This window comes from Aulonocara sp. 'chitande type north' Nkhata Bay, linkage group LG1 (assembly GCF_057382095.1).
Source record: "Aulonocara sp. 'chitande type north' Nkhata Bay isolate Kocher_YH1m ecotype deep benthic linkage group LG1, A_spYH_male_GT1.1, whole genome shotgun sequence".
In the NCBI taxonomy this organism is placed as follows: Eukaryota; Metazoa; Chordata; class Actinopteri; order Cichliformes; family Cichlidae; genus Aulonocara; species Aulonocara sp. 'chitande type north' Nkhata Bay.
Window position 1 is genome coordinate 23,166,629 of NC_141344.1, and position 144,179 is coordinate 23,310,807.

A 144,179-nucleotide genomic window follows, 5' to 3' on the forward strand; every position below is an offset into this window, starting at 1 on the left:
TGTCCACCCTACTGTTACTCATTTATATTAAGATTTAAACATCTAGTTGGTATTGGTATGGCGAGTAGCCTTCAGTAATAGTAATAGATCACACAGCAATAGTACATTCATGTAGTTGTAAACTATTCAGAATATGTTACTTCTGTAATCTTTAAAAGTAACCTTCCCAACACTGTCAACAGGTTAGCACCTCATACCACAGTGCAGCAAAGCAGTCTCATGAGCGCTAGGAAGGACAAGCCCAGAGCCCAAAACAGACAGTGCAGGAGATGACAAGGTTAGTAATTGTATGGTGAAAATTATACTTTTAGTTATCTTGATTGGCAAAAGAAAATTAAATACAAAATCTGCTTCTCACATATAGGGCATTTCCAAGATTTTTTTCAGACCTTCTTCCCTTTATTTCATTACAACAGTCCTGTGCCAGATGTTCTGTTGACCCACAGTGAGAGACATTTCAGAAACACCAGGAAGACTGAAACTCATCGCAGGGATCAAGCAGGGCTTGTGATCTTCACCAGCAGCTCCCTCACAAGAGGGATAAACCCAGCATTTCATGAACACTGATGGAGACCTTTGCTTTGTGTAATGTTAGAAGTACTCAGACAATCCTCAGAGGGTCTGGATTTTTACATAATATAATATCTTTAAGTCCTGTAGAAAGTTAAATATATGTTGTGCTCTCTGGTTACTCTGGTATGAATGACTCTGAATTACTTTATGATAAATAACACACTTTTGACAAAAAACAATGAAAGAATTCCAGATCCAGATTCCAGAAGTTTTTAGTTCAAAATACAAGTAACAACCTTTGACTTTAATCAGGTTTTATTTAATTGTGCTCTTCATGTAGCTGAGTACATTCAGTGGATTATAGATAATCTATATGGATATAATCTATATGGATTATAGACCCAGTTTTGAGATCCCTTCCCAGACGCCTTAACGCCCACTAACATCCTGGGCCATCTGACCTCAGGAAATCACATGACAGGGTGGGGCCAGGTTTCACAATGAGCTCACCCGAAACCCTGGCTGATTGGGACCTACACCCGCTTTCACACCTTGGCTCATGTGATCAGGGGGTCCTTTTTCCCTGTTTGGGGGGAAACTCCCACTGGGTTTAAATCTGGGACTCTCCACCATTTGACCCTTAGAACTGAAGAAGCTTCTCGGATGAGAGGTGAAACGTCTTCAAGCAACTCAAAGAAGTCCAGACGCTTTTCCTTCCAAGCTCCTTAGACTACGATGACCTGGATGACTGAGAACCTTGACACATGAAACTATGAACAACTATGAAACGCAGTGTGAAACTACGACAAAGACTATGAAGACTGTGGTGGCTGTGGTAAGTATAACAGACGACCTGACAATGAAACACAGAAAACAGAGGACTTAAATACACAGCAGGTGATCAGGAGAATTGAGAACACATGGGGAAACAGCTGACTGAAATTAAACAATAACATCACAAGTGAAACTAAACACAGTGACAAAAGAACACATGACTCTTTTAAAATAAAACCGGATAACATGGAAACGTAGACATGATAAACCTATTTTCTGCATATTCCAGGACAAAAAATTGTGTTTACACTCACTCTTTCAAATAGATGCAAATAAAACACAGCAAAAATAAAATAAAATCAAAGATTCAGCAGCACCAAGTCCTGTCGCTCTTAAGTCTATTTTCACCTGTTTGGCAGGAACTTTGCCCGGTGCCACAGCGGTCAGGTTTCTCTTTTAATTTCACATTCCCAAGGCAGCGTGCCAGGCGCTTGCTCAGATGTGAAGTTTAATTTATATGCTGGAATATGCAGAAAACAAATTTCTTCTAGAGAATGTTGCATAAAGTTAAAAGACTAAAACTAATAAAAACAATTTTTAAAAAGAGACTTTTTCATTTGACTCAATTTTATATGATGGATTACGCAGAAAAAAAAATAGAATTGGGCTGAAAGGTCTATTTCTTTATAATGCATTCAGGTTGTGCATCATGGTTTTTAAAAAAAAAAAAACTAAGTAACTAATTACTTTTGAAAATAAGTAATCAGTAAGTAATGGGATTACTATATTGGAGAAGTAATCAGTAATTAGTAACTAATTTCTATTTCCAAGTAACTTGACCAACACTGTTTAAGCACAGAATTCTTTATAGCTTACTTACAACTGGACTACACTGCCCATGAGGCTACATTCTTTAGGGCTATGCCTGTAACACTCTGCCTATTGCCTTCATATTAAATAATTTTTTGAACAATAATTTTAAAAAATATTTCGTCACGTCCTTATGCGGGCCGCAAGTAGAGGTGACATAGGCCGCAAGATTGAGACACAGACATTAGAGCCTCTTAATGCGTGTTTTGTTTGAGTTTCCACCAGTGTGGAATTACCAAAAAAAGGACGGGACAGCCTAGCATATGAAACAGGGAAAGACCGCCGTGTAATCCCTTTATTTCAACAAAGTAACTGTATTCTGAATACCACCTTTTTAAACGGTAACTGTAACGGAATACAGTTACTCATATTTTGTATTTTAAATACGTAACGGTGGTACATGTATTACGTTACTCCCCAACACTGCCTGTTGATGAGATCTTCTGCCGCTCCTAAAACACCGGCCTCCAACATGTATTCCGTTACTCCCCAACATTGTGGGTAGTACATGACTCCGGTAAGGCAGACCGAGGTAACAACAGTTGACTAAAATATAAAGGCTAAGCACTTATCAAGTTCCCTCCACACGGTTTAAAAAGCGTCTTATTTTCTGTGACATCAAATGCGAAGATTACAAGATTACTTTTGATTGGATCACTTCCCCTAACTCCTCCCACCTTCCTAACAAGTTAATTAATTCTGATTGGACCTCGTCTCTCCAGAATATTTTCATCCATTTTTATTCATTTACCAAAGTGTTAATTAGGGATGGGTATCGTTTAGGTTTTATCCGATACCGGTGCCAAACCGGTACTTTTGAAATGGTGCCGGTGCTTAAACGGTGCTCAAACCGGTGCCTAAAGAATGAAGAACACACACTTTGTCCAAAAACCTCTCATGTTTAGCTGTTTTCCACTTTTTTTTGGTCATTTTAGCCTTTTTGCCAGGGTGAAGGGAGTATCTGCCATCAAACAGGAAGACAGCCGCATGCAACTACAACGGTGTTTGCTAATTCACCTTACGTTCATTAATTTAATAACATGGTTAGCCTACTCAGCGGAAATTACACACGAACAACATTAAGCTACTGACCCAGAGAAGAACGGCTGCTGCTGCCATCATCATCGGTCATCATTTCTGCTACACTGGCAGGGCTAGGGGCCAGGACTCTCCTCGTTGGGTTTTTGGGGGATGTCGCTAACTCCGGGTCCGATAACAGGCAACCCACCCGCAGTAAATGTGCTCGATGTGAGGTCTCGCAGCAAGCTATCAAATACGGTGCATTTCTCAGCTTTTAAAAAACGCTATGCGTCGCCAGGTGTTTCATCGGATTCGAGGTGTTACCTCCTTTGCACAGTATCACCTTAAAGCACTTGTTGCAGGCTGCTGAGTTTGCATCTTTTGCTGTGAAGTACAGCCAGACTTTTGACCGCTTCGCCTTGGGCATTTTTAATCTGTAGCACTGCTCTAAAAGAACGTACGTACCTGGGCCCGCCTACTACGCTAAGGTAAAATGATTGGTAAAATGATTGGCTGGAATCCAAAGTGTATGACATCTCAGGGAAAAAAAAGCACCGAAATAAAGCACCGAAATGTGCGCTGCTTTTTGGTCTGGTTACTACCGTTTATGTCAGAACCGGTGCCATCATGGCACCGGATACCGGTACCCATCCCTAGTGTCAATACATTTCATCACAGTTTTTGTCCTCGTGCATTAGTTTTTCTTTACTTGTTTTTGTCAGAAAAAAAACAGGTTGTTCACAACAACTAGGAATATGAAAACAACACTGGTAAACATTTCTTCCATTTAATTCAGAATTTTAACTGTAAATTAATTTTTTATGTTCCTTACAAAGCAAATAGGAAACAGTACAATCACCTCATGTCTAAAGTCCACTTAGTAGCTTACAGTAACACACTGATCTCCAGAGGTGGGACCAAGTCATTGTTTTGCAAGTCTCAAGTAAGTCTCAAGTCTTTATCCTCAAGTCTCAAGTCAAGTCTCAAGTAATGTCAGGCAAGTCAGAGTCAAGTCTCAAGTCACTGGTGTAAAAGTCCGAGTAAAGTCACAAGTCTGAAATTTTGAATTTCAAGTCCTTTCGAGTCTAAAAAAAAAAAAAAAAAAAAAAACGAAAAAATAATGTTGCAGTTATATGCTAAATGTAAATATTAGACCATGTAATTTTTTAATCTGTGTTTTTCTCAACACATGACAAAATAGTGAACTTAGAAAATATACACAAATTGTGAAATTGCACCTCTTTAAAATGCAGCTCAATTAAACCTAGCTCCAAGAATAATTTTCACAGACAGTTCTGAGATAAGCTGCATGTTATTCTTGGATGCGGTTGTAGGACCGGCTTTAAAATCGCATGACAAAAATATCATACATATTAAAAAAAAACTGCATCACCAACGTAGCCTGGACAACATTTGCTAGTTAGATGAAGTCAGCTATCTCATTGTAGCATATTTATATGCATATTTATAATTATACGGTTCTTGGAGTGAGTGCATACACTCATGAAGTTTAGTAACTTCAGGTCACTGCAACAAGCCCAGGTACAGTTTACCGACGGATGGATACAGGACCTTGAAATGCACCGTGTAGAACGAAAGACCATCGTACGAACAAAGGTTAAGTTTACCAGTCTCACAAATCGTCGTCATAAATACACATTCGTTAACCGTTTATAAATAGGACCTTTGAGCTCAACGATAATTAATTAGTAGTGGAAATAATTTCTGGTACGCGTTACAGAAATGTAGCAGTGACAATAATACTGTATGCTGTAATCGTACTGGGCAATTAGTGATACAAAACAACTGTTTTATCCTGTGAATAAAAGTATATGTTTTTGTCAATGTACCATAATAACAGAGGCGAAACGCAATATTGTGTCAGGACAATTCACTATTTATGCACAATAAATAAAGGAGCATAGCGCGACAATTTCTGTTCAGCGCCAGACTTGCTTGTAACCTATATCACCAATTATGTTATGAAAATGACGTATTAACTACTAAAAAACACTGACCTTCGTGTAAATGCTTGAGCAGACTAACCTGTGAGCTGGAGTGTTCTGGGACGTTATATTTGATCTTTGAATGGCTGCAATCCAGTCGCGTCTTTGTTACTTCGGAAACATGGCTTGAACAATTTCTCTTCAACGACGTAATCCGATAACAACCGATCTCTTTACCCGTCGGCTTCCCGTGGCTGTCATGCGACCGGCTATTGCAGTTAATAACACAACAGCTTCTTGACATTTTTGTGTTTCTTTTTATCGCTGTGTGACTGATTTCAATTGAAAGCCTGCGTGCGCTAGTACCTCTTGCCACGAGTTCCCAGAATCCTTTGCGGTTTTACCCCTGAATGACGTCACATTTTCAATCTCTATATAATATGCATGTTAAATTTTATATTTGGGGTAAAATATCAAGTCTTTTCAAGTAAACCGGTTCAAGTCCAATTCAAGTCCCAGGTCATTGGTGTAAAAGTCCAAGTCAAGTCACAAGTCTTAGAACATTTTTCAAGTCAAGTCTAAAGTCATAAAATTAATGACTCGAGTCTGACTCGAGTCCAAGTCATGTGACTCGAGTCCACACCTCTGCTGATCTCTGCTGAGCTCCTTTGTTACAAAGTGATACCAAGTCTACTGAGATTTAACCCCGAGTCTTTGTAGAAGTTTAATGTTCAATGTAAAAAGCTCCAACTTTTTTTCTACAACTTCTATTGTCTTATATTTAATGTTCAATAGTTATCGTCTGAGTGCTGCCCTGAGTTTGGAGGAGCGTCCTCGAGGATTCTCCTTAACGTCGTCTTTTTCTGGAGTGATCACTTTTCTTCGCAGAGGAAGCCAATAGACACTTCTGTCACTTTTTTCATGCGATAGGTTTTCCTTCTTGGTACCTTGCTTCCTCTGGCTGAAGTGATCCAGATTAGACAAGTCATCTCCCCGGAGGAAACGTTTGACCAGTCTATCTTCTAGTGAATGAAAGGTGATAACACAGAGACGTCCGCTGGGTTTTAGCAACGTCTGGGCAGCACGCAGGCCAGCGTGAAGTTCATTCAGCTCATCATTCACAAAGATACGCAAGGCCTGGAAAGTCTTAGTGGCCACGTGTGCAGGTCTGTTGAGCCGGTCTTTACGTGCATAGAGAACTGCAGGAGGAAACGATCCTGGAAACAAGAATTGGTCAGAGTTAATCTTACAATTTTAATGGTCCAATAATGATTTATTATAGCATTACTGCATTTTAATTCCAAATAAAAACAGAACAAATTAAACTAATAGTCTTACTAATTTGGTGATAACTTAAAGGTAGAGTTACACTTCTATCCAGTAGAGGTGAGAATCACTATACATCCCACGATACGATATTATCACAATACTTAACGCACGATACGATATTATTGCAATTTTTTTTTTAAATATTTTGCGATATTCAGATTCTGTACATAAAGGTAAACTTTATCAATATTCATTTTATCTAATATCAAAGTCTCACACTCAGTCTTTCTCTCATTTTAGTCAGTTTTATTGTTGACAAACTGAACAGCTTGTATTACAGTTTAGTCCAACTTAACTGAATGCAACCATCTGGTACAATTATAGCTATTCTGAACTATGCAATTTATGAAAACTATGCAGCCCATTTAGCAACTGAAGAACTTGAAAGTAAATTAAAACAAAATATAATTTTACATTAAATAAAAAAGTTTTAAACTTAATTAACATAAAACATGTCTTAAAGTAAAATAAGTAAACTGTCATGTTTATTACTGCCAAAAAAAAGTTAAACACATTTGGACAGTGAAGGAATGTCAGGATTCTTGCTCAGAAAAAGGATCAACATGCTCTGAGCACAAAAACCTTTTTTGTAACAAAATATCGATTTCTGCTGTCCCTGTATCGATACATTATTAGCAAACAAAATATCACGATACTACACAGAATCGATTTTTTCCCCCACCCCTACTATCCAGTCACAAAATTCACACATTTTTATGCAGTTGAGTCAACTCTTTTAGGAAATATTCCTGAAAGGTTATAACAATAAATGTTAAAAATTTTTTTTTTTTTATAATGACCAGTGGCAACCTTCAGAGCCATGCAGAAGTGGAAAACAATGCAGTTCCTCTAGGCCCCAATTGAGGCTACTTAGAGACTTACATGTCAAAATGCCTAATTTTACTGCATAAAGAAAAATCATATTGGTACAGATATAAAGAAAAATCTATATTTTAAAACAAAGGCACCTGCGGTTGCCTTTGACGGTGCAAAACATTTCGTAGACATTGGGGTGTGTGTGGGGGAGAAAACTTACATACAGTACAGCACTTTAGAGTTACACTGCTAGCGATCGAAGATTTATGTAAATTTGACAAGCTGAATGCACTCTGTAGCGTACAGGAGACACTGCACGAGACTGATTGACAATGGTCTTAAGCCAATCAGGAGAAAGGACAGAATGCGCTGGAAGAAAAATAAAAAGCATGCAAAATTGCACCAAAAAAATCTGTGAAACAGCGAGGCGGTGAAACGTGAACGAGGGACCACTGTATAGCGAGGGACCACTGTATTTTATTAGTACACCACTAAGCACCAAAAAAACATGTCTCTATGTGGCACCCATATAGTATATGAATGCAGCTGCTGACCAAGCTAGCTAACATTAGCTGATAATTTGGCAGTACAGGTCAACCGTCTGGACTGACCAGACTGGAGGACATGGTTTTGAAAATTTGTGAATGGTGTTAAACAGACGAGCAAAAAAATGCACATGGCAGCCAGTGCAACCCCACAGCCTCCTGGTTTGAAAATTATAGGCGCTTTGTATTAGTTCTGGTGGATTATGCAACGTAATACATAATCCACCAGAACTGACCATTTATCAGTACATATCCATACAGCGCTGTACACAACGGTAGACTAGTGCGTAATAATCAAGCGAATAACGCAGAAAACAGAGATTTGAGATGGGAAACTGTTCCTTAGTACACTGAGAGAGAGAAAAACGTGTGCAGGAAGTGTGATTGTATTGTGGTGGAAGCAAAACAGTAAAGTAAGCAAGAATTCATGACGATGTTTTTCAAACGTGGAGCATAGTCTTTATGTTCTTTTGCTGCTGTTTCAGTGAATTATGTTCGGAGAGTGACAAAAGCTGCAAAAGTTTAGAATCTGTGAGATGTCGGCTTTCAGCACCGACGGGTGAACGACACTCGCTTTGTGTTTGCATCTTTGTGTGGAATCCGTTTACTTGCTCTCATTTGCTGTTTTAGCTGTTTGGTGGTTGCTGAAATAGTTTTGTGAACTCTAACCTGAGATTCTGGCATTTCTGCCTAAATACATTTATATTTAAAAATAGATTCAGGATTTAATGAGTCGATATTGCGCTATTCAAGCTAAAATCAGTTTGATTTGATATTTTAAACCCACCCTTATTAGTGACCAGTGGTTCTCAGTGGTCTTTAGGCCTGTGTGACTGGGAAGTTGAACAGACAAGAGAAATACTGACAAGTAAAGCAGATCAAGCATAGCATCTTAAAAACAGAGTGGGTTCATGCCATACTACTTATCTGCTAACACATTACCAATCTACACACTGATCGTTGTGACTTCAACAGTCCTAAGGTGTTATCCTTATGAGAATAACACTGGAAATGTTAAAATAACTCCCGGTATCCTCTCTCTTCAGGAAAATAAAAGAAACCCGTTGAATGAAAACATTTCCTAGAATAAAATAAATCAAGCTGCCGTAACATTTCTGCACTCCTGAATAATTTGCACCTGACATTCAGAGGAAGAAATCTTTTTCTTACAAAACTTCTTGTACCCCTTTAATTTATTTGAGCCTGTGGTCAAAATGCATGTGCCATACAGAGCATTGTAAACGGCAGACACTCACCAAATATTTAAAGTTTCCAGAGCAACTGCACTTAACCAAACTGTGCACGAGTAACATATACAGGGTGCAGAATGCACAGAGCTAATGTGCAAATCAGTCATGTCAAATCAATCAAATCATGTGGGTATTAAAGCAAAAACTAAAAACTGATTATTTGCTGCATATTAAAGTTTCAAAATCTTTCTTTTTGCATTAAAACAAGTGAAGAGCTTTTAGTGCCTCTAACCAACCAAAACACAGAAGAGACAAGAACAATTAGACACTTACATAGACCAAAAAAGAAACCGCAATAAATAGAGAAGTGAGTGATGTGGCATTTCTCTCCTCCTGCACTGAACAGCCCAAGGTGTGACTCACACTGCAATCAATACAATGCCTGCACAGCAAGGACCAGCCCAGGGCTAGCCTCACCAAGCCATGTGCACCCTCTCTAATTCATCTTTCAAAAGGTCCTGAAGACAGATCCACTGAGAACAGAAGAGATTATGATGTGTACATGAAGGAGAATCAGGTAGTTAAGAGTGAACCAAAGCAATGTTATTGTTTTGGCAGATTTTAAATCAAACAATCAAAATGTGATTTAACTACAAATTATCGATTTTGATTTAAGAGGTTTATTAAAAGTATTGCATTAGGTTAAGAAATGATCATAGCCATTCTTATACACACTTTTATACACAGTGTTTTTTACAGTAAGCTGTTTATACAGTTTTGCAGCATTTGACTGAATCTGACCAGAGAGTGTAGCCCTCTACACACAGTTCATCCTGCCTCCTCTATCAGCAGTCACATTATCACTCGGTTTCATCGGCAGCCACACATGCCCGTGCTATAACATTGACTCCACCACGTTTGACAGATGATGTGATATGTTTCAGATCATGAGCTGCTCCTGTGGGAAACAAAGAGCGGGAGCGATTACGCCCTGTAGCCATGTCGCAGCTCCAATACGACGCAGCCACGCCCCGTTCATTCCCGGGCTTTAAATGTCACTTAATGTTTCTTCTATCAGCTTGTGCTGCTTAATGGCCAATTTATGCTCACCACATTGGTCGCTTTGTGCACTGACGTGATGTCATCACACAACCATATTTATACCTGTCATTACAGGAGCTTTGTCCATTTGCAATATTTTCTGTGAATCCCTGTGCTCTTACATATGTGTGTCATATCAATTCAATTCCATTCAACACAAATTAAATTTTAGATATACAGCACCAAATCACGATAACAGTTTTAGAAAGCATTTTTAAACCTCTGTCGTAAATACAACAACCAATCAACTCTCAATCTAAAATCTAAAAAACAAAAAGCTTGTTGGAAAAATAAGGTTTGTAAATCAATTTATTAGTTAAAATAAATACATTTCTAATTCAAAATTTATAAAGCTGAAAAGATCTTATGGTTCTGTTTGAAAAAGGAGGCACCTTTGTTTTTGATTCTTTGATTCTTTTTGATTCTTTGTTTACCTATTGCTATAAAATTTCAGTAAATTAATGACTGAAAACAAATGAAAGTTAAAAACATTCTGCAGAACTTATTTGTTGTGTCCATGTAAAAAAACAAAAAACAAAAAAAACTTTAAATATATTTGTGTATTGCTGAGTAATGTCCCACATTATCCCTAAAAAAGAAAAGCATAAGCCCCTCGTCATTTATTCTGAAAATGATGCCGAGTATCACTGCCACAACTGGTCAGAGAGCTCCCCCTGGAACTTTCTTAAAAAAACCAGACCTCTTAGATTGTTCCCAATAAACACTGGTGGTAGCTCGCTTTGCTCTTCAAAAAGCATCAAACAGCTGCTCTTACTCACACCTGTTCTCCCAGGGTGACACTGACGCACATACTGCTCTGTGCAATAACTGTTGCAACGACATCTCTCCCATTCAGCATCTCAAATGTGGAGTCATAAGGCTTAAGAGGAAAAAAAAGGAAAAAAAACAATCATCGAAGACAAATAATCTAACCCCGGTTGTATGCAACTCGTGTGTCGTTTGTGAGTGCATGTGGGTGTTTGCATTTGTGTCAGGTGTATGTCTGTATTTGTGAGCAAAGAAAAGACTGGGAAAAAAGAGGGGGAAAGAAAACAAAAAAGGTAGGCAGTGTGGAAGGAGAGAGATGGGCTCCTGCATGTGAGTTAGGCATACATTTTATTCCAGCCATCTACAACTCAGTTTCTGCCTCATCTTTATCTCTCCAAGGATGGTGGAATAAAAACACCCAAAACAGAGGCAGAAGAGAGGATGATGACTGAGATCACAGTTCACATAATTTTCTGAGACACACACATCCCACTGGGAGACAGCCTTAATAACTCCACTCCTTTTTTATTTTCCCTTATAGCCTCCTGAATGCTGCAGGGAATTAATCAGGGTGGTGTCTATTTACCTGCAACCACACTGGCCAACTGCTGTGTCCGGGTGATGGGGCTGACACGGCGTGCCTCCACAATGGCTGAAGCTATTTTCCTGGCGTGTCTTTCTTCCCCATATGCAGTGAGGATGGATGCAAGAGCCTGTTGATCTAAGGTATTCACAACGTCAGCGGCGCAGGGCATGTCGGGGTACCTACGCACAAAAAGAAGCCCAATTAAGTCGCTTGACGTCATGTCCTTGCTGACAGTGGTGAATCCTGACAACTCTGAGCTACAGCTGAAAACCTTTATGACAGTCATGAATAGAATGATTGTGAGGGAAGGAAAAGAGAAAAGCAGCTTTTGCATCAGCTTGTAAAGGAGTTTCTTTGTGGATTATGCTGACATTTTAAAGTGATGCAGAAATGTTTCTGAAAATATTCGGGAAGGAATATGGATATTTCTATAAAATAATATATAAAAACTGACACATTTTAGATCGATAAATGTTAAACATACTTTGTCTGCAATTAGGTTTCAAATCACAATGTAGTACATTTTACTACTTGGGAAATACATACTTTATTGGATAAGACCAAAAGGGAGAAATTGATCTTTTGGTTTGGAAAATACAGTTGTGGTCAAACATTTACATACACTTGTAAAGAATATAATATAATGGCTCTACTGAGTGTCCTGTTATTTCTAAAACTCTGATTTTTCTCAGATAGAGTGATTGGAACAGATACTTCTTTGTCAGAAAAAACATTCATGAAGTTTTGGTTGTTCAATGACTTTATTATGGGTTAACAGAAAAAAGTGATGACATTTGCTGGGTCAAAAATATACATACAGCAACATGAATTAGCAATTTTGGTGACTTAGAAAGTTGTCAGCGAACTGAGCTTCATAGCATAGCCTCTTAACTTCTTGTGAGTGATTATGAGTGACTACAGCTGGTGACTTCTCTTAGACCAGTTAAATAGGGCTCATTGGATACAAACGCCCACAAACGCTACAATGGGAAAGTCAAAGGAGCTCAGCATGGATCTGAAAAAGCGAATTATTGACTTGAACAAGTCAGGAAAGTCACTTGGGGCCATTTCAAAGCAGCTGCATGTCCCAAGAGCAACAGTGCAAACAATTGTTTGTAAGTATAAAGTGCATGGCACTGTTTCGTCACTGCCAAGATCAGGAAGAAAATGCAAGCTATCACCTGCTGCTGAGAGAAAATTGGTCAGGGGGGTGAAGAGTCAACCAAGAATCACCAAAAAGCAGATCTGCCAAGAATTAGAAGCTGCTGGAACACAGGTGTCATTGTCCACAGTCATACGTGTTTTGCATCTCCATGGACTGAGATACTGCCGTGTAAGAAGGAAGCTCTTGCTCCAAAAGCGGCACCTTAAGGCTCGACTGAAATTTGCTGCTGATCACATGAACAAAGATAAGACCTTCTGGAGGAAAGTTCTGTGGTCAGACAAAACAAAAATCTAGCTTTTTGGCCACAATGCCCAGCAATATGTTTGGAGGAGAAAAGGTGAGGCCTTTAACTCCAAGAACACCATGCCTACAATCAAGCATGGTGGTGGGAGTATTATGCTGTGGGGCTGTTTTGCTGCCAATGGAACTGGTGCTTTACAGAGAGTAAATGGGATAATGAAGAAGGAGGATTACCTTCACATTCTTCAACATAACCTAAAATCATCAGCACACAGGTTGGGTCTTGGGTGCAGTTGGGTGTTCCAACAGGACAATGACATCAAACGTGGTAAAGGAATGGCTAAATCAGGCTAGAATAAGGGTTTTAGAATGTCTTCTGAAAGGTTTAGGTCCCAGGCACATGGACGTAAACAGGTCGTATGGACGTAACAGGTCCTGGAGACAACAATTCACTGAGGAAAAATGGAAACATAAAATAACAGAGCTTTTCACCACTGTAGCCAACACATTTTAACACGTTTTTGTGTGCCTCTGTTCAGTTTCACTACAACTCAGAACGTAGCTACAGTAGTTTGTAAACAAAGTTTCCCATGGATACTAGAGCCAACCATGGTAATCAGTGCATAACCACAGCAATTGCACCATACATCTCATTGGGACAAATTTACCTTGTGACTGCCATCAACCACTCACCAATCAGTCAGGGAACTCAAATGTAGCTAGCCCAGTCGCTAAGTGTGACTGAGGTATTAGTACACTGATGCTGACATCTGTGGAAGAATTGAATGTACTGTGGTTTTTTTTATGTTAGCCCAATCACAATCTCAGTGAATGAGTTCCTTGCTGAGATTGTGTAACATGGGTATGTTAACGTCTACTAATTACAGTAAATTATCTAAAGGGTATAACTACAAAATTACCAAATTAAATCGCAATGCTAGCTCCCTTCTTACATATACCATCAGTTTACTTTTTGCCCTGTTACTGTGTACAAGTCCCGAGCACATCTAAGATAAACAATATAAAAAGAATAGAACTTTTGTAATGCAAAGTGCTTTCATGCCTGGCACAGCCAGTTTCATTGATCAGATTGGAGGGTTAGTTTTGCTTCACAAACACTCTGCAAATGTTCAATGTAGGAACAGGACAAAAGTTTTTTTGGTGAACGCTTTCTTTAACATAACCACTAGAGGTCGACTGAAAATGGGTTTGTTTTCATTGTTCAAAAAAAACAAACAAACATTTTTTCACGCCTTCAGGTCATCACTTATAGGAGAAACAAATAACATTAATTGGACCCATGCTGTTGGTAACCCATTTTAGGTACGCCTTTTTGTACTATCTGCACTTTCACATTATTACACTGATTAATACCGCACAAGCGCTTCTGATTATCCAGCATATCACAATAAGCCAACCAATGTATGTATCAAATCTTTTACCTGTCTCCATCCATTCTCATATCCAATGGTCCATCTTTGCTCAGGGAGAAGCCTCTTTCTGCCTCATCCATCTGCATGGAGGAACAGCCAGCATCCAACAGGACAGCATCAATGCTGCCTGGCTTAACGTTCATGTTTGACAGCAGGTCTTCAAGCTCACTGAACCGGCCAAGCATTGGTTTCACACGACCACTGAGAAAGAATTAGGGAACGAAATAGTGTATTTAGAGACAAAGACAACTGAAGACATGATGGCTATTAAAAGACTGGAGAATATGTTTCGGTTACATATAAAACATATGTAGTCGAAATCTAGAAAAAAATATTTTATAATGTAATACAAAGAGATTATATTTGTAACCAAAGAAAAAAATCCATAGTAAATTGAAGAAGACCTACCTTCACAAATGCTTATAATGTGGAGACAAATGAGTATTTCTAATACTATTGTGAAATGTGTTCCATATTTTACAAAAAGAAGTTGTATTACATCATTTTATATTCTAAAATGTGTCTATTAACTAGGGCTGCCACGATTAGTCGACTAGTCACGATTACATCGACTATCAAAATCGTCGACGACTGATTTAATAGTCGACGCGTCGTTTGAAGCTTTGTAAGCTCACAAAAGACGCAGGAATAAATAGTAGGATTTAAGAGTGCAATAACGGACTGAAACAGAAGATGGCAGCACTGCATGTACAAGGATGCCAGCTGCCGTTAAACCCCGAAGAAGAAGAAGCTGTGTCCCAGAATTCATAGCGCAGCCCAGCTCAGTTTACAACAATGGCGGCAGCTAGTTAGTTTTAATATTACTCTTATTATTCTTTCTGGGTCACAAAATAAACATTTAACATGTGTTCAGGCGAGAATGTAGCTGTGTAAACCTCAAATATCTGCTCAGTTTATCAAGACACCACATATTTTCAAAAATTTTCGGAGACGTCTGTTACCCACTAGCTCGATAGCTAGCCGGGGGCAAGGCTCACTAGAGCCCGTGAGAACACCGGACTCCCGGCAGATCATTTTCAAACCAACTGCAGTCTTTCGCTATTCAGGTTAAATATATATGTCACTTAGATAACTTCAAAATGTTATTGTTTGGCTTTTTTAGTATTTTATTTGTTCCTGAGTAAATCGGTTTGGCTGAGATTAAAGTTATAGTTTTTACACAGCTGAATAAACATCAAGAAGACAACTGATTATCAGAAGTGTGAGATGCTCGAGAATATACTCCGGTGTCCTGTTATATTTTAGATAGCAAGGAGTTTATTAAACTTCACCGAAACAATCTGCAAATTTCATTAAAATTTAATAAACTATCATCTTGTCTTTATTTTTAGTTAGCACATACCTTAAACACTTAAAACTGTAAGCTAATGATAGTTATATAAGAGCAGACACATGCTGGTGCAATAAGCTGTACGTTTTACGTCCAATGGATGCATGATCTGATTAGTCGACTAATCGCAAAAATATAGTACAAGTATACTACAAGTATACAGCAACTGTAACCCAAACCCTAAATTTAAACTATCAGCATTTAAAATTTTTGTTTTAATTCAACTGTTTTCCTAAATCTCAGCAAGCAGCGAACAACTAAATTCTTCATTCTGACTCCCATCAAAAACCATTGAAATCTTTTCCCCAAAAATTCATTACTGCCTTCCAAAACTTAGGATTAAATTAGGTTTAGCACTAGGGTTGTAAATGTTATTTTTCCTTTCTTTTCTGATTTTGTTCGTTTTTGGGAGGTTTTGTCACACCGGTCAGAGGCTAGAGGTTGTACTTACCCTTAGTCTGGGCTACGACCAAAGTAACTGGCACAAACAAACACTGCTCTCTTTTTCTCACTTTATCAGACCTTAATGGCACAACTTCATCTGGTAAGAATGATTAACAAACGAATCTTGCAAATCTTTGGGGCATAAACATGAATACATAAAATCTTAAAACAACCCGCACACACAACATCTGGAGAGTGGTTGTTTTAAGCTGCCGAGTTCAAGAGGAGTATGACATACCAGCGAGTGACTGGCAACACATAAAAGCTTGAGTAGTTTTTTCGTGAACCTTTTAAAAAATGAATCAGTTATTTTTACCCCCTTGGAGGCCGACCGTCTTAGCTAGCCTACTGAGATCCTTCCCCTTGTCTGACAGAGGAGACTCTGTGTACCGACTTCCTCATGCACGAGTGGTAAGATGCTTAAGCCATCTTCATGCATTTTTCATGTGACCTTTTAACATTGTGTGAACAAAGATGATGGCAGAAAAGAGCAACAGGAGTTAGCGTCTATACATTAGGGGCAAAAGGTCGTATGCAGCCTTCGTCAGCTCCCAGATATATGAAAATACATTTCTAGTGAAGTCATTACTCATCAAAAAAGCAACCAAAATGTCAGATTGTCCTTTCCAAATGACAAAAAAACAATTTTGTAGGTTGCAGAGTAACAGCAAAAAGCTAAGCAGCTCAAAATCTGAATTCATATGTTTCATACCACAAAAATGGAACGGCTGCTCCACTTCTCTAAATCTCAACCAATAGTTTAGAATCAACATACTGCAATTGTTGCAACTGCATCTCTCCTTCTTGATTTAATTCCTTTAATGGTTTACATTTCCTCAGTTTTATTTATTTATTACACTTGTCGCAGTTACATAAGCTACCAATGTCCATTTATTAATGTTTGGTTCAGACTACATACTGGAGGGCATCACTTGTAAAACAAATGAAATTATCTGGAAAACTTTGTAGTTACTGAACTTGGTCTGTTTGCCTTTCTCTATTCCTTAAAAGGTATTGAGTATGAGCATCTACTGGAAAAAAAACAAACATTTTGACAACTCAGAAGAGAGAATGTTGGAATTATTGGCCCTTAGCAATCACACTGCAATAATATTTCAGTGTTTCGATGGTTGGGATAGCGTCAATAAGCTACGCTGCCCAGATTCTTTTTTTTTTTTGACAAGCCTTAATGTTAGCTAGTGAAGCAAGCCTCTGCTCTTAAATGCATGCAAAGCACTTTCAAATGCCTTGTTAAATCTGATGTCTCACCCATCTTTGAAAAAAATCAGCAACCTGTGCACAAAGACTGAGTCACTGCTCTCAACACACGAACCTCCATCTGGAGAAGGATGGTTAATTTCAGTCTATGCCTGCCATGTGTAAGCTATACATCACAATAAGTGCTCACAGCTAATCAAAAACAACACGCTATTAATTTTTCCCGTCCCTCCATTTGTAAAGGACACATTTTCAACACGCATTGGTGCACTTAGGTATACATTTTAATCCACATAATAAAAATGCATGCTGATCAAAGCCTTGCAAGAGTGTTTTTTTGTCATTAGCTTCCCAACTGATGCTGCTGCTCTTTGGTTCCCTATAATTTTTATTCCATCCATCCATCCATTCGCTTCCGCTTATCCTTTTCAGGGTCGCGGGGGGCGCTGGAGCCTATCCCAGCTGTCATAGGGCGAAAGGCGGGGTACACCCTGGACAGGTTGCCAGTCTGTCGCAGGGCTAACACATAGGGACAGACAACCATTCACACTCACATTCACTCGCACATTCACACCTAGTGGCAATTTGGATTATCCAATTAACCTATCCCCACAAGCTGCATGTCTTTGGACGGTGGGAGGAAGCCGGAGTACCCGGAGAGAACCCACGCAAACACGGGGAGAACATGCAAACTCTACACAGAAAGACCCCGGCCTGATGGTGGAATTGAACTCAGGACCTTCTTGCTGTGAGGCAACAGTGCTAACCACCGTGCCACCGTGCTGCCCACCGTGCTATAATTTTTATTCATTTTAGTTGATTTGCTTGATGTTTCCGAGACAGTACTCTTACAACACCCATTCATTACCGTTTATAAAAACCAGTTTATTTTTAATGACGATGATTATTATCAAATTGTTAAACAATCAAATCGTTGGACTATTTTCTATACAGGATAATCCGAGAGTGTTGTAAAAGTATGTATCAATAACATTATTCAAAATCTACATTGATGCAGTCGTGGTATTAATGACAATAACAGAAAGTCTATATAAACAAAATGTAATTTGTTTTTGTCGCCAGCTCTGGGTGTGAGATTGTGAGGAGTGTCAATAATAAATCGGATACTGCCGTAATCTGTGTAGTAACTGTTTATGTTTGCATGTATAGTATTGATTGATTGATTGATTGCAGTATTTTCACTACTACTGATTGCTGCCTGTAAGCTAAATTGGCCCTGAGGGGGCAATAAACTCTAGTAAGATAGTTTACTCAATTAGAAACTTGCTCTTTTTAGGTACATTACAGACTCCACCTTCCTCAAGATTAACTAGGGGCATTAAAAGAAGGAACACAAATTGACAGGTCCTCTATTTCAAAACCCACTGAAGACAAAATGGCAAGGGAGCATCTCACCCACACAGTCAGGGCCTTTCTTTGCTTTGCTGTTGTTATTCACTATCCCGCACAGTGATTAATTTGTTGGAAAATCTATAGTAAAGGCTTTGTTGTTTTCCCCCATCACCTGCACAATCCCTTTTTTGTTCTGCCTCCTCAGTAGCACTCTACCCACCATCTCCAATTTCTACTTTTTTTTTTTCATTATTTAAAGTTGCAGTGTAAATGATTTGGCAAGAGTTTCAAAACTCTTACAGTTAAGTTCAGTGGAGAACAATGTGGCACTGTTTCAAAGCTATTTGCTAAATTTATCTGCAAAGGCAGCATATTAGGTGGCTATTTTCTCCATATGTTTCTCCATATCTTTGAGTAACTACATTACAAAGTTACTTATCCATCCATCCATCTTTATTATTATTATTGTTACATATTATGTATGAGCAGTGACAAAGAAAGTAGTGGCTTAAAAATATTAATATAAGATCGCAACATTTACCCATGACAACTATATTTGACCTCGAGGTCAACATAAAAAAATAATTTAGGCACATTTTATGTGACTATGTGACATGATTATGTAATTTGCTAATGACATGCAATTGTTTAATTGATCATCAGCAAGTGTGCACAGCTCTATAACAACAGAAGTTTTGGTAGTTTGCAGGTCTGGGGCATTCAGGTGTGTGTCAACACTAGAGCAGGGCGATATGACCAAAAATATTTATCACGATATGCATTTGAAAATTTGCGATAACGATATAACTGACGATATAATTGACACTAGACAAAATACTTTACAACTCCACAACTTTATTAGTGCAAAAAAAAAACATCAATGTATTTTCACTTAAACAAGCAGCTGTTTTTTATGTGCATTAAAGTTATATAAAAATGTAACAGTGCAAATGCAAATGCCTTGCTGACAGTTTAACCAAAAGGCATTTCCAGTAGAAATTGGCCGACATATCCTCAGCATAACCATGTTTAATATCCACAAAACTTAAAAAGAGGTTATACACACACACAATACGGTAATATTATGTTGAAGCACAGTACGTATCACTCCGCGAGGCTCCTGCCTATGATAGCTGTAATGCTCTGACAATCCATCGAGCGGTGCGGCGTCGTAGGTTAGCAAAGTCGTACTAAAATATTTGACAGATTTTCGAGCGCCGTGTACCAAATAAAATTGTTTCAAGGTCAGTAAACACAACCAGAATTCATACATAAGGCACACGGGATTATAAGGGGCACTGTCGATTTTCAGAAAAATCAAAGGATTGATTTTAAGTGTGCGAATTTTTCCAAAAAAACACGGTAATAACGACGGCCCGCTAGCATGCGCTACCAAAAATAGTGCTTTGTTGTGTATCTGACGGATGAAAGCTAAACCAGTGCCACACCACTGAAATTGCAACATTTTTACAAACCAATTCTGGTTCATCCGTTTCATTCAACAATCCGCTTTCGCCCTTCTCATTCTCCGTCGCCACCGCCATGCTTTTTCTGCCATGTGCGTATGAAAACAAAGGCACTGCGGATGCGCGTTTTACCCATATTCTATTGCGATATTTCATTTTCTTATCGTTGCCCAACATTATACCGGTATTACCGTGAACGGTATGATATGACCCAGCCCTAGTCAACACAATGCCAAAATCTTGCCCAGAGTGGACATCCCAGCAAATTCACACCAAGGCCAGTCAGTGCAGTGTTCAGAGAAAGTGCAAAAATCCAACAGCTACATCTAAGACTCTACAAGCCTTAGTTAGCATGTTAAAGTTCATGTCAGTAGAATTTGAACAACACTGAATAAGTATGGCTAGTTTGCTAGGGCTGCTAGTTTTTACAAAACTTTGACCTGAACAAACCACAAGGCATCTGGAACAATATCCTCACAGATGAGACATATGTAGACATAATGTACAGTGGCACATTTGCTGAAAACCAATCATGGCATATCAGCACCAACCACCATGCAGTCACTGAGTAGACCATGAAACCTTCTATACACCAAACTACATTCTAGACTCAAAATATGAGGCCATTTGAGAGCTTAACAGCGTCAACGCGTTTGCACAGTTAGCTCGTTAATGCGTTAGTGCCGTGCAGGATTTGCACGGGCCAATCCACGTTAACTCGCTAACGGGCATTTGCTGCGTTAATGCGGTTATGGCGTTAAAATTGTATTAACGAGATTAATGCTGACAGAAAAAGAAAAGGTTAGGTTTTTTGACTTAAAACCCAAAAGTTAACATAACATAGCATAACCCTAAAAACATTTTTTACCTCTAGGTTTTACCTCCGCATCACATGCTACTCAAGCCATGCAGCAGACTGTGACAGCACTGAGCAGCTCCTTCAGTGGGAGACTGCGGCACCCACGGTGTGGGACGGAGAGATTTCGCAGGTCTTTCCTCCCCACTGCTGTCAGACTCCACAACAAAGACTTTAACTGAACAAACACACACATCCACACATGTGCAATAACACTAAGTGCAATAATCTTTTCTGGCATCGTTGTATTTTTACTCAGTTGTATATAGCATTTGTATTCTATTTTTATCTTATTGTATATTTTATTCTATTCTATTCTACTGTATATAGTATTTTATTTTATTCTATTCTGTACAGTTGTGTACTGTATTTATTCTTATTGTATTCTAATTTTTGCTTCATGACTTTTGCACTGTCCACTTCCTGCTGTGACAAAACAAATTTCCCACATGTGGGACTAATAAAGGTTATCTTATCTTATCTTATCACACAGTTGAAATTATAGTGAACTTTAATTGTGTAATTCCATCAGTGCAACAACAAAGTTGACTCATGTTTCCCGGGCTGGCTATTGATTGGCTCTTTAGCTTTCTCTGGGTTTTATTATGTTATAATGTTTTGCACAAAGTATTGAGAGCTGCTGAAAACTGTCTGATGTAAGTGCAGTTATATGTCTCTACCTCCTGCAGCTTCTGCATCCTTTCCAGGTGAGTGGCACTTCATCTTAAGTGACCCATTTACCTTTGTAACAGCTACCATGATTTCAGGTAGAATTCTCTGAAAGATTGTCTTATTTTTGCCTTGCATTTTTTGGAAAAAAAAAAAAAAAAAGGAAGAAGAAGAAGAAGAAGAAGAAGAAGAAGAAGAAGAAGAAGAAGAAGAAGAAGAAATAATAAATACTGGACTGCTTAATGACTGCATGCCTGTTTGGAAAATTTTCACTTTATTAATTTCACTTTGCAGCTTATGTAACTGCATTCAATTCAGTTATACTGTGAAATAACTTGCATCATCTTGTGCAGCAGCAGTGCTTCCTCTAATCCCTGGGGGGGAAAAGGCATGAACTAGATTAGAAATGTTGCAACTATTACCTAAGATGCATTTAAACCTAAGGTTTAACCTAAGTATGTATTCCCTGCCTCTCTCTATCTGTAAAGCAAAGTTGTGAAGAAGCAAAGCGTAAAGTAAAAGGATGACAGCAATGCTAACCTGCACAGTGATGTGCAACAACGTTCTGCATGATTTGATTAATGAAAAATGTGATTAATGGTTTCATAGAAAATAAAATAAACATGAAGTATTTATTTGGCCAGTAATTAACTCTTCCCACAAGAGTAAACTCAGTTTTTAATTGTTTTCTGTCTTTTATTAGGTTAAACGACTTGGTTATCAAACATAATTTGGTTAGTTAACAAAAATGAGCTATGGCTATATCCAGTGTTGGGGAGTAACGGAATACATGTACCGCCATTACGTATTTAAAATACAAAATATGAGTAACTGTATTCCGTTACAGTTACCATTTAAAAAGGTGGTATTTAGAATACAGTTACTTTGTTGAAATAAATGGAATACACTGCGGTACTTTCCTGTTTCATATTGTCGCGGGTCAGGACTGTTTGGGTTTTGTTTGACAGCTATGTTCTGTTGTTCCAGGCGGCAGCGTTGCGGTTGCCATGGTTACAGGGTGACGCTCTCTCTCTGCGTGTTTCCTGGGTGAGAGAGCGCCTTTTTGTTGTTGTTGTGCTAAGCTAATAGGCAGAATGCAGCATCATGGGCAGTGTAGTCCGTGCTGCAGGGAGAATGGACTGCCATACTCGTTATGTGTCTGTGAGCGCGAAAAGGGAGAAAAAGGGAAAGCACGAGCTGTCATCGAGCAAAAACGGGAGCTGGAAGCATGTAAATATAATAATAACCACTGCAGCCAAGAAGAATGCCTGACGAGCCCAGTTGTAAGTAAGCTATTAAGACTCGACTGTACACTGTGTTCGTGTTTTCCTCCGAAACAATAAGTTCCGTTGGAGCAGCCTTTCAACGCCTCTCTCTGTCTCTCGTTAGCAAACTTGACCCAGACAACAAAGTAAAGCTATTTTTCGGCTACGAGCCCGACACGGAACCCGTATTAGTCAGAGTTCCCTTTACTACAGTTCGGAGCCGCGGACGTTCAGTAATAGTAATAAATCACACAGCAACAGTACATTCACGTTGTTGTAAAATGCATGATAATATGTTAAGTAATCCAAAGTATTCAGAATACGTTACTCTCATTGAGTAACGTAACGGAATACATTACAAAATACATTTTGGGGCATGTAATCTGTAATCTGTAGTGGAATACATTTTAAAAGTAACCTTCCCAACACTGGCTATATCCTATTCCATTGTATGTGTGTCAAGACAGCAAACTAACTGGAAAACTATGCTTTCTTTAACCCATTTCAATTTTCTGTGTGAGATTTAAAAAAAAAAAACTACAAAGAAAACTTGACCTATTTAGTCTTGCTCCTTAAATTAGGGCAGAAAGCACAAAAGGTTGCAAATTGACAATAGGTCAAAAAGAGTGACATTCTCTCCCCCGAATGCAAATTCTACAAACGTTGTTCTCTTTTTAGTCCAGCCCCTAACTTTTTTAGACCGCTGCCCCTGCAACCAGGTCCAGGATAAGCAGCATGACATGGATGGATGGCTGGATTTTAAGGTGTCATTTTTTTAAAACTCTGTGTTTTATAATCAGTATACTCTAGGCCCACTAGGAGTGGATCTTTTTCTTTTTTCAAAAGAAGTATTTCAATGCCAGTGTTTCCTTTTAAGTTCAAGGTTTGTTTTCAATGCCAATTTTTAGTTTCTGCACCAAAATTGACCATCACTGTGCTGTTGTTCTTTAACGTGTTTTTATAAGCCAATGAAGGATTTAAAAATATGCAAAACAGTTACATAAGATTTCTAAATTATTAACTTCTTTATGTGGCTTAGACAGAGTTGGAGATATAAATGCCTTATGTAAGGTCTTATATTATTAAAGAGGACAAGTTTCAGTGGTGTATGTGCTGAGGTTCAAGTGGGCTCATAATTGCTTAAGAGATCTGAACTATTTATAGCTGTAGCATCGTACAATATTGACATGCCTTTGTTTTTTGTTATTCTGGCATCTCAGTGGATCAAGCTGAACCCATTATGCATCATTTTCAGTTCTATAGTAGTTTTGCATTATTGACAGTTCTAAAATTCTTTATTTATCTTATACATGGTTGTAGTTCATATCTTCTGGTAATTCTTTGCTTGAAACAAGCAGTTTAAGCGCCTCTCCTTTTAATAAGGGAACCATCCCTTTTACATTCTTATGAGTGGCTGCTGATTGTAAGCGAAAGGTTTGAAAAGTAAGTGGATGGGGTTGCTTTGTTCACTGCTAAACGCCTTGTGAAGATACATCCACTCACCGGCCACCTTATAAGCCCCACCTGTTCCAACTCATCGTTTATGTAAATATCTAGTCAGCAGTGTTGGGTAAGTTACTTTAAATTAGTAACTTAGTTACATTACTAGTTACTTCTATCAAAAGTAACTCAGTTGCTTCAAGTTACTCGTTACTTTCATTTATTTTCATTTATTTTTCATTTATTTATTTATTTCACACTTGGTACAACAATTCAAACAAACCAACCACACTTTCTATCAAAAAGCACTACAACCATGTGTGAAAAGGAGCAGGAAGAAGAAAATATTCTTATTAAACCCTGCCCCCTATCTACAATCCAATTTATATTACAAGTGGGCACCAAAAATCAGGGAACAAACTAACATTAACATTTATCTCTGGTCCTAACCCAAACCAAACAACAAATTTACAATCAGAATATACCACTCCACATAGTAACAAGGAGAAAAATAAAATTAAAATAAATAAAACAAAAAATTATAATGGATCCTTTTTCAATGAACTCCAATTTCATTCACATTCTTCATATTGAGTTATCGTTTTAAGCATGTACCACTTTTTAAAACAATGTAAATTTATACAATTCTTTCTTTTCAAAGTAACTAGTTACTAAGGAAAGTAACTTTGGTTTTTCTCAGAATTCTCTTGTTAATGTGTTGCTTCCGTAGCTGGATACCCAGCAAGAGTGCCAGTCTTCTAGCTTGCTTACTTGCCACAAGTGCACTGTGCCACCTACCAGTAGAAAAAAAAAAATAATGTGCACATTTCCACGAGAGAAATCCCACGCCTGGACCGTTGTTGACCGCCGCCATGATTCTAGCCTACGTCACAGCGTCAGGTGCGCTTTTTACATCCAACACAAAAACTGCAGTCGTGGTGCTTTCGATTGTACTCAGAACTCGGAAATTCTGCCTTCCGAATAGGAAGATGTAGGTAACACCAGACTGCAGATGAGCTGCATACAGGGCTGGACTGGGACAAAAAAATCGGCCCAGGCATTTTGACTAGAGACCGGCCCGCCATTATAGGAAAAGTCATAAAGCCTTTGAATGAAAATAAACACTGTTGTGACAGTGATGTACACTGTTTTGATGGTATATATGTATCAATCTATCAATCGTTTGTTGTAAGATTCAGATAATTATTTTTTAAAAGCTAGATATTTTAAATGAGAATAAGAAAGAAAAGTATTTCCTTGTGCCCCCCTCTGATGCCCTACCTGGCCCCCCTGGCAAAACTTTGCTAGATCCGCCCCTGCACAGTTACCAGCTGTCAGCTACGTAGAAAAGGATCCTGGTGTTATTTGTCTCTCAGAAACAGTTCATAACTTCCCTTCAACTCATTCATGTGACCTAAAAGATAAACCTGATTCTCCATCACCTGTTCAGCTCTCATGATTCAGTAAGGACATCTCCTGGTTTCATCTTCATGTTTCCCTCTTACCAGATAACCAAACCGACATCATGACCAGAAACTTTTACGGCTGTGGCTCCAGCAAACATCAGCTGATACTAAAAATTTATATTAAATAAATTCTAACAACAGCTGATAAAGCTTAAATGCACTGCTGTTGTTTAGCGCAACATCCGCTGGCTTCCTCTTTCTGGCGCAAAGTGGGCGATAAACAAACAAGAGAGAAAAGCTGATCATTGATCAGTTTCAACAGGAGAGGGAGGGGGAAAGAACGAGAGAAGAAGAAGCAGCTGTGCAGCTCCAACTTTGTGTTTTTTTCCATTCTAGCTGAAGTACGGGACAAACTGCGTTCCTTTTCACCTCAATACGAAACGCGTAATATTTTCTCTGAATACGAGATTCTGTTTTTTACGGGACGGTTGGCAACTCTACTAACTAACCTTATGAACAAAATAAAGTTCAACATCAACATTATAGCACCCATCCAGCTGTATAGAAACTCTGTCATGCTAGCTAGTACGCAGTACGGAAAAAGTCAGCATAACGAAAATAAACTCCACCGAAACTTGGCATATATCTGACCCAGATAGACTGCAGGTCATAACTTCTTACCTGAAGTTCAGTTCACCTGACACTCAGACCAGCGGCCGCCTCGGGTCTCTCCTCCTCCTGCCTCCCCTTTCCCTCATCCACCTGCTGGCCTCCACCACTTGCTAATGTTACTGAATCTGTGGAAGCTCCGCGATAGCCACCACACGAAGAAACGAGTAACAACCCCTATCTAAATCCCACTAATGCGTTCCTGATTTTGGCATAATAACTAGTTACCGTGCTCATTACCACAATAATAACGTAGTTACTGTAACGCGTTACTTAATAACGCGTTAGTCCCAACACTGCTAGTCAGTCAATCACATGTCAGCAATGTGAAGCATTTAGGCATGTAGCCATGGTCAAGTTGATTTGCTAAAGTTGCTGAGAATCAGAATGAAGAAGAAAGGTGACTGAAGTGACTCTGAAAATGGCATGGTTGCAAAACAGAGCTTGACAACAGATAACAGATAAACAGATAGTTCATGCCAGATGGCTGGTCTGAGTATTTTAGAAACTGCTGATCTACTGGAATGTTTTTTGCACATTCTACCACACAAACATCTCTAGAGTTCACACAAAATAGTCTGAAAAAAGGAAGGCAGCAGTAACTCAAATAACCACTTGTTACAAGGTATCCAGAAAAGCATCTCTGAATGTGCAAGACTGTGAACTTTGAGGCGGATGGGCTACAGCAGCAGAAGACCGTACTAAGGTTCACTCCAGTCAGTCTAAGCTTTCTGTTCTTAGCTAAGAGTCACTAAGACTCAGCAAAATTTGACAAGAGAAGATTGGAAAATTATTGCATAAACAACATAAAAGCATGGCTCCATCCTCGCTTGTGACAATGGCCGAGGCTGGTGCTGGTTATGTAATGGTGTGGAGGATATTTTCTTGGCACATTTTGAACCAACTAAGCATTGTTTCAACGCCTACCTGAGTATTGTTGCTGACCATGTCCATCTCTTTAGAATCATCCTGCATTAACCAGGACAATGCGTCACTTCCCAAAGCTCAAATCAACTCAAACTGGTAACCAAAACCTAAATGTTGTCCAAAAAATAGTGGCTGGTGATTGCATTTCACCTCCAGTCATACAGTAATAATATAACAAGTCAACTTTAATTAGAGTACAAAGAGTACAAACAAAATATGAATTGTCACTTTGTGTGTGTGTGTGTGGGGGGGGGGGGGGGGGGGGGCGTTTGTTTTTTTGTTTTGTTTTGTTTTTTTTTGGGGGGGGGGGGGGGGGGGGGGGCATTAGAGATGAACGAAGTTCGGCTTGTGCACTATTCCCCTCCAGTATCTCAGCTTTTTTCTTATCTCTCTCATTCTAATGACCGCAATATGAACCATATGGGGTTTTTGTTGAAGCTGAAACCTCATCTTCTATATTTTATCCTGCCAGGTCGCACTGCCCTGAGTGAATTTGCATCTGATCGCGCCTTTTCATTTCACCTTGTATCCATTCACACCATCTCCACGTCTTCCTTGTGTTCTGCCTGAACACAAATGGGTCTAGATTAAATCCCCTTTAAGATCTTTTCATGTTGTGTTTGACAAATATGCACATTTCAGTGAAGAAAACAAAAAAAGTCACGCTATGGTGAAGCTGAATTTGAATTACTTTTAGTTATCCACTTACTACTTTTATAAGCTCTAAAATGTTAGGGGTGATATTAAGAGCACCTTATGAGTGAGTCATTTCCTTTAATTAATTGAAAAAAAATAGGTATACTTTTCTAATATTATATTTAAGTTCTTTCATAAAATACTTTCTCAAAACGCTTTATACTGTATCCATCAAACTGTCAAAATAGGTGGCAATGATATTTTTCTTTCTGCCTTTTCTGAGGTCAGTACTGAATCTTTTTTTTTCAGAAATCATTCCTTCACTAAATATTTAAGGCTACCATTGGTGAGGACATCAGCAGCCTTCACAGTAGCCTCAGTCTGAGCGCATGCTCATTCAGCATCATGCTGCTTCTTCACAAATCAAGCCTGAAATATTCCCTTGTGTTGACCTGCTCAGTTCCTTTACCTGCGTCACTGAAGCCTAAGACAAGATGGTGATTGATTGCTTTCAGCAGGGGACCGGTGATGGAAATATCTACAGTCCAGTGGAGGAAAAAACCGAAGAGGGATACAAACACAGAGAGGCTAGCCTTTAGAAATGACTCTTTTATTTTTAACTAAATTACCCCAGATGACCCAGAGATGGATATAAAAGACTTCTCTCTGACTTATTTATGTACTGTTAAAGCCACGGGAAAATATTGAATCGTGAAGTTTGTCCTGCCCCCCTGTTTCCCCACTTTAATTTCATCATCTTTACTTCCTGGCTGACAAGCTCATTTCTCCATAGTTAGGAAATGCGAACACGACATGAGTTTCTAAACATGGAAATCAGCACTTCCCTCCATGTTGTCTATGATGTACGACTGATTGATTGATTGAGGTTATCGCTCGGTTACAAAGAGAACTGCCGACGTGTGGGCTATACTGAGCAATGCAAACACTATTACACTTAGCTGGGAAGAGCAAAACAAGAGATGACATGCAAGAATGAAGAGAGAAATTAAAAAAGATTTTTTTGGAGCCAATTAACAGCCATTATTATTATTATCATTATTATTATTAGCAGTGATACCAAACATCTTCTTTGGCATGGTTTGCTGATGGAGGTAAAAGTAGGTCTTTGTGGCAGTCACTCCTTGTATATTATAATCTAACTAACATTTCTTATTATAAGTAGCCTGAGAACATTTACATCATTTACATTTTACAAACACTTGACCAAACCGACAGCTTGGGTAGCTTAGAAGGACGTAAATTCAAGTTTGTGCATTTTATGAATTGTGAAGTGTTTTGGTGAGTTGTATGCATTAAATGCATAGCACTGGTCCTTGCACTGTTGTAATGCAGGACTATTCTCCCAGTAAGCTCTGGTTGACTTCACCCATGAAAAAAAGCAACAAAAATGGCAAAATGCCTAGATGAAATCAATGTAGGTCTCCAAGGTGTTGCTATTTTTTTCAGTAATAAAATAAACCAAACAAAAGTCAGCATGTTTTATATTGGTTAAAAATTACACCTACGTGATGCTGTTGTGGGGAGTGGTCTGTGGCGCCGCTGCGGGGAAGCTGACAAAACAGAGCGGCATCAGCAATTACGCCTCACCTGCATTGAGGAATGAACTGGGTTCTATTGTTGTGTACCTGTGGCTGGCAGCTGCAAAGCTTCAGCTGGGTGTTAATCAAGAAATTTCTACTTTATTCCCAAAATGACAGTTAATATTCAAACTCAAACACCGAGCTGACAGCACAACTGAAGCGGCCTCTGCCAAATACAAAATGCTGTGTCTGTTTTTTGGACACTTTTTGTAGTTTTAACGACCAAAAGTAATACTGCCAATCTGTTACAACACTAACAAACAAAAATATCCTGTCTGTGTGTGGGTTTGTTTGTTCATATTCATTAATCCTAATTGAGGGAAAATGTTTCATGAATTGTCATTTTTTTTAACTTAAAGTCATATCACCCAGCCTTAGCTGTAGCTGAAAACATCTGCACCAACCAGTACTGTTGTAACTATTGTTAAAAATGGACGCCTCTTAAATGATTGATTTTAATTTTTCCCCCATTGCATTGAAAATTGTAAGTATTTTCCAGGGTATCTCTACCGTTTGAAATTCTAGTATTGTAAAAACCCTAAAGGAAAGTGCCAAATAATTCATCAACATGTTATTATAGGCTCACCTTTAATTGCAGATCTGACAAATCTCCAATGTAAAACCTTTAAATATAATTTCATTTCATGCAGTGGTCTTCAAACAAACAACAAGAGTAAGAAAGAGTGGAATAAGAGTGGAAAGGAAAAAATAAAAGAAGGATCGACTGAATAACAAAAGCAGAAAAGCGCTACAGCCTTAGAGGAGGGAAACTGTTCTTATGAAAACATTTTAAATAAGCCAAATAAAGACAGAGAGCCAATATGTGCAAGCAAACTCTAAGAAAATGGGCTTCATGTGTCAAAGCATTCAGAGCCTACTACCCATGATGTGACAGGCAACATGGCATTCGGTGTAAATCAACAAAGAGCACAGAGTATGCAAACAGTTCAGATCTCACTTCATATCAGTCAGTTTCACCATATATGTACATGTAAATCCAATGTTTGACTTTTCAATGACGTGCTGTGCCTTTTCAGATTTATAACATGTACTGTGGGCACAACTACTGCAGAGCTTCGAGCGGAGGGAAGTCATAGCAACAAGAAGAATGATGCAGAGAATAGCAAGGCTCAACATGCAGGAGACAAATCCCATTAAGTACACGGGTGAATATTATTCAGGGAAAAGAGATTTACCTTCATAAGCTGACGATTTTGAAATGTTTGGACTTGAAATTGTTCTCTTTGTGCTGTAAAACTGGGTTCAGACTGACACCGAAACTCAACAGTTTGCACTGAGGTTAGACTTTCCTCAAGAAACAGGAGTGCAGAGGAGAGAGAAAATCCTCTAACCCTGTTGTGTGGATGCACTGCGTGGGCTGCCAGGGTCTTTTACTCAGGCATCCAATAATATTGGTTAATTGCTAGATTTCTCTAGCCTCTCTCAACTTGCATCACGAGTAGGCGTGGAAGAGTTTACAGCAGGGGTATATTGCTGCTGACAGAATACAGTGTTCTCATTCACTCTCTCTCTCTCTTAATTGTCATTCCCCGCTCACAGGCACATTTCTCTGGCAGATTCCCTTGAGAGAGGTTTCCCCAGAATCTACGTAAAAGGATTCCTTCCCACGCCATGGTCTTAGGAACATCTTATTTTCATCCACCCGCGCTTTGCTCATGCACACACACACACTCCCTCTCACCCTGGCATTGTGTCCTTGTGTCTCCCTGCTCTCTCTTATATTTTCATTTTCTCTCTCTCTCTCTTGTTTTTTTTTGCCTCTCTCTCTCTCTCTCTCTCTCTCTCTCTCTCTCTCTCTCCATTTTTAACCCCCACACCCCCCACCAGTAACTTATAGATCCTCTGTGGGAGGTAGCATCTCCCTCACACAGCAGGCGTGGGCCCTTACTCTGACAAATTACATGCTGGGCCCACCAGCTTTGCGTGGGGGGAGAAAAGCTTTAAGTTAAGAAGGACGAATGGCTCTGATTGGACAGTGGAACTCAGGGGCTGTATCTTGGCAAGCAGTATTTGATCGGGCTCAGGGAAGAAGTGAGAAAGTACAGGGAGAGCTGCAACACCGTATATCAAACCCACAGTATCCTTTAAGAAATGACCACAAACCACACACACTGCTTAAAACTGTCAAGCTGTCAGCTATAACAACAAAAACTGATGGCCAAACATTAGCCATGATAAGGTATAAACATTTGTCTCAACAGTGTGTAGCTTGAAGCTTCAACTTTGGTCTAGTTGATCTTTCTCAATAAATCACTTACAAGTGTTCCTTGGCTAACTGCTGGGCCAGAGAAATTGCTGTGGGATCTCGATCTAAGGCCAGGACCGTGACTTCGGGAACTGTGCTCAGAATTGCTTTGGTATGACCACCACCTCCAAATGTCATGTCCAGCACCACCTACATGTGAGAAAGCACAAGAACAGTTCTCACAACATGACTCCATATACGTGAATCATCTTTTATCATCACAATGTTAGTTCATCATTTAAGTGTTTAACTCACGGTGGTGCACTGACATGTGTCATGCATAGGCACCCACATTTTCACACATTGTCACCTTCCATTTTAGTCTGTGACACCATCTAGATCTGTATGGTAAAAAGTTCTGATTGGGGGAACTCCCCAGCCTCTTTATCAAGTTTAAAGTCTATACCTCAAGAACTATGGTACCAACAACAATAGGTGAAAGAGTGTGTTTATCCACATAACTTTTGAAGCACTTACCTGATTTTTAAAAATGAGGTCCAGGTTTTATATCATCAAACACATTTTAATACTACACAAAGATTACCATGGTAAATACAAAATGCAGTTTTTTTACATGATGATTTTATTAATTAATGGGGAAAAAGGTTAACCCAACCCACCTGGCTCTGTGTGAAAAAAGTAATTGTCCCCAAAACCTAATAATGGGTTGTGCTAACCTCAGAGGCAAGAACTGCAATCAAGGAGTTGTTCATAATGTGCAATGAGTCATTGAGTTTGGCCCCATTATCCTTGCAGAATTGTTTGAATTCTGGGTAGGGGGAGGGTTTTCGATTAGGAATGGGCTGTTTAAATCATGTCAAAACATCACAACTTGATATAAGTCTGGACTTTGACTAGGCCACTCCAAAAGACTTTATTTTGTGTTATTTTTCCATTGAGAGATGACTTGGTGGTATGTTTCCCTTCATTGATCAGTTGCATAACCCAAGTGTGCTTGAGTTCAGGAAACAAACTGATAGCTGGACATTCAGGATTTTCTGGTAGAAAGCAAAATTCATGGTTCCATTAATTACAATAAATCGTCCAGGTCCTGAAGCAGTAAAGCAGTCCCAGACCACACTACCATGTTTGACTGTTCAAGTTTTGCCTCATTGTTCCCAAGAGTATTTTCCCAAAAGTTTTGGCGATTAACATTTGGTCAGAAGTGGATTTCTACTTGAAATGGTCTCATGAATGCCATTTTTACCCAGTCTCTTTCTTATTGCAGTATTATGAACACTACCTTAACTGAGGCCTCCAGTTTTTGTTGTTCTGGGCTCTTTTATGACCTCCTGAGTCATTGATGCACTCTTGGAGTAATTTGGTTGGCTCCTGGGAAAGTTCACCAGTCAAGTTTTCTCCATTTGTGTATAAGAGCTGGAGTTCCGAACCCTTAGGAATGACTTTGTAACTCTTTCCAGACTGATAGATGTCAGTGACTTTGGTCCTTTTTTAACATCTTTTACCCTTCACTTTGTCAGACAGGTTCTATTTAAGTGATTTCTTGATCCAACAGATCTGGCAGTAAGCAGGCATGGATGTGGCAAGAGAGATTGAACTCCATTTTACAAAAATGTGATTAGTCACAGTTAATTCATAACTACAGGGGTCAATTACGTTTCACATAGGACTAGTTTGGATAATCGTTTCACCTTAATAAATGAAATTATCATTTTAAAAGACTTAACAAAAAACAAGAAAACAGGAAGGGGGAAAATACCTTTTAACAGCACTGTATGAATGCATTATAGCTCAGACCAAGCCTTCAAAAGAATTCATTTGAATTTTTCACATTCAGTTCGGGGCAATCAAATTTAGCAATAAAGACGTTAAAAAGGAAGTGATTTCACGATCATTACAACACACTGAGGGGTGTTGTAATTAATAAAAAGTATTTTTATTTCATGGATTAACAACATTAAAGCTAAAATTTACATAAGCCGTAAGTTCAAGGTAAACATGCTCAGTATATACATATAAAACTAACATTTATCCAAGGTATCCTGTACCTGGACTTGTTTCAAAGTAAGGTTTGGCGATATGTAAAAGTTTTCCAACCGACAATCGTCAGTCCAATAAATGACGATAAAGGCATGTGCAGGCGCACATGGGTGGAGCAATGTAATCATGCGTGGATTTGCGCATTTAGAATTTATACATTTTGTTTGGAGGGAATATTTTACCTTCTTTTCTTGTTTGTTTCAGTATTAATATAGCTACTTTTCGGATTCTTCATTTATTTATTTATTTATTTAAGAAGGCAGTTGCTGTTTGTTTCCCTCCCCACCATTGTGTTGTTGTTTTTTTATTTAAATAAAATGTTGTTGTTTTTTAACATAGGCTACTGCCTTTCTTTCTTTCTGTTATGAATTTGAGTAAATGAATCGCTGCATTTGGGCGCACTCTGAGGAGGGTGCATTTGTTTGCAGATGGAAGAGGGTGCCATTAAAGAGCCCTATTATTTTTTCCATTGACTGCTTCTCTTAGCTTCAACCAACATTATTAGCAAACATACTCATGGGCAAATAAATAAATCGCTCTTCTAAAAACAATCGGTGAAAGGCTCAGCCTATCGTAGATAGTCGATATATTCGTCCAGTCGCCCAACCCTTATTTTAAAGCCACAATTATAAAGGCCTATAAGTACCAAAGTACCTCCTGATCATAATGAAATAAATGTAATTTCAAAATGTCTCAAACTAAAGGGCAAAAGCTGGCCAAAAACCGAGACAGACTGCCCAATATTTTACCATATCTCAACCTTAATGTCGGCAAATATCTCTCCAAACTATGTCTGAAAAATGTAGCTTATTGAACAGTTCGTCATGTATACATTACAAATAAACAATACAATATTTCCCCCCAAACCTTATTCTGCAACTTTCTTGGCTGTGACAGGGAACCCACACTCAGTGCACCAACAAGCCTGGGAGCGCAACCTAGCCATTCAGCAGGCAAAATTTTTCTTTAGCACAGTCTTTAGCCTGTGGCAATAACGCTGTGTAAACTGGGATTGATTGACAATTTCTGGTAAACTTAGTGGAGCTTTTATTAGAAGTTTAATCATTATGAACGTGGCGGTTAGCACTGTCACCTCACATTAAGAAACTCCTGGGTTTGAATCAAGGCTGGGACCTTTCTGTGTGAAGTCTAGGGGTGGGGGAAAAAATCGATACTATGTAGTATCGTGATATTTTGTTTGCTAATAATGTATCAATACAGGGACAGCAGAAATCGATATTTTGTTACAAAAGAGGTTTTTGTGCTGAGAGCATGTTGATCCTTTTTCTGAACAAGAATCCTGACATTCCTTCACTGTCCAAATGTGTTTAACTTTTTTTTGGCAGCAATAAACATGACAGTTTACTTATTTTAATTTAAGACATGTTTTATTTTAATTAAGTTTAAAACTTTTTTATTTAATGTAAAATTATATTTTGTTTTAATTTACTTTCAAGTTCTTCAGTTGCTGAATGGGCTGCATAGTTTTCATAAATTGCATAGTTCAGAATAGCTATAATTGTACCAGATGGTTGCATTCAGTTAAGTTGGGACTAAACTGTAATACAAACGTTCAGTTTGTCAACAATAAAACTGACTGAAATGAGAGAAAGACTGAGTGTGAGACTTTGATATTAGATAAAATGAATATTCATAAAGTTTACCTTTATGTACAGAATCTGAATATCGCAAAATATTTTAAAATATTGCAATAATATCGTATCGTGCGTTAAGTATTGTGATAATATCGTATCGTGGGATGTATGGTGATTCACACCTCTAGTGAAGTCTGCATGCTCTCACTCCGTCTGCGTGTGTTCACTTTGGGCTCTTGATGTGAATGTGAGCGTGGATGGTTGTCTGTCCTGTGCCAGACTGGTGACCAGTCCAGGGTGTACCCCGCCTCTCACACTATGGCAGCTGACCCAGAAATGGATGGATGGATGGATGCTAATCCAGAAATTCCAGATGAAGATCTGGACTGCATAATGCATACATTTTATATAAATATATAAATATAATATATATGTTAATAAATAAATATAAATGTTACTTAAGTCATATAAGGTGTCTGTTTCACTGAAACCAATAGCTATTCTTTTGCTTTTAGTCCCAAATTCACACAGAATTATCACCTGACTTTGTAGTTTCAATCGGTTTTACAGAGGGCTTTTAGTCCACAGCATCTTTAGTCCACTGTTTTGCTTTGACGGCTCAAAACTTCCCTGAACTTTAGTTCACTCCCCCTGCAGGAAATCAGAGTCATTTTAAACAGCAGGAGGCAGTTGTTTTCAGCAACAAAGCTCTAATAAACTGGATGTGACGATGTGCTAATGCAAATGTATTCATGTTAGCCTTAGAGCCTAAATTATACTGTAAGAACTTTTTTGAGAAGCTTTTTGATACCTGCAGTGACAGAAATGCCTGAAAACAAATATAAACACTTCACCAAATCCCGTAATTCAAGGTAACTGAACCAAAATTAATGGAAGTGCTGTTATTATGTTAATGCACATGACCTTAATCCTCACACAACAGACTCTTTCATCATATAACCGCCTTGATGAAGAGAACACTCCCAAGTCGCTCCCATAGGAATCTTTCTCATCTCTACCAACCTTCTTATCAATCCAATTCAAGAGATTACCTGATTAAATAAAAACCATATATGTACTGTTTATCAGTGGTGAAGCAAACTTGACATGCATCATCATTTCAGAAGCTATAGACACATTCAGCCCCCAGTTTCCAGTTAAAAGGGTTACTCACTGTTTTGTCTGTCCTAAAGAGATCTTTACCTCAGTCTTTTTTTTTACTTATAAACCTCTTTGCTTTCTTTTCCCTTGATATTGCAGTGTTCTGCTGATAGACAATAATTGTGTCATACACACGCACACGCACACTAGTGCTCAGCATGCATGTACAAGACACCATCAGACAGGCCCTAATGGATCGTGTCTCATCATCAATTTAGTTGTGAAGTCATGGCCTTAACAGTCAGCTCAATCGCTGTTAGTGTGCTCTTTGTTTCAAGTGCAGCAGGGAAGCACTATAGTAATAAGGCTGCAGGAATCCCTGTAAACCAGAAGAGTCAAACTCAGTTCACGGGCTGCACGCAGGCCGATTCGATCTCCACCACTCCTTTACAGTATGCGCGGTTTTAACAAAATTAGGTGCAGTTTCAACAATATGTGCTATAATGCATCAGCAGGACACAGTGGTTTAACCACCTTTCTTTGGTGTGGTATGAAAAACTTCTTTGTCAGTAGGAAGACTGTAAAAGTGAGGATGATTCAGACCTCTGACTCGGATTAAATTAACAGTTCAGACAACCAATCTCATAATGTCATCCATTCTTAACAACGTATACCCTCCTTTCTGCAATTTTCACACTTTTCAGAGCCAGCCTGGGGACCAGATTGGACCTTTTGGCAGGGCAGAACTGCTGTGAAGTCAGCATACACTACCTGCAAACTGTTTCATCGACGAACAGTGTCTTTCAGTTCTTGATGTAAAGAAAGACCAAGTCAGAAAGATGAGAAAGTGAAAAAAACTATTGCCTTGATTTCATTGTGATGTTTCTCAGTTTTTTAGCACACAAGTTTCTGTTTGCTCCATAAACCAACTCTTATTCTATTTTACTTTTTTTTAAAGCACTGTAAGAGAAGACAAACGAAGGGAAAATGTGTTTGAACGTTTGTTAAAAATATTAATCATCGACTTCAAAATAATCTCATATGTGGATGTCAGTGTTTTTTTTATTTTATTAATCAAGTATTGAGAGCGGGGCAGTCAGGAAATGTTTTACGCAGGATATATGTAACGCTTATCGACCATTCTGCGGGGTCTTTGCTGTTACCAGCTGTAACAACTGAATAAGACATGCAAAAAAAAAAAGAAAAGTTTTCCTATCCAGACATTTTTCCTTATATATTCTTGACTGAGCCTGCTACAAAAAAAGGAAAAAAAAGAAATCACAGCATGTTCAATCAGTCTGAATGGTCTGACACTGTCTGAATAATTCGCTAGATTATCTTTTACTTTTCATCTTCTACATGTCTGCTCCGTGATTTATTATAATGTCAGCAAATGGTCGGGAACAGATGTAAAAGGACACAAAAAGGAAATGCCAGCTATTTCCCACAAAAACATTAAACATGTCGATCGATAGTGACGTTGAAGGTGGGGTGTGTGCGTGCATGTGTGAGGGAAGAAGTGATCAATGGCGGTTCCCTCTCCTTTCCAGCGCACAGCAGCAGATGGGGAGGGGGTGTGGGCTAGTGGGATGAGTCACACGCATAATGAACTTGCCTGTTGTGCTATTCAATACAAAAAAGGAAAACGAAAACAGAAACACAAACAGCAAAAGTAGGCTGGCTTTTATCAAACAGTCGACACAAGCAAACGGGAGACAAACTGGTCCTCTGCTGGAGGGTGAGGCACTTGTCACAACAATCTTTTGTCACATCTTGAGGGAGCTGTGGCCGAAAGAACAAAGGTAACGCTGATCTATTTCACCAGTTCAAATGACAGACAGACAGCTGATGCTCAATATTCTTAGAGGCAGTTAGCTGGAAATGCAAATGCTGAGTATTAATTCTTGTTTGAATAACTACTGCACCAAGCACAGACACTCCATCTGTACAAGGTTCAGCGAAAGTTTCGCCTCCTTCACACACACGCACAAACACACGCATGCACAAACCAAATAAAGTAACCTAAAAATTGAGTGCATGTCCAAAGGGGAAAAAAAGGAAGCCTTATGTTTACAAGGTCATTTACAAGGTAAACTAAAAATCTGGTTCCTATGCTGGAGGATAACAAGCTTTTTCAAACGACCTGAATGCTGCTGCAAAAAAGAAAGAAGGGAAAAAAAACCTCCTCCCTCCCTTTAAAAAAGAAAAAGAAAAGCAAACCTGCTACTTCTGCCACCAGATGGACACAAGAACTTCTTGAAAAGATTTGGTGATAATAGGTTTGGCGTTTGAAATGATGATTAACACCAAACTTGGGAATGACTCATTCACAATATTTTATACCGAGGGGTTTTCAGCAAGGCTTTCACCTAGGCCATGCCTTTTGCAGAGAATGCGGCAGACTGGAATCAAACCAGAGCAAGACGCAGGTGATTCTCGGTAATGCAATGCAAAGAATGATCTTTAAAACAAAATTACTTACTCCAAGTCTGCGTTTTGTACTTCGTCTGGAGTGTGCAATATCTGCCTTTCCCAGCAGAGGGAACAGGAGAGTTAGGAGTGGCCGAGTGGTGCAGTCCAACAGTGAAGCAGCAAGGTGCTATAATGCAGGACACCTCAGCAGTCATCCCACAGCATTTTTAATGAGCACTTTTTTTCTCAAAGTAAAATGACAAATGCTTCATCAGTTCATATGTCAAATCAAAGAGAGATATTTTACATACATATCTAAAAAATAAAGCTTTTGCATCAAGCAAACAAAAAACAGCTCGTGCACCAGTATATGATATCCTGGCCATGTGGAAAAAATGGGCCTCATCTGGAGCTTTCTTATGGCTGAATTCATTAGGAAAAGACAAACAGGAACCTGAGAGAAGCCTGAGTACTCACCTAAATCCTACTTGTGACTCCCCAGCCCAGGTCAGTTACAGTGGGGGATCTAAAATGTCATTGAGGGGAGTTTTTTCAGATCTTGTTACACTAACACACAGACCATTTGGGAGACAGATACACAGGTACAGGATCGCTTTTCTTGTCGCGTCCGTTGCCATGGCAAGAGTGGAGGTAACCGGTTTGCATTTCTTTCTCTGTCACACAAAGTTCATGGCGAGACACAAGTGTGCCCAGTTTTAGCAGGTTTGCAGGATGAGAGCACAGAATGATTCGTGTGGAAACCCTGATATAATCAGTGGTAATAATGCGGGATTTGGTGGCTGTAGAGAATAGTCCGATAGCTACACATCTGGCCAATGTGAACTTGACTGGACATAAAATCTCACTGCTATGTTCCAACTGTATCTCACGCCCGAACCTCCGCAGCACAGCCTCAAACTGTCTGTTTCATTACTGCTTCCACACACGTTTTGACTTTAACTTCACCAGGTAGGAGGCAAATGTGTCCAACACAGATGGCCAGTGAAAGCAGACATGATATTATCTTGATGGTGATCACTCATGTCTGACACACATACATGACTCACCTACCTAAACTTAAAGTGGACTTAACATATGACAAGTGGACTGAGAGTGAGTAAAAAAAAAAATATATATATTTTTTTTAAAGTGTGGGTGAATGAGTGAGCGAGTGAGAATGAACAAGTGATAGGGAAGCACAAAACTGTTGACAAAACTCTTTGCCAGAAGTCTCCTGCCTCTGCGTATGTTGAACTAATCTCTCTTTTGTTAAAGGAATGCTGCAAAGTTACAACAAATACTTTAATTCCTCATCTATTCAGCACCGCTTGCCCTCTTTTGGCACAAGTTTAAATAAATGTGCTCGAGGAGGTATTTGAGCTAGTTAAGACAAGACACGTCTATGCACGCAAAAACAGCAGTAGTTCATCTGCCAACAATAACACCCGTCTCAAGTTTGTAGGTCATTTATAGCCTGAGAATGAGCAAATCAGGTTAGAGGCACTTAGAAGACATCAAGAAGGCCAGACTTTTTCAGAAGTGCCTATGCAAGGTTAAGTATCCTTTTCAGAAACACAAATTAATGATGGGAATTTTGTAAAGAAAGGAGAAAAAAAAAGTGGCACAGCAGGGGACAAACTTTGTCAAAACTCAGGCAAGGAAATTAACTCATGACGCTATTCCAGTGGCATGAGGTTTCGGTTTTGCTCTTACTTTTAAAGGATTAAAAGCTAAAATATAAACTATTACAGTTCTGTTTGCTCCATTCCCTTGCTTACATCTAGCATCTAAAAATGTGAGAGAAATTGGATCCTTAATGGATGACCTTTATGCACAGCTGTTCAAACCTGGTCTGGTCTAATCTATTGGCCAAACCCTCGGTCTTCCTGTGGTCCACTTCTGCCCAAAGTTAAACGTCAAAATGAATAAACAGATTATCTCCATTAAATCTTGCTGATAGTCCTGAAACAATGAATTCTACTTATCTAAATGTCATCATTTGTAAATGTCTAGATAGTATACAAATAATAGAAAATGACTAACAAGGTGAAGCGCATGTAGAAGTACTAAAGTACTTCTCATTTACATTTAAGAGACATTTAAGAGACATATCTTATTGTGACCATTATGACTATTCTAAATTCCAAAATGACTACATGGTGTGTTTTTAAATACACTGATTTGCTATTTGATTAGATACACCTCTATCTAGGAGAATGGTCAGCCTGCTTTGAGCTGATAGAAAGGCAACGGTAAAGAACTACTTATTACAAACTAGGTATGCAGAAGAACATCTCTGAGTACACAAACATCAAACCCATGGCTACAACAGCAGAAGACCACATCAGGTCCTGCAAGCTAACAACAGAAAATCGATGCTACTGATTTGTCCTGGCTCATCAAAACTGGACAATAGAAGATTGGAAAAAACATTACCTGGTCTGATGAGTCAATTTCTGCAGCCAGATTAAGATGGTAGAATTTAGTGTAAACAACATGACAAGGAAGGTCATTAATATATCCACCTTTGTATCAGTGATTCAGGCTGGTGGTGTAATGGTGTGGGACATATTTTCATGGCACACTTTGGTCCTGTTAATACCGACTGAACATAAAAAATACATCACAGTCCAACTGAGTATTGCTGCTGACTATGTCCATTCCATTAGGACCATAGTGTCTGATTGCTGCTTCTAGCAGGATAGCGCAAAGCTCAAATCATCTCAAGCTGGTTTCCTGTACTCAAATGGCCTCCACAGACATTAGATCTAAGTCCAACAGAGCACCTGTGGGATGTGGTTGAGCAGGAGATTTGCATCAAATCTGTAGCAACTGTGTGATGCTGTCATGTCAATGTGAAGTAAAGTCTCTGAGCAAAGTTTCCCTGTTCAATCTATGCACAAAGAATTAAGGCAGTTCTACAAGAAAAAGAGGGCGCAACCCAGTACTAGTACAGTGTACTTATTGAAGTGGTTGGTGAGCATATTATCTGAATATACTCAATCAATATTATTATTATTGACTCAAATTATAAAACAAACCCATAAATGGGAAAAAAAAGCACTAATAACAAGAATGTTTATTACATTTTCATAACTGTCACCATTCTACTTTTGTTTCCTCAGCACCAATCTGGATCCAATCAATAACAAAATACCGCTGAAAAGATTTGTGCAGAAGTTGCAACATCAACTCAAAGATATTCCCCTGGGACAAATGTTACTGGGAAAAAGAAGAGATGAAGAGTCACACAGTATCAGAGATTAGCATTACCCTGCACTGCACAGACACAGTGCATGTGCTGTAGCATTCAGTGTCAGCCATGTATACTCAAAGTGAAGATAACTGAGTCAAAACCCACTATCAGAGTCTGAAAAAATAGCTTCACATGATAAATGTTGGACTTTTGTCAAATTCTTTCTTTCTTGGGAAAGTTGCCAACTAAGACATTAATAAAACAACATTCTTGGGTTGTTTTTTAAGCCAATTTTTTTTATTTTTTTTTATAGACATCCCTTTTTTGGAATAGCTGCTACAGGGCATGGCTATTGGTCTACAAATGTGTGTAGTTGTTAGTGCTGCACAAGGCAGAGGACATACTGGAAAACTATCTAAACAATTTCAGGAAGCTGGCTAGTCTGTTTGTCATAGTGTCTCCCCTCACCATATATAGCAAATTTTAGGCACAATCTGTCCCTGGATGGTTAAGTGGCTTTATGTTCTTCCTTATGTCACCTTGCTGTAAGGCTGGAAAACTGCCATTAATGTTCATAAAGCCATGAACACACAGCAGCTTATTTACGGAATCTGTAGAGAAAAATGAAATCCATGATACATTGACTCTGGAAAGTATTCACAGCGCTTCACTTATTCCACACTTTGTCATGTTACATTCTTATTCTAAAATGGATTCAATTCATTTTTCACCTCAAGATTATACACCCAATACCACACAGTGGCAAAGTTAATAAGGTTTGCTTGAGATTCTTGCAAATTTATTAAAAATTTAAAAATTAAAAATATAACCTGTACATAAGTGTTTGTACATACATACAGTCTTTGCTCAGTACTGTGTTTGGCTGCAATTACAGCCTCAAGTATTTTTTAAGTATGATGCTACAAGCTTGGCACACCTATTTTTGGGCAGTTTCTCCCATTCTTTTTTGCAGAACCTCTAAAGCTCCATCACATTGGATGGGGAGTGTCAAGCCATTTTCAGATCTCTAGAGATGTTCAATCGGGTTCAAGTCTGGGATCCGGCTGAGCCACTCAAGGATATTCATAGAGTGGTCCCTTTGTTATCTTGCCTGTGTGCTGTTGGAAGATGAACCTTTGCCTCAGTCAGAGGTCCAGAGAACTCTGGAGGAGGTTATCGTGGAGGATGTCTCTTTATGTTGCTGCATCTTTTCTTCAATCCTGACTCCCAGTTTCTGTTGCCAAAAAACCCACAGCACGATGCTGTCACCACCATGCTACACTGTAGGAATGATATTGGACAGGTGATGAGTGGTGCCTGGTTTCCTCAAGACATGACACTTGACATTCAGGCCAAAGAGTTCTGTGTTTCATCAGACCAGAGAGTTTTGGTAACCAAGCCGTCATGTGCTGTTTTCTCATTTTAATGCGTTTGTCTCCTTTCGCTTCTAAAGTACTTCGAATAGCTTGCCTTGCCTTTTACTGAGCACTGGCATCTATCTGGCCACTCTACCATACAGGCCTGATTGCTGGAGTGGTACAGTATTGTTGTTCTTTTGGAAGGTTCTCCTCTCTGCAATGACCAACACCGGAGCTCTGTCAGACTCCCTGACTAAGACCCTTCTATCACAATGGCTCAGATTGGCCAGGCAACCACATCTAGGACGATAACCGGTGGATCCAAACTTTCCAAACTCCCATCTACAAAAGTATGTCTCTACTCTTCTCCATATCCGTACCTCGATACAATCCTGTCATGCACCTGAGCACAATTCTTATGGCAAAGGCCGTGAATTTAATTAACTTTGCAACATGACAAAATGTGGAACAACTGAAGCACTGTGAATACTTTCCAAATGCACTATATTTATCAATATAAAATATTTTGATAAACACAGAATACAATATATTTATTAAGTTTAACATTATTCTTGCAGTTTTTACACTCACATCTTTGAGTTGGACACAGAGCAACACACTGCACACTGTAATATACAATAAAATGCAGTCAAATACAAAGACGAAGCTGATGTAAACAATAGACCAGTTGCCTCCTAATAGTAATGTATGCTTACTTAAAATGGGATAATCATTCCGAGGAGGAGAGTGAAGCTGGTGGGCTGATAAAGTCAAGAAGAATAACACTGATCTGTACTTCTAGAAAAGTGCCCTCGCAAAAAATCTCTAGACCAATAATACTCTCAAATTTCAAAGTTTACAAACCAACAGAAGCAGCAGTTCTTTAGACATGTAAAGAGAAAAATCACACAATAATCTCAAATTTTCCATCAACTACAGCACAACTGCCAGGAACAGAAAATTCCCATCCAATATAAGACTTCAAAAAATTGAAAGTCTATATGTAATAAAAATTAAATAAAGTGAATATTTCATTTAATTAACAATTTAATTAGTTCATGGCAGCAGTGTACTCAAAAATTATGGGTGTCCCTGCAGCTTTCCTTCACCAAATAAACCATCTCTACATTTACTGTAACAGATCAATCATCATTAAAGTCAAAGCTAAACACACCAAATGATTATGTGGCTAATTTGCCAGTCAAAAAATAAGTTTGCAGGACAAAATTGAAAAGGAGATAAAATTGTCACAAATCAAATTAGAATTGACAAACTGTCAGAACCTTCTTGGAAAAAAACAGAAAGGGGCAACTCCTGGAAACATCCTGCAAACATCCTGCAAACATCCTGCAAATGTATAACAAAAAAAAAAAATCAAAAACAAAACAAAAGAATAATTTGTTAGATTTTATAAGACACAAGCAAAACCATGTTTTTTTTTTTGGAAGAAACCACTACATAACGTATGTCTCAGTCACAAAGCCGTAGACCCCCAGCAAATGTGTGCTTCCCAGCCAGTTGGTGAGTGGTTGACATAAGTTACTTGATGTCACCAGGGGAAACAGGTCACAAAGAGGATACCTTCACTGAAAACCTTGCGATGTTTCTGTGGTCACCAGTTATTGGCAAGGAAGACGCTGACTTTCGGCAAATACTTGGCATTTACTCTCCAAGCTGTAGTGAAACTTGAAAAAGTGCAACAGAAACTAACAACACAAATATTTCTGCCTTTGGAAAGGCAGAAATGGAAAGCATTCACCTTCAAAGTAAAATTTGCACTTTCTGAAAAGTGTTGGTAGCAGTGGTAAGGCACACCTTCTGGTTTGTATCACACTCAAGTTTCAGTAACACTTGGCAAGCAGTTGGCAAGTGTTTGCAGACAAGTTCATGTCTTCTATAATGACTCTAATGACTGTGGAAACCTGATAGCGAACAAAGCCATTACAAGGTTTTTGGTGCATTTATCTCTTTGTCACCAAGTTCATTCTAGTGACCACCTCTAGCAACCACTCGCCAGCAGTTCATGGAATACAAACCTTCCTCTAGTGCCTGGTAGTTACCAGGAGGGGTCACTGACTGGTCTCTAGATGTTCACTGTGACATCAAGCTACCATCAACAACCACTCACAACCGGTCAGAGAATGCACACTTTTCCCTGGCAACTGGTGGTTGTCAGATGGTCAACGACAGGTCTGTGTCACTTAAGTATTTGAGAAATTTATTGTCATATTACTGAATAACATTAACTTAATAACATTTATTTTTTAATTCATATGACTTTTAATTTTTTTCCCGTTACGATTCCAATAATGGGACCAGGGTTCATATGATTTTATGTGTCTTGAGTTCCATGATGATAATAAAATAATATTCTGATCAGTTGTGGTAAAGGTTCAGGAGTATTAATTGATCTTTGTGCTTCCTAACCATGTGGATATAATTTTTTTTAAATTTTATTTTACATTGTCTTCATAACTTTGTCATGATCGCTGTCCAAGGTGCTGATCCTGGGACCACCAGGAACGTCCCCTAGTTCAGGTAAACTAAACAGGTGGCAAAAATTGCTGTCAAGAAAGCATAATTTAGTACATTTATAGAAGGCAGGGCTCCGAGAGGCTGAGGATGTATTTGGAAACAGTGTGCAGAATCCTAATTACCCGATGGTGTTATCACCCAAAACTGCACTGCAGCAGGCCATGAGCGCAGAGCTGGGATTAAGCGCGACTATTTAGGGTCACAGTCACTTTGACATCACGTTGCTTCTTTTTTGGATCTCATCTTTTGGGATTAATGGTTTTAACTAGAGTAGTTTTAAAGCTTCGTGTACAGCTGCCGATTTATGGAGGTTCTTGTAGTACTCTACCCACCTCGTCAAACACCATAACATTCCCAAAACCTGTCACAATCTCTTAATCTTCCCACTTTATTTGGTCTTCTTTCCCCCTCACTATTACTTTCACATAATTCATGCAGTCTGCCTTTGTTCTGTATGTAAATTTCTTAAAATGTTCAATAAAAACTTGACTGCAAAGAGGAAAACCCCCAGTCCCTGTCCTCCTCTACATAAAGCTCATAAAGCCCATGTCAAGCATCCGCTCACTTCAAGGAGTCCCGAGACTGGCTCTTACACTACAGTTGTGCTGGGTAAGCTCTCTGGAGAAATGGGGATAGCAGACACTTGTATCTTCTCTCAAACTATGAGACAATAACTCAATATTTACTGTACGTGGGCAACCCGGTGCAGCGATTAGTCTCTCTGTTGGGTTATATGCTGCTTATGTTTTGAAGAAGTAATCTGAAAGCAATTAAATTTTAAAAATGGCAAATTAATATAGCTTTTTTCCCAGTGTTTTTCAAATCAAAACATAGTTTTATATAAACATGTCTATGTTTATGAAGTAGCAATTTAAACTTTCATCCTGAAGCACAAGGAAATTTATTTATGGATTTTTGAGTCAAATTTTGTTGGCACAACATAAACAACATGTCCAGGATTCACAGGACTATTACGTGTATTTCAGAACAATCATATTATCATGCTACAATCTGTGTAATAAAATGATGTGAGCTGCATTGTTTCTTACCTCAAATGTTCTAGACCTTGCAAATAAAGTACATAAGGCATTGTGAGGATTTGATTTGGAGGCAGTGAGTGACAGCTGTGAAAAAAATGATTGGACACTGAAAAAAGTGGAAAGGGAGGGACCTCTACTGCGTGCATGAGTCATCACTCTCCACCCCCCACCTCACCCCCAGCCAAACTGTCTGTTTTTTGTTTTTTTTTCCCTGCAGGTTGGAGATTTACTGAGCAACATTTTCTCAGCTGGTAAGATTCATTTTTACATTAAATTTATGGCAGGTCTTATGCAAATTAGTGAGAACAACATTGTGGGTCAAAACTGAACATAACAAGCTCAAGCTAGTGTTTAAAAAATTACTTCAGTAAAACAGTGCAAAATCATACATAAGGAGATGTGTTTCTATTAGTTAAGTTAACAGAAACTGTTAATTCTCTAGCCAACTACTTATTCTTCTACACACTTAGCAGAGAGGCTCCATACAAAACAGGCTTACAGTCTACACAGACTATGGCCTTACTTCGGTGCCATGTAGCTATGGGAGAGAGTGTTCATAATAATTAAATTAAAGCTTCTCACAGTCTGGCAGGTCAGTTTTGGGTTGAAAAAAAGAGGGGCAAGAGGGTTGTAATGTGTAAAACACATTGTCACAACTCAGCTGTTATCTAAATATCCAAGAGGGCTATATCTCTATATAATTACACAGTTTTATCAACAAATTTTGTTGCTATTCATTTATTTTATGAGTGTGCAAAACTCTTGAGCCACCTCTCACTTCTTTATATTTCGCTAGGAAAATATAATGTTTGTTTGAAAGTTTGAGATCTTTGGATGTCGGCTGCCTTTTGTTCAATTCTCTCTCAATTTGATCCCAAAAAGCTTCAGTAATGAGGTCCAGGCTCTGGGGAGGCTTTAGGAATGACTTACAGCTACTCTTTTACTTTTACAGATGGATCACTTGAAGGTCCAGCTAGGTCTTTTCCAGATTTTTTCCTGCTTCTTAAGATCATGAGTTTCAGATACTCTCATCTGCTGTAGGTAGTTTTTTAGGTCTACCACTTCTTTGTTTGTCCTCTACTTGTCCACTTTTTTCATTTTTTAAAGGACACACTGCACAACACGCTGAGATATGGCAGGTTTTCAGCTAATAGCTCTTTGGGAATCATCATGTAGGTGTAAAAATACTACATTTTAAGCCTTTCAAACTGATGTATTTGGCATTTTTCCTTGATTCAAATAAGGAAATGGGAACAAATTGGGTTTTTTCATTTGGTTTTGTTGTTCTTTGTTTTGTTTTTTGAGACAGGTCACCAGCAAGAAAGTGCCTAAAGACACAAATTAAAACTGTTTTGCTAAGTTGTCTGTTATGCGTAGACACAACATTGATTCATCACTTGAGTTAGGCACGTTTTCTATGCTTGAATGATTCACAGGTTAGTGTTAAGTGGCTTAACAAAAAACAACAACAACAACAACAAAAAAAACACTCCTCTGAAAATGATAAAACAGAAAGAGTGAAAAGGTAGCCAACGAAAAACTCTGAAAGACCTTCAGAAATCCTGGAGATAAGTTATACCCATATCTATCTGCTGATGACGAACATTTCCCTGTGCTCATAAAAATCAGAATTTAGCATGTGTATTCACTAGGGATGCAACGATACTCATATCGATATTGAACCGTTCGATACAGTGCTTTCGGTTCGGTACGCATATGTATCGAACAATACAAAATTTGTAATTTATTTTATCAACTTTCCTTCTGACGATGCTGTCTGTGTTGAGCGCTCAGTGGATCTCCGCTCGACAGTGCAGCCTAGGCGGAGTAGTCGAACGCAGATTCACTGAGCGCAGGGCAAGCTAGCGAGACAGAAGTTAAGCTCTCCTTGCAACATGGCAAATTGAACCTCCCCCACCCTCAATCAGATGAGATGTGGCGTTTGGAATTATTTTGGTTTTCATGTGACGTATGACCCTGAAGGTAAGCGAGTCATGGACTAAAGTAAAACAGTATGTTGGATGTGCCACGCAATGCTCAATTACATTGGTGGGAACTAGTGTGTTAGTGCAGTTAGCTCGTTAACGTGTTGGCCGTCCAGCCCCATGCACGGGGCGATCCGCGATAGCTTGTTAACGGCGATTTGCCGTGTTGTGGCGTTAACGTCATTTCAACGAGATTAACGCTGACAGCACTAGTGGGAACAAAACGAATATGACTGCACATTTACACCGACATCATCCTAGTGCAAAGACAAGTGGAAGCAGACAAAAACAACAAGCACGCATGCTACAAACTTTACCCGAGTCATTTAGACAGCCGTTAGCACATGATTCTCCTTATGGGGACCTGATGTGTTTAATATGCTGCTGAGAATATAGCCCAGAAGAAGCGTATAGTATAGCTTTTATTTTGGAAAGAGACATTTCTCTGTAATAAACTCTCTTTTCCAAAGATGAGTGATTCCTCAATCATATATATATATTTTTTTTTTTATTACTTTGTTGTTTCAGCAACATTAAATTTAAAAACTGTACTTTTGAGTAAAAATATATATTTATAATTTTAATAAATGACAAATTAAAAAGGCATGAACATTTTTTTTGTATCAAAAAAATATCGAACCGTGACACCAAAGTATCGAACCGAACCGAACCGTGAATTTTGTGTATTGTTGCACCCCTAGTATTTACACATAGGTGTCATCACAACAGATTGAAAATTGAGCCTTGATCCAATACACAGCTTAAACAAAATGTGATTCAAAAACACAAATGCATTGAGAATTCACTCTCAGTGATGCAGGAGACATTTAGGCTACGTCCACATGTACCCGGGTATTTTTGAAAACGCAGATTTTTCTATGCGTTTGCACCTTTCGTCCACACGTAAACGGCGTTTTTGGTCACTGAAAACTGAGATTTTTAAAAACTCCGTCCAGGGTGGATATTTTTGAAAACGGCGTTTTTGCATTTACGTGTGGACGAGAAAAACGGAGAAAACGCAGCGTCAAAGGTGTGCGCATTTTTTGACGTCACACTGCGCCACATTATTGTTTCGGTGAAATGAATTTCTACAATACTGTTACTGTTAATTGTACTCTCTGCAGTGTTTAAATGCTTACATATACACACACAGTTACTGTCCCTCCACACATACGACTCAGTTCTGCTTCTATGCCCCATCCTTGTTTACTATTTCCCACCGAGACTTCTAGACTTCTGATTGGCCAACATTTCTACACGGTTAGGAATATATCGCCACCTGCTGCTTTGGCATGTTACTAGCATCGTTTTCCTTCATTTCTGCGTTTACGTGTGGACGGGATTATTTTTTAAAACGAAAACGGAAAATCTCCGTTTTCAAAATCAGGATCGCCAAATAGTAACTGTAATGGTTTTGTGCACAAAATGGAATAAATAAACCTAATCATGGTATTCATATAGAGATGGGTGAGGGCTACATCCATTTTGTGAACATTGCAATCAGACCAATCCTCTTGCAATAGCAGTTCTTGTGAATTGAGAACAGACATCCTATCATTGCATGAGCTTATAGATCCTTACCTGCATATACTAAAAATATGTAAACCAATTTCATAAAAATCAGACCAGTTTGGACTTCTCCAGTACTAAGAATCTGTGAATGAGATATACCAGCTATACCAAGTCTATATGTAAGATACTGCCATTGTGCTGCACTTTAGACAAGAAATCACAAAGCAGAGTATTGTGTACCTTTAGTATCAGCAGCAAATCTGTTATTGATACTGGAGTAAGCAAAAAATTATCGGCTATTATTAACTAAAAAGCCATGGCAATAGACAGTGCCAATGTTATGGCTAAATTTAGGTACCTACAACATCTATAAATAGGTTGTGGAAAGATAACCATGACAAGTAATATAAATCATCACTGAGTGTGGGCTGAAGAGGAGGGGCAAACCCTGGTCTAAAGTATCGACAGAAACACGCCTCCCTTTGAGTGTGCTCGCCTTGTGTGTCAGTCTATCTGTACATGTGTCACTGAGACTAAACACTGGCAGTCTGAGCTGAAAAAAAAGATGTCTTCTTTTTCTTGTCAGAATCAACTCAACTGAAAATGGAAACAGTTTTCAATCCTACTCTGACAAGCTTCTTTAGAGGTCATTCTCCTAGATTCTGGGGAATGTTGCCCATAAACACTGATTGTTAAGCAGTAAAATGTCTTCTAAGATATACAAACACACATGCACAAACATTCCGGTCAGAGGGCCCGGTGGCGCCTGTATCCGGCAGCCTCGCCTCTGTCAGTGCGCCCCAGGGCAGCTGTGGCTACAATGTAGCTTGCCATCGCCAGTGTGTGAATGTGTGTGCGAATGGGTGAATGACTGAATGTAGTGTAAAGCGCTTTGGGGTCCTATGGACTAGAAAAGCGCTATACAAATGCAGGCCATTTACCATTTACCATTCCAAACATCTTTTTCTGATTAAATTTTAATAATAGCAACGAAGCTATCTGCTAAAGCTGATATATTTACAGTATATGTGATAGGCCAGTATTGGCCCTTAATATTTGTAGACTATATATCAGTCTGATTTAAAATACAAAGAACAGACTGCTAACTTCTGCTGGATGGTAAATACAAAAAACCCTATAAAAAACAGAAACTGTAAATCTGTGTTTTGAAAGGAAATGCGAAATAAGGTCAAATCTGATGCCCTGGATCTATTCAAAATGATTATGTGCTTCATTGGTGCCTGCTCTGAAAGATTTTTCTTAAGTGTGACACCACCGTCAATGCAGTGTGCTAAGGAAACAATGCAAACTGCATAAAGCCCAAGAGTAAACACGAGTGGAACTGAAAAGAGGGGGTGAAATCATCTTAACTATATTCACAAAATGTAAAGAAGCATCAGGAAAGATGGCTATCTCTCCTGAAGGTGAATTTCCTAGCACTAAAGGAAGACAAAAGAAGAACAGGGCCAAGTCCATTAGGGAGTGCAAGGAAGAATTGAGCTAAATGAAGGCTACATGGTGGCAGGCTTGGTAATAGGGAAAAGACATCTAGAGGCGTTTATGAAGATGCTTACTGTAGTTTCAAGACTGGGTTGACAATGTATGAAATAAAAGGAACTAGGTAATAGGGTGGAGGAGGGCAGTGGAGGTAGCTTGATGGAAAGCTTTAGAAGGAAGCTTCATAGTGCAACACACAGATTTTTGATAAAGTTGCCCTGGGCTGTTCCACGACTGCTACTATAATCTGTCCACCAATGTTTGGTACCTTCCGTGCTTATTAAAAAGTGACAACACATTTCAATGCATTACCCTGAAAAAGTGACAACACATTTCAATGCATTACCCTGAAAAAGTGACAACACATTTCAATGCATTACCCTGAAAAAGTGACAACACATGTGACTGGACAATCTGTATTAATTCATTATCAATTCACCATTATTCTGTTTGGGATGGTGCATTAAGCCTAAACGAATAAGTAGCAACAACACGCTCAACAACATGCCGGCTCATTCCGACCTTAGTCTTGTGAACTGGATGAATATGCTCAATAACATGTTGCTGTATTGATCTCATCTCCATTTCTGGTTATTCTGTGGCGATTTTTAGTGACTGTTTTACAGATTCATCCAAATCAGATATCTGAAACCACTCTATCATGGTAATAACACTTCACGCCTGACAAATTTTAATTATTTTGCTGTCTATACGGTCAAACTGTCTAAGCATATGGATATAAATGGCCAAAGTTCTGGGTGAGCTTTTGCCCTTCTGCCCCATGGGAGGTTACTGTCCTCCCTGAGCTTGCCTTATAATGCATGCATTACAGTTTGACAGGTGTACTGCTGCAGTCAAACTCCCCACCTTTCCGCAGAGCGTGATGTGCCCAGTGGGTGACACCAAAAGCTAGAAGCAGACTGGGGTTCCTGTCCCCACCTCATTGGGTTAGTGAAGAAATAACAAGGTAAAAAGAAAAGAAAGAGAAGGTAGAACAGTGGCGCAGTGGTTAGCACAGTAAGAAAGTCCTGAGTTCAAATCCACTGGCTGACTGGGGCGTGTATGGAGTTTCTTCTCCCAAAGTTAGTCCAGGGTGTATCCCACCTTTGGTTCTGTGACAGCTGGGATACGATCCAGCACCCCCGCAACCCTGAACTGGACAAGCAGTTAAGAAAATGGATGGATGCTTTAAATCTGAGGCATGTAAGTCTTTTGGGGGGTAGTGGTCAGCATCACAAACCATAAGCTGCCCAGAGGGTACGTGTATGCTGCTGCTGATATAGGGTAGAGATGGCACGATACCACTTTTTTATGTCCGATACCAATATCATAAATTTGGATATCTGCCGATACCGATATTAATCCGATATAGTGTGTTTTTTAATCAATAAAACTAACTAAGTTCACACTCAAGTTAAAAAAAAAATCAAAAAACACTAAAGCTATTCTGTTATACCTGTATGCAAAAAATACACTGCACCCAAAATATTTCATAGTTCAGCAAAACTGATCAATCTAATAAACTTAAACCTACTCCATCCTCCCTATTCTGGTATTTTAAAGAGTAAGCACCCTAACTAATAGGGTTCTAAAACTACCAGCAAAAAAAATAAATTAAAAAAAATAGGGAACCACCCTCCACCTCATGATGCTTAATTGACGTAATCAACTTTAATTTGATGCAGTGTGAAAAAAATGCACAGAAATCAATTTATTTTGAATAATAATTAAATAGATTCAACATCTTTCTTGTCTGCAATTCAACAGAATTGCAGACTGCACAGATGGTATCTTCCCAAAGGAAAAAGTACTATAGCTTACTAGGGTATATTAGACTTAACAGTTACTATATACAGTAATGGACTTCTATACATTTTACATCAGATTAAAACTTTGGGTGTAAGATTCGGATAATTATTTATTAAAAGCTAGACATTTTAAATGAGAATAAGAAAGAAAAGTATGTCTTTGTGCCCCCTTTTCCCTGTTCATGCCCTATCGGCCCCCCTGGCTAAACTTTGCTAGATCCACCCCTGCACAGTTACCAGCATCAGCTACGTAGAAAAGGATCCTGGTGTAGAAAGTAATATTAAATAAATTCTAACAACAGATTATCAAGGTTAAACTTGCTGCTGTTGTTCAGCCGCTGGTTTCCTCTTTCCGGCGCAAATAGGGCAATAAACAAACAAGAGAGATGGACTCGCGACAGAAAAGTCGATCAGCTGATCATTAAGCAGTTTCACGATTGAAGTAGCAGCAGGAGAGGGAGGGAGAGAGAAGAGGCAGTCGCTCTATATATCGGTTGTTAAGCTTAATGCGGGAATGCTTTACAAACATTCAGAGATGAACTTACACACTTGCTTTACTTCTCTCTGGGATAACTTCATCGGAGATGAAATGCCGGTTTGCTAGCGAGGCTACAAATACACACAGCCGCTCTATCACGTGATGCACACTGCTGCGACGTGCTACGGTTATGAGCAGAGTTACGCCATGTCGCAAGTTTTGTGAGGTGCTTTTTTGATATTTAATGGATCGGATTACATTTTTTATTTCTCTCCGATATCCGATCCAGTAATTTACGTCAGTATCGGACCGATACCGATACGTAATATCGGATCGGTCCATCTCTAATATAGGGATGCTGCGATTCACTACAACTGGGTGTGGTGCCAGTGTAAATACATTTCCTTCGGGTACACATCAGCAAAAGGTGAGGGGAAAGCATAACTGGCCTCTAAAGCATTAAATTTAGAAGTTGCCCAATGTCAAGAGGACAGGGCGAGACTTGTGGGACTTGATGTTCGAACTGATGCAGTAGTCCTCAGAAATGCCTTCCTACAAATATTTGAAATGTGCTCGCTGTTGTGTTCATTAAGTAGGTATTTTTAAAACTGTGGAGGTAGATGTGGCGGGGAAGTTGTGTGAGCATAAGTGGGAAACCTCTGCTACTGGTTTAGGTCTGTAGTGTCATGTAGTGTCGAGCGGACATGGTCTTCCCTGCCAAATTAGTCAGGGAACAGGGTTTGCGAGGAGTAGGAGCACTCCAGCTGAGAACAACAGCACTTCATCTGGATGCTGTGGGAATATAGATAATGTTAGTTACACAGATAAGGTCACTGCAACTGACTTTTATCAGAAAAGGCACAACAGTAGTTTAATAAAGCTCATTTAAATGCAGGAACACATGCAGAGGAAGATCAGTAAAGGAGTACACAAAGAAAGCTGATTTAAATCATCCTCAGTTTGAATAGGCCACATGACCTAGGCTAATAATACTAACAGAGGGGATTCTACAACTACTGTCTTAACTATCAGCTTTCAGGTGAAGAGTAGAATTACCCCATTTAGGGTTCAAAATAGTTTGTCCAAATTACAGGAATTATGTCTGCACATTTTGAAGCCCTTACAAAATAAAAACGACGGGAACAACTTCATTTAAGACAGATTCAAAAAAAAAAAAAATCACAGTCAACAAAGAAAAGATAAATGAGCTAACCAAAGGCAAGCTATAATAATAGATTATAGATTCATGCTGAACATATTTAAAAGAAAGACCATTCAGATAATGTACTTGGACCTCACACAAACACCATATGAAGATGTGTTGCAGGAATGAGTCATCTCAATCCAGCTGTCCACAGGGCATGTATCTGATTTGCATACCCACACTCACACACCAGGAACAAATGTAAATATTGCAATAAAACCTGCTATAATAGCTTCAATTCGACATGAAGGAGAGTTTCCAGTGTATTTTTGCCAAGTTTAACAACATTTGATTCGTGTGAGTTATACAGTGTCAATAATTGTTATTAAAACTATATGCAAATACAACTCAGGAATTGATGTTGTAGCAGAGCACTCCCCTCCGATTTATGCTGCTGTTCTGCGATTTTACGTGTGCGTGAGTTGTTGGAAGATTTCTCTCACACACCTTCTGCCTCTCCCCTTTCCCTTCACCCACTTGTATCCACACATACATGCACACGCGCAGTTTAAATTGTCTTACCGTGGTAAAGCCAGTCAAATAATAATAAGGTCCAACAACTAGGAAAATTTTCACTTCGAAGGGAGTGTTCAGATTCAGGAGCATAGTGTGCCAAAAACTGTAAGATAGTTTTGTAAGCGATGCAGCAAAACTGGAAAAAAAAGAGCACTTAGATTTTGGAAGTTGGGAGGGGGAAGGTTTCATTAGTTAAGCTGTAACAGCGAGGCACACTAAAGAGTCTTCTTTATTTGTTTGTTTATTGTTGTTAAAGTGAACTGGCGGCTGAAGAATGTGTAAGATGAAAGGACGAAAACATGTCTACAGGACAGTGCGGTGCGGCACCCACAAAGGGGTTGTCTGCTCAGCAAGGCTGAACGATTTGGCGCTCTGTAGACTGAGGCACCCCATTTGGCTAATGAAGTCCCAGACTGTCTTCACACCACACCCCCACCCACCACTCCACTATGAAATGTTCTACTCATGAAAGTAATGAGGCAGGGAGGGAGAAAGACTCTTCTGGCCACTGATAACCTCAGACTAAACTTGCAACCTTACGAGACAAGGGCCTAATATCTGGCCGTCAATCAGCCCCAGCATCCCTGGCTGGAGTGTTTAATTACGAGGATCAATTATTTACCAGCCTCGTCTTTCACTACTCAGTGCTTCCAAAAAAGGAGTGTAAAGGAGAAAAAAAAGAAAAAAGAACACCAGCATGACCCAGAAGACACTGTGGCAGCAAATTAAGTACAGATAAAATGGTAAGCTGACTTTGTTGATGTTGTTTTTAAATGAATGACTAAATGGGCACAAGTGCTCGCAGATTAATACACACCCAACTATAGAAAGTGATAAGCTAAAAAAAAAAAAAAAAAAGACAAAACTGCAGGGATACTGATAAAATGAACTTCTGACTAAAGTCAAGCAATGTCTTGAGCTAACTACTAGTCAAAGTCTTTTATAAAATTAATGAACCTTTAATAATATGTTTTGCATGTCCCAACTGTGTTCTAAGGCTAGTTACAAAAACAAAACAAAATTTAAAAAAAAAAAAACATTTTCACCGTCTAACTTGTCTGACTTGGTGTACTTCATATTTATGTTGACTGCAACAGCAACTTCAATGGTTTTAACAAGATCATATTACCCCTTGCTTGTATGCTTGTGTTGACAACAGCAGTTCACCTTGACAATGGACTGGATATACTGGATATATTTAAAAAAGAAATCGAAAGAGAGATTTCATATTAGTTTTAAAGTAAACTGTACTCTCTGTACTGTGGATTTGTCCACATGGGGATTTCTCTTTTTCCCTAAGGAGGTCCAGAATTCATCTGCAAGACTTTAAACTAATTTAGCGAGACAAGATCATATTAGCCTCAACTATGCCCTTCTTTCTAAGCTGGTACACTCAGTACCTAGTAAAAAAAAAAAGGATTGTGATCTATCATTACCTTAAACTACAATAAAGTATATACAGATCAGCCACAGATAATTAAAAAACTACTAACAGGTGAGGTGTATTAATAGTGTTTATCATTATAAGAGTCCTTGCATTTTTGCAGATGTTTGTTTGGGCACATACAATCATGCCACTCCCTGATGGGAACGCCCCCTCCCCCAAGCATACCGCAAAAACTGCACAGGACTTGATTTAAAGAACTCGACAAAGAGCCCAGGATCCAAATTCAGATTGCGATCTGACTTAGCATCCAAGGGATGCTCTAAAACACATTCACTTAATGTGTTTTAGAGCATTCACTGCCAATGTCCCACTGCCAGACACCGCAAGATACCCCAGAGGTGCTGTGTCCATGCCCCAACAGATTGGAGGTGTTTTTGGCAGCAAGACTTGGGACATACACAGTATTAAGCAGGTAGTTATTATTCTTAAGGCTGCTCAGTGCAAATTCTAAATGCCATCTGGTTTAAAAATTATAAATTAAATTAAGTTAAATTAATGCTGTTAAATGTCATTTAACAGCTTGTTTTTAATCACACAGGGGCACGCTATATTTTTTTCTGTGTTCTGTTGTTCTTCAGGGGCGATCGTGGCCCAAGAGTTGGGAGTTCGCCTTGTAATCGGAAGGTTGCCGGTTCGAGCCCCGGCTTGGACAGTCTCAGTCGTTGTGTCCTTGGGCAAGACACTTCACCTGTTGCCTACTGGTGGTGGTCAGAGGGCCCGGTGGCACCAGTGTCCGGCAGCCTCGCCTCTGTCAGGGTGGCTGTGGATACAATGTAGCTGCCATCATCAGTGTGTGAATGTGTGTGTGAATGGGTGGATGACTGGATGTGTAAAGCGCTTTGGGGTCCTTAGGGACTAGTAAAAGCACTATACAAATAAAGGCCATTTACCATTTTACCATTCATAAGAAACAGCTGGCAGTGTTTTGTGGTCACCTTTCCCAGAAAGGATTGCCTCTTCATGTGTCCGAATTCTAGCAAGCTCAATAACCCAAATAACAAAGTGAAAAACGCAGCACTCAACAAAGTCTGCAACGATTCAGCAACTTAACAGCCACAACACCTGTGGTTTGCCTGTTTTGTTGTATTTTTGTGCTACATTTCTATTGTCGTCATGAGTCTAGCCTAATCTGCGCTATTTATGGATCGCAAGCACCACATCGGTGGCCACCTGCTCTCTGCTCTTCTTTACAGTTACCCAGAATGGCTTAATGCACTTCTTTGGGACACTTAATCAAAGTTTTTATATTGATTATTTTTACTTATTGCTGCTGCCTTGGATTTGTAAAGTTGTAGGAGTATTAGTACTACAGCCATGTTACAGCTGAACAGAAACTGTCAATAGGATGATAATTGTGTTAACCTAAACCCACCACCACCTAAATCCCAACACGTTTGATACAGTTTGATATTTGACCCTTGCTATAGATGACAAAAGAATAATGTTATGCGATTTAGAGTTATTTTGTTGTGAAATGGTGCTCAATATTTAATTGATTGCTGAAGGACTGATATTGAGGCAAGGTTAACATGGCCTCGTTAATTCCACAAGGGGGAGTGTGTTGAGGCTGACATCTAAGAGTAGGCAGCTCGTTTCTCCTCCTACAGCAGCTCAGGGTTTTTCTCCTGGACTCTCAGCTGATGGCTCATTAATCTATTCTAGAGGAGGGCCCCTACGCAAACAGATAGCCTGCGCAAGTGTACAACTCCATCCTTTTAAACTTTTTTTTAACCACGTGAAAGCACTGTAACAAAGAAAAGTTTAAAAATGAGTACATTTGTTTTAATTAAATAAAATACAACTCCATCTCTGTCTGCACACAGTGGAGTTGAGTCACTCCAGCTCTCATCGGCGTCTCATGAAAAATCTGAGCAGTCATTCCCAACTCTTAGCTGCCAGAATCTCTATGATTGCAAATTGCCATGATAAACTCACTCAGCGCCGTCTCAGGAACAATACCGCAATCGCAGTTAGGGGTGTTCTTAGTGCCGAATTGTCGAGTCAGTTACACATTTAAAAAAAATAAACAAATCTGTGACTCTAAAGTAGGAAACACTAAGAAAACTGTACAAAAATGAAGTAAATAATTTAGCCTGTGACACCGCTACCTCTCTCTGTCTCTGTAGTCAGAAGATAACAGACTATGCCCCGCCCACTGCATCGGCAACATCAGATTGGTATACGTCCCGCGCAATAGCTTATCAGCAGAAAACAAAGCAACAGAAAAGAAACATATGCAGTAAGCTAACAGAAAAGCGTTTTGAAGGTAAAGATGCACATGGCAAATATAATCCTCCATGCCGAAAGTTGCAATACTGCATTCTTATAACTTTCAGATCTTAGTAAGTACTCCGGAGGGTGCAGTAGGAGGAACAAGAGGAAGCTGAAGGCTAAACTTGAGCAGAAAAGCACGAGGGATGTTTCGAGTGGAAGGAAGAAAATCACTGGCCTCCACATCCCCCCCACCACTGTCAGTGATTTTGCCCTTCTTCTGGGCAGGTTAGGCATCAGCTGCAGAAAGTACATAATGGAAAAGGAGCGAAACCCGATAGTAACAGCACCTAGGTTCAGTTGACCTGTGCAGTTGTCTGTGATCCTGAGTCACATTTACAACCTGAGTCTGAAGTAGAGGAAAGTACAAGTGTTGTAAAATATTTCCTGTCTGGTTCCTGTAGTCCAAACCATCAGAACTTAATGAGCACCAATGTGCTGGAGAGACTAGTCTTAGCCCACCTGAGACCACAGGGAGACCCTCTGCAGTTAACAAATCAACATAATCTGGGAGTGGATGATGTAATCATCTACATTCTAGAGAGACTGCACTTCCGTAGATATTAACAGCTGCACTGTGAGAATCATTGTCTTTGAATTTTCACATCCATTTAACATGATCCAGCTGCTGCTTCTCAGGGAGGAAATGGAAAAAGTCAGCAAGCAAGTGAACTTGTCCACCATCTCATGGATTACTGCCTGACAGACAGGTAGGTATGTGACACTGGACAGTGCTCTGTCTGATTTGGTGCTGTGCAGGAGCTCCATAAGGGACTGTGTTGTCTCCTACTAGAGCTGGGCGATATGAGATTTTTTCATATCACGATATGTTTTTTTCATTTCAGGCGATAACGATATCTATCACGATATAAGCCAAATAACTATATTTGTAAGATTTAAATGTGCCGTTGCTCACAAGTAAAATGTGAAATAATCAGCAGCTTGTTTTTAAATATTTATTTCCCATAATAAGTTCAACAGGGTAGATGTACTTAAGGAACATGAGACTTTTTCAGATAAATAAAGGCAAATATTGCAAACTACACAAAAGGCAGCCGCTAAAGCGTTTAAGTTTCAAAATAGAACAAATGAAACAGACTAAATTGTCAATTCCACTTAGAAACAAAATATTAATTCTAAAAATAAATCTTAGTTTGTTTTACAGAAGAACAGACAAAACTGACTAACTTTTGTCAATATCAAATAAACTGAGAACTAAAAGGAAATTCTCAATCTCTCCTTGTTGTATAGCTTAGCTTTTCAAACAGTTTTAACAGTTACTTTAGTCTGACAAAAGCCGAATGACGAATTAGCGCTTCCAGTCAGAGACTGAGGCTACGTCCACACGTACACGGGTATTTTTGAAAACTGAGATTTTCCGTTTTCGTTTTAAAAAAGAATCCCGTCCACACATAAAGGCAGAAATGAAGGAAAACGCTGCTATGAACATGCCAAAGCAGCAGGTGGCGCTAGATTCCTAACCGTGCAGAAATGTTGGCCAATCAGAAGTCTAGAAGCCTCGGTGGGAAAAAGTAAACAAAGCTGCGGCATAGAAGCAGAACCGAGTCGTATGTGTGGAGGGACAGTAACTGTGTGTATATGTAAGCATTTAAACACTGCAGAGAGTAGAATTAACAGTAACAGTATTGTAGAAATTCATTTCACCGAAACAATAACGCGGCGCACAGTGTGACGCATGCACCAGTTTATTGTATTTCCAGACTTGCTTTCGGCACAATTTACAGTGCACGCTACTCTGTTTTTTGTCAGACTTGAAATAGCCGAAATACCTTCACACTACGGAACTTCTTTGGCTCTTCCGTTCGACAATCTCTCCGGCATTGGAACCATCGTCTGTTTTCTCTTCGGTCACGCTCGGTCGATTTTTCTAGTCGGCACACTCATTTCCTCCATTATGCGCTGGCTCCATTACCTGCTGGCTGCTTCCCAAACAAACACACGTGCGGCTTGGCACTTGTGCTGTACGTAACAAGTCACGCGACGTGATGCTGCGGCTGTGATTGGTTCAGCTCTGCGCTACTGAATTTGGATCGGCTGACCTTTTTTTTTTTTTTTTTTTTTTTAAGAGGACAAGAGCGGCGAGGTCTATCGCGATAGCTTAATTTCTCTATCGAGTAAAAGTTATATCGCGATACATATCGTTATCGTTCTATCGCCCAGCTCTATCTCCTACACCTCAGACTTTCAGTACAACTCCAGGTCATGTCACCTACAGAAACACTCTGATGATTCTGCAGTGGTTGGATGTATTAGTGAAGGGCAGGAGGAGTACAGAGCACTAGTGGGTGAATTTGACAGGATGTTGATGTGGTGGAGGAGTACAAGTACCTGGGCGTCCATGACAACAGGCTAAACTAGAAAACACAAATACAAATTCTGTATACAACAAGGGAATGAGCAGGCTCCAATTCAAATCAACTCAAATATGGGATAAATAAAGTACTTCATATCAGCTGACCATCGTGTCTAATTACGTCAGAAACATTATATGGGAGAAACAAAAACACTCAAAGAATATTGAACACATATATCCCAGCCCTGCACCCCAAAGAGCCAGTTAACAGCCAAATCGGGAAACATACAGTCCCATTTTTTTGTTGCACTGAACCATGCACACACGGTGCATGGTTCAGTGCAAAGGTTTTTCTTAGCTTGCTGCATTCATAATGCAAATTAACATGGCATGGCATTGTTCAAATGTTTTGCTGGGTTGAGCCAATGATGTTGATTGGCGCCACTGGAAGTGATAAATAAAGTCAAGGAACTTGTGCGAATATAAAAACTTTTTAAAGTCAACTTTGGATAAAGTCATTAAACCTTTTAACCAGCTGTTATTAAATCTGACTGGTAGCTCCATATATGTAGTTAAAGTCATGGTCTCTATCTATTCAACTAGGTAGGGCCTTTAAAACATTGACCAAATAACTGACCAAAGCTAATACGAGCTAATAGCTAAGGCTAAGGCTATCGCTATAGCTTGCTGTCAGGCCATCTAGAGTGCCCTACCTAACTTTAAATAAATACATAAAAAAAATACAACTGAAATCTTTAACCTAACAGTTAAAATGTTAACTTACGTTAACCGTTGGCTACATAGCCACAGCTTAACAATCTTGTTTTCCCTGGCCATCACATCCCTCAGATACATCACATACCATATTTCAGATTTCTCTGGTGAAAAAAAAAAAAATCAAATAACAGAATTAACATTTGTTAAAGGCCATTTTAATTTATCCTTAGTGTACACAAATAATCTATCTACTGAGATATTTCAGTCTATATCAAAGTGGAGGCCTGACACACCAATTTAAATATCCCTATAACAAAATAGTTAAAAAGGCAGAGAAAAGAAAATATCACCTTAGGTTTAGTCCTGTCCCAGCAAGCTGTTTCACACAGACCTGCATTAAACCAAGGAAGAAAAGCCATCATATGGGGCTTTGAAGGCAATTCATGGTGAGATAGAGTGTTCTTCATTAAGCAAGGATACAATTTCAGACAAGAAATATGACAAACTATCAATCAAGACCCAACAAGCATGATGGCCATTTGTAAAACTGAGAAAATAGAGCGCAGGCTACCACTGCAAATTAGATACCTGCATACAGATTTACAGCCAGACGTCCTGTGTGGGAGGCAGCAGGGCACTGAAAGCCTCCATTTACACACTTCAGTTTAACTGCAGTATTTGCTCTGACACCCATCATCGTGTAAGTCCTCCATTCATACAAACTCTTCTTCAGCCAACAAGAGCAATTACATATTAGTGATTATTTTTATAAAGCCCATTTAATCTTTAATCGTTTGGACATTTGTCTGCAATTAAGGGCAGGTTTTCCTCCTCAAAGCAACTGATCTGTTACTGACAACACCACACGCCCACTACAAATTTAAGCACTTAAATGGCAGCTCTGTCAGAGCCATGTCAGAATTCACATTTGATTCCCTGACAAGTTATAGTTATATTTTTGTAGTTATGCAGTTATATTTAGCCCTGTAGATATATGAATACGAATGACTATGAGTCAGCACTACGATAAGGTTGTAACATTGCTGTAGATAAAGACCAAGTTCATTTGTAACACTATGTTCTCACATGAAAGAACAAACATCTGCAGTGAAGGAACACTAAAGAAAGACTTCTGAAGGTAATCACACATCATTTCCACAGAACGTCACACCAAGTGAGGTCTACAGCACATACTGTACAAAAAAAAAATAAAATCTATCAAACTGTTTTTAATAGCATCTGATTGGCAAGCTGTCTTGGGACAGTTGGCACATGGGCGGGTAGCGGAGGAGTTTAGAGGTGCTAAAGTTCAGGCAGGAGCGATGCAGCACCCTGTGTCCTGCCAACAGACTTACAGTGGCGCAATTCCTGACTAAGTTGTTGACCCATGGCCCCCACCTGCCTTGACCATCCATTATCTGAGGGGTGGAGGGGGCCATTACTTTTCCCTCCTTTCCTGCCTGCCACGCCAGAAGGCTTTTGACTCATGCCCATCTGTCCTGGTAGTACATACATTAAGTGAAAGCCAAGATACTGCCACCCTGTCCAACTCATGAATGCCTTTATAACAACAAGTTGTTATGTAGTGTGTGAACAGAATTTTACCTTAGCAACAAACACCTTTGTGAAGAGGATGGTTAATCAGGAAACAGGTCATTTCAATCCTCAAATCACAATGAGAAGAGACCTTTTTGTAAACCTCAGTAGCCGACACAATGCACGCAACAGCCTGCCAATAACTTGCTTTCAAAAGCTCTGACACACATAAGAAAATCAAAATTTGGGGACATGAGAAACACCTCTCAGTATGAGTTTGCATGCCTATGCTATTACCACAGCAACCGAGGCAGACCGGATAACAATCCCTGAAAACACAAATATGATCTAATCACTTGCAAATATTGTCGGCAGTCAGTCTGGAGATTCAATTTAGTCCTGCGTCAGATTTGCCTACAGTCTGAGCACATTCCAGGGCCTTTTTAATATGGAAATACACCAGGTAAAAAGGTTCAATTGGAAATAATGTTAATAAACACAAGTAAAAAGTCAACCCACTGCTACCTGAATGCCCGCCTAAAGCCCTCATTTTGTCCGAATGAATATTTGACATATTTCTAAAAGAATGGTTAAACAAACAGACATGAACTTTATTAAGGACACCAAAAATTGTACCTGAGCTGGTTGAATGTCTAAGTATTGAAGTACCTCTTTCAACATGACAGGCATGTGAGGAGGCTTTTCAGCTGAAACAGCAGACGGGTCTTCGGATCTGTCCTCATGACCTGGACCAGAAGATGCACCAACGAAACAGGAGTTCAATCTCGGCCTTAGCCTTCTCCATGCTCTCCGCGCAGCCAGATGTGTTTTTCGCATCATTGGGTAAGAGCGGACAGTCATGTGGAAAATCATGATCGTTATAATGATCTGTGGAGAAGTAAATTAGCAAAGTTACATGATGAGAAGAAAGATGGAAGGTTAAGCTAATCAAGAGGAACTTGGTGTGTAGTACTATTTTAAAGTTGACACTCCATCATCATGAAGCTGTGCTCTGGAGAAGCTTATAGTATACTCCGGGGTTTATCCAGTTTAACAGCTGCACTGAGACCAAACAGGTGGGAACAGGAACAATACAAAACTATGAATTAAAAGCTATCTTACGTTACTTGGAAGAGGAAAACATTACGGTTCTAAATTCAAGGCAGATGCAAAAACTGTTGACTGACTAAACCTTTCCAATAACACGCTTCATTTTGAATATATTTAAAGATGTGGCCATGATTCTCAGTTCATGATTGCAGTAATATTGTGAAGCATTCTATACACGTCTATACATACTTTACAGCAGTGGTTCAGACACATGTGAATTCATGTGTGTGAAAAACCTGTATTCCATCTCACAGCAATATTTCTTTTTATTGTCAATTGACGGCGCTTTTTTATCTTGTGGACCTAGGAAAACACCTATTATTGTTATTATTATTATTATTATTATTATTATTATTATTGCAATGAGCTTCATTAGCAGGTATCTAAACTACATGACACCATGTTAGCACGAGTAAACTCCTCCAGGCAAATGACGTCCCCATTTCAGCTTCAGCCATAAGACATGAAGTTATCTCAATAGTTTCTATTTACAGTTTTTTCCCTTTTTATGTAGGTGGTAGGCCATTTGCTCTGCTGACACTTGCCTGCCGGGACTCTATTCTTCACCTCTCTTGTGCACTTTCTATTGCCTTGATTTGCTGACCCAGGTATTGAAACTCATCTATCTTCACTAACTCTGTCCTTTGCTGCTTCACTGTTACACCTGTTTCCCTCTCATTCACACACGTAATCTGTCTTGCTTCACCTGACTTTCATTCCTCTTTTCTCTAGACCATACCTCCACCTCTCCAGGCTCTCTTCCACCTGTTCCCTACTCTTACCATAGATCACAGCGTCATCTGCAAACATCATAGGCCATGGAGACTACTGCCTGACCTCATCTGTCAATCTGTCCATCACCACTGCAAACAAAAAGGGGCTTAGAGTTGATCCCTGATGTAATCCCACCCCTACCTTGAACCCATCTGTCATTCCTATCACACACCTCACTATTGTCTGTCTGTCCTCAGATGCCTGTGATTATTTTGTATTTTATAGCCTACAACTACAATAAGAGTTGTATTGTAGGGAAAGACTGATGCGGATATTATTGTGTAGTTTAATAAGTAGGTCCTTTTTTCTCATGAACCCCCCCCCCCACACACACACACACACCTACCTCTTCTTGCTGTTTACTAAACGTTAGCTGCTATCCTTCAAGCTAGGAGTAGGAAGGTCGTACTAACTTATCTGTAGGTTGTTAGAGGTTAGCAGTTCCCTTAAACAAACATGTGCCATCATTTATGGTGATATTTAGTAGCAACTCCCCACACAAAAACAGTATTTTGTGTAAAGGTTAGCTATCTACCTAGCTAAAAACGCCTGAACATGGAGCAGATACAAAAAGGCATGCACGTGTTTGACGTGGCCATGACTGTAAAGCTATTATCTATTAAATTTTGAATGTTTAGCCCACCCTAATGCTCTGTAATACGTGTATACAGGCTATGATATCAGCAGAGGCTGGACATGTTACATCTAAATAAAGCGATGCAGAGGATACCGTTGCTATGCCACCATGTTGGATGACCGCGCTTCATACCTACAGAGACTGTCAATAAAATATACTGAAAAGGACCCGACGGTGTAGTCAGGTCCATTTAATCAAGTTTCACAAATGTTGAGCCAGACAACCGTGCTTATGCACAGAAAGCGGCAGTAGCTTACCGTAGCACACCACGGAGTAGCTCCACCTTCCGCAGCGTGCACTGTGCGTCACCACGGCCCGCCTAGTGACGCGCCCCTCTCGACCTATCAGATGCCACAGAGGAAGACGACAGCTTTTTTGAAAATATTGGCGGCGGTTGTGCTAGCGACAAGGTTAGCGAGTTTATTCACTTAATTCGAGCTACTTTTAAACCGAGCGTTTGATCTGAAAGTGTCGCCTTAGTAGGGATATGGACGATAGTCGTTACTAACAAAAGGTAAGACCGAAGATTGCATCGGAGACGAAGTAATCAATGCCATCTTACTGTTAGTGACTGTACTACAGCTAGCTAGATGGCAGGGGCTGGCCAGTTCTGCTGTATTTACGTTGGCAGGATTGTCATCACATTGTAACGTGTGCTCGACTTCGACTGTTTATTCCATTTAATAGTACTGAGCTAGCTGTACCTGAAAATTGCGTGTTAATACATGTTAGACAGCATTTGATTATATTATGCTGTTATTAAAGTGAATCCCCGGTCCATATATATATATAGATATATAGATATATATATAGATATATAGATAGATATATAGATATATAGATATATAGATATATATCTATATATATATATATCTATATATATATATATCTATATATAGATATATAGATATATATAGATAGATAGGTGCGGTGTGTATATATATATATATATATATATATAACACCCAGCACGCCCCTGCGGGCGGTTTATCCTTCAAGCTCGGGGTCCTGCGCAGTATCTTAGCTGTTCCCAGGACAGAGACCTCCGATGTTATTCCCGGGATCTGCTGGAGCCACTCGCCTAGCTTGGCAGTCACCGCACCTAGTGCTCCGATTACCACGATATATATGTATGTGTGTGTATATATAGATATATATCTTTATTTTATTTTAATGTCACTGAAAAATGTCCATGAGTATCAGTCCCTAACCCAAAACGTTCAAAACACAAGTGTAGGTTTTTGTTGTATTATTTTTTTTTTATTTAAAGATTATTGTTATTAGTTTTGTGAAAGTTTCAGTATCCTTATGTACAGTTGTGGTCAGAGGTTTAGATAGACTCATCATGTGCATGAATGCCATGGTAATTTCATGTCATGGTAATAAATCCTAAAAACACTGTACCAACCGTCAAGCATGGTAATGGTAGCAACATGCTCTGGGGCTTTTTTCACTCATAGTGATACTGGTACATTACACAAAGTGGAGAGAATAATGAAGAACAAGGACAACCTCCAAATTCTTTAACTTTATCTCAAATAAACAGTTAGATGGTTGAAATATGGTCACAGTTGGGTGTTCCAGCAGGACACTGAGCCCAAGCACACATAAAAACTGCTTTTGGAATGGATAAAGCACTAAACAGTAAGCTTGTGGAATTGCCTACCCAAAGCCATTTCTGCCTAGAAGATTGATCAAATATTGAGCCAAAATTATGCCAGAGGCTTGTTGATGGCTACCAAAATCATCTAAGGTGCAACTTACTAAGGGACATTTTACCAAATATTAGTGTGGGGGTGTATTTATATATTTGAACCTGTATGTATATGTTTGACCCTGTTTGGATTCAAATAAATCCCAAATAAATTCAAACATGTGCACCCAATTCTTGTTTTTTTTAAGTAGGTAAAGATGTGTCCTGTACAATCATTTCACTCTAGAAAAAGAACAGTCATGATGAGTGTATGTAGACCTCTGACCACAAGCTTTGCACAGCTTTGACTTGCTCTGATTTCAAATGTTGAAACCTTGCTCTACACAGAGTGCATATTGCTTGTCTGGTAGTTAACAGAAGAAATATTATAAATTACAGTGAGACCTGACCTTAGTCTGCACTTTGAGACGATGGAACTGGAAGTTCAAAAAAGCTAAAGTGTTTCCAGTTTTTAGGACTCATTCCTGTGGCATTCTGTATGAAAACACTTTTAGGCTGTTCGCTTACCATAAAACAAGTTCAACTCTGCCTTCAAAGTCCTCAGACCATGTTTGAATTTTATCAGCATATTTTCAAGATTGTGAAATCCAGTTAACATTTTATTTGTTTGTTGTCTTGTTTTGTAATGCTTCATTCCTTGCAGGGAAACCAAGATGGCGAGTGATGTGTGCAGCCATGTAAAGGTTGTTGTTCGAGTGAGGCCGGCCAATGACAGTGAAAAGCGCGAAAACTGTCGAAATGTGGTCCAGGTCGTCGATAACCACATGCTCATATTTGACCCCAAAGAAGAGGACTTGTCGTGCTTTGGGTCACAAAGAGTACGAAACAGAAACATCAATAAGAAGGCTAACAAAGACCTGAAGTTTGTTTTTGACCTAGTCTTCGACGAGAATGCTACACAAGTCGACATTTTTGAGAACACCACTAAAGGAGTGCTGGATGGGGTGATGAATGGATTCAACTGTACAGGTGACAAATTAATGAGTACAAGCTGCAGCTACAGTCTGTCTGAATTAGTCATGATGTCTGCCAATTATAAAAAGATGTGGAGCTGATTAACTCGTTCTGTAGTGTGCTAGTTATTTATCTGTCTGCAGCGACAAATTACCCTCACTGCTGTGAAGGGGATAGACCTTCAAAGATACGATTTTATTCCAGGGCTGGATAAATGGAGTGCAGAGTGTTATTCTTTACCATATATTTTGGTGCAATTGACTAAGCCAAAAAAAAAAAAAGAAAGAATTGTATTTATTTCTCTAATGTGAATTTAAAGCTTGAGAAAGTATTACTTTGTATAGTTCTGTACTGTGCATAAGTCTTAAACCACCTCTCATTCCCTTATGCTTTGCTAATATAATGGGAAATATTTGCAGTGATTTATTGAAGCATCTGTAAATATTTATAAAAAAAAACAGTATACCAAGTAAAAGTGGTCTTCAGGAATAGTTCTCCAGGCTTCTCAAAACACATTCTTTAGATGTTGGTAGATCAATCCCCGTCAAGGGGATCCTACACTGCTTTAATAATGTTGAGGTCCAGACTCTGGGGAGGCCAATCCATGACTGATCGTGTTCCATTGTGTGTTCTTAGATCCAGGTATACTTTTACTGAATTGACTGTAGGCTTGAGATTATTGTCATGCTGAAAAATGAAGCTGTTGCCAATGGAATGCTTTCCAGGTGGTTTTGCATAGTAGGTTGAAATTTGATGGTACTTTTCTGCGTTCATAATTCCATCACTTTTAACAAGATCCCCGGCACCACTGGCTGAAATGCAGCCCCAAACCATGAGACAGCCTCCAATGTGTTTTACAGATGGTTGTACATGCTCAGTGTTGTCAAAATGACAAAGTGCCTAAAGATGCCATCTATAACTGTGCAAAGTTCTCTCTTATGTGTTGAGAAAACACTGTTTCATCCCTTGGGTTAGGTGCTCTTTTTATGAATGAGTCATATAATCGGTGTTAAGTGGGTTAACAACAACAACAACAACAAAAAAAACATTCCTTGGAAAATTGTCAGCTGGAAGAACTGGACCAAAAATAAACGAAAAAGCAGTGAATGTCCAGAGAAAAACTGTGTTTGCTCAAGAACATATAAAAAAAACAATTACAAAATTTCTTCCTTGGAAGAAAAATTTTAAACATTGGAGGCTGGCTTGAGACTTTTAAATAGTGTAAGTTCAGTTCTCCTTTTGGATATACTTGATACTTCCATTGCTCACATTCCAAGTTTTTCACATTACATGTTTGGTTATGCTCTTTTCTAAGCAAGCTTTATGTTGAAACTGTTTTTGTAGAGTTTTCTGTAACTCTTAATTACTTTTTCACTTGCAGTGTTTGCCTATGGTGCTACCGGAGCAGGCAAGACACATACCATGTTAGGTTCACAAAATGACCCTGGGGTCATGTACCGCACAATGAAAGAGCTCTTCAAACGCATGGATGACGCCAAGGAGGAGAAGGAGTTTGCAGTTGCATTTTCATATCTTGAAGTGAGTATTGGATTCTTTATTTTTACCTTTATTTTTACTTTGCTTTGTTCTCCTTGTTGTTTATGGAATGTTGTTTCTTACGTTGTTTGTTTGTGCAACATCACTGTGTCAAGTCTGGATAGTCAGACTTGTACAGAAGACTTTAAGTTGTAAAATGTGTTCTCAACCTACACTGCTTGTATGTAAAGGTATCGCAGCAGGTACGCATTCATGATTTCTACACCTTGCAGTATCATTGTGTCTGCAAGCTTTTACCTGACCATACATTTTTGTCTTTGTGTGGTTTCATAGTGTTTTGTTGTATTTGCACGTGTTCACAGGTTTACAATGAACAGATCAGAGATTTGTTGGCTAATGCAGGACCTCTTGCAGTCAGGGAGGACAGTTCTAAAGGAGTGGTTGTACAAGGCCTCACACTGCATAAGGTCAGTACTACCATCTATTATTAAAATAAACACACACAAAAACACTTCCATGCATGCACTTCTGTTGAAAAATGCCCGTCCTTTTAAAAACATTAAAAAACTGCATGAAAGTGAGCAATATTTGGGTAAAAGCAGGTGGTGCTAGCTCATTGTATAATAAGCATGAAACCTGTGTAGCTCATCTTGGGCCAGGACACAGGAGCAGGTTGGAAAAAATAATTGTGTGGATGCTTTAAGCATCCACACTATTGAGTTCCTTCTTGGTGTTTCCGTACACTTTTCGCCGTGGATATACTTCCACAATTTTTGTGCTATTTTCACCGTTCAAATTTTAAACTATTCTGTTATTTCTGCTAATGATGGCTATATCTTTTGGTATTTTTCAGTATTATACTTTTTAAAATATTAAGCTTTTTTCCTTTAATTTGAAATGAATGGGAAACTTCTGCAATTCTGCTAAATTTTCTTGTTTTTGAAACTTAACTACTTCCTCATATTTTCACGTAGAACAACCATTCAAACTTTAAAATGTTCTCAAATTATTGGGCTATTCAGGTATAAATCAGCTTTTTCAAATCTTTTACCGCTTTACTTTTATCCCTCTTAAAGTTTTGAGTTGCAAAATTGTGATTTTTCACAAAATACATGCGTTGTTATGGTTGCTATGCTCTTGGCTTCCAGTGTGCCACTGAAGGTTTTGCAGTCTTCTCTTCATGTCTGAACAACTTCTTGCTACTTGCTCAATTTTCACTCAACTTCCAAAAATTATACATCAAAATGTAGGTATTTGTGCTGGCTTTCAGGAAATGTCACTATCATTGTTGTGGGACTTATAGAATTTTTGCAAATCTCCTCAGACCAACACAAAGTTGGAAAACTCTCCATAGAAAGTCAATGGAGAGTTTGTTCAAAATCACCGCTTGATTTCTGTAATGAGCGGCATATTCGAATCGTCATATCTCTTTAACGAAACAAAGTTAAGACATGAGGCTTGTCCCAGTATATCTTCAGACACTCCTGACGCTCACAATTCAAGAATTTCTTTCTCACCTATTACCGTTCTGAAATGAGTTAGACTTGTTTGAGGGTAGGAAATTCGTCCTTCGCTCAGATTTCTTCAGATTTCAAACTCTGGAAATGAACCACTTTTTTCTCTCGTCATAACTTTTTGTTGGATTTCCACAGAGACCTGAAAATTTCCATGACTGTTCACCAAAGCCTGCTGTCTCTTACGGTGAAAGAATGATATTGATACTCCAAATAGATTTAGAGTTAGAAAGCGTTGTTTGAGGGCAAGTCAAGGCAGTTTTTGCTTCGCCTCTACTCAGTTATGGTGCATTACAAGTCAAATATCTTTAATAATTCATATTTTAATGATAAATTGTCAACACTTCCATCTCTTCTGAACAAAACCGTGTAAGAATGACCGTTCTAGCCCCTACGGTTAGGAAATTATGGCCATTTGTTTGAGGGGAGTCCTCACTATGAGAAATAGACTGCAAAAATCCTGTGTCTCTCTGTGCTGCGTGCACCTGTTTTGGCGGGAAAAAGTACACAGCCTCTCTGATTGGTGGATTCAAATTCAGCAGGTCCCAGTCTGCTTGACTGAGCTGGAAACTTACACACACACAGGGAGAGAGGTGTGTGTGTGTGTGTGTGTGTGTGTGTGTGTGTGTGTGTGTGTGTGTGTGTGTGTGTGTGTGACAGAGAGAGAGAGAGAGAGAGAGCCTTTTAATGGGATGATCTCATTGTGATATTTAGGCTGGTTGACTGAATTGAATTTTGTGTGTGTGTGTGTGTCTCTGTGCATGTGTGTTTCCTTATGTGTACATATTTGTGATTGTGTGGCTGTTATATATATTTTTTGCTGATTTTTTTCATTTAACAAGTATATTTGAGGGACCCTCAGCATGTTCAGCATTTTTTCAGCTGTCCATTTTGCTTTTCCAATTTTTCTGTTTAAGTTATTACTATTGTGCTAAATCATACTATTTCTGCTATTTTATAAGATTTGTGCTAAATATAGTATTTCTGCCAAATATAGTATTTCTGATTAATTATAGTTTTTCTACCAAATCATAGTACAGTATTTCTGCTTTTTATAGGATTTGTGCTTAATATAGTATTTCTGCTAAATTATAGTATTTGTGCTAAAACATAGTATTTCTACCAAATCATAGTACAGTATTTCTGCTTTTTATAGTATTTGTGCTAAAACATAGTATTTCTACTAAATGTAGTATTTATTCTTAATCATACTATTTCTATATTAGTGATGTGCGGATCGATCCTGAAATATCGATTCCTCCGATACCAGTCATTTATGTTCTAGAATCGATTCTCACATTAAAATATCGATATTTTAGTAATTTAGGGTAAATATCTAGTTTATCATCAACAGGAACACAGTGGAAAGAAACTATAACATTCGGATTATCTACATTTGAAGGAACTACTTCCTCTTCCGCCTTTCATAGTCATGTGCGAAATACGGCTGTATAAATGTCTCGCAGCCCCTTGGCGTGCGCACTTGCGCACTCAAAACAATGGCCAAACGCAAGCGAAGTCATGTGTGGACATATTTTACCTCCACAAACAGCCAAGACGCGGTTTGTGATGTATGTGGCAAGACAGTGAGGTGTTGTGGCAACACCTCAGAATTAATCATAACACAGAATATGATGAGGTCATGTCGAGGGGAACCGAGGAGAGGAGAGGGACAGGTGCTGCTAGGGCGAGACAGATGTCTCTCGCGGAGTCCTTTAGTGCTGCAGGCAGGCACTATCCAGGTACAGAGGAGGAAAATGCTGGGTACATAGGCTAGGTCGCATTAAAATATACAGAGTACTTGCAGTAAAACAGGCATTGTAGTCTTTAAAACATAAAAATTCAGTTGAAGATTATTTCATAGATAAGAGAAACGTTTTATAGATACTATTATTATCTATTAGCTTTATTATTATTTTCACTCAGTTTAATTTTTTTGGCTGAGTTATTTGAATATTTTAAAATGCAGGTATTGACAAACTTATTTATTCCTTTAATTATGTATTATACTGACAATTTCATTCACACAGCATTCTATGTAAAACAGCAAGTATATGTAAACTATCAATTCCTTTCCCCTTAGGCTATTTTAACAGACTGCATACATGACTCTAAAAAGATTAAACATTCAGTGCAGTATACCCCATCTTTTGTTTTGCCCTTTGTATTTTATTTTCTTTGTAGCTGATTCCCCAAGAGCAGCAACACTCGCAAGATGCCTTGTAGAGATGATTGTGAAGGACCTCCAGCCTCTGTCCATAGTGGAGGACCAGGGTTTCCAGGGATTTGTGAGCGCTCTTGACTCAAAATATAAACTCCCAGGAAGAAAATCACTGACTGAGACTCATCTTGTAAATTTGTTTGATGAATGTAAAGGCAAAGTAAGAGCATCTTTGCGAAATGCTTCCAGTGTTGTTCTCACCACTGATATGTGGACCTCAGTGTCCACAGAGGCATATTTGACTGTAACATGCCATCTCATTGAAAACTGGCAAATGAGAGAATTTGTCCTGGAAACCCACTCTTTCCATGGGCAGCATACAGCAGATAATATCAGCTCAGCACTTAAGCAAATCACAGAAGAATGGGGCATAACTGAGAAGGTGGTTGCAGTTGTCACAGACAATGGTGCAAATATGGTTGCTGCAGTGCACAAAGCTGGATGGAGGCATTTTCCATGTTTTGCACACACACTGAATTTAGTTGTAAAGGACAGTGTAAAAGCTGTCCCAGAAGTGGTGCAGGTGCTGGAAAAATGCCGTGCGATTGTGTCCTTTTTTCACCACAGCACAAAGGCTACTGAGAAGCTTAAGGATATTCAGCAACAGTTGAAAGTGGCAGAGCACAAGCTAATTCAGTCAGTAGATACCCGCTGGAACTCTGTCTTTTACATGTTGGAGCAGCTCTGTGAGCAAAATGAAGCCGTGACCACAGCCCTCTGCCTTTTAGGGAAGAATCAACTATGCTTAAATGCGGGAGAATTATCCCTGATCAAGGAAACAGTTGTTGCACTACGGCCGTTTGAAGAAGTAACACAGGAAGTTTCATCTGAAAAACATGTTTCAGTCTCCAAAGTTATTCCACTTGTGTCACTCATTCACAGGGCTGTAGCAGCCTGTGAATATCAGGACAGCTCCCTTGCCACACAGCTGGCACAGCAATGCCAGCGCAGATTCAGGGGTATTCAGAGCATTCACTGTCTAGCTGCAAGTACATTTCTGGATGTTAGGTTAGGTTTAAACACCTTGGTTTTTGTGACAAAGACAATGTTGAAGTATTAAAGAAACATCTCCACACTGAAATGCAAGAAGTCTATCAGACAGGACAGTCTGCTCCCACTCTAACTGTAAGCTCAATGCCTGCTGTTAGCTCTGCCTCAGGGCCTTCTACTTCAGGGTCTATCCCAAGTCCTCCACCCGCAGGTCCAGCTGCAACAAAAGGAGGGATATGGACAGATTTTGACATGCAGGTTGTGTCAAGCCAACATCACCAGTCAGCTTCCAGTGATGTACTCATTGAAATACGCCGGTACTCAGAGGAAAAACTGATTCCCCGAGATAAGGATCCATTGGTTTGGTGGCAAGAGCATGAACAAACCTTCCCATCCCTAAGCAGACTTGCAGTGAGATACCTAGGAATCGTTGCTTCTTCTGTACCTGCAGAGAGAATCTTTTCAAAAGCAGGAGAGGTTGTGAGCAAAAAACGGAGCAGACTTAGAGGGAAAACTGTAAATATGCTGTTGTTCCTAAACAAAAACCTGTGAATAAGGGAAAGTGTTACTGTCAAATGTTTTTGTTGACATGTCCAGACAAGATAAACGTTAAATGACATGTTAAATTGTGTTGAATATTTTTGTTGACATGTCCAGACAAGATAAACGTTAAATGACATGTTAAATTGTGTTGAATATTTTTGTTGACATGTCCAGACAAGATAAACGTTAAATGACATGTTAAATTGTGTTGAATATTTTTGTTGACATGTCCAGACAAGATAAACGTTAAATGACATGTTAAATTGTGTTGAATATTTTTGTTGACATGTCCAGACAAGATAAACGTTAAATAACATGTTAAATGGCGTGTGTGTGTATGTGTATGTGTGTGGGTGACAGAGAGAGAGAAAGACTTTTAATGTGATGATCTCATTTTAAGATTCAAATTCAATATATTTAGGCTGGTTGACTGAATTGGATCTTGTGTGTGTCTCTCTCTGTGCATGTGTGTTTCCATATGTGTCCATATTTCTGATTGTGTGGCTGTTATATATATTTTTTGCCGATTTTTTTCATTTAACAAGTATATTTGAGGGACCCTCAGCATGTTCAGCATTTTTTCAGCTGTCCATTTTGCTTTTCCAATTTTTCTGTTTAAGTTATTACCGTACTATTTCTGCTATTTTATAAGATTTGTGCTAAATATAGTATTTCTGCCAAATATAGTATTTCTGATTAATTATAGTTTTTCTACCAAATCATAGTACAGTATTTTTGCTTTTTAAAGGATTTTTATAGGATATTTATATTGCTTAATATAGTATTTCTGCTTTTTATAAGATTTGTGCTTAATATAGGATTTGTGCTTTTTATAGGATTTGTGCTTAATATAGTATTTCTGCTTTTTATAGTATTTGTGCTAAAACATAGTATTTCTATTAAATGTAGTATTTATGCATAATCATACTATTTGTGCTTTTTATAGGATTTGTGCTTAATATACTATTTCTGCTTTTTATAGTATTTGTGCTAAAACATAGTATTTCTACTAAATGTAGTATTTATGCTTAATCATACTATTTCTATATATTACTGCCAGGTCCCCAGGCAGCCAATCCTCTGTGAGGCCTGAGACATTCAAATTTACATATCAGGGCCTGCACGGCTTCCCAGCCAGCCAATCATATCTTAGGGATGAGACATTCAAATTTACAAATCAGGGCCTGGACTGCTTCCCAGCCAGCCAATCATATATGTGGGTTGAGGCCTTCAAATTTGCATATTGGGGCCTTCGTGGCTTCTAAGCCAACAAGTCATCCATGTCATATATCTCTAAAAATCCATATTTTAATGATAAATTGTCAACACTTGAAGATTCCCCCATCTCTTCTGAACAAAACCGTGTAAGAATGACCGTTCTAGCCCCTACGGTTAGGAAATTATGGTCATTTGTTTGAGGGGAGTCCTCACTATGAGAAATAGACTACAAAAATCCTGTCTGTGTGCCGCGTGTGTGCACCTGTTTTGGCAGGAAAAAGTACACAGCCTCTCTGATTGGTGGATTCAAATTTAGCTGCTCCCAGTCTGCTTGACTGACCTAGAAACTTGCTTCTCTCGCCGTGTGTGTTTGTGTGTGTGTGAGACACAGAGAGAGAGAGAGAGAAAGCCTTTTACAGTATTCTGCAAACTTTTATGATTTTACCAGCTTTTCTAATATGGACCTCACATTCTTGTTAACACTCCATGGCACAAATACTGTTCCCTTTAGGCTCTGTGTGTGTGTGTGTGTGTGTGTGTGTGTGTGTGTGTGTGTGTGTGTGTATCAATATTTCTCCCACTTTAAAGTATTACTCCTCCATAATTGTATTTCTGTTAAATCAAAGTACTTGTACTACATCTTAGTACTTCTGCTCAAGCATAGTATTTCTGCTAAATCATAGTATTTTTGCCAAATCATGGTTTTTGTGCCAAATCATAACATTTGTGTTATGTTATAGTATTACTACTAAGTGGAGGAATTTCTGTCATGTTACAGTATATGTGCTGATTACAGTATTTCTGATAAATCATACTATTTCTACTATATTATATTTTTCTTTCTAAATATAGCATTTCTGCTATATAATTGTATTTCTGCTATGTTATAATATTTTTGCTAAACCAGAGTATTTGTGCTGAAACATAGTATTTCTGCCAAATGATAGTATTTCTGTCAAATTATAGTATTTGTGCTAAAACATAGTATTAATTTAAAATTACAATATTCATACTTCATCACAGTGTCTCTGGTAAATCACAGTATTTCTGCTATGTTGTACTATTTTTCTAAATCATAGTGTTTCTGTAATGTTCAAGTATTTTTGGCTAAATATATTCTTTCTGTTATCTTATACTATTTACCTAAATTCTTGTATTTTTGAGAAGTTATCATGTTTCTGGTAAGTTACAATATTTCTGCTAAGTTCTGCTATGCTATTGCATTTCTGCCAAGTATTATGTTTCCTCTAAGATATTGCAGTTCTGCTAAGTTATTACATTTTAGCAAAGTTCCTTTGCTTCTGCAAAGTTTTTACAATTTCTGCAACTTTTCAGCTTTTTCAACTAGTTTTTGCATACAGCTTCAGCTTTAAAGCATCCACGCTGCATTTTCGCAGGAAATGCAAATTTTTATAGTAATAATTGTCTTTTTTTTTTTTTTTTTTTTTTTAAATGAAATAAATATGGGAGAAAACAAATTTAAATTTGCACTTTGTGATGTCAGCAGTTGTAAAGATTAACTTCTGTTTGTTCAACTATCTTTCCATTTAACCAGAAACTTGCAAATCAGTAAAACTACTGCTTTCATTAAAATTGTTCTCCAGAATTGCTCAGTGGCGGTTCCATATAGGGAAATATATCATAGCACTTGTTCTTGTAATGTATAATTATTACATTGTGTTACACATAATATTATATACCATAATATATTTTATATATTTTTATTTGAGCAGGCTGGTTCTTTAAATAGATTCCTCTGCCAATGTGACTAACCAGAATCACTACTTCATGACTACTTGAGATGGTGCTTATCAAATGAATGAGGAATTTAACTCATGTTGCAGAAGAAGGAACTCACAGGGGATAAAGGCAGGGGAAAGCAAATCACGAAGCTAATTAAATGAATTGCCTCATTATTAAGACTGAGAAATAATGATATTGCACAGAAACACGTGGGAAAAAATGTAAATGTCTGAATAAAAGCATGTTTAGGTGTATGTTTTATTTTGTCAGGGGCAGATATGATGTATCACAGATTATCTTGCAGTATTAGACTGCGTTTCACTTAATTATCGTATCATGATTGCTGCTGTGCGAAATGTATTTTGATGGCAGTGCACTGCAAGTTATTTTTCCCTGTGTGGCGTCCTGTGTATGTTCACGTCTTTGTTTTTGTTTTTACTGACAGCCCAAATCTGCAGAGCAGATTCTCGAGGCTTTGGATTCTGGCAATCGAAACAGGACACAGCACCCGACTGATATGAACGCCACCTCTTCTCGTTCCCATGCTGTATTTCAGGTAAGCTAAATGACCAGAAATCATCAATAAATTAAGATATAAATACTAATGTTAAATATAAATAGAAAAGTTACGTTTTTTTAAAGACTCCTTATCGCTCCAATCATGTAACAGTGTATCAGACTTTAGTTTTTGATAACCTTGAATGAACTTTGTTCTATTGTTTTCCTCCAGATATATTTGAGACAGCAGGACAAAACTGCCAGCCTCAATCATAATGTATGTGTTGCCAAAATGAGCCTGATTGACTTGGCAGGCTCAGAGAGAGCCAGTGCCACCAACGCTAAAGGGGCACGCTTACGAGAAGGCGCTAACATCAACCGTTCACTCCTCGCCCTGGGAAATGTCATCAATGCTCTTGCTGACCCAAAGGTGAGTGAAAGTGAATGTACAAGGGACTACTTTACAATCACAGCTGTTTCTGAGAGCCATTTAAAACCTTTTAAAAAGCTTAAAAAAACTTAGTAACATTAAAAAAAACAATGAGTTGATAATATTGTTTCCTAACTGGCAAATAAAAGGTTTGGATGGTTACTATAAGGCAGCACCTGATGTTTTAAAACTGTAATATTGCAGTAAACAGAACCCTTAACTATAAGTATGCTCAACTCATTGTACACGTCTCGGCTTAAGCGGCTGCCATATTGCAGAGTACAAGGGTTGAATATGTTTGTTATAAAAGGAGACATTTTTGACCTCAATTCTCAAACCCAAAAATCTATACAGGCCATAAAACAGCCTTTTAATGCCAATTATATTAGATATTAGATTTAGGATTGTTTAATTTTTATTTTTTTTAAAGAAAATCCAAATTTTAAGATAAAGTATACATTTCTTATCTTACCTTACTAGCCTTTTAGGTTATATATATAGGCTCTATATATATGTTTATTAACATTACTAATAGGGCTGGGCGATATATCGAGTTTTTTAAAAATATCGATATATTTTCATACGAGATATAAGATGTGACAATATTGTTTATATCGATATAGTATATGTTACGTTATAATTATACTTGTGGAGCCGCAAGTTTGCCTCTCTTTCGTCCACTTTTGTCTCTACGCAACGTTACTCGGCCTCGCCTCTAGTGATGGGATTTTTTTTTTAGAGAACCGGCTCTTCAGGTTGTTTTGTTGCTTTAATTAATTTATTATTAACAACAATATAAAATTATGCACAAAAGGAATTACTAATGTAAAAAAAGAGTGGATTTATTTAGATATGTTTATATATAAATATATGCGGTGGCCCCAAGAGACAAAGCACGTACAAACTCCAAAACACATTTATTGCGTTAACTGAACTTCCAAAACAGAGCTACCTAGATCACTTATATTACACAATTGAAAGCATATGTATATTGTTTTCACGTTCTTCTGAGTTTTTACGTGTTTTGGAGTTTTTATGTGTTTTGTCTCTAGGGGCCAAAAGTAATTATACTTTTATTTATTCACTCCACATAAAATGTAATATTACAAAAAACAACTATTCACATTTCTATTACTATTTAAATTTTCAGCTTTTTCCTTTTAACCCTTTAAGACCTACCATAGAACCAAGTTCGCCAGAGCTTATATTATATTTTTACATGCTGTGGAGCCATTTTTGGGAGCATTTCAAGTTGCTATACATCAATACAACCATTATAGCCCAAACTTTAATAATATGTCTGCATTAGGTGCATAGTAATTACATAAATTGCAAAAAAGTGCAATAAACTAGAAAAAAATTGAAAATCGTTTTTGTTTTTTTAACATATATTTCTAGTTAGAGAAATTTAAGAGGCTTATCCCTCAAAACTGTAAGTACAAAAAAGTTACACAAACTAGTTTCCCACCACAGGAAATTTATTTTGAGTGTCTTCATAGTTTTATTTTTGAAATACACCAATTTTTATATACTGCAGGAAAAACGAAAATAAATATTATAGTGCACATTTGCAAAATAACAGCATATGCATCAAAATAAACTATTTCCAGCAGTGCAATATGAGTCTTAAGCATCCCAGAAACGACACAGAAAGTCATAAAGTCAAACATAACTTTTTAAAACACATAACAAGTAAAACACAAGCTCATAAGGCCCCGATCGTAAAAAACTACATTTCCGCAAAATGACGTCACTTCCGGTTTCGGGCAGGTCATGCGGTCATGTGATAGTTCGCGCTGATGGACGTAGGAAGTGTTACAAACAGCTGATGGATCGGCGAAGCGTGTTTCTGGAATATCATGTTTTTGTTGCTGCAAGTGATTTTTATGCAGTTTTTGCAAAGCTATATGTGGAAGGAAACTGTGACCTAGGACAAGCTGATGGCATAAGATGTAAGTACAACTCCTCCAGTTTCATATGCAAAAAAAATTATTGCGCTAGCTTACTTGGTTGCAGAGCTACCGGGATTTAAAAATAGTTACGCAAAACAGAGCGTGCCCGCTCCGATCGGCTGTAAAGGGTTAAACAAATTTAAAGTGAAATAACAAAAAACACTGCAAACCACAACACAATTAAATATCATCCGCAACTGAAAATAGTTGTGGATCATCACTATACCTTTCTAATGCTGGGCAGACACTGTGCGATTTTTTTTTTTTTTCCCCAGTCGCGTGATTCAGCTCCTGCTCAAACTGTACGATTGACTCGCAGGGGTTAGAAGTTCATAGGTCACGATGCAGGGTCTCACACTATACGACCTGATGCGACCTGAGTGCTCACACTGTGCGTACATAAAATGAAGGTTATAACAGAAATGCTGTCGCTCGCTCTCCCTCTCTGTCTTTCACTCACACAGACACGCACACCACCACCATCAACTTTGCTAAATTGCTAATGAAAAACATTGATCAGGCAGCTGTGATTGAGCAGCAATGTAGATCCAACTATTTTCACGGTTGTTGTGGTCGTGATAATTTTGTGAGGCCACATCGAAAAGGCTCGGATGAGCTTTCCAAAGTTCTACAAGTTGTGCCTCCATCGCTTGTGTCCAGATCACACGCTGCACTGCTGTGCTGCGCCGTCTTTTTCACTGACATTTGTGTGAGAAACTGCGGTGACACGCTCACGACGGTTGCAAGGATTTCAAACAGGTTTGAAATCCTCACAACCAAGCGATTGATGATCGGGAGCTGGTCGTGAGGTGTTAATCGCTTCTCGTTACCCCACGTATACTACACGACGCACAATGAAGGCTAAAATCGGGCCGATCGCCAAAACGGTCGCACGACTCAAAAATCGGCTCAAAATGGGCCAAAAATCGCACAGTGTAAGCCCAGCATAATGTGACGTTGTTGACCCTGGCTCTCTTTCTCTCTCTTTCCCTCCCGCTCTGTTCCTGTCAGTGTTGGATAAGTTACTTTAAAAAAGTAATTAATTACTTAAGTATGTTAAATACAAAAGTAATTAATTACTTAAGTATGTTAAATACAATATTGATTATCTAATTACTGTGTCTGAAAAGTAACTTAATTACTCAATAAGTAATTTAACTAAATACTTCTTAAAATCCCTATAAACCTTGAGTGGACAAACAATAGAAATTAAACTCTTTAAATAATAAATTTTTTTTTTTTAAAAAACATACGAGTCAACATGAAATAGTTTAGCCTTTTAGCTTTCTGAATCATCTTTATTACATTCTATAAAAAAAAAAACATTCTTTAATAATTAAATTTTTTTGGTAAGAAATGTAACTTTCTTTAGCAACATATCTGAATAACAAAAAAGCTTAACCTAACAAATGTTAAACATGACATGTATCACGCTGTAAACATTAAAATGTTTTAATTTTCAAAGCAATGAGTAACATATTCATACATAATGTATGTAATCATGTCATGTGTTTCAACAAAGTGAAGTTAACTCTGACCTTTGGTTAACAAACAGAATTCCTCTGAAACTTCCTCAAACCAATGAGCACCATATTTCCTGCATGCTGTATGCACTCACGTTTTCCAAAAACCTTTTTGTACTACTTAGTTGTCTCGTTTTTGAAAAACTTGTTTTATCTCATTAATGTAAGTCTCTCAAAGCGTTCACTTGACAGTCTGTTCCTTCTGGGTGTAAGCACAAGATTGCTGAGGCTAAAAAGCCTTTCGACTGGTGCGCTTGATGTTGTGGCTGTGTTGTACCTCAGTGAAATGTCCTTAATCCTGGGAAACTGGCTAAGAACACCCAGCTCAGACCCAGCAGATTTCAAATATTCCATCACCTCTGTTTCAGCAGAGTAGATACAGTCGCCCTCCTCAAATGAAAAAAAGTCATCAGTGGAGTCAGCAGGGTTCTTGTGATCTTGAGCAGGTTGTTGTCCTTCAAGAGACAACCCACGGCACTCTGTAGTAAGCATTGCCCTAACCATGTCTTTTTTCTCTTCTTCTCTGATCCAGCGTAACTTAAATTTAGGTAAAGTGACTGCAGCCAGGAGAGCTTCTTTATTGTCCATCATTGAGGAAAAGCGCACCTTGATCACCTATGAGACAAAAATACGTCAGACACTTCACATAAGAGCATGATAAATAAAACAAAAATTTATTTTAGGGTAAGGCCACATATATATAAAAAAAAAAAAACACCCAGCACGCCCCTGCGGGCGGTTTATCCTTCAAGCTCGGGTCCTCTACCAGAGGCCTGGGAGCTTGAGGGTCCTGCGCAGTATCTTAGCTGTTCCCAGGACTGCGCTCTTCTGGACAGAGATCTCCGATGTTGTTCCCGGGATCTGCTGGAGCCACTCGCCTAGCTTGGGAGTCACCGCACCTAGTGCTCCGATTACCACGGGGACCACCGTTACCTTCACCCTCCACATCCTCTCGAGCTCTTCTCTGAGCCCTTGGTATTTCTCCAGCTTCTCGTGTTCCTTCTTCCTGATATTGCTGTCATTCGGAACCGCTACATCGATCACTACGGCCGTCTTCTTCTGTTTGTCTACCACCACTATGTCCGGTTGGTTAGCCACCACCATTTTGTCCGTCTGTATCTGGAAGTCCCACAGGATCTTAGCTCGGTCATTCTCCACCACCCTTGGGGGCATCTCCCATTTTGACCTCGGGACTTCCAGGTTATACTCGGCACAGATGTTCCTGTACACTATGCCGGCCACTTGGTTATGGCGTTCCATGTATGCCTTGCCTGCTAGCATCTTGCACCCTGCTGTTATGTGCTGGATTGTCTCTGGGGCATCTTTACACAGCCTGCACCTGGGGTCTTGCCTGGTGTGATAGACCCCAGCCTCTATGGATCTTGTGCTCAGAGCTTGTTCTTGTGCTGCCATGATTAGTGCCTCTGTGCTGTCTTTCAGTCCAGCTTTGTCCAGCCACTGGTAGGATTTCTGGATATCAGCCACCTCCTCTATCTGCCGGTGGTACATACCGTGCAGGGGCCTGTCCTTCCATGATGGTTCCTCGTCTCCCTCCTCTTTCTTGGGTTTCTGCTGCCTGAGGTATTCACTGAGCACTCGGTCAGTTGGGGCCATCTTCCCAATGTATTCTTGGATGTTCGTTGTCTCATCCTGGACTGTGGTGCTGACACTCACCAGTCCCCGGCCCCCTTCCTTCCGCTTAGCGTACAGCCTCAGGGTGCTGGATTTGGGGTGAAACCCTCCATGCATGGTAAGGAGCTTTCTTGTCTTTATGTCAGTGGCTTCTATCTCCTCCTTTGGCCAGCCTATTACCCCAGCAGGGTACCTGATCACGGGCAGGGCGTACGTGTTGATGGCCCGGATCTTGTTCTTACCATTCAGCTGACTCCTCAGGACTTGCCTGACCCTCTGCAGGTACTTGGTGGTTGCAGCTTTTCTAGCGGCCTCTTCATGGTTCCCATTCGCCTGTGGGATCCCCAAGTACTTGTAACTGTCCTCTATGTCTGCAATGTTGCCTTCTGGTAGTTCAATCCCCTCAGTTCTGACTACCTTCCCTCTCTTTGTTACCATCCGACTACACTTCTCCAGTCCGAACGACATTCCAATGTCATTGCTGTATAGCCTGGTAGTGTGGATCAGTGAATCGATGTCTCGTTCACTCTTGGCATACAGCTTGATGTCATCCATGTACAGGAGGTGGCTGACAACTGCTCCGTTCCGTAGTCGGTATCCGTAGCCAGTCTTGTTAATGATCTCACTGAGGGGGTTCAGGCCTATGCAGAACAGCAGTGGGGACAGAGCATCTCCTTGGTAGATCCCGCACTTGATGGTGACTTGTGCTATGGGCTTGGAGTTGGCCTCTAGTGTTGTACGCCACATCCCCATTGAGTTCCTGATGAAGGCTCTTAGGGTCCCATTGATCTTGTACAATTCTAGGCATTCCAGTATCCAGCTGTGGGGCATTGAGTCATAGGCCTTCTTGTAATCAATCCAGGCAGTGCACAGGTTGGTCAGTCTGGTCTTGCAGTCTCGGCTGATTGTTCTGTCTACCAGTAGCTGGTGTTTTGCGCCTCTGGTATTCTTGCCAATTCCTTTCTGTGTCCCGCTCATGTATTGACCCATGTGCCTGTTCATCTTATATATATATATATATATATATATATATATAGAAACAGTTACTATGAGTTTTTTCTTGAAAAAATTATCTACTAACTCTGAAGCAACAGAAGAACAGTTTGCTTTTGTCCACATTGCAGAACACTTTGAAGTTGCACTTCTGTAGATGAATTTTGCCTCATTTGCTTGAAGCCATTTCTCAACATCATGAAAAATTAAGTTCAGTGTGTATGATGCACACCTTAAGTGTGGAGGGAGAGAAAACTGTCCTTCAGATTCTGTGGAGAGGGTCTGCTCTTCATCTTCTTCGGATTCCTCATCAGAGTCTGATTTTTGGAACATTCTAAAAGCTTTGATAAAATTAGAGTTCAGTCCATAAGCCGAATGTACTTGCTCAATTTCATTGCAGATGACATCATATGTGTGTCTCCCTCAAACTCTTTTACATGCTAGCGCTGCATGTCCTCATACAAAAGTAGAAGGATCAATCCAATGTGCCCTCATTCCGAGAAAACTTTTGTTATGGTTGGTCCAAATGTCAGCAGTTTGGAAATATATTCCAAACTCTCGAATGTCCCTTTAAGCTCCATTTCCATGTCAGCATAACACTTATCTAAGTAAGTAGAAAACGTTTTTCGATCGGGCAGTGCTACTTTTTTGCCACACACAGGTATTTTGTTTAATATGCACCTAAAAGACGGAGACTCTACAGTACACAGCGGTAGCATCTCTTCTGCAATCTTTTTTTTTAAGCTCACCTTCAGACACTTTCTGTGCTGCTGAAGTAAAAAATTTTGCCTGCTTAGCAGGAGTTGCCGCGGTGTTATCCATGGATGATGAACAAGAATCACTCAGAAGGGTTTGTCTGTGCTGCCGTGTCAGGTGCTTCAGTAGATTACTCGTGCTATTGACAGCGGCCGATAGTTTTTTCTCCCCAGGACATAGTTTACATATTACTGTAATGTTCTTGTCTGCTTGTTTTAGAAAAGTGAAGTGACGTGAATATTTCCATTTCATACAGTGGGGCAAAAAAGTATTTAGTCAGCCACCGATTGTGCAAGTTCCCCCACTTAAAATGATGACAGAGGTCAGTAATTTGCACCAGAGGTACACTTCAACTGTGAGAGACAGAATGTGAAAAAAAAAATCCATGAATCCACATGGTAGGATTTGTAAAGAATTTATTCGTAAATCAGGGTGGAAAATAAGTATTTGGTCACCTCAAACAAGGAAAATCTCTGGCTCTCACAGACCTGTAACGTCTTCTGTAAGAAGCTTTTCTGTCCCCCACTCGTTACCTGTGTGAATGGCACCTGTTTGAACTCATCATCTGTATAAAAGACACCTGTCCACAGCCTCAAACAGTCAGACTCCAAACTCCGCCATGGCCAAGACCAAAGAGCTTTCGAAGGACACCAGGAAAAGTATTGTAGACCTGCACCAGACTGGGAAGAGTGAATCTACAATAGGCAAGCAGCTTGGTGTGAAAAAATCAACTGTGGGAGCAATCATCAGAAAATGGAAGACATACAAGACCACTGATAATCTCCCTCGATCTGGGGCTCCACGCAAGATCTCATCCCGTGGGGTCAAAATGATCATGAGAATGGTGAGCAAAGATCCCAGAACCACACGGGGGGACCTGGTGAATGACCTGCAGAGAGCTGGGACCAAAGTAACAAAGGTCACCATCAGTAACACACTACAACGGCAGGGAATCAAATCCCGCAGTGACAGACGTGTTCCGCTGCTGAAGCCAGTGCACGTCCAGGCCCGTCTGAAGTTTGCCAGAGAGCACATGGATGATACAGCAGAGGATTGGGAGAATGTCATGTGGTCAGATGAAACTGAAGTTGAACTTTTTGGTATAAACTCAACTCGTCGTGTTTGGAGGACGAAGAATACTGAGTTGCATCCCAAGAACACCATACCTACTGTGAAGCATGGGGGTGGAAACATCATGCTATGGGGCTGTTTTTCTGCCAAGGGGACAGGACGACTGATCCGTGTTAAGGACAGAATGAATGGGGCCATGTATCGTGAGATTTTGAGCCAGAACCTCCTTCCATCAGTGAGAACTTTGAAGATGAAACGAGGCTGGGTCTTCCAACATGACAATGATCCAAAACACACCGCCTGGGCAACAAAGGAGTGGCTCCGTAAGAAGCATTTGAAAGTCCTGGAGTGGCCTAGCCAGTCTCCAGACCTCAACCCCATAGAAAATCTGTGGCGGGAGTTGAAAGTCCGTGTTGCTCGGCGACAGCCCCAAAACATCACTGCTCTCGAGAAGATCTGCATGGAGGAATGGGCCAAAATACCAGCTACTGTGTGTGCAAACCTGGTAAAGACCTATAGTAAACGTTTGACCTCTGTTATTGCCAACAAAGGTTATGTTACAAAGTATTGAGTTGTATTTTTGTTATTGACCAAATACTTATTTTCCACCCTGATTTACGAATAAATTCTTTACAAATCCTACCATGTGGATTCATGGATTTTTTTTTTTTAACATTCTGTCTCTCACAGTTGAAGTGTACCTCTGGTGCAAATTACTGACCTCTGTCATCATTTTAGGTGGGGGAACTTGCACAATCGGTGGCTGACTAAATACTTTTTTGCCCCACTGTAAAACAGCCACTCGCTTCAGCCGAGTCCGACATCTTCTGCTTTAGAATACGATTATGCAGCAAACTGGCGCGAAATGACGTACAGCTGTAATACAGCGATGTTAAAGCGGCAGAGTTTACTTCTACGTTTAGAAGATAAATTATTGAAATTAAATAATGATTTTCAGCGAGTTTAATTATTTTACAATGTAACGCAAGTACATTGTAAGTAACTGTAATTAAAATACCTAAAAATGAACAGTAATCAGTTACTCTACTTTTTCAGTGGAAAATTAATTTAATTACAACGCGTTACACCCAACACTGGTTCCTGTGCTACTGCAAGTGTAACTACCGCCCCTCCCCCCTCTTCCCAGCGCAAAGCACAAGGCTCGCGTGCGGAGTGAAGCGGAAAAAAATTGTGAGAGAGAGGGTGAGAGAAAGAAAAGAAAAGAAAAACCCATGGCTCGCGATAAGGAGCCGGCTCGCATCGTTCACGTCAAAGATCCGGCTCCAAGAGCCATTTCGTTCGCGACCGACACATCACTATTTTCCGATGAGCTGTCATTAATCACAGGCTATAATGCTGCTGCTGGTACCTTTGTTTCAATAAATTCACGCTTCAAAATAAGAAGTCTCGGTAGCACTTGTTATATTCTTATTATGATGTCACACTATTAAGCATTAGAAAGGTATTAGTACGGTATTAACAAGTGCTTAATTCATCATTTATATATCATTACTCCTCCTTAGTATTCCATTTATAAATACAGATATGTTTATCCATCTGATACTGTTGCACCATGTACAGCTATCACTGCTACTATATCACTGCTAGTAATAATCATAAGCATAGTCATAATAATATATCTGTATTCACAAATGGCATACTGAGGAGGAGTAATGCTATTTAAATGATGAATTAACCACTTGCTAATACCTTAATAATGCTTAATAGTGTGGCATTATTTTAAAGTGTAAATTTATTGAAACAAGGTACCAGCAATACTATTACATCCAGTAACACAACATAAGTCAAATATAAGCACAAAAGTATTCTAAGTAGTGTTTTCCCTGCGAATTTGAAGCAAGTATAAAAGGACAACTTAACACTTGAGTTTAACAATAATTAGAGTAACTTAATAACCATGTAACTCTGGAGCTGAAGAATATTGTTGCATAATAAAACAGAAAATAATTTTCTACCTGGGATGTTGTCTCCAGGGTTGAGCTTTTTAACCAGCTGCTTAACGCCCTGCTTTTCCCACCATATAACTGCATTAGTAATTTCCATCCACCGTTTGCTCTTCCCGTTATATGCACTACAGCTAACGAGCCCTCGGGTGCAGTCATTTGTTTACATCTGGGTAGCACATCCCTACCTCTGAGTATCTCCTCTTTCAGAACCTGGTTGTACTGGACAGCATTTTTGCCTCAAGTGGTGAAACAAGTTTGCTGTTTCCACCTTTAGCAAGTATTGTGCTGCTTTGGAGGCTGTTGTAAAGGCATGGTGTTGCCATAGCAATGATATTGAGATATGGCATTTTTATATCGCATAAAGTTTATACTGGTATTACTGTGGACAATATAATATGCCACAGCCCATGGTGTAAGTATAAAGCTGTATGGGCCACATTGAATCCTAACTTTATTTGTTACAAATCAGTTTAATAGTAGCTTATTCTGACACTAAACAAAGAAATTAATACCGCCTAACAAATGGTGCATGTGGCGCAGGACACAGGATTGAGACCTTTGAGCTTGGGAAAGAGAGGAACTACTGAACAATTTTCAACTTAAGTGAGCTATACCAGCATTAACAATTATGCTTAGGATAGCATGCAAGCTAATGTTTTTTATTTGTTCGTTTTTACAGGCTTTTTTGTTATTTATAGTTTATGGGTGCTAAGTTTCCCTCTTCACTATAACAAAGTTAAGCATTATGTGTTCAGAGGCACAAAAAGTTGAAACGTTCACAAAACGACGTAGTTGGTGCAACAGTCACAGACGAACGTAACTAATGTTAAATGCTGTTTTAACTTACAGATAACACTAACCCATTGAAGTGTGTACAACTAAGTATATAGTGTACAAAATGAAGGTGTGCTAATAGACTTCTCTAAACTAGAACCACTAAGAGTATTTCATTAGTTTTGTAACAAATTAAAAATGTACAATTAATTTGTGAAACTGATATCTGGCAACTTTTTTTTTTTTTTAAATAGAAATTTTGTGCAAGCATTACATTTAACACTGGATCTACATCTCTTTGGTTTAGCATTTCAGAGGAATATACTGAGAAAACACATACTTTTTTTTATGACTTACCACCTTTAGCGAGTATTGTGCCAGGTATAAAAAAACTGGTATAAAAAAGTTACATTAAGGAGTATTTATAAAAATGTCTTCATTTGGAAACCGTAAATACAAATAAATAATACAATACAATTCAGTATTTTAAACAATACTATAATAACTAGCAAGACTAAAAGAAAATGCAGTTTATGTCATGTATAGTTTACTTCAACAGTTTTACATTCTGAGTTGGCTCTATTGACTTCACTTACGTAATCATCAACAACAGACTCTACAACAGTGTTAACAGGTATATTTATTTATAATGTTTATTTATAAGTAGAGATGGCACGATACCACTTTTTTATGTCCGATACCGATACCGATATCATAAATTTGAATATCTGCCGATACCAATATGAATCCGATATAGTGTTTTTTAATCAACAAAACTGTTTTTTAAAATATCTTGCTGCATTTTGCAAGTCTGCAAGTTCATACTCAAGTTTAAAACAACAACTACACTAAAGCTATTCTGTTATACCTGTATGCAAAAAAAAAAAATTTCATAGTTCAGCAATACTGATCAATCTAATAAACTTAAACCTACACCATCCTCCCTATTCTGGTATTTTAAAGAGTACTTAGCATAAATATTAAGCAACCTAACTAATAGGGCTCCAACTCCCAGCAACAACAAAAATAAATAAATAAAAAATAGGGAACCACCCCTCACGCGCCACCTCATGATGCTTAATCGACGTAATCAACCTTAATTTGATGCAGTGTGAAAAAAAATGCACAGAAATCAATTATTTTTCAAGAAATATTAAATAGATTCAACATCTTTCTTCAACAAAATTGCAGACTGCACAGATGGTACCTTCCCAAAGGAAAAAGTACTATAGCTTACTAGGGTATATTAGACTTAATAGTTTCTATATACAGTAATTGACTTCTATTCATTTTACATCAAATTAAAACTTTGGGTGTCAGATAATTATTTATTAAAAGCTCGACATTTTAAATGAGAATAAGAAAGAAAAGTATGTCTTTGTGCCCCCTTTTCCCTGTTAATGCCCTATCGGCCCCCCTGGCTAAACTTTGCTAGATCCGCCCCTGCACAGTTACCAGCGTCAGCTACGTAGAAAAAGATCCTCGAGTAGAAAGTAATATTAAATACATTCTAACAACAGCTGATCAAGCTTAAACGTGCTGCTGTTGTTCAGCCGCTGGTTTCCTCTTTCTGGTGCAAAGTGGGCCAAAAGCAAACTAGAGACACGACTGGCGACAGAAAAGCCGATCAGCTGATCGTTAAGCAGTTTCATGATTGAAGTAGCAGCAAGAAGAGGCAGTCGCTCCATATATCGTTTGTTAAGCTTAACGCAGGAATGCTTTACAAACATTCAGAGATGGACTTACACACTTGCTTTACTTCTCTCGGGGATAACTTTGTCGGAGATGAAATGCCGGGTTGCTAGCGAAGCTCCACATGCTATCCAGACCACCGACAGGTCCTGCATGCCACAGCCGCTCTATCACGTGATGCATACTGCTCCGACATGCTAACGTTCTGAGGTGAGTTACGGCGTGTTGCAAGTTTTGTGAGGTGCTTTCGTGATATTTAATGGATCGGATTACATTTTTTATTTTTCTCCGATATCCGATCCAGTAATTTAGGTCAGTATCGGACCGATACCGATACGTAATATCGGATCGGTCCATCTCTATTTATAAGGTTTATATGTAGATGTCTCCATAAATAGAAACGGATACAGTGAACATAAAATATATTTCAGAAGGTCAAACTTTTAACCTTATTATTCCTTTGCTGTTCTGTATTTATAAGTGAAAAAAATAATGTTAAGATTTTTGTGGTTGTAGGTACATAAAGTTAACCAATAGTCTCTATATGAAACAGAGTGCCTGTGAAGTACAGAGTCAACTGAGTATTTGGGTATTATTTCATTCCAGTTGCATACATTAACCTGTCAAGCAGTGTTCTCGTTTTACACACAGTCTCAAGGGACGAGGCGTAAGCAGGCCACATGCATTTAGGAAGCGCTGTGCAGATCTACCACAGCCATATTGAAATGTGATCCAACTTCAACAGGTTACTTCATACTTGAGTTAAAGCAGTGTCCTTTCATGGGCGCTGTCCAGTTAGAGTCATACCATCCCACCATTTTTGAGTGTTGCAGTCATGCCTACAATGCCCAGCATTCGTTTCACATCCTGTCGCCATGGTTATTGGTGTTTCACTGTCTGCTGCTGGCAGATCAAGAATTCATGTTGTGGCCATTGTTTACAGGAAAGAATGTCCTCACTTGTGTCTGGGATGACATGCCATTTGTTTGAGTGAGAAGAATGTGTGTACTTGCATTTGGGCTGCTCAGTGTGTCATCTTCATGCTATGTTGCACAGAGGTTTTTGTTGTAAGTTGTTTGCCCTAGGCAATGTCCGAAGTAATTCAGATACATTTTACGATGCACCCTACTCTCCAGCTTGGCCTTCTATCTACACAAGGCCACTGTTTCGTGGTCATGAAAAGGGGACTTTCTGAAACTGTTGTAGAATATGGATATATTTGAAAGTTCATTTCTCGTAGAAGGGCAAAGCTAGGCTTTATTAAAGTGTTGACATGAGCCAGTTAGGGTATGTTGTAGCGGGGTACCTTACTATCAACCCTAGCTTTTTTTTTTTTTTTTTTTTTTTTTTTTTCATTTTTATTACAGAGAAGGTGCATCCTTTGTCAATTTTTAGCTTTTAGATATAAGGATATAATCAAATATGATCTAGTAGGGTTGGGCCATATCTTACCGTTCACGGTAATACCCGTATAATGTTAGGCAATGATAAGAAAATGAAATATTGCAATTAGAGCAGGGCGATATGGCCAAAAATATTTATCACGATATACATTTGAAAATTTGCGATAACGATATAACTGACGATATAATTGATGCGAGACAAAATACTCCACAACATTACTAGCGCAAAAAGACAACCTTCCATTAATTTTCACTTAAACAAGAAGCTGGTTTTTATGTACATTAAAGCTTTATAAAAATGTAACAGTGCAAATGCAAATTCCTTGCTGAAAGTTTAACCAAAAGGCATTTCCAGTAGAAATGGGCTGACATATCCTGAGCATAACCATGTATAATATCCACTGAAGTTAAAAAGAGGTGCTTTGCAACATTAAACTGTAGTGTGCAGTACGTATTTTTTGGACCATAAGGCACATTGAGCTAAACAAAGCAGTTAGATAAATCAAACTTTATTAAACTCATTCTTCTTGCTTCCTCCACTTCTGTACCATTGATTCATTGATGTTGAATTCTCTGGCAGCTGCTCTATTCTGTCTTGTCTTAATGTTGGTTTAAAATGGAGCACTGTAACAAAAAATAATTTCCCCCAGGGATCAATAAAGTATTCTGATTCTGATTCTGATTATTCCCATTTTGTTGCAGTATATTAATGACTAGCCTTGTATTGTGGATGGATTATCTCAGTTGTTCTCCTGACTGACGTTTGGTCCGTTTACAGCATCCTGCCATGCGATTGCATTTGTCTCTAACCATGAGGAACCTTAGTGTTCATCCTCCAGCTTCACTGTTTATGTTATGCTAACATAGCTGTGTCGCTAGCGATCACGTAGCACATCATTATATACCAGCTAGCCCAACTTCAGTAACCCTACAAACGTCACTGCTGTTTAGTTTCCTGCCTTCATTTATGTTGGAAGTGATAGCAGAGCTGTACGTTTGAATTTTTTCAGAAATCTCTCAGTCAGAACATGCTATATCATGCTTAGGTAACTAGCGAAACTAGCGAGCTAACTTCCGCTAGCTTCCTGCTAACTTCTAACTCCGTTAAATGTAATAAATTTTGTTTTCATGGATGCCTGGAAGTTAAACTGAATTGTTACACCTGGTAAAGCAGCAATGCTGATCGTTTTATTAAAGATGAAAGAATTTAGACAGTTAACTCTCAGTGATGCTGCAGTGTTTGTTTGACCTGAAGTGTACTGAGTTTAGGACCCAGATTACTCCCAGATTTAAGAGCATCTTAGTCCGACAAATACGACAATAACGACGGCCGCTTGCATGTTCTGCAAAAAAAATGTGCTTTGTTGTGTATCTGACGGACAAACACCAAACCAGTTCCACATCACTGAAGTTAAACCATTTTTACAAACCAATTCTGGTTCATCTGTTTCACTCAACAATCGGCCATGTGCGTATGAAAACAAAGGCACTGCGCATGCGCGTTTTACTCATATTCTATCGCGATATTTCATTTTCCTATCGTTGCCTAACATTATACCGGTATTACCGTGAACGGTATAATATGGCCCAGCCCTAATTGCAATAGAATATGGGTAAAACGCGGATGCGCAGTGCCTTTGTTTTGATATGCACATGGTGGAAAAAGCATGGCGGCGACAGAGAATGAGAAGGGTGAAAGCGGATTGATGAATGAAGCAGATGAACCAGAATTGGTTTGTAAGAATGCTGCAACTTCAGTGGTGTGGAACTGGTTCGGCTTTCGTCCGTCAGATACACAACTGGCCATTAAGGTGTCGCAGTTAAATACAACAAAATAAAACCAGTACTGGTACCATAACAAAGAAGATTTATTCATAACACACGCGAAAAGACCCAGGGAAATCAAGTTAACGATTAAAAAAAAAATAACGCTAAAAACCCTGAAAACCATTAATTTCACACCCGAGCCTCAACTCTCACGGCCCGGTACCAAACAATTCCGGTCCGGGGGTTGGGGGCCGCTGATGTAAAGCACGCCGCCACTGGACTCTATAGTGGTACAAATTTGATCTCTAGACTGATAGATAAGTAAATTACCAAATGTAAAATTGGTAAAGTTGAGGGATTATGCTGTGGGACAGGAACTGGGCTACGTCATTTCGTTGTAATGAAAGGAACTCGTAATGCTTCAGCACATCAAGACATTTTGGATAATTTCTTGTTCGCAACTTTATGGGAACTTTTCGGGGATGGTCCCTGCCTGTTTCAACATGACTGTGCACCAGTGTACAAAGCAAGGTCAATAAAGACATGGATGACTGACTTTGGTGTCGAAGAACTTGACTGCACAGAGTCCTGACCTCAACCTGCTAGAACACCTTTGAGATTAATAAGAGCGGAGGCATGCAACATCACTATCTCCCCTCACAGACGTACTTCTTGAAGAACAGTCCCGTAAATTCCCAATAAAAACATTTCTAAACCTTGTGGAAAACCTTCCCAGAAGAGTTGAAGCTGTAGCTGCAAAGATTAAGCCGACATATATTAAACCTTATGGATTAAGAATAGGATGTTACTCAAGTTCATATGCATGTAAAGGCAGACGAGGGAATACTTTTGGCAGTATAGTGTAGTTTAGCTTCTGCGACTCAGAGACACCTGTAGCAGCAATTGCTTGAAGTACTTGTTTTCTATATAAATTTATCGGTCTCACGTTATTTTGGAGGAATTTCGGTCCACTTGGCTTTTACGATGTCGCTTCAGTTTATTGAGGTTTGCAGACATTAATTTGTGCGCAACTCTCATAAGGTCAGTTTGGGCCAAGCTGTAGCTATTGGACAGGTGGCCTCACATTTGATTCAGGAATACTTTAGTTTATAGAAGTGTTCATGTTCGACTCAATGACTACAGAGCGCCCAGGTCTTGTGGCTACAAAACAATGCTGGACAGTTGGTATGAAATATTTGTGCTGATATGCCATGACTCTGTGTATTATGGCCAAACATTTCCACTTTAGTATAGTCTATTCAAAGCACATTGTTGCAGATGTCTTGCGCTGTGATCAGATGGGACTTTGCAAGCCTAATTGTGCTGCCACATTCTTTTTAGAGAGAAGATTCTTTCTCTTGGGAACTTTTCCAAATAAGCATTATTTTATTGTCTTTTTCAAATTGTACTGTCATGAATTTTAACATTTAACATGCATGTCAGGTCTCTGACCAGAGTTAACATGTCAAATGTGTGATTGGGAAATATCTTGAGTGTTTTCAGTGGAATGTTCGGAAATTCCCAGTTTGATTGGCAGCAACAGTTGCTTCTTTAATGTCATTATTGATTTTTTTCCTCCTTGGCATTGTGTTAAGAAACACCTCACCTGCTAAGAAGACGTAAAACATTTGCTTTTAGAGAGGTGCTCACATTTGCTGATGATCATTTAATCAAATGCATTGACTGGCAGCACCCAGCTGCTACTTACTGTTTTAATTCATACGGAAACTGTAAGGGTGGACTGTTTTTCGTGCACTGCTGCTGCATTTTCGTTTAGTTTTAAGTAAATAATGGTGAAGTGAATAATATGTCATGTGTTCTTGTTCATCTGAGGTTGTTATTAGCTAGTTTTAAGACCTAGCAAGAACCACATGATTTTTATTTAATTATGTGGCTGTACTTTTGTTGAACAATGACTATAATACCATTTTACCATTTTGTAGCACACCCAAGTGTAGTGGATGGGTAGCTCTCTATCAGAAGTGCAAAAAGTAACAGCTGCCCCCAGCTTTCTCTCCCAGCTCATGTCATTATTATGCACACATTACACTTTGCTTTGATACAACCTTTTTAACAGACCTCCACATATGGGATATGGATCGTCTCCACGTATCCCATGTAAGCAAACTTTTTCTTCAACTGTGTTTGTATGTGTTAAAGAAAAGAGATGGATCAATAGAGTGACTGGACCATGACTTTTTCTGAAGGATATTGTATTTTTAACAAGAAGAGCCTCGGCTAACTTTCCTGTTGTTTTGATATGTAAAAGGTGTTGGCTTGTTTCCAATCCTGCGAATGTGAATTTGGTGTTATTTCGTAGCTACTTGCAATGTTTAGATGAGTTCAGATTCTTATATTCACCTATAAGTTGTGGTGATCATTTTGCACAGACTTAATAATAATGAAATAATGAAATTAAAACAAACGGTTGGAGTTTGGCTGACATATTACCTTCTAGATACTGACTTTGGAACAACTTTGAACTCCTGATCTTATTAAAACGGTGATTTTGTTTCCCCCCCAAAAGGCACGGTTATCCTGAAACTCCCAAGACCTGACATGAACAATGGCTGAATCCAGATGTTATCTTTTTTTTTCTTCCCAAAGAGAAGTGGAGGCACAGCTGTGGTCCCTAAAAGAGACCATTTTACACTCCTCTTGCTAACTCGTCTTTAATGTGACTTTCTGCAGTCCCAATGCTCACGAGACTCTGACTCACCTAAGCAGCTGTAGTTTATCTGCTGCCATTATTAAGACTTGAGCTATGTTCACAGACCAGCTGAGAAAGATTTCAAATCTAAAATGAACACTCCGTGCTGAATTTTGTTCCCTTTTAGGTTTATTGGTCCCCACCAGACAGTGAAATGTCAATAAGATTTTCTTGTGGCGGGTGTCCAGATGGAGATGCATCCTAGGGCAATTCCCATGAAGGGTTATTACTCTGCATAAAGTATAAATAAGGTTCAATCAGGTTTATTTTTTGTGTTGTTTTGTCTAATTAGTAAAAATCTCAATTCTGAGTTTGTTCCTTTTCTTTTTTTATTATCATTTTTTTAAGTAAGCACAAGCTTGGAGAGTTTCCTGTGTTTTCTGGATACTTGTCTATCTACATTATAAAGAAACCTAACCCTTTTTGTGCCAAACCTGATTTTTCTCATGTGTTTCAGAGTAAAAAGGCTCATATACCGTACAGAGACAGCAAGCTGACGCGGATACTTAAAGACTCCTTGGGAGGCAACTGCAGGACGGTTATGATTGCCAATGTTAGCCCCTCTTCCAAATCATATGATGACACCCATAATACCCTAAAGTATGCCAACAGGGCTAAGGAGATCAAGTCCTCGGTTAGTGTTCAAGTCATATTGTGTTATGGTCACCAGTTGTAATCCTAGCTGTGATTCTTGGACCATGAATATACAAAATGACATTATATTAGCCATCCGTTTTTCTCTCTACCTTTACCTTGACAGCTGAAGAGTAATGTTGTCAGCTTGGACAGTCACATTGGCCAGTATGCTGTGGTCTGTGAGAAGCAGCGGCAAGAGGTAAGACAAAATAACAAACAGGACAACTAATTACTTTGTATTTGGACAATCGGACATGGTCATGATAAGTCCTGACTGATATCAATGTTCTATTTAATCCCTAAAGATCATGCAGTTGAAGCAGAAACTAAAAGAATATGAGACGAAGAGCACTGGGGCTGGGGCTTTTAGCACAATCTCTTCCCAGAAGCAAGAAGAGTTCAAAAGGTAAGCAAGTCCATGAGCGTGACTCAGAGTGTAACTTGTTACTTTATGTGTCATAACCACTTTTATTGTAAAGCGTGTAACTGGAATGAAGACAATGATTCAGGCAGAGAGCTTGTGGCCTGCATTTGCTAATGTATCGGACAATAATGACGCATTATGTGGTTTTGTAAATGGTTCTGGCAGCTGTAGATCCATTAGATTCTATAAAGAAGTGGAACAGGGAACGTAAGGTGTAATTGGGTGTAGTGGGTCAGGTTGTATAATCAAGAATGATATCCCAATTTACAGCATTTTTAATGTGGCCCTTTGTCTTTGTTCATTGGCATTTGTGGTAGATTAAATATTATGAAATTAGCTTATAGCAATGAGCCTTTTATTAAATCTGCTCAGCAGCTTGAGAATATATTGAGCTGCTTGATTCAAGATTTATACTAAAACCATCACTTGATGGAATAAAATGAGGTCAGTGGCATAAATATGCTGTCTTGAATTGGTATGCATCGTACAAAGCCTTTATATGAGTTGCTAGATCTGCGTTATTTAATGTTTACATTCACTCAACTTTTAATCAGCGTTGGCTCCAAACTTATTGACAGCCTGTCAAAGAAGTCTCCAAGGAGGCATTCTGAAAACTTTGCAGACAGCACCCCACAATTCAAGAACCAACATGGCGTGTTATTTAAAAACAGCATGAGGATGTTCCAGTTTTTGTGTTTAACGAGTCTGGCTTTGAGTGTGGGCATATTTCAGTATCTTTGATCTAATGGCCAAATATAATAGCAGGCATGTTCAGCCATAACCCTGATGCCTTTGGCCTCTTTGAGTAGCTATGAAGTCTCCTCTGTGTTCAAAATGAAACCATTATTATAGACTTGTGAAATTTATTGCTCAGGACATGAGACTCATCACTGTTATTCTCCTATAGGGTGCAGTTCTAGTTTAAGAAGTCTTCTAGAAATGATGGTGCATGCTCGTTGTTATTTTATAATTTAATAAATAATAATAACATATTTTGTTTATTAGGCTATTAGGGTGGGCAGGTGTAGTGTATTCAGGTGGGTTTAGCTAATCTAGAGCTTTAAAAACAAAGCAAACCACCAAAAAACAACTTTAAATAGCACGCAGCATTGTTCAAAGATGAGGTATGAGTTAAGGTGACTACATCCCTACTAAATAGGCTATTAAATGACATGTAACGAGGATGGTCATTTCCACCTCCATGTGGGTTTTCTTTCCCTTGGACTCTACTAGAGTAGTTTTGCATCACCTACAGGCCTCCCTTTAAGCTCACTGTCTTCTGATTGGCTACTCCTGTCAAACAGAAGATTTTAACAATAGATAGGGATTCAGGTGCTCATAGTCAGGTAGGTGGGATGACCGTATGAAGGAAGCTCTTTTTGATGTCAGAAATATCCAGGAGTAGAAAAAATGTGAAACAAGTATTAGTCTGAAGCCTGAGCTTTTTATTAACGCAGGGATTGCTTGCACATGCACTGACTTTGGCCATCCACCATTAGCTCCACTTTAAAGACAGCCACTTTACAAAAGGTACCTTTGAACACCAGACCTCGGAATCACAGTTCTGCATGAACAGTCGAGCAGTTTTTATGTAGCTGTTGTCTTGCGGCCTGTTTTGCTCTGTGTATTTTCTGATAATTAATCTGGGGTTTTGTAGCCGATTAAGAAAAGTGGTGTTTAGTTGCAAGACATCACTGTCACCTTTCTCCAGTACTTCCGGAGGGTTTCTCAAGGCATTCCCAGTCCAAACAAGATTATCTAGAATTCCTAAAGCTTTGTTTGGGTTTGCCTTTGGATTTAATCGGAGACCCTAACAACCTCCACAGGCCCCTTTTTTAAGGAAAAGTGGCTGGTATTTAACTGCAGATGCATTCTGAATGTCTCCACCCCTCATCTCGTTCTTAAAGGAAGAACCATGTGACGAAAACTCCTTCTGGCACTTTGCATCTGTAATATCATTCATAGTGTCAGCACGTGGAGCTCCTGACAGTCAATTGCAAGACTCGTGTTACTTTATCTAACATACCAGTCTACCTGCCAGTCTCCCAAGCAAAATTCACCTCAGTGATAAACAAGAAGTAAAGATATTTGATTTCCTTCTTTTGGAGAGAAGCAAGTAGTTCCTAAATAAATCTGTGCTGTCTATCTTTTCCTAGCAGAGTGTAGAGGAACACACCCGAACTACTGTGAATGAAGCTAGTAAAATCCACATTTTAATTGTCTTTCAACGGTCACCAGTGACAATTTGTGAAATGATACAGGATGGATTTGTGACGGCAGAAAGTCTATGAAGAGCTTGTCCTCAAGTTTTTCCTAAACATTATCCCAAAGCTTAAATGCACTCTTAAACCAGGAGTGGCACTTTTCATGTATCGCACATGAAAACTGTTGCTAAAATAGGAGCAAAGTGACTTTGTTTGGCCCAAGGCAATCCTACATGCTTTGTATGCCGACATAATGTTGGTGTGCAGTGGCAAACACCAGCTGCTGTTTATTTATTTGTATGTGCCTCCATGCATATATAATCACACTTAGGCCTTTAACAGAGTTTTTGAAAGCTGACCTGTCCACAATGTACTGAAAACAAAGTGTGTGAGCCAATGATAGCAGTCCTGCTAAATTCCTAATGAAATGAGTCCAGCCCACCTTGTTTCCCTGATCATTTTTAGTTTTAAGCAGCTTGTTTTTGTTACTCCCATGAAATGCTGTCCCTTGAAATCTGCGCTTAGGCCTCCTGGAAAACTGTTACTTCCTGGAAAACAGCGCGTCTTCAGTGATGACCTCATGCTGCACTAGTGGGTATAACAAGTCCCATTAAAAAAACATTCCACCCAAATAGCCTTTTTTCCCTCCTCTTTACTGATATACCACTGGTTTAATTGTTGGGATTAAATGTGTAATGTATAGTGTAGGAAATGCATCAGAAAAAGACACAAATACACTTTCTCACAGCATTTAGAGAGAGTTCTTTATTTATTTTTATGGGCTTTTCCCCCCCTTTGGATTAAATCTGCAATATTGTACTAGCAGATACAAGCAAATTTAACATCTGCAACATTTCCTCGTGATTATTTATCTTTACTCATCCCTGAACTCAGTGCAAAGGATATGCATTTTAATAATAATAATAATAATAATAATAGTGATCGACAGTGTGACAGCAATTAACTGAACTTTCAAAAGAAAGCAGAATAAGTAAAGGGCCCACTTGGCTCTACATTTAAAGTAACTAACTAAATATTTGTTATTATGTGAATTATGATTATTTCTATGCAGACATTTTATCTGTCGGGATTTGAAACTTTTGGCACTGGACAGTTTTGTATTCTGAAACATGGATAAAATTACACAAATATGCAGTTAGTTGGTGTCTCCTGGGACCAAGTTATGCTAGCGCTGATTAAAATTGCTATAATCCACATTAGATAGATTTCTTCTTTAATCTTGAGTCTCGAATGACAGCCGTGCCTCCAAAGCCTTTTTTTTTTTTTTTTAAATGAAATTATATATGCACATTTATTTATTTTAATTTGGAAAAAAAAATTTCACATCATCACCATCATTACATCTAGTAATCTTTCAGGCATTAAGCGGCATCTGTTGGGGTACTTGAGTTAGGGGTAGGGAGGGGGGCAAGGAAAAGCTGAATGAGTCTCCCTCCCACACATTTCATTCACTGGCATCAGAATTCACAACTCGCACAGTGAGAGGCTCTGAATAGAGGCTGCACGCTTCTCACACTATTAAAAATTCAGCAGTCTAGCAAGGCCACGACGTCTCCTACGTCACTGGAGTTGCATTGAAGAGTGCAGTCACATTTCAGCGACAGCTCTCCAGCCTTATTTACCTGCATACCTCTGCTATCTCTCCTCCTGAACTAGACAGCCCTTTGAATCCAACCTGGACATCACCTCAGCTCTAGTCCAGGAAGAAGCTAAGAAGATCTTACGGTCGCAGTGCAAACAGAAGTGGCATGTTGTGAAAGTTAATGATTCGTGTTAACATTATAAGAGATGGCTGTCATCAGATCATATACTTTCATTTATTAGCTGTATTATTGCATTTGCTAATGTATCGGACAATAATGACGCAGATTAGATGTGTTGTGAAAATATTACATATCTCGTGGCCTTTTAAGGAGCTATTAGAAACTTTTAAGATCTTTTGGCACTGCAATGTATTGATAGATTGATAGATTTGCCCCTTTACATGTTGCACACACAGCAGCTATTAATCACATTTGGCTCCAAACCCTCTGGTGGTGTTGTTTTATTGCACTGGATTATACTAAGAAGTGTTTCTAATATTTTGCCCCCATTCATCTATGTGAATCGGAGGGAACCAAAGCAACTTGCAGTGTAATATTTTCCCAAAGCTGCAGCGCCACGGCCTCAAAAATCACGAGCGTCTCTTTGACATTACCAGCAAAACTGAAACCTTTTAGCTTCACACTTGCATTGCAAGCTGTTATCACTCCTGTTATTGATTTTTTTTTTTTTTTTTTTTTTTTTTTTTAAGGGCAAATCCACATTTGCCCATTAAAAGTATACATTACAAAGTATACACCTGCTCTGACTTTATGTAATTACACACCAAGTGGGTCAATTCATATTGCTTTTTTAAAAAAAAAAGTTTGGCATTTTAAGCTGAAGCTTCTAATGAAAAAGTCTCTGTCTCCAGGGTGTCAGAAACGCTGCGGCGAATCTTCTCGAGCCGAGCCCAAATCAGGCAAGAACAGCTGGATTTGGAGAGACAGCTGAAGGAGAATGAGCTGCGCCAGCGCTACAGTGAGGAGGACAACCTGCAGGTCCAATACCTCTGTGCCAAGGAAAAGACTGAGAAGGTAGCTGATGCTTACTCTGCTATCCACAGTTTTCATCATCCCTGCAGAAAAACAGCTGCTGACTCATCGTTTTACTTCTCCGCTCCCTGTAGTTGTCTCAGTCTCTCATTTACGCCACTACGGGAAAGGGTCACTGCTCATCAGTGCCTGGCTCTTTTCTGTCATGTGTGTGTGTACCAGTGTTATTCTCAGCTGTGATAGCATTTTAAATAGAAAAGAGAATTCTTAAGAAGTGTTTAGTACCACACCTGTGTACTTGACTATGTGCGTATGTTTTTAGTCTTTTATTTTATTCAAATTGTTGACCCAACTTGTTTCCGACATTGGCTCAAAACCAGAAAACCCCAAAAAAACTGCTTGTTCGCAGCTATAATTATTCAGACCACGAACACAGTTAATGGTGTGTAATTCTAATACGAGCACAACACAATCCATGTTACCGTTTGATGTGTTTTTCAACAGGCCACTTGTAAGCACGAGCGGAAGATTGCCAGCTTACGGACTCAGCAGCAACACATTTGCAAGCGTTTGAAGGAGGCAGAAACGCGTTTCCTGGAAAACGACGGCTGGCTTCACCGCGTCGAGAACGAGATTAGGTTGTTGAAGTCGAACGATCAAACCACAGAGGTGAGTTGAACTCGTTGGCCCGTTGTTTGTTTGTTGTTTTTTTTTTTGGGGGGGGGGGGGGGGGGGGGGTGTTTTTTAACTGGCGGTACGAAAAGAGCAATTCACTGGCAAACATGAATCAACTTCTATCTTCCTTTAATTTGTTTATTTATTAAGTATTTCTGATCATTTTACGCAATCAAGATTGTTAATACTTGTCAGTCTTTGATCAGTAGAGCCAAATAGTAAGTAACACTACCTAATTACATAACTTGGAAGACAAGTGAGCACGATTATATGAAGAGAAAAACTTTACAATGTGGGTTACATCCGTCAAAACTCACTGCTTGGTGTTTTTTTGTTTGTTTATTTTGGAAGGTGGGCTGTGTCTCTACTGGTGTCGTGACTGTCTTTGTTTTCTTCCCATCTGTTCTCCCAGTAATTAGAACCGTGCTCATTTTATTTCTCTAGCTCACTCGTGGATCACTGAAGAGAATAAATCAATACCCTTTACTCATCCCTCACACAGCAGCCAGTTACCTAAAACCATGTCCATGTTATTTTTTTCTGCTTTATCCTTTCTTCCAGGAACTGACCCAGAACTATGACGCATCCACCCGGTCAAATGTTCTCTCTGCTGTTGTTTCGTAGTTTCTTTACGTCAGAGTTCCCTTTTTTTTCTTTTTCTTTTTTTATTCCCCATCTTTTTCCCCTCCCTTTCCTTACCCCGAGTTGACAGCTTTTCTGGTGAAACATGGATGAACTTTGTGTCTTTTCCCTAGTATCCTAACCCCTCTGCCATCTTTTTTTTTTCTTGGTTCTTCTTCTTTTTTCTTCTTCTAATTCTGCCCTCCAGAGTACTTATGTTAGAATGGCTTTTGACTTGTCACTTCTGCTGTCTGACCTCAATTCTCCCCTTGGTTTAGGTGTTAGAGAAGAAGCTACACTGCCACAGATTTGAGCTGCAGGTAAATGATCTCAAACAACACATCAAGCAGATGGTCAAGCTCACCAACCTGCAGGATCAGGAAAACAAGCGCATGCAAAAGTAGGTTGGGCCAGAGTGAATTCACTCTGAATTAAGTGAACTCTTACTGCGGCACACCCGGAGAAGTTTGAAAGATCGTTTTCCCGCTTCTTTTCAGAATGGTGAATATCTTGCTGCCAGCTTATAGTCGGCATTATTCTGCGCTGCGTGGAGCCGGGCTGACCACAGAAGCTGACGAGACGGACAACCAAGAACTCGAACACCTTGTGCTGAGGGAGAGGGGCGTGGTCTGGGCTGACCAGGAAGGGGCGGGGCCGCAGCAGAAAGGTGGAGGGATTTGTGTGGAGTCACAGGAGACAAATGAGGCAGGAAAAATTGGACTCCACAGCGAGCTGGCACCTGTCCTCTCTTTCACACATCTGCAATACCACCAGAATAGCCCCTGCAGTAAGTCATCACACTTTTACCACCCTATTCACTCTTTGGCTACTAGGTTGCATACGTGAAGAGGAGGGCAAGTAATGCTAATGAACGTTAAATATGTTTGTTTTTAGTTCACCGGGGAATACAGAAATTATGAACAGCACAAAATCCAGTTGGAGAAATAAGGGGAGATACATTTACCCAGTTCTTCAGGTGTATTTGACAATCTCACTTCTACCAGAAGCAATCAAAGAGAGCAAGAGAGAAATAAAGAGAAGGGTTTTGATGCTAAATGAGCCTGTGTCAGTCATTTATGGGAGGAAAAGTTTTGTGTTATGAAAAGGAAGCTTCTAGGTTTTTTCATCCACATCTTGTTTGTAATTACCACAGCACCCCTTCAGTAAATCCATACAGGAGTTTTTTTTTTATGCCAGAAGAGTGTTGGGGTGTCTCAAGCTGGATTTACACTAATCAATCAAATAGCCAGTATCAGTTTATTGACTTAAGATACTAAGGTAAGTGCGGACATGTAACATCTGTGTGAAAGGTTTCCAGTTCAGTGCGTATCATTATATGAATACTAACCTTTAAAGAATTCAGTATATTGTGATTTTTAACGTAACATTGTCATTATTTAGTGTAACACATTTTGAAAAGGGGATGTAAGGTTCACATATGTTAATGCTTATCCCGTACCTCCCCAGTTTGTCTTACAATTGAGCGTATCCAGTGTTCGGATCACAAGTTCTTCTGACACCAAGTCTACATGTGTGACACCTAGAAGCAAGTTTTTATTACAGCATCAAATATAAAAATTCAGTTGTGCTATAAGGTAGTTTGGTAAGGGGGAGTGTTTATGGCATTAGTCCAGGTCTATTGTGTGTGGCGGGACCCACGAGACGGCACAGTTCATTTTTAACTGTCATCTCTGCATGACCTAGCAGCACTGGGCCCTCGTGACATATAAGCCATGACAGACAGTGGAGCATGAACTGAAGCCGGCCAACAATATTCACTTACTTTGATGGTTGTCTGTTGTTTGTCATGCAGTAAATTTTGACTTGGCTGTCTGCGCCGCTGCTTGCATGTTCAGTATCGTATTACTTTTCGTTTTTGGTGACTTTTAATGAAATACGTCGACAGTAAAAGGAGGAATCCGATCACTCGTGAATAGCGGCGTTGCAGCCTCTCTTGGGTTATAGTTTCGGTTGTAAATGATTATTAGGTGTTTTTGTACACACGCCAAAACACTTGAAGTTGTTCTTTGGGGAATTCATTATGAATAAAAGTTGGAGGTTTATGCCGCTATTGTTTTCCTGACTTCACATCTCTGCCACATTCGTGCATCATGCATTGGCTTTGACAAAGTTGTTTTTTAAAATGTTGTTTGTCCTGCACATTTTACGTTAGCCAGATTGCCTTTTTTTTTTTTTTTTCTTCCATGATAGAATCACGATTTGTTACTGACTGAACATCTGCGCTGCCTTCCCAGAGAAAATTGGATAAGAAGCGCTCACAAATGTTTCACCTTCGTATTCTTCTTTGTCACGAATGCATTCAGTGAATCATCTCACTCAATTTTAAAATATATATCCATGTGATTTTACCAAAAAACTTGTGAAAATGTTACATTGTATGAAAGAAAATCTAAGAAAATTGATCCTGTAGTGTTTTAATGACACTTGAAAGTTTTATTCACAGGTTCAGAGAGGCACGCGAAAAGATTGTGCAATCCTTCTCCATCACCAAAAGGTAAGTCAGCTCTGCTCTCTGGTTAGTAATTACTCTAAAGTCCCTGCGTACTTGTTAATCCTACTCACTTTTAGTCATTCACCTATTTGTGCTCCCCCTCATCACCTTTTTACCATCAATTACTCAAACACAAATTAACAGACAGTTTTATGTATAACGGAAGCAGAAACCAGTTGGTAAAGTGTTTGTTTTTTTTAGTTTTTTTTGTTGTTGTTTTTTTATTAATTACCATGTAAACTGGAAATTGATGTGTTCGCCTTCATTTCTACCTTGCTGTGTTTAGCTGTGAAGAACTTGTTCAGAGCCATAAAATACACAATAAAAATCAGACACGTAATATAATGTGATTTATAGTTGCGCCGCTGACCCTCTGTCCCGGCCAAAAGTTGAATAATGAAATGAGCTGAATGCTCGCAAGCTGTTTTCTAGAGGGAACTCTGTACATGCAGAGCCTTTAGGGGAAAGTCACACAAAAATCTTTGTGAAATATGGCTGTTCAAATTGCCTGTAATGATATTTACTGCAGGTGGTCTACATTTCATTGAAACTTATTGTGGGAAATGTTACGTCTGAAGAAAATACTTCTGCCAGATGACCAGAGTTTCTTGAATGGAAATGAAATATGGAGGCATCAGGGAGTTTGTCACCACCTCTATTAAATTTCCCTGCAATATATTGTAATAAGCGAGCTCTGATAGTGCACCGACTTGTTTTTCTGATATAAAAGGCTCCACTCTCTGCTTGGTCTGTCTGACCATGACTAGTCTTTATACTTTGCTGGTCAAACAAGGTTTTATTGTTCTTTTTTCCATTTGCTCTTATTAGTTCCACATAGCAGCACCTTTTCCTGTCTGCACACATGCTGCATTTGTTTGACTTAAATGGACAACCTTTGCCTTTTAATGCTTTGTTAGACACAACCAGAAAACTGTGGGTACATCTAATGGAAAAACTCCAATGGATACAGTTATCTTTCTTAATTGAGTATATAACGATGCACATAGCAATGAACAAAAAACAGGAATTTTAGGTACATTAAAGTATCTCGAACCACTAAAGTCACTAATCCGTCAGTGCATACTCGCCAGATCCTTTGGGGCGTGGCTTGTTCTGGTGCATTACACAAACGGCCGATGGGATTAGGTTTTCGGGAGTCCCAGAGAATACTTGGACACTGTGTTGCATGTCTTCGGCTTTTCCTGATGTGGCAGGCTGTATTATTTTCCAGTACGCAGCGGTCATCTGGGAGCGTCGCTGCAAAGGGAGGGGATTGAGCTGGGCCTGCGGCAGTGTTTGGTTTGATCCACTAAGTAGTAACCTCTGAGGCAGAAAATGTGAACAAGAACACAATCATAGTAACAGATACAGGAAGTTTTTAGACTTAACCTCGAGTACTGCAAGTTAGTAAAGTGGACGTCACTGCTGTGTTTGTGTCTTTCTGAAGAATTTTAGTAGTATCCAAGTAATGTTATGGCTTACATCCATCCACTAAAAGCAGCATCAACCCCAAAACCCAGGTTTCTCAGCAGGACATTGCTTTGCGAAGAGATGATCATTGGGCTCCACGTCACCTGCCAGTGGATTTAATGTTCTGACTGACAAGTAGAGGTGTGCATGCAAGCCTTTTTGAGACTAACCAACAGCTTGATTGGCACCACTCACATGACACATCATATGAGTGGTGTAATTTGGGTGCTTAGTAACTGCATCACTATTTTTCTTTCATTTGTATCATGTACAGTTTGCAATTTCATCTCAGTTCACTTGCACTTACTGACGCACACTTGCATCCTTCAAAAACAACTCTGCCCATCTTGGATTCAGTCCAGAGGCAATAGTCGTACATGCATGTCATATATGCACGCAGCACTCGTGTTATATACACACGAGTGCTGCGCAAAAAGCATTTTTCCAGTTTACAGACATAATGATACAGAGATGAAATGGCACAGGTTTTTAAGTTAAGGTGGCTTATTTTTAGCATTCAGACAAAGTGCTCTGATCTTCTCATGGTGCTGTTTGTCAGTCCCTCACTGCTTCCTCGGCTCTTAATGGAAGTCACTGCAGCATGTTAAGAAAAATAGCTCCACCCTGCAGCTCGCAAAGCCAATCAAATTTCATCGGTTTTAGAGAGGGTTGTGGTTTCAAAGGAGCGTTAACTCTTTGTGGAGTGCTTTATAGCAGCAATTTACACAAACGTGATCACAGTAAAAGAGACTTTCAGCCTTTTACTGTTAATAATTATAAGACCACAGATGCATTTATTAATAGTTCTGTGATTTTTCATTCAGCTATCTCCCACTGCCTCCCACAGGCTGTTCTTTTTATATCTTTCTGTTCGATCTTGTTTCTAAATTCTCCCATCTACTCTTTTTTTTTTTTTTTTTACCCCACCCGTTAGATCCTTTTTTCTTCAAACATCTTTCAGTGTGCCCCCTCCCTCCATTCTACCTTTCTTTCCCTCCTACCCTCAAATGTTTTTCTGTGTCTGTCTAGCATCTAACCCTCCCAATCCCTCTTGAGCTTCATTCATGAAAATGCAGATCCACAGCAGGGCAGGAAAAAACGTCAACAGACGTAAATTCCCCTGCTCCACCAACCAGAAAAGGCGCACTATAAAAAACAGGCAGCAGCAACCAGGCGACCCTAATTCAGTGCAGCCTCCACCAGAAATAGCAACTCATGCATGTATTAATCCCCTACAAGCCAAAAATATGTGATTGAAGGAACTCTGCTGCCATTTATTGCTGGGGACAACTTCAGCCACAGGAAAGGTCTATTTATCACCGTTTCCTCACTCTGTGTGGTGTCTGAAGTCTGACTCACATTTGCTAAATATTGCATTTGATATTTAGGGGAATGTATAAATCAGTCATTCACCTTTGCATTTAGTGTTCTCGTTTCCTTTATGTGCTGGCTTCTTTCCCTTTTAGCCTCCTCCCTCACCCCTACCACACTGCTACAGGAAATGCCATGAGTGTAACTACTGCTAATGGGATGCAGACACCTTGATTTAACCTCATTCTGCGATGGAGCCTGTAAAAGTTTTTGTTCTTGCTGCTGTGTTTAAATGCACCACTGCGACATGGATATACATCAATGTGACAAAAACGTGCTTCAGAAAATATCATCTGTATAAACATACTTGATATAAAATAATATACAACGGGGGGGGGGGTGACCATATTTGGATAAAAAGGTGGACATATGTTAATATTTAGTCGAATTCACATCAGCATTCATTTCAAGGTTGATTTTCACAGTGAATGAAATACTACACAATAATAGTTATTATAACAGCAAGTAACCCCCTGCAACAACTCACTAACTGGTCAGGGAATGCACTTTTTTCTCCCCAAACAGTCTCTAGGCCCGTATTGACTAAGGTTTTCGGAGTCACTCTTCCAGCGAACACCATCAGCCATCCTGGGAGGGCTAATTTCTGGTTGACATCTGGTCTCTAAACCCAATTGACCAGAATCTGACACATTTAACCCTTCGTATTAACTAAGCATCATACAGGCCGCTTCAACTGTTCACCCAAATTGTGTTTCAGTTGAGGTCATTGTCATACTTTCTGACAAGAATCGGTACTCCTCTTAGAGCATTGGTCAGGTTCTCTCACAAAATACTACACGTTTTCTCAGAATGTAACTTTAAATCAATTTGTTAAAAACAAAGCAGAACAACACCAGCAGTTGTAGCTACTGTTATGTGTTTAAGCTCCACGTTTTTAATAACAATGCACGCCTCAGTTTTGACTTTGTAGAGTTAATGTTTACAGGTTGGGAACTGTGCATAATGGCTCCAACACCAGTGATCACATTTTTAGTGTAACTTAAGGGAACGGTCTAATTTCTCTGTGACATTATTTAAATTGCACTCTTTAGCTCAGGGCTTACTCTTAAGCGCGTATAACTGATAGAGTATTGGGGACTGCATCATTTGGGAAGAAATGTGTTTACCGTTAAAGTGGTTTAATTTGCTTTCACTTCCAAGGCCCGCAGTTGTGAGGAACACGTTGATAAGAAAGGTCGAAATAATGTCAGCTTATTAGTTGTTGCCAATCATTTCTCAAGGACCAAATGTGGGGCAGGCCACAGGCTTGAATTATTGTCTAAGAAGTGATACAAAGGTCTGTTGACAAAATAGTCAACAAACACAGTAATCGTCAAAGGTACACTCAGTTGCTAAGTGTCGATCAAGTCCATACGGGGGGAATAACCTTTCCGTGCGCTTCCACGTGTGGAAAATGGTCGAATGACGCTGCAAAATGTTCAGTTCTAAAATATAAATAACCTATTGCAGAGGTGGTTTTAATACTGTTAGCAAACATTGTAGTCACGGAATAAAATGGGGACATTGCTGACATACATCCTCTTCCATCATGTGACCGGCTGAAAACACATACGGCATCTGGAGCAATAAACTCTGGATACACAGTGTGTGCATAGGAAATGAATTCAGGAAACAGGAAGCAGTATACAGGGGCATTCCACTTTAATTTTTTCCACTTTCTCAGTCCAGGTTTGACCATCTGTGACTGTTCAAATATTAGTTTTTTTGATAAGAATCCGTATATGAAATGGGTTGGTCCTAACAGTCATTGAAATGTGTTGGTCTCAACAATTTTGAGAAATGCTTTGTACAAAATTTGACCAAATAAGCAACAAAGTTAAAGTTAATTTTAATTATATTCATTAAGAGTTCCAACAGTTTAAGAAAAAAAAAAATCAATCTGCTTTCAAAGGGCTGTGTGGGTGTGTTTTGATTAGCACTGACAGTGCCATGCATAAGCAACCAACCCGCAGTTTTCATCAGAATCTGATCAGATATTTGCTGAGTTGATAGATTGATGCAACACGCCTTTTTGTTTTCTTTACTGAGTCTGGGCGCTTTTAAAGATATCAAAAAAGATATCAGTAAAACAGAAAAAACAAATATATAAATAATTAGATTTGTTTTAAGAAAATGTTAGGCCCCTGATAAAAATAAGAGCAGCCATTATCTTTCCTGTTGGTGGGAATAATGTTGTTTATTATTGTGTCTTCTGATTTGGACTGATTTTACTGCTGCTGTTTGGTTTTCCAGGCAAAGGAAATCAAACAGATGTGGCACAGGAATCACTTCCCAGAATGCCCATCAGGAGAAATTTATCTGCGTTACTTCCACCGCAAAGCCCCCGCACAGTTGCTGCTAGCCAAGAATTTGAGGAGGACGTGTTTCCTCTCCAGTGCACGCCAGAACCGTGTCAAAAAAACACCCAGGCCCAGCTGCCAGGCTCCTCCAGTGCCATGGATCCAAACATGACCTTTGAAGTTATAGACAATGAAGACCAAGCTGCAAGTAACGCAACCATCATAATAAGCAGCAGTAGTCCGTGTCAAGCATCAACGTCCACAGACGTCTCGGGTCAACCTAACAAAGCCATGGAGGGGAATCAGATGACCACCAAACGGTAAAATAAAAAAACAAAAAAAATTAATTTTAACGGCAAATGTTTGTTTCAGCTGTTATCTATGCTTTCAGTGAGTGTATCTTACAGTAGAGCTTAATTTTTTATTGTATAAGACAGCAAAACAACTCCAGCATTCGTGCTACGGCAACTCCCTGGTGCAACATTCAGGCACATTTCCACATTAGGTTTTTGCACAGTTTGCACACGATTTCTCTTGCTAGTCTTGAGTGAGAGCTGAAAAAATACTTGATCTATAACCCCTTTATTCATCCACCAAACAGGTTTTCTCAACACGAGCTGGTAATGTTACAAAAACAGAAGCAGAAGCACAGTGGGTTAAACTGTATGAGTCAGACTCTTAACAGAATTAGTTAAACAAATTACATTTTTAAAAGCTGGTTTACAAGTACTAATGCAGCCTTTTAATTCTTTCCACAAGATCTTTAAAATCATCCCCTAAATGTTTCAAAGCACACGGTAACTAAACCACCCACAACTGGTAAATCCTTCAGACTTTAATCAAAACAAGATAGAGAGTAGAGTTATTCTCACCAGCACCAAGTCTTCAGAGTGGAACATTGGGCAAAGAGGCTTAAGTCAACTGAGCTGAGCAGTGACCTTGTGTCTTCGGCTGGAAGTGCCAAACAAAATGAGAATCGTTCTTACTTGTTGGATAAATTTGTTCCTGACCAACCTCAAAAGCAAAACGCATCACCTCAAACAATGAAATGGCTCCACAAACAATCTGCCTGGTTTCAAAACATCTTCACTACAGCACAAATACACTGCATCATGACAAGCTGTTTTTTCCTCAAATAATAAATATCATATTGTGGGTGGCTGTAGCTCAGGTGGCAGAGCAGGTCAGCCACTAATCAGAAGGTCGGTGGTTCGATCCCAGGCTGCATCCTGGCTGCATGCCAAATATCCTTGGGCAAGATACTAACCCCGTGTTTGCCTACTGGTGGTGGTCAGTGCGCCCCAGGGCAGCTGTGGCTACAATGTAGCTTGCTATCGCCAGTGTGTGAATGTGTGTGTGAATGGGTGGATGACTGAATGTAGTGTAAAGCGCTTTGGGGTCCTATGGACTAGAAAAGCGCTATACAAATGCAGGCCATTTACCATCATTGCTAATCCAGCCTTTAAGAGAGCACTTGCCCTCCAGCTGCTGCTAGATGGAGGAAAAAAGACCAGAGCTTTACGTATGGTTAATGCAACATCCACAATTAATTTGCCATATATGAACACCTTAATAAAAGCAGCGCATTCTGGTATGCATTAACACAACATCACAATCTTCCCCGCTGCAGACCTCGTCGTAAATTCACCCCAACGTCAGACTGTGCAGTCTTTAGTAAAATTGCTACATGTCAGACTCCACAGGCCTCAGTTAGCATGTTAGATGTTAAAGATCATAACAGTACAATTAGAAAAAGACTGAACAAATATTACTTGTTTGACCAGAACAAACCACAAGGCTTGTGGAACAATGTCCTTAGAACAGCTGAGACCAAAGTGGCGAACTTTGACCATTATGCAGAAAGCTATATTTGGTGAAAAACAAACACAGCATATTGGCACAGACACCTCGTACCAGCTGGCAAGCACGGAGGGGCGATGATTTGGGTTTGTTTTAAAGCCACACGACCTGTTCACCTTGCAGTCACTGAGTCAACCATGAACTTCGAAGTATTCTTGAGTCAAATGTAAGGACATCTATCTGTCAGCTAAAGCTTGGCCTAAACTGGATTAAGCAACAGGACAATGATCCCAAGCACAACAGCAAATCTCCAGCAGAATGACTGAAAAGGAAAAATCACGGTGTCGCAACGGCCCAGTCAAAGTCCAGACCTCAACCTGAAATGATGCAGAAAGACCTTAAGAGAGCTGTGCATAAATGAAAATCTGCAAACCTCAATGAACTGAAGTGATGTCGTAAAGAAAAAGAAAGATCAGTTTGCCACAAGATTACAGTTGAAAATGAGGTAGGATGCTCATTTTGCATAAGCCAACTTTTTGACAGCAAAGTTGGTATATCCAAATTCTGATTGCATGCACACCAGATATCAAGCTGAGAAATACACAACAAAAATTAAGATAGGTGAGGTGGATTTGAAGGGAAATGTGCCAAACAGCAGACTTGTCATGTAACATGAACCTTTGCTCTACAGACAACAGATCGCACCGCTCCAAGAAGCGAGACGCACCAACCCGACCTACATGAGTATGACGTCTGCTGCACAAGGGAAGCGAAAGTTTAACTGGTAATATACCTCTCTGTGTTTTTGGCCAATTAAGCTCTTAAAGCTGTTTAAAATGGCCACAAAAGTGACAACAGACATTTCTGACAGGACAGTGCTGAGTTTCTGGCCCTGATTACGTTTTCTGTTTTTCTTTTGTATTTTTGTTTTTTTGTGCTGTAGCAGCTTCAGAGAAGAGTTAACACATGCAGCAAAGCGCGTAAAGAAAGACTCCTTGGTGGCCCAGAGGCCACTCAGAGTGCATCGTTTTGTTGGTAAGTGTCAAAACAGGACATCCACAAACACACACTGTAAAGCCAGAACATTGAATGCCTGACCCAGCAAACGGTCACAGTGTATATTGACACCAGATATTGCTTTGAAAGACCAAACGCATTTATTGACTTGTGCATCTCTCTCATAACTCCAGAATTAATTCTGCTCTACATGTGAACCAGAAGGATGCTTTGATTTCATCACATTACATATGAATTTAGCGATCAGTAACCGAATGCTACTGAGATCCATCGGGAATAGAGGAGTACAGTTTTATTTATTCTTGACCATATCCTCTGTTTGGTGTTTCTTCCTCAGGTTCAGAGAACAAGCCTCGGAGAGTTGTGAGGAGCGCTTCTGAAGGATATCTTAACCTCATTGAACCGCAGAAACCCAAGTCCATTTTCTATAAAACATCTCAGCAGCTGAAACGAGTGGCTAAACGCATGTGAGGCAGCACTGAGCTCAAGTCATATCGCCTTTAAAAACACTTTCGACCCTGAACCTTTTCCATCCTCATTGGTGTTTTTAGAAGATCTTTTTTTTCTCCAAAGCTTAGAAGAAAGTGCTCAATCATGCAGAAATGCTAAATGTAATTGGATAAAAGTTCTACTGAGTCGCGTTTTATTTCCTTTCAGCCTTGCACTGAAGTGAACTTTCACTTGTACATAAGCATTGTATGGGCAGTTGTAGAACATTCAGATTATTCTTGATTTGTATTAGTTTGGAGCCTTTCTTTGTATTTTAACCTGTATTATTAAAGTTATGTTCACACTAACAGCAAAAAGAAAAAAAATGGATAAATCACTGTGTGTCCTGCAGATATTTTTGTACATTATGTACTTTGATCTATTTTCAAATGGTGATCAGCTTTTAGGTGACCACATTAACCAGGGCAGCTAATAACATCGAAACTGCTCGACTCTGAGCTGTTTGTGTTTCTTATTTTTATCCTGTACAGGTAATAACATGGGTTTATAGATATTTCATAATAAAAGTGCTTGTAAGAGAATCTGTGGTTTTTCAATAAAAAGATCCTTTTCATCAAAAAAAAGTAAAAAAGAAAGTAATATCTGCTTTTTGTGCCATTGATGCTGCGCGTGAATGTGGTTCTCAATGACGTTTCAGTTACAAGATGTTCCAACACTAAGTAAGTGACATCAGACGGCCTCAGAGAAGGTGAAAAATACAATGGCAGGCGAAATTGAACTGAGCTAGGAGTGAGTCACACATAACTCTTATTGTCTTCCTATAACATTCATATGCTTTTAGGAAAGAGATCGTGATTCCAGCGATGCTATCTTTACAGATGAAAGTACTTTGGTGTTGTGTTTGGGTGTTTTTTGCTCTGGTTTTTTTTGTTTTTGTTTTTGTTCAATTGCCAAAAATATGTTTAAAAAGAACACATGGAAAAGGTGGAGACTGCCAGACTATTTACAATTGTCCTTCAAAGCGTAACACAATTGTCACATTGTTACTGTTTGGAAGTATTGGCTGTAAGGAGGAACAATGCACAAAGTTAGGCTGCACTCCAACACCAATGTAGGCAACTTAATTCAGGCTTCATACAAGTAAGGCAAATATGTCAAAGTGGCTCTCATATGGGGTTTAAGCACCACTCGCAGCAAGATAAGGCATTCAACCATATGCACAGAGAGCACAGAACGGCCCTAGCATGGATTTGAACAAGGGACCTTTGTGCTGTTAGGGTTAAATCACAGGATCAGAGAATTAAGTTTCCTTACCAAAGAGGTCTCTCTGGAGCATTTATAAATAAATAAATCTAACAGCTGCAAATAGGCATGTAAAGCAAAGCTGTCTGTAAATGTTGATATATGACTACTTTTTTCTTTCATATTTGGGCCATCAAGTTTTCTGCTTATGTCAATATAGCTGCTGATTTCCTTTATACTGAGCAAAAGATCCCCAGGTGGAGATACAAATCACTTTGGTGTTGCCTCATACATAAAAAAAAAAAAAAGTCTTTTTCTTATACAGAAGGTATGTTAGAGTGATAGTGGTCAATAAAGGAATCGTGGTGGACTGCATTGAAAAGAAAACTACTTATCAGTTTACTGTCATGCACTAATTCATTGTAGGCCTCTCTTGTGAAACCAGCTCCCAGTTTGAATTCAGCACAGACACCCTCTCTACTTTTAGGATAAGACTTAAAACTACTTTTTTGATAATGCTAATAGATAAGGTGACCCTGAATTCTCCCTTAGTTACACTGTAATTGAAAATGCAATAGGTTTCTTCTTGACTCACTATGTTAGTGCTATCAGCATTAATCTCGTTAAAATGACGTTAACGCCATAACCGCATTAACATGGCAGATTTCCGTTAGCGAGTTCACGCGGATTGCCTCGTGTGTGGGGCTGCACGGCGTCAATGCGTTAGCGCTGTGCAGCGCCAATGCACTGTAGGCAATTTTCAACTTGGTTCTGTACTTGGTTATTTTCTCACTTTTTAAAATGATGCACATGTTTTGTGAAACCTGTGAAATCGTTTCCTAAATTGCTTGTGTTTTCTTTATTTGTGTCGAGCTCTTTTAAACAGCTACAACTAATGAATAAATTGTTTAGCTAAGAATAACAGATAAATGAGCTTAAATTCATTTAAAAAAAAACACACACAAATGGCTGAAATAGATATGTAACAGAGAGACTCAGGATTAAAGTAAAAACGAAATAAGTATCCAACGTTTGCCACACCAGTTTTTTTAAGCTAAATACAGCATAGATATATATAGATATATATCTATATATATCTATTTTTTTTAATTAAGAGACATACATTATAATATACTTGAGCATGGTCTTATAAGAAGCTACTTTTTTTTCTTTTTTTTTCTTTTTGGAAAGTACTGCTAAACGCCACTTTAAAGTTGTGCCTTGAAGATATTTTGGGCTTCCCTGTGTTACATTTTTAGACTGATGAAATGTGGTGAATCACTGGGAACAGGCTTCTGTTTGAAATCTATACTAAAAACCAAAGACAAAAAAAACTGCTGGATCTATTATGAGGGTGGGACCTCATTGCTCTGTCTGGAGAGAACTAGACTTGTCACTTTGAATTCAGTCTTGCAACTTCCAGTGGCACAGCATTCGGTGTGATCTTTATTTTTAGCTCAGGAGCTCAATGCATATATCAGCACTGTACTGCGCAAGCACTGACACCCTCTCATGCTCTCATTCACAAGAATCTCTTCATTGTGTGTGTGTGTGTGTGTGAGAGAGAGAGAGAGAGAGTGTGTGTGTGTGCGCACACAGGGAGGCAGGTTCTGGCTAAAGTTTATTAACTTTCTCTTAGCCAATGGGACGCCTTGTGCGTTTTTCCTGCTGACCAATGGGACAGATTGAGAGGTTGGAGGTGGGTGTTGCTTAGCAACTGCAGGTAGAATCTCAGATCATGTCGGACCCATTGTTTTATCTCGCCTCCCTGAGAGACATTACATGCTATGTGTTGTCATTTGTTAGTAAAAGACACCCCTGTGCAAATGCGTCACAAAGTTGTTAACTCTATTTTTGTTACTGTTAAACGAAGATGGCAGGGACTTTAATAGCATTTTGCCCTCAAGAAGGAGTGCTTTCGTTTCTTTTCTTTTCTTTCTTTCTTTCTTTCTTTCTTTTCTTTCTTTCTTTCTTTTTTTGATTGATTGCCATCATGTTATCACCAGTACCTGTCTTAGTCTCATCACCAGACTGACTGGAGCACATACAGAGGAATTTAGATTTTACTCCTTTATTCATTGCTCCTCATTACAGGCATAATAACCTTCAGTGAACCTCATGCAGAGTCAGAGGTGAGTGATTAAAAGCAGACAACAGACAGGGCTGCTCAAAGCAAAGATGCTGGCTGTCCATGAAACATTTGCCTGTGAAGCATTTGCCACATTTAACCTGCTAACCCCCCCCCCCCACACACACACACACACACACACACACACACACACCATCTCACACACACAAATCACAATTGCATTTAATATGATCCTTAATACATTTTTGATTGGAAACCTTCTGTTTTGTTTGGCTGCCATTATATGAGCAGACCGCTCAGTATAAAAGCAAACCGTATGATCTCTCCTGCAATGTTCCTGACTCCCACAAGGCCGCACGTCACAGCTGTGAACTTTTCGCCCCCTGTCTAATTAGATGACCTGATATCTTAAAGCAATATGTCAGAGTGGAGCGCTGACCACCAGTGTCTGTCCTTTTTTGTTTTGTTTTTGTTTTTTTGTTTTTTTTTTACCACTAATCTTTTTTTTGGCTTTTGTTTTTCCTCTGTTGGCCTTGAATCACATGGCTGTGACACCTGGGGGGGGCACAAGAAAAATCTGTGACCTCTTAGTCATATATAGCATAAAAGAAACTTTCATTCATTCAATTTTTTTCATTTCTTTTTTTGAGACAAAAACATAGCATAAGAAAAGCACCAAAGGTTTGCGTTTGCTCGTTGGCCCGTCCCGTGATGCCTAATGCAAATATTTAAATGGGGTTTATGGAAATTCCTGGGATGCACCCAGGTTTGGCATGTAAAACAGGGATGTGAACATGGTTGTTTACACCGTGCACATTTGTGTCCAGTAAATCCCACTGTGGGAAGCAAAGGAACAGAGATTTAACAACACAATAAACTCGCCTGTATTGTTTGTTGAAGTGTAGCACATTTGGAGACGTGCTTCGGTTTAAAAGGTGGTTTGGTGTAGTACTCTAGACAAGGTAAGAGTTTATAAATGTATTCATCAGGTGCTCTGAAAATTGTGAGTTTGATCATTTGTTTAGGTTGTTTATCCAAGACTGCACTCTGGCTACTCCAGTGTGAGCATTTAGTGCTCTTCTCTCTTTCATTTGAATGGGTCCTCTTGGTTTAATTGTAGGCACTATTGCACTATTTTAAAACATTTAAGGGACTAAGCAAGTTCATAAACGGAACATTGCGCTGGACACATTACAAAGTGCTGGGGTTTGAGAGCTGCTGATTTTGTTGACTTTGTAAAGCCTGTCGATTGATCATGTTGGAGCACAGAGAGGATGATGGTGATGGTGATAAGTGCAGCAGAGATTTATCTGATTTTATTTATATATGGTTATGTGTTTGTCATCCTCGCTGATCACCCAGCAGTTGCAGAACCGTTTCATTTCTGACTGCAGTTGATTCAGCCAGCATATTTTGCGAGGAAAAGAGAGAGAAAAAAGATGTGACAGCAAATATCTGGCTCTCTTTATCAATACACATCTGACTGTTGACAGGACCTTGTGCAGTGGTAATCGTGAGGGAAGGGGAGGGGAAGGATGGGTGAGATTTACAGTTTCCTTTACCAGGTAATGTCTCCTGTTGTGAAACAATGTGACAGAAAATCAGTACATCTGTGATGGCTCAGCAGTGTTCTTTGCCCCTCTACATTCTCCTCCAGGAGCTTATCCAAAGCTCACCTCAAATGTACTGTATGTAGCCTGTGGATGACTCATCCTCGGGAGAATGAGCTGCAAGGTGCAGGTAGCCTTGCAAATAAACATTTCACGATTTGCAGCGTCTTCTGAAGTACTTTGCTGACTTAAAGTCTGATCCTGCAGACTGCAAATACAAACTCTGACAAACCAATTCTGCTTCATTCTGTCTGTGAGGCACACCGTGTAAAATGTCCTGTGGTGTTGATGTGCCCCTTCAGTGTAACACATGTGACGTGTGCATCAGTGAAATCCTGACACACACACGCACAGAGTTGTGGATTTTTTTTTTCTTTTTTTGCCATTTTGTTTATTGAAACAGAAAATTTGTCATCATTGCAGCAATTGCCATGGAGACAGGGTTTAAATCCCAAACCTAGTGGTTTTATACACTGCATGAGTGTATGCTCGTTACCGTTTACCGCAACTTCCAGGAAGACTGCACGCTGGGTGGATGGGTGACTCCGCCTCTTGTGGATGGTTGTGAAACATGCGTCCATTCAAATCATCTTCGATTCCCGGCAGCCTTTCACACACGCACTGTTCCCCTAAAACATGTAAAATTCTCCCTTGTTTATCGTTTACTTTGCAGCATCCTGTTTTTCTGGCATATTAGCGGATACGGTTCGTACCATAAAGTTTATCACTGATGACCAAGCAACGGGAGCCACTTTGCTGTGATTTAATTGTACTTTATACTTCACCTATGGTGAAATTGGATTGAAGTGGTTAGGGGGAAAGTTCTGGGTTCACCTGGAGTCTTTCTGTGTGCTTCTGTGGGTTTTTCCACCTCCCTGCTACAGGTCAACCATTCAGGTTAGATTAATTGGTGATGCTAAACTGGCTGTAGTTTTGCTTGTGTGTGTGTATTTTTTCCTGTGATAAGCTGGCACGCTATCCAAAGAGTATGCTGCTTTTCCCCCAGTGTTAGCTGGGATAGCTCCCAGTCAAGAAAATGGATGGCACGTGGCCTCTTCTTGGGGGTAAAATGAGAAGAACTGTGTTTTCTAACATTCTTGTTCAACTAAATTGACACTATATCCACTTTAAGATGTTTGTCACCAAATGAGTACTGTTATGGCGCGGCCAGACCACAACATAAAGGGTGATCCATCCCCGTCCAACCCCAAGCAGCACGTCACACACTTAATATTTCGTGACAGTGATTTATTTACAACGAGTGCAGTTAAAAAAAGGAAGGGAGCATACCATAACTTCAGGGTGAACCCAAGGCCAAAACAACAAACAAAATGTAGCCTATCTCAGGAAAAAACACAACTTACCTACTCAAAAGAACTAAACCAAACGACAATCACTTTCCTCCCTGCCTAACAAAAACAGGAGAAAACTGATCAAACAAAAAGGCGGTCCACCCCTACATGGTCTTACATTAACCAACATAGTACCATAGTGACACGGTGAACGGTCTGCCGTTTGGGTTGGGTCGAGGATGAATGACATGGCAGTCCCTGGCGGTCTCTTCTTATTCGCTGCCTCCCGGTCCTCAGCCAATCGGTGCGAGCCATCCACCCTGGATGCACCAACCACGGAGGAGCACCTGCGCACTCAAATTTACATATGATTGCGATCACAGTCGTAACAAGTACGTAAAGGGGTTATAACCTGGGCAAAGGGCATTAAAACATCGTTGACTGCTTTAGGCTTCATCCAGATTAGGTACAATTAATATTAGGCTGCGCCGTCAAAGAGTAAGAATGTGCCACCCAACAGCTAGACAGCATTCACTTTTAATGTTTTGGACCTGTCATGTTTATGAGCATGTTTGAAATGTTGATTCTAAAGCCAAGACCAGGTTTGCCATGTCTGATGGCAATAAAACAGAACAATAAGATGGAGTTAGTCTGCTATCAGTTTCCAGTTGACTGGGATCAAATTGTCTGTTTGTGATAATATTAGCTGTAAGAAATCAGTGAAAAGGTGTTGCCATCTGTTGTCATCTACATACGTATATAGAGTCTAGCCAGGACTTTATATTCCTCCAGAAATACTGATGTAGTTGCTGCAGGACAGCAATTTAACCGCAAATTGTCATAGGAGCTCAGAAACCTGGTTTATATAGGAATATAACCAGGACAAAACCGGTTTGCAACCGAATTGACTTCCCTGCTGCAAAGAGACGCATTGCAGACAATTTGTGCTCATTCGCGGAGACTGACTGTAACGTGTTGACAATCTGTTTGTATTTTTAAATCTGACTGCAATTATTTCCAAAAATTCACCCATCTGTCATGATTGTGTGACTAGGAATGACCCACACAATCAAAATGGGATCAAAAGTGCTCACCAAATGTGAAAAAATTGAAAGCAATCACAGGACAGCCACCAATTTTTCTAAGCAGGCTGCCATCTTATTTTCACTCTAGTGTGACTGAGCTAATATTTACTGCATCTAGTACACACAATGTGGGCCTGACACTTTTATATTCTCATAAATTATCCTGTAAATTACAATGTAAAGTAAATATTTGAAGAAAAAGTCCTGCTAGCCATTTTTAATGCACTCCCAACCTGGAGCTGGGAAAGCCTGTATAGACCAGACAACTTTAATCTTAACCGAGAATCCCCCGTCTGAGTATCACCAGTAAACACTCAACAGCCACACTGCCCATTTAGTAAAAAATGTATGTGCTCACACAGGCTGGTTAAAACAAGCTTGTGTTAAGATTACACTGGCCTTCCCCCTGCAGGTAGTTCTTGCAGGGGGAAAGCCAGTAGCCTATAGTCTCAACACAACACCACGGGCCATTTACACTTCCTGACATCCTTTTTATCGAACAACGGAACAACTTTTTATTTGGGTTTAATTGGTTTTGTTTCAAATAAAGTTAGAGCCACATCCATGTTACACCCACACAGGTGTTTTCACTTTCTTTGCCTGATTAGAACTCCTCTCAGGACTGTGTGGGTGTGTACAAACTGCTCGATTCACATTCGTATCACTCTACTGTTGGTTTCTTTGCACTTGTTATGTTAGTACAACTTAAAGCCTTTAACATCCTTATTACTCTCACACTTGTTTCTCCTTCAGTATTAGGGTGCACATGATTGTTGCAATGTTTTAATTATATTTCATCTGCAGTTCCTAGAAATACGGGACACATTATTGTTGGGAACATAATATCTCACCAGTCCAATCCCAAACGACAATCTGATTGTTATTTGGAGTAAACTGATGAAGGTTTTGTCAGGTTTATCTTTGGCTGGAGGGCTGCAACAAAATCATAGGCGCTTCCTTATTGAAATTTAAAGTTGTTATGTAAACAGCTAATAACAAATCTATAAATATATGTTTTAAAACAGTACCTCCTGCTGATGATTCCTATCTTCCTGAGGTCTTCATGCGAGAAACAAGATCAATATTGGTTTTGAAGCTTCAGTGCAAGCTTTTTCATGTTTTGTGTATTTTCTAAAGCCATAAGTTACCATGTTTGGATGAGAAGGTGGATTGCTAAGTGATCAGCTAACTAGCTGGCTTGGTTGGCAGCTGCTTGCATACACTGCATAGATGTGATCCACCTGCTAATTGGTGCTCGGGTAACAGGTTTGTAAAATAGAGGAACTTTGACTCACCACAAATGAAGCACAGATTTCTTGGATGTCTGTACCACATAGAAAGCGATAATATAAGTTAGGCAAATCTTTAAAGTGAACCAAAAGCACATTCACATACATGAGGTATAAAATAATTTAATCCACTCTGAGTTTTTATGAGATAGGGGCTGCCATTTTTATTGATTGTTTTTTGGTTTTTTTTGTGCAAAATGTAAAATTTCTGTAAAATGTGCTTTTTAATCCCGTTAGGTTGGTTCTAAGAGGACACGTTAGTCCTCTTAGAACCAGCCTAGTGGGAGGTAGAGGAACAGCGGTTTTGGGGACTTTTGGTTTCATTTTTGAGGTCTGAAGGTAACTTCTTGATCAATCTTTGTCAGTCCCCATAGACTGTTATGTTACAGAGTTAAATGTTAAATTAATTCAGAGACCTGTTTGTCTGTGTACACCTGTCCAGGCTGCACTCACTCTCATATCTTAAGGTTCAGAGAGTAGAATGATATGTAGTCATTTATACCAATGCTAGCTAATATTTTTAATATTACAGTGTGATGTGGTGTTGGTGTTGCATTGTGGAGATTTTGTGTTGTCAGAGGCTCCAAAATTTTCAAATTGTTTCTCCCTTTGTTTGTTTACATAGCATTACTTTAACACAAAGTCTGGGAACTGATCCAGAATATTGCCACACAATACACATGTAACCCAAAACCTATTGAACCTGTTAAGCAAATTATATTAATCCAAGCAAATGTGCACTTACCGAGTGGCTTTTACTAACCTGTTCTCACTACTAAACCTTGATCATGCTTTGGCAAGAACCATCACATTTTAACCCCATTTGGGTAAATGGAAGACTGTTGTGGTTAACAATAAAAAAAATGTTCAATTTAACCAATATCATGACCTCTTCGTAAACCTAACCAAAATGTTTTATTGCATAAACTTAACCAAGCAAGCATAAATGACAACAATGACAGACCAGCATTCTGGAAATCAGTGAAAGCTTATAAGACCATGCTGTTTATACTTTTATTTATTTGGAAGCATGAGTTTATTGTGAAGAAAAGTAAAAATTTAACAATCAGATTTTTCTTTACAGTTGCCTGCAGATCACATAAACCTTAGTCCTCACCTCCTGCATTAAACTTTTCTAACGGCCGTTATGGCAGTGGATGAAAAAAATGAACTGCTCATCAGAAACTACCCTCCTCTTCTAAATGAAAATAATATATAAATGCACCGGTTGTGCATAAAATGGGACTTCAGCAAAAATTTCAGAAATTTATGACAGGAGTTATTGTGTACCATAACTTACCGCCTTTGCATACCTTATTACTGCTATGGTTGCTCCAAGTGGATCAGCTTTACCCTGTTCACCTTAATGGTGGTGTGATGTGGTATTTATGTATATGGAAATGTTGTTGTCCGCTTGCTTTAGTTAGCTATTTTCCAGATATTTGAAGGCTGTGTTGCTTTGGGGTGGTTGTGGTGTTTCTCAAGCTCTGTCTGGATTGTTTTTGTAATTGTTACATGTGGACATGGCCACATGAATGCCAAGACCTGAAGCTTCCCAGAGTAATAGTTAATTGTACTGAATTGATCAGCACTATTTAGTATATCAGACCCTAGATTTAATAGCACAATGGGTGAAGTGTCACTCATGTTTTATAGGCTTCTTCACTGTCAAAAACTGTTCTCCAACTGACCCAAAGTTTTAGAAAAATGTTGTCGTTGGACTTAGCATTTAGCCAATTAAGGCTGCATTTCTGAATTAAATGGCACTAGCAGCAATCATAAAGTTAAATTCATGATCAGGTTTCCATGAAAGTGTAATGCCAGCCTTATCCACACCCTTTCAAATGAAGTGTTACCATGGATATAATTCTAGCTGTATGTGGGCTGGATTTCTGCAGACAGAGGTTAATTAAATTTTCTCCTGTCTACCTTCGCCTTTAATTTAAAAAAAAAAATTGCATCTGCTTTGTAGAGATGAAAAATTCTTACTTAAAACCACCCCGCCATATCTCCTCCCACTTTCTGCACGTGTGCATGTGAGGTCTGAGAGGCGTACTTCACTACTGACACACACAGGGCTTCTCTGTCAGTTGACAGGAAGCTGCACTTCCAGGCCAAAGCGCCTGTTTGATAAATAACACGCGTGTCTCCGGGCGCACAATGTATCTCAAAGACTCTAAATGTGGCCCTCAGTCTTTGTCTCTCTGACACACATATTGCACAAAGCCACACACACACTCGTGCTTCTGCACTCTTTCATGCATACTGTGCACAAAAACACTAGGTCTCTCTTTCTTACCCTTTCTTTCTCTCTCTTTGCTGATTAGAAAACAATATCCAGCTTATAACTGCAAGTTAGGCAGACACCCACACTCATTTGCAGTGAAAGGCAAATGACCCTGATGATGAGTCATTGCATTCACTCAGATTTTTTTTTTATTCAACACACTGAAGTGAAATCTCTTAAGGCAGAGTTAAACACTGGTCCTTGCCATTATTTTTCCGAGTGAACTCAGCTGTACTTTTGTGTTTTTCTCAAATATATTTACATGAGTAAAGGTCAACTAGAAATAGTACATAAAATCTTTAAATTTCAGTCCACTTTTTCCACCCATACACACACACACACACACACACACACACGCACACACATCTTATCTTTGTAAAATCATTAATCAGTGTTCCTCTAAAATGATTTTCCTGTCTTTGTACTGAAAGGAATCAGGAATTAGTTCGTTTCATGCATGTACAATAAAAAGAAAACTGCAAAGGCTTTGCTAGGAACTCTCGATAATTAAAGCAAATGTACTATTAGATTCAATTAAAGATTTAAAAATCAATTTTTTTTTAGTAAATACAGTTTTGTGCAAAGATCTCAAGTCACTTCTCATTTCTTTATGTTTTCCTAGGAAAATTGGAAATAGTTGGAGTGAAAATGTACAAATGCACATGACAATACTGTATAATACGTGTAATTCTAACAAGCTTTAAAGTCAATATTTGGTATGACCACCTTTATTCTTCAACCCAACCTGAATTCTCTCTCTCAAACATTCAAATCTTTTCTTTGGATGTTGGCTGCATTTTGTTCTGTATATCAAGATGATCCCACACAGTTTCAATAATGTTGTAATCTCTGCACTGAGGAGGCCAATCCACGACTGGTAGTGCTCCATTGTGTGCTCTTCAAATCTATCTATCTAGCTTCTACTGCATTGGCAGTCTGTTTGGGATCACTGTCATGCTGAAAAATTCCAGATCTTGTGTGGCCTTTTCTCCCGGTTTCCCTTCCTCAAGAATGGCTTCTTGACAGCCACCCTTCCACTGAGACCATTTCTGATGAGGCTTCAGTAAACAGCATCAGGATCAACTGAAGGGCCTGATGAATCTCTCATGCCATAGATAGATTTTTTTTCAGATACTGTTCATCAGCTGTAGATAGTAGTTTTTAGGCTTGCCACCTCTTCTTTAAACCTCCATTTGTCCAGTTTTCTAATGACAAATGGCTCTTTGGGAATCATCTTGTTGGGCAAAAATACTATATTGTGACTGTCAAACTGTGCTATCTTTTGCATTTTTTATGGATTCAGCTGAAGAAAATGGAATAAAATATGTGTTTTGTGATAGACTGAATGTAACAAAGTGCCTAAAGATATCATTTAAAATTGGTTCTTTGCTATGTCTCTTATGTGTATACACAATGCTGGTTCATCCCTTGAGTTAGGTGTCTTTTTATGGTTGAATGATTTATAGGTCAGTGTTAACAAAGCAACAAACAAAAAACACACAAAATAAATTCTTCTGAAAATGGCCAGGTACAAGAACTGGACTGAAAATGAGTGAAAAAGCAACCAGTCCAAAGAAGACCTTGAGAAAGCCTGAAGAACTAGTGCAAAAACATTGGAAAAATGAATTAGTATAAAGAAATAAGGGGTGACTCAAAACTTTTGCACAGTACTGTAAATCTTTGTTGTTAGATCTTAAAATAAAGCAACGTTTTTTAGGTTCAATCAAGATATATCAGTAACATTTCTACCAAAAAGTGATTTTTCCCTTTACTCTTTTTGTTTGTTTGTTTGTTTGTTTGTTTGTTTGTTTGTTTGTTTGTTTGTTTGCTTGTTTGTTTGTTTGTTTGTTTGTTTGTGTTCTTTTTAAACTATCTTCAAGGCAGGAAGAGGCAACACTCATTTGATCAGTATTTTGAAATACAAAGGTTACATACAAAGGTTTTATAAACATAACTTTAGGTTAACAGTGCAGCTTCTTCTGTCCAGTTAATTATCTGGATTACCTGGATGATACAGGGTGGTGTAAGACGTGGGTTTTAATTGAAGCACTGTAAGGAAAAAATAACATTTAGTTCATGAAAGACTGATGAAAGCAAGAAAGCAAGTTATAAATGATACACACGCACTCATCTCACTTCCTTCTTCTTATTTGTTAATAGCATGGAAATATTTTGTGAGCGATAAGAATTTATTCTGCAGGACTTTAATATCTGGCAGATGTTAGAAGAAATCAAACAAAGATTTGACGTGGCCATGCAGTCTGACCATAGTTTGTAAAAAAAAAAAAAAAGAAAAAAAAAAAAGCCAGAATGAACCTGAGACTCATTTTTGGACATGAGGCCTGAGGGCTGCAAGTGTTATCTGGCTGCATCAAGTTTACTTTGTTTAAGGAAAGAAAGAATAGTGGAGTGTATGGGGGAGGGAGTGTAACGAGAGTAAAAGGGACTGAAAGGATTTTGATCCAGTGATATTATATATCTGTCCTGGTCAAGGGCACACAAAAGCACACAGCAAACCACCAGAGAGCAAAGCATGTCATCTGAATAGTATGTCTTCTTTGCGGTGTTGTACATCCAAAGGCTTTGTGCGCCTGAATTTGGTTGGTAGAAGACACAAAGGAGGCAGTTTGTTCGCCCCTGACAAGTGTGCTTTTATTTGTGTCGGCCCTTTGATGTATAGAGAAACTTTGGCTGGGATATCCCTCTCAGACAAATGCACAAGAAATCCCACTCCTTTGTATTATCCTTAACAATTCCCTCACCAGTCACTGCAAGGCTTTTATTCCCTTTAAGACCATTATTTTAAACTTTGTGCCTACTGTCTGTCTGTCAACTGTAATGGGGTATCTTGTCTGGCTTTGGGGGATGGATGGTGGGGAGTGGGACTTTGGGCATATATGCTTAGTTGCTGTGCTGTCAGGTCAGGGCGTCAGTTTAGCTTAGTAAAACAAACTGGAGCAGGTTGGTGCTATTTTGTCCGCTTTGTCACCATTTTAAACTTTACAAATATAATATGATGTTGTGCTTATTGCAGACACCGCATGTTAAAAACAAATAAAATCTCTAGATATTCAGTATTCTTCATAAACATAGACAGCCATTTACTCAGTATAAGCCTATTCTGGCAAGTCATCCAAGTACTAAGAAAGCAAACAACAGGCAAGATCTTTAATTGCATGACAAGTAGACAGATCCACTGATGAAGAGATATCACGGAAAGCTCCAGATCAGGTAGTGTATGGGCTTTGTGGAGCAAAAGGTGTTGTGCTCAAGGGTGAGCTATAAATCTCAAATGTTCTGAGGCTCTACCTTTAGAATAACAACCTGTTTAAGTAGCTGCTGCACATGTTGCTTGATGCTTAATCAGCGAGCCATTGGCCTTAATTTGAGCTTGATTCAAATCTGAAAATGAGTCCAGACAAGGTGAAGAGAAAGCTCACGCGCTCACATCTGCAGCCGCAGCTTTTACACTGTTGTTACCAAACAGCTGGGACTTAAGTAACTCCACGCAGCCGCCCTTTGACGAGTCACTTTTGAAGCAGAGTGCAGCGTTGCTTTCCTACACAGCTTTTGTCAGTCAGTCCAGGGATTTGAACTGCCAGCCGTCCAAGTCACGAGCATCCACCTCCTCTGCAGGCTGCTGCTGTCTTTTATAGCAGACGACCAGTAAAAGAGCTAAAAACTCTTGACCCTTCCATTCCTGGGGGCGCCCACAAGTGCTTAAGCAGATAAAGATTATATTCATCGCATAGACATTTTAGTACGGGGGTCAGAAAAGGGCTTTTACATAAAAACAGATTGTTTTACAGAACGAATAATGCCGATGTGAGTTTAGACTGGTGGTACTGCTTATGTTGGCTTACGCTCAACTGTACTGTAAGGAACTGGTGGCTATACTGGAAACCTAAACAATGAAAAAAAAAAGGTTTTCTTTTCTTGCAAATAGAAGAGGATGCCTGTGAACTCAAAGTCGGACTCAGAAATCCATTACAAGGTCAACAGCCTGTGCTGCTTCAGTCCACCTCACCGGTGTCCGGTTGAATCACACAAAGTGAATATCTGAGAAGACAATCTGCCTCCTACTTCCTGAGTATGTGTGCAATATTACTGTGGAATGACTTCTGTACATCTGTAACCTATAAAAATAACCACACACTTGATATTTTTATTTTATTCTTTTTTTTTTGTCACTACCATCGTTTCCTTCCTTTTTTGTTACATTCCAGCATGTCTGACTACATATCGGCCATCAGGGTTAAATATTAATGACCGAACCTGCCAAATCCGCCTGAACATTCACAATACTTTTAATGCAGCTGCACTTATTTTACTGTGTCTCCTTTTTCTCATAGAGTTCAGAAGAGGAACCGAAGAAGCCAAGGCAGTCATGAAATGTGAACATCTGTGTCGACAAGTGTTACATGTATGCGCTGCATTGAAGGTCAGTGGCTCATACTTCCACTGTGCAATATCTGGCTGATCATAAAGGGGCTACCATTTGCAGGGTTGCCTTGCATGCAAAATTTCAGGTCACGACCACTGGGAGCCAATAATGCCTTTGGCTAAGCAACAAGATGCAAATATATCTATTCAAATTCGCACCACTCCATACACATTCAGGGCTTACACAAACACAGACGCACACACACACAATCTCATCTCAGTGCAACGAGCCCTCGTTTGATCCATGAATAAGTCACAGTCCTGGGGCAATATTTGATCTGAGACGACTTCAGATCCATATTTCTGTGTTCACTTTTCTTGTTGACCAAGAAAGGAGACTGCGCTTACACCTTCTAGATTATTTTAGTCATTTTCATTGTGCTCGCTGTAGTTCAGCAGCCTCTTAGTCCAGTGGCAGGCCCGGATTACACGTCTCACCCAGGGCAGGAATAAAGATAACAGCAGACAGGCAGCACCCTCCACTCCAGGCTGTTGAGCAGACGGAAGTTAGTCAGAGTTAAGACATCAGTGTACTTCTATGTCACACTCGGTGCTCCAGATTCCCCCTCCGCCTCCGCCTCCCCGAAGCCCTAAAGGCAGAGTTTACACAGTCACCTGGTGTTTAACTGGTCACAAGAAGATGGATGACAGTGTAGGCAGCAAAGCTAGATAGAAACCCCCTCAATGTCACAGCAGCTCATTCGGTTCAATTTCGGCCCCTGCTTAGCCACTGGGGCAACCCAGATATCATTCATTCTAACACTGTCCATCACACTATACATAGACCAGCGAAATTAGCACAAACGCAATGCTCGCTATCAGTGTGAAGTATGGTGGCAGTAGGGGCGATTATTTACGGGCTGCATTACTTTCTGAAGACCTGAGCTCTGAGTCATCGACCGAGCCTGATAATTAATTCCACGCGCTACAGAAATATTATGAAGCTGCACTACAGAATGACAGATGTACAGCATGAAGCACATTGTCAACAGGGTGACTGTATTAAGCTATTTTGACTGCTTCGTTATGAGATTGTGCATTCCTGTAAAACAAATCCGTAGTTTTCATTTTTAATACTTGGCACTTTATTTTCCACAAGTTGTATTTTGTTTTCGGTAAACAGAGGAGACAGGAGATCCGGCGGTTTGATGTACTCATGTGTAATCAGACTATTTGTTGTTTTCTGTCTGCTCTTTGTTTGTCCCAGAGCTCAACTTCCTGTAGATACAAGAGGTAGAGATACACTGGGATCTGACAGTAAGAGATAACCTGCCATCAGCGAGCCGTCTATTTTTAACAGCAGGTACGAGTAACGCATGACGTGGGGCTCTTGTTATCAATATTTATGGGACAAAGATTAAGACAGAGTAATGATACACACAGCCCTGACTGGATCCATCCTCGCTTAATAGTTGTCATTACGGCGAGGGGGAGGAGGAAAGTGCTTATAGACTCAAAATTTTTAGGCTGGCACTCTGCATTTTAGTAATGATTCCAGAGACCACAATGGGCCCCAAATGTGATTAGCAGATGTCAACAGGGGTGTATGATGACTGCAGTGTTAAAATGGCTTTAACAATACCCCCCCCCCCCCCCCTTTCTTTTTTTTTGGTGATTAATTTTTCTACAGTTGTCATTTGAGGAGGTGGAGCTGAGAGTCATTTTCAGGCATTCACGGGCAGATTGTTGGAAGCTCCTTGGGAAAAAGGTTGGACAAAATCTTACACACAGTTACATCTTAAAAGCTGCGTGCAGCTCAGGAGGTTAAAAGACAGGTTTACAAAAATACAGAGCAACAACGACAACAACAAGTGGTAATGAGCCAATCACAAAAGAGATACCACGACTGCTTCTGCTATAATTGTGACATCCTACATCTTCTTTGCTGCATTGCCTGTATCCGATTAACACCAACACCTGTACCTCCTAACAGACCTCGAAAAGGCCGGAACAGTGCACATTCTTCCCCCGTGTTTATCCCGAGGTGCAGCCCGTTGGCCACACATTTTAATAACACTCCCTGTGCCAAAATATATTTCACTCAAACTCTTATAAGTTCCAAGAGTAAGCTCAAAAGAGGTGAAGTATCTTGGCAGACCATAGAGCAAAATGCCATGCAGTCATATGCAGCCCAGGGGATGAAGTGATTGATCTATGACCTCGGACTCGGATAAGATATTGTGCTGAAGAGTGCGGGGGAGGACACGGATAGTGGAAAAGGGACGAGCATGAGTCAGTAACAGAGTCTGCGAAAAGCTGTGGGAGCAGAGGAAGTGTTAACAACATCACAAGTAGGAGCAAGTCAAGTTACCACGTCAGGAAGCAAAAAGGCCTGAGAGTAGGATGATGGTAGGAGCCTGCGAGGTGATGGGGACACATACATCCTAATCATTTAATCATGTAAGGTGAAAAAGAAAAGAGGGGGAATTGTTCGTGCTGTCTTCACCCGGGCTGATATGTGTTACCTCTCTCTTCATGTCACTGCCTTTTATTAGTCGCCTGTAATGAGTAGCCCCCTGTGTGAAAAGCCTGCGAGGACCGAGTTCAAGGATAATAAGCTATGTGTGGCTCTTAAGTCCAGCACTGCTTGCCTGTTTGGTACATGGAGAACCACATCTTTCTTGCCCAGTAATAATTATGATTAAACACACATATATGTTTTTTATTTTTATCTAATTATGCCATCTTGTGTCTTTGAGGCAGAAATGTATTGACACAAACCACAAAAAAACTTCTCTTTTTTGTTTTGTTTTGTTTGTTTGTTTTTGGCCACTGCCTCTACAAGCAGGCTGACACAGTAGCTACATGCGTAGTCAGACCAGATTAGAATCAGCTGCGCTCGCCAAGAAAAGACTTTTTGAATGTGTCAGAAGTTTTGGTACAATATTGACAAGTGCCACTGACAACAGAGAAATGTGACTTCAGGTTCAATATTAAAATCAGTGCGTATTTTGGCACATGTACTCCCCTACGTGAAGGCGAACAGCAGTATCAGAGCAGCAGGTGTGGGTGGGATGGCATCCAGGTACCTGAAACACTTTGATGAGCAGCTTTTGTTTTTGTTTTTGTTTTTTTTTGGGGGGGGGGGGGGGGGGGGGATTTAATGCTTTTGTTGTTTGTTTCCAGAGAAAAGTCCAAAGATTTGTTAGATTGGTGCTATTGTCTCTTTTTTTCTTTTTTTTCTTTTGAAGAAGCACGCCTACAGGTTCCAATAGCGCGCCACCCATGCAGCGTTATTTCCATAAGCTATGACCAAAAAAAAAAAAAAAGACGAAAAAAAAGATCATAGCACAGAATGACACTTTTCTTACACACGCACTCAAAAAGTTTGGGATGTTGGCAAAGAGTCAGGCATCACCTATTACTCATGTTACTTAGTACATTTGGGGCTTCACTTGCAAGTACGGCGCTTCGTCACTGCATAACAATCAGATGGCTGAGTGTTGGCAGTGTAACTGATGGAATTTTACTGAAAACAGATTTCGCCTTTGAACTTCCAGATATTCCTGATCGAAAAGTATCATCCGTGACTTCACGCACTGTGGTCGCTTCTCTCGGTGTAATAACGCTTCCGGAGGACGTGGATTAACTTTTTTCACATTTATTTCTGTCCTGAAGGGGGGAAACGCAGCACTTCAGCAGAGTTTGACAGTGTAAGTATATATGTGTATATATATGTAAATATATATATGAGAGAGACGGAGTGTGGTCCAGCAGAAAAGGGGGAAGAAAGAAGGAAAGGGAGGAAGAAAAGGGCGGAGGGGGGTTTCGTTTTGAGCAGCAACAAGTTCCTCTAGAACTTGACAAGCAGACACCGGGGCGCTGTAAATGTCTATTTGTTTTGTGAGGGGGGGGGGGGAAGAAAGACAAAAAGCCCGCTGCGCATCGCCCGTAAGAACAATCTAAATGACCAGTTGTGCGTATGCGTAATAGGCCCATGGCCCTTCGCCAAAGAGGGAGTTAACAGTCTATTACACAAACACGTGAATCGAGAAATGTCTCAGAAGTTTTTATGTCTCTTTCGTTGTTCCTCGATGCGGATTTAAAGATTTGAGGCGGTGAACGAGGCGATCAGTCAGGAGCGAGTGCCCCCCATAAACTTGTATTGCCGTCGCTTATTTCAATCACGTAAGACCCCCTAATGGCGTTGTCCTGGCGAGGGTGTTACGTATATCTGTACAAGCTTTTCTGACAAGCCAGCCTTGTTGATATTTGTCTTTACTGTAGAGCCACCAAGGTGTTGCCTAACAGAGTTTAAGCACGCCGATATTGCAAAGGGTTATTAGATTCATAAGTCAGCGAAGTGGTGGGCGATCTACTGAGCACAGCAGAAGTTCTCATATGATGACTTCAAACAAGACACATTACCTACCAGCATCTGTTGGAGTGAGTGGATATTAAGACACTTCTATCTCCAGGACAGCGTAGGGGAAAATGGTAAGTAGCAATGGAAACACACAGCATATAAGGGATGATTACCAGCAAATAGTCGTGCTTGCTGTTTAGTCTGGCAACGCATTGCTGGAAGGGTTGGACTCTACTTGAGAAACTCAGTATCGAGACCCATGTCTGATGAGGCTGATGTTGACAAAGCCTGTGTGAGAAAGGATTGTGTGGCATTTCTCTGCTCAGGATATGCCGGTACAGTGAGAGGGGTAAGGAAATATTACATTGTGTCTGCGCGCTGTGTGTGGATGTGATGTGGGCTGTACAGGCTGTCTTGGAGGGCTGAGTGCTGGCAGAGAAGGGTTTATATTTTATGCATGCATTTATGCTGCCTTTTGCGAGCGGTGGCCATGCTTGTTTAAATAACATAAGCAACATGTGCCACTTGGCTGTCACACTTGTCATAAGCATGACATTAAGAACAATGGGGCACAGTATCAGCGCTGCCGGTTACAATTTGGCGTAAGAGTGTAGCCTTTCTGTGGCAAGCGAACTGAGCCGGCGTTTGTGGTGTATAGGTGCTGTTTATCTGGGAGGAAATGTCCGACCAAAATGTGATCAAATATTAAGAGGACTGGTTTGGCAAGGGGTGGGAAAATACACGTGACAAGACGCGAGGAAGCAAGCTGAGTAGGGGGGTGAAAAAGAGCTGTTTAAAGTGGGCACTCAAAAAAAAAGTATATAGCTATTTTCTTGGCCCCTCATAGTTACCCTGGCTGTGTTATGCTTTCAGCACGTTGGACAGAGGCACCGGAGTCGTGCATGGACTAAAACGCCGAGTGGACGCCAACTCTCTTTCTCTCTTTTCCCAGCCCCCCTTTGCCAAACCTGGGATTGTTTTTTCAACTTTTGGTAAGCTTATTCTGAAGGAGCCTGTGATCTGTAAACGGAAAATAAACCGGATTCTAAAAAGAAAGAGAGGGAGAGAGCAAGAGAGAGAGAGAAAACATTTTAAAAAAGGGGGTAAAAGAAAAGCGCTTGCCATTAAAAGAGCTCGTGCTTCAGATGTGTTTTTTTTTTCTTTTTTTCCCCTTTTTTTTGTAGAGCACTGTGAAAGTTGAAATGTTAGGGCGTCTGGTCTTTTGCACATCACATTCTCGGTACCTATAAGCCCCCCCACACTGCGTTAAACTTTGGGACATGCAAGTCTTGGTCGCGGAGATCTAACCACGCACATAGTGGTTGTCAGCCCTTATAAAGGTAAGAGCACAATCCATTGTTTTTTGTGTGAATCCTTTCTTCCTGTCGGCTTTTTTCACGAGGCTTCGGCTGGCTTTTTTCCGAAATGAACTTAAAACCACAGCATGCAGCCCTTCGTCTTTTGCAGTGTGTTCATTGTGGACATGAATAACCGAAATAAGTCCGAAATGAAGCACGATCCAGGTGACCAAGACCCGGCGGAGCATATCCTTCTTTCTTTCTTTCTTAAAAAACAATCCTGAACTTATTGTTATTTTTAAGCTTTTTTTCTTTTTTTAAATAAAATATAGGTGCGTGCACGTTCATGCGGGGAGCTTTGCGAAGCGTTTTTGGAGTTTCCGAACACTGCTGCAACACAATTTGCGTAATCGTTGCGTTGTGCCTAATCATGCTCCCAATATGGGACTTAAGACGCTGCAGTGATACTTTCAGCACGAACTGGAATACTGATGCTCGTGCACATCATAAAATATCTACCTATCTGTCTATCTGTGCTTATTTTTCTTGTTTGGTCTGCTGCATTCATGTTTTGTCTTGATGTCAAACCCTCCGGATTTTGTTATCGACCAAAAATAGCCCTACTCCCCCCCCCCTCCCGCGCCAGCACCCCCCCTTTTCCCTCCATAGCCCCCCCTCCCGTCATCGCCATCAAATCACTTGTGTTTTTACTACGACCGCTCCACGGTTTCATTCATAAGGTGCTTTTCACTTCACCTGCTACCCTACCCCCCTCCTCCTCCCCTCCTCCTCCTCTTTGTCCGTACACGGCTCTGTGTCGACCTGTCAGACTGCAGGCTACGAATGAATAAAAATATTAGTGATAATAAAAGATAAATAAAGCCTTAAATGTAAGAAAAAAAGCGAAGGGCGGTGGGGGTAGAATAAATAATTCCTCGCCCCTTTTAGACTCGTGTGATTTGCTGCCAAAGCGAGGCTCATTTACTGTGTACAAATTGTTCGCTTTATTCTTGTGTGAAATTACAATAAAGATGGGCGTGGTCAAAGTCCATCCTCTGACAGATGTTATGGCTGAACGTTATGGTGAGAGATAAGATGGCTTGAGAGGAAATTGCTCGGGAAGCATCGCTTCTTTCTTTCTTTCTCGCTTGCTTTCTTTTCTTCTTCTTCTTCTTTTTGTGTAATTTAAAATTAAAGCAATCAGCATCACTCATCTCGCCTATTTGATTTACATGATCATCACCCAAAACTGCCCCGAGATTTTATTTCTGTGCCCTCCTGAAGGACTTGTAGCCTTAAAAAATTCGTCTCGCACCAATGCAGAAGCAGTGGATATTGTCTACCCCCCCCCCCCCCCCCCCCCGGCTCTCTCACTCACACCCCCTTTGGTCAAAGATTTAAGATTTCTGATCCAAGTCGAAGCAATTGCATGGCAAAACAACAGCATGGGAAGAGAAAAGCCCCAACGCCCACTGGCAGTCCTGTTTTAATCAAGACTTCTCGTGCAGGGGGCTGCGATTTCAAATAAATACTTCCAATATGAAAGTATCCAGTAAATCCCTAATTACATTTGAATTATGGGACACCCCCCTCCCTTTTTTCTTCTTCTTCTTCTGCTGGCGTTTTCCGTAATTTTAACCCAGCAATGTAATGCGCCCAGATCGGTTTCCGCATATTATGACCTATTACTCCTCATTTTATGAGACGCTGAAACCCAAATAGATCACATTACTTATTAGGCTAACCCGACATTCATAAAAATGCTCCTTTAATAAAGGCAGCGACGCGACTTTAATAGCCACATTCCAGGCATCAGTGCCACAAAACCCGCTGATTGCACAAATTACGACCAATCATTAATTTGCCGAACGAAACGAAAGGAAGGGTTCATTGGATGACAGATCGGGGGAATTGTGACAGTTTAAAGAAATTTTTGGCCTTATGTTTTTTTTAATTCACAGATGCTATCATTGTCTCACCTTTTTTCTTTTCTTTTCTTTTCTACTGCACCATCTTTTTTCCCCTCCGACTGCACTGTTTATAAACGTAAGCATTTTTTTCTATTTCTATTTTCTGGCCGTGGCTTTATTTTTATTTTCTAATTTATTTATGTTTTGTTTTTTTTTTCCATCGAGACGTGGGATTAGATGGTGTGGGCGTGGGCGTGTTGGGTGGAGGAGGAGGGATGAGCGGAGGCGGGTTAGGAGGGGTCTGTGGGGTGGCACGACACACTTTGTATGTATGAAGGTTTTTTTATAGCACTTTTCTGCAATGTACGTCAGCGGATCAGTCCATAAATGGGGCTGCGCGTGTTTGTGTGCGGGCGTGCGCCTGCGTGCGCTCGCGCCTGTGTGCGTGCGTCTCCGCGTGTGTTATCTTTACCGAGAATCTCCCCTCTCTCTCTGCACTCTCAGCTCTGCAGAGTTGGGGTGGGCGTCAAAAACAAACCTGATGGTAGGTTTCTTTGCAAAAAAAAATCCGATGAAATTCTTTCGGATGGGCCTTTTTTAAATTAAACGGGGAAAAAAGAAAAAGAAACGCCCTGGGTGGAAATAAAGATAGCATTATTAACGTGTTAGATTGTCTCGTGCAGCTACTATTTTTTTCTCCATCATGTAATTGTTGGTCTTTGTGTGTCGGTTTTTATATCCTTTTTTTTTCTTTTTCTTTCTTGTTTTACCCCGACGCCATTAATTCTGCACTTTGTAGAAAAATCCGGATTTAAATGCCATTTTCCCTATATAGACATGGGCGACGTTTGTCCCCCAGTAAAACTCGGATTTCGGATTTTTTTCCACCCCCCGCTTTCATTCATGAAATGCAATCGCTTGATGTCTGATATAAATTATAAATAGGCTATTGATTATTATTTTTCTTTTATTGGGGGCAGGGGGTGTATAGATCTCGAAAATCTGGGTTCCGCAGAGAGGCGGACGTCACGATATATTTAGATTGAAAATTAATCATCTTAATCATTATGAAAATGTAGGCTACATCGCCCGCCGCCACCGTCGCTGTCCCCGCTGCTGCTCCTGCTTTAGTCACCACATCATCGTCATCTTCATCACTGGCACCTTCATCCAATTAAGAGGCTTGTTTAAACAAGTTCTGGCAGGAGGCGAAGCCTTGAACCTTTATTCCGAACATTTAATTACCAGTTATTCGTCATTCAGCAGCGTGACTGTGGTTTCGCAGCGATGAAGCCCACGATGAGTTATTAATACATAGTTGGAATATTCTTACTGTAAAGACATCTTATATGACGGACCACTGCGGGACAACAAGGATGCATGACGCGGCGTGACAGGAAATGCTCGACGATTCCGGCAAACCATTCACGTGTGTCTCCCAGCAGTATGTGAACATGCAGCACATCAGTGATTTCAGACAGCTTCCAGAAGCCATCAAAACAGCTTTTTTTAATGCTGTTTCCTGAGTGCCAGTTAGACGGAAAGTGAGCCGGCTTTGGCCCGTAAGGTTGATTTAAAGTATCTAATTTCAGGCCTTTATTCTGAAAATTGCGTTTTTGCTTCCATATGGTGGCAGGAAATCGCTCTATAGCAAATCAAGGCAGGGTTTTAATTTTGTGCATCCTCTCTTGCTTAGCATTTTTTTAAATTCTGCTTTCTTTTTTAAAATAGAAAATATTTTTATTATAAGCAGTGAAGCAAACATTAGTGATGGGGGAGTGTGGTGTTGGGGGGGCAGAAGGCAAGAAAACAGACAGAGGCTTCACAGGCTATGGAGTGACTTGCAGTCTGCCACTATAGAAATAATGTATCAGCTGAATGAGGGTGTGGGAAGGAGGAGTCTATAGGCCATATATGATCCTTAGAAACCCAGTCTGCTGTCTGCTTCATGATCACATTAAAGGTTATTGTCATCACAGGAGGGATGACATTAACTCCTCACACCAGCATCTGATTATTTCTTTTTCAAAAAAGGCCCTGCACTGACTTTATCAATTTAGAGTTTTCACTCAGCTCACTCCTCGTCTCCTTTGACGTCACACAACCTCCATCCAAAGAAATGTTTTCTCAGTTGCCTCCTTGAGGAGCAATGCAATTTCCCTTTGATCAAAATACCCTCATCGCCTTGCTTTATCCCCGGTGAAAATGACATTTCGCAAAAGTCATTTCGCCTGTGTTACATGGTCCCCTTCTCTCATGCAAGGAGGCATAATTCTACTTGTTAAGTGAAGCTTTCGGCAGTGTGGACCTGTCAGCATTCGTGTTGCATTTGGCGAGAGAAGCTTTGAAAGGTTATACAAGTGGGTCGTGTTGTCAGGTCTTGTGGTTGTTTCTTCTTCTTCTTCTTCTTCTTCTTCTTCTTCTTCTTCTTCTTCTTCCTGCAGCCCAAACAGCAAAAAGGGTCGTGAGCTGGGAAGATATAAGGAGAGAACTACCCAACTGCTACTTCAAATTACATGTGTTCGCCTGTCATTCTGATCACTAAAGCATATGAAAAGTTGCCATACGACATCAAAAGAAGATTTCATCTTCAGAGATCTCAAACCTCAACAAGATCCAATGATGGTTTAGTGGTTTTCAAATCGACCTCATGGGTGACTTGTATTAGGTCAACAATGTCATGCTTCAGTCTGGTCCTCAACTGGAGGAGTCAAAGGGCTTCTAATACTCCCCACTACCCCTTATTTCCTTGCAGATATTAGGCATTGTGTGGATTTCATTCAGAAATCCAGCCTCAAACACGTGCAAGCCATACAACTTCTCTTGATAAACCACCTTCAGTTGTGCTGTATTTGCAGAAATGAGAGAGACCATGTTGTTGTTTTTTGCTCCTCGAATGAGATGCCAGGTGATGTATTTATGAATTACTTGTTTGGAACAGCCCCCTTGTGCAGTGTGCATTTTTTTTATCCTCTTTGGAGTCATGTCGCTCAGTGATTGCTGATGCAACTCTTTGTCATCTAGAGTTTGCCCTCACCTCCTGTGAGCCTTCGGGGAGGGCTATATCTATCTTGGCATTTCCCTGGGTGTTGGAGGTGGGAGTGACTCATTAAGCAGGTGTGAGCATCCACTCCCATACAGCTACATGCCAAACATGAGCTCTCCAGTTCATAAGCTTGTGCAGGGAAGAATCATTATGGCAATATAGCCAACACATCACAATAAATCTTTGCACTGGACCGAGGCCAAGTCACAAGGATAATGAGCTTCTGTTTCTCCATTATGCTCGCTCTCGTATTCATCAGAGGTGGAATTTCCAAACGTTCATCACCCATTGAAAGGTTGTGCCTCGGCTGACATCTTCACTTGAATTCTGCCTCATTAAAGAAAGTGAACCAAGGGGAGAAACAATATCAAAATCAGCCTCGCAGTCCAAGATTTCCCTGTAAATATGATGTGGTTTGCTTAGGTTAACATTTTGGGAATAATAACCCATGAAAGCTGGTTACTACACTGCAGAGCACCTTGCAGGGGAGCCATCCATCTGTTGTAGAGATGGCTCACTTTAAAAGCAAGGAGGAGAACTGCTTTCAATAAGTTCTCATCTTTACCTCCCTCCTGTGCCTGTTAGCATCCAACACTGCCATTTTACAGCAGCTAAATTATAAGATGATAATCCTATACTGGATTTGGGTTTATTCTGTGTATATAGCATCAGAATTACAATCAAAATCTAGTTTATATAAGAAAATGAGAGGGTTCTTCATATGTTATATCAGGGATACTAACACAAGATGGATTAAATGATGTGAAAGGGGCACGCAAATGGCTCCTTCACACAAATACTTAAGCTTTCTTTGATATAACTTACCCAGTCTCGACACTATTTCGAGACCCGTAACAGAAAATGCTTATTTTTAATTTTTCCGATGTCTAATTTTACACAAATAGGCCATCTGTAAATGGCACGCAGTGTATCACGACTTGGTGGAGACGCGCTGTTACGCAAAACCTTCTAAAAAAAATGCCACCTCTTTTAGGCTGAGTACAAAAAAAATACGGAAGAAGGAGGCTTCCTTTGCAGGCTACGGCTTATGCAGATAAACAATAATAATACATAATGCACACTGAACGCGCATTAATAGTTCCGCCTCGGGGCTTTTTAAACAGGAGTTTGGATGCGACCAGGCAGTCAGCCAGCGGCAGGTCACATGTTGCAGCGTCATTCTGTAGTAAAGTTACTGTAGTTGCAAAGAGGCTCCTCATTTCAGCTCCAGAGGTCTCTCATCTCCGTGGTGGTGCTGCGGCGGCGGCGTCTCGGCATGCGACAACTTCAGTTTCAGGCGATCTCCAAAGGAGCCGTGCAGCCATGGGAGTGCATTACCTCAGCCATGCAATTTCCACTATCAATAATTTAATCTATTTGCTCCAAAGCTGAAGAGATATCCTGAAGCTTGTCGGGAGAGAGGAGTGTTTTTTTGGGGGGGAAGGGGGGTCAGAAATACCGCTTAAGTAAATTACTCGGGGAGTTGTCCAAAACATCCCAGATGACACTACCGTCCTGTTGAATGGTCTGTTTTACGACTGGGCACTAAAAGGTATGTGTCTGCTTCTTTCTGATAACTTGTTTTAAGCACTTTCGCCGTGTTTGATGCTGCTAGTGGAAAAGACAGCTGGTGTGTGTGTGTGTGTGTGTGTGTGTGTGTGTGGTGTTTAGGGGGGGGGGGGGGGGTGGACTGGGTAGGGCGGGGGAGGGGGGGGGGGTCTAAAAGTAGCTCGATC

General features: G+C 39.6%; 3 protein-coding genes across 13 annotated transcripts in view; 2 read left to right on the plus strand and 1 right to left on the minus strand.

Moving 5' to 3' along the window:
- Positions 1-3,950: 3,950 nt before the first annotated feature.
- On the minus strand, positions 3,951-67,488 carry mettl15 (methyltransferase 15, mitochondrial 12S rRNA N4-cytidine). Of its 5 annotated transcripts, none has more exons than XM_086288904.1 (7): positions 67,470-67,488; positions 67,165-67,248; positions 65,023-65,274; positions 31,877-32,013; positions 14,306-14,497; positions 11,459-11,637; positions 3,951-6,340 (listed from the first exon to the last, which is right to left on the minus strand). In XM_086288904.1, the coding sequence occupies exons 3-7, from the start codon at positions 65,257-65,259 to the stop codon at positions 5,919-5,921; spliced, it is 1,167 nt and encodes a 388-aa protein (XP_086145030.1). In that variant the 5' UTR covers positions 65,260-65,274; positions 67,165-67,248; positions 67,470-67,488; the 3' UTR covers positions 3,951-5,918. The 5 variants fall into 5 exon arrangements, with proteins under 5 accessions (XP_086145030.1, XP_086145038.1, XP_086145022.1 ...); XM_086288912.1 differs by lacking the exon at positions 67,470-67,488 and adding an exon at positions 66,279-66,359 and having other exon boundaries at positions 65,056-65,274; positions 67,165-67,460; XM_086288896.1 differs by lacking the exon at positions 67,470-67,488 and adding an exon at positions 66,279-66,359 and having other exon boundaries at positions 67,165-67,455.
- Positions 67,193-117,158, plus strand: kif18a (kinesin family member 18A). Of its 4 annotated transcripts, none has more exons than XM_086288857.1 (18): positions 67,193-67,317; positions 69,265-69,590; positions 70,957-71,114; positions 71,435-71,539; positions 79,747-79,857; positions 80,032-80,229; positions 98,927-99,103; positions 99,230-99,304; positions 99,411-99,511; positions 104,210-104,372; positions 104,835-104,999; positions 105,905-106,026; positions 106,124-106,413; positions 108,091-108,141; positions 113,233-113,599; positions 115,771-115,863; positions 116,023-116,114; positions 116,434-117,158. In XM_086288857.1, the coding sequence occupies exons 1-18, from the start codon at positions 67,256-67,258 to the stop codon at positions 116,565-116,567; spliced, it is 2,790 nt and encodes a 929-aa protein (XP_086144983.1). In that variant the 5' UTR covers positions 67,193-67,255; the 3' UTR covers positions 116,568-117,158. The 4 variants fall into 4 exon arrangements, with proteins under 4 accessions (XP_086144983.1, XP_086144992.1, XP_086145001.1 ...); XM_086288866.1 differs by having other exon boundaries at positions 116,026-116,114; XM_086288884.1 differs by having other exon boundaries at positions 67,258-67,421.
- Positions 117,159-135,933: 18,775 nt separating this feature from the next.
- bdnf (brain-derived neurotrophic factor) overlaps positions 135,934-144,179 on the plus strand; it is a 14,667-nt gene continuing 6,421 nt past the window's right edge. The window contains exon 1 of one of the 4 annotated variants that reach the window (XM_086288935.1): positions 135,934-136,320. In XM_086288935.1, the coding sequence (XP_086145061.1) occupies positions 136,318-136,320 (3 nt within the window). In that variant the 5' untranslated portion in view covers positions 135,934-136,317. Of the gene's footprint in view, positions 136,321-136,803; positions 137,182-137,202; positions 137,530-143,885; positions 143,996-144,179 lie in introns of those variants that run through there. The other 3 variants (XM_086288953.1, XM_086288961.1, XM_086288944.1) reach the window with 3 other exon arrangements.

Bases quoted from the DNA above. Each gene is read 5' to 3' on its own strand.
- mettl15 (XM_086288896.1), bottom strand. The intron at 11,638-14,305 runs GTAAAAGATTTG...TTTTGTGCGTAG, and splicing joins ATGAGAATGGATGGAGACAG to GTACCCCGACATGCCCTGCG. The intron at 6,341-11,458 runs GTAAATAGACAC...TCTTGTTTCCAG, and splicing joins GTTGGCCAGTGTGGTTGCAG to GATCGTTTCCTCCTGCAGTT.
- kif18a (XM_086288857.1), top strand. From the start codon at position 67,256: ATGCCACAGAGGAAGACGACAGCTTTTTTGAAAATATTGGCGGCGGTT. The intron at 105,000-105,904 runs GTGAGTTGAACT...CCCTTGGTTTAG, and splicing joins CGAACGATCAAACCACAGAG to GTGTTAGAGAAGAAGCTACA. The intron at 106,414-108,090 runs GTAAGTCATCAC...TTTTATTCACAG, and splicing joins CCACCAGAATAGCCCCTGCA to GTTCAGAGAGGCACGCGAAA.